Source organism: Leuciscus leuciscus (genome assembly GCF_965113295.1).
Source record: "Leuciscus leuciscus genome assembly, chromosome: 7".
Classification (NCBI taxonomy): domain Eukaryota; kingdom Metazoa; phylum Chordata; class Actinopteri; order Cypriniformes; family Leuciscidae; genus Leuciscus; species Leuciscus leuciscus.
Window position 1 is genome coordinate 19,608,914 of NC_138731.1, and position 108,226 is coordinate 19,717,139.

The following is a 108,226-nucleotide window of genomic DNA, read 5'->3' on the forward strand; positions in this document are numbered from 1 at the left end:
GTGGCGGGGGGAAGCGACGGCTGGCCGGAGGCCGATTCCTTGCTGAGCAGGAGAGCTATCCATCTCCGGAGAGTCCTTACACTCATAGCGTTGCAATGAGGGCAGTTGGGCTCCTCAATGGCTGCTTCTGCTTGCATGCAACCCAGGCACACAACGAACATTTCGTGGTCATCTGGGAGCTCTATGGGTTCCACGCAACTGATACAAAGCTTGAAGCTCATCCTGGTTCCGCCAGAACGCTCAAATGAATTCTTCTTGAAGTAATCCACTTTTGGTAAAGACTTGATGGCGAATGAGAGGCTTTGTCTGCATCCTTTGAAGAAGAAAGATTCTAAGGCCGCACTCCCTATTTTCACGCAATGAGTGCCACTGCAGGCTAAGGGCGTTAACAGGAATATAAAGAGCGTTCAAATTAAAATGAATCACGATCACTTAGCACTGCCTTTGAAATGAGTACTTCATATCGGCCTTATTAAAATATATACTATTCCTTTTATGCAATAGTCTACACATACTTGATCCAGGTCTAATATTATTACATGCAATGTTTGGCTTCCGGCTATAATTTTCATTTGAATTTCCCAAATGTAAAATTTTCAGCTTAAACTGATATGAATCTCATACGTGGGTGGTATACAAACTCTGTACTTTAGCCTTAAATGCCCCTCAAATGCTGCCTGAAGGACAAGCTTTTCTTCATTTATTTTTCATCTCACAGACTATTATAGCATTCTCCTAAGCTGATTCACATAAAGCCACAGATTAAAAAAGAAAAAAGAGTATTTTTGTATTTTTCTTTTGGTGGAAACTTAGAAAATGTACAAAACATCTTCTAAATGCTCTACTACAGAATCTCATTTATAGTGAATTCTGTTGTATATGAGAATCTAAACTAATTAGTTGAACCATACCATAGTTTGCAGTTTATATAGGCCTAGTACACAAAGTAAGGCTAAGCAAAAGGAGAATTAATACACTTCATGAATCTCAGCAATCCAAGAGCACCGTTTAACAACAAAAAAGGGCCTACTTGCTCAATTTACTCAAATTACTCAATTTGTTAATTCTTCATAGTTCTTGCATTGTTGACAAATATGTCATTTCTAAAGGAAATTGCTGATACCCGGAATGCCCTTTTTTCCTGCCCTGCCACATCTCATTCCTCTTTGGACATTTTAAGATTTCTAATGTAATAGCATATCTTACATGGAGCAACATAAATATTTGCCTGAAGCAACAAAACACCCAGAAACCTCATAAAAAGTAAGCATGTGAAGATGTTTTTTAATCATTTTAATGTGAAACTCTAGATATTCTAATGAGTAATGATAATGCAAAACAATTTCTGTTCTCGTCACATGGTCTCAACAGTTTTCCTCCTGTACGCAATCAACAATCAACACATCATACTTCTAAACCTTATAACTCAAAATTATTTTGTGTTGCTTTAGGGTAATGCTGTGCAGTGGAGTGTTACTACACCATAGATGTGAATTTGATTTATTGGTTTGTGAAAGAATGCAGCTTTAACAGAAACATGAGTTTCAAATTTAATTCTCTGAGAAAATGAACGTTTAGAATGGCATGCCCAGTACAAATGCCAGTATTGACGCATGGATTGACTTACACCTGAAGAAAAAAATTAATAAATAAGGTTGGACCTGTGTGAAATTGACAAATGATCAAAATATATTAATGATAGTCCACCACAGAGGGTTTTTTCATCAACACCATGTGCATTACATATTTCAATGTTTATCATTTGTGAAGTGCCATCTATTTCATCACTAGTTTAGTGTTATTAATGATTAATGTACAATGATCCTGTAACAGTCACCAGCTGGAGTGCCCTTGAGAGCCACCAGAGGGCACTCCACACCAGACTCTCACGTTCACTCACAGACTACATCTCTCATCATTCTCTGCCTGGACTCATCAGCACTCATTATCACATTCACCTGTATCTCATCTTCTTGTTTAGTTCACTCCATATAAGCCTGGTTCACCCCTTCACTCACTGTGAAGTTTTGTATGTTGTTGCACTGCATTTCCGAGCGTTTCCCTGGTTTCGTGTCTCTTGGTTTTTGGATTTCTTGCCTGTTCCCTGGATTACTCTTCTGCCTCTGACCCCAGCCTGTTTTGATTGTTTGTTTGTTTATTTATTTGTGTGTTTGGACTGCCTTCCTGTGTTTTACCCCTGCTTATGCTGATTACGATTCTGGATTACGCTTCAAATAAAGCTGCAATTGGATCTCAACCTTTGTGTCTCGGAGCAGTTCGTGACAGAAAACTTCGCCACACCTAGATCCAGCAGCTATGCCAACAGATACCGCAATACAAATCCTGCGTCTCCGTCAGGGGAATCGGACGATCGAGAGGTATGTCGAGGAGTTTATTGAACTGGCACATCTCACCTCAATGAACACAGAATGCCTTAAGATCTTTTTTTCGGGGAGGGCTATCTGAACCGCTCAGTTCATTCATGCCATTGCATGATCCTCACGAGACTTTGGAGCACTATATTGATCTGGCCCTTTTGTTGAGCGGCTCATCGTTAGAGGCCGGGTAGAGGAGGATCTCCGTGAACCTGCTGTATCCCCTCAGCCTGAGCTTCTCCACGTCATCCCCTCCGAGCCAGAGCTCCACGTCATCCCCTCCGAGCCAGAGCTCCACGTCAGTCCCGCCGAGCCAGAGCTCCACGTCAGTCCCGCCGAGCCAGAGCTCCACGTCAGTCCCGCCGAGCCAGAGCTCCACGTCAGTCCCGCCGAGCCAGATGCTGTTCACGTCACTTCCGCCGAGCCAGTGTCTCCGGACAAGATGGCTGCCGCCGCCGCCGCCGAGCCAGTGTCCCAGGACGAGATGGTCTCCGCCGAGCCAGTGTCTCAGGACGAGATGGCCGCTGCCACGTCGCCTGAGCCCTCAGCAGAGATGGTCGCCGCCGAGCCAGTGTCTCAGGACGAGATGGCCGCTGCCACGTCGCCTGAGCCCTCAGCAGAGATGGTCGCCGACACGCCTGAACCCTCAGCAGAGATGGTCGCCGACACGCCTGAACCTGAGCCCTCAGCAGAGATGGCCGCCGACACGCCTGAACCTGAGCCCTCAGCAGAGATGGTCGCCGACACGCCTGAACCCTCAGCAGAGATGGTCGCCGACACGCCTGAACCCTCAGCAGAGATGGTCGCCGACACGCCTGAACCTGAGCCCTCAGCAGAGATGGTCGCCGACACGCCTGAACCTGAGCCCTCAGCAGAGATGGCCGCCGACACGCCTGAACCTGAGCCCTCAGCAGAGATGGCCGCCGACACGCCTGAGCCCTCAGCAGAGATGGTCGCCGACACGCCTGAACCTGAGCCCTCAGCAGAGATGGCCGCCGACACGCCTGAACCTGAGCCCTCAGCAGAGATGGCCGCCGATACGCCTGAACCTGTTCGTCTCCGCCCTGGCCTCCTGAAGGTTCGTCTCCGCCCTGGTCGCCTGCACTGCCTGCTCCGCCCTGGTCGCCTGCTCTGCCTGATCCGCCCTGGTCGCCTGCACTGCCTGCTCCGCCCTGGTCGCCTGCTCTGCCTGATCCGCCCTGGTCGCCTGCACTGCCTGATCCGCCCTGGTCGCCTGCACTGCCTGATCCGCCCTGGTCGCCTGCACTGCCTGATCCGCCCTGGTCGCCTGCACTGCCTGATCTGCCCTGGCCTCCCCTCTTGCCGCAGTCTCCAGGTCCTCTTCCACTTCACGGGCCTGGCCCTCCATCCCGCCCCCGGGTCCTCCTCTGCTCCACCACCCTCCTGAACTGTTTTTCTGAGCGTCTGGAATCCGCTCCTTAAAGGGGGGGGGCTATGTAACGGTCACCAGCTGGAGTGCCCTTGAGAGCAACCAGAGGGCACTCCACACCAGACTCTCACGTTCACTCACAGACTACATCTCCCATCATTCTCTGCCTGGACTCATCAGCACTCATTATCACATTCACCTGTATCTCATATTGTTTAGTTCACTCCATATAAGCCTGGTTCACCCCTTCACTCACTGCGAAGTTTTGTATGTTGTTGCACTGCATTTCCGAGCGTTTCCCTGGTTTCGTGTCTCTTGGTTTTTGGATTTCTTGCCTGTTCCCTGGATTACTCTTCTGCCTCTGACCCCAGCCTGTTTTGTTTATTTGTTTGTTTGGACTGCCTTCCTGTGTTTTACCCCTGCTTATGCTGATTACGATTCTGGATTACGCTTCAAATAAAGCTGCAATTGGATCTCAACCTTTGTGTCTCGGAGCAGTTCGTGACAGATCCATGATACTGTCATGGAAGTGTATGTGAATGTGTTTATGAGAATCACAATGAAATGTTAATGTTTTTGAAAGAGAAATTCACCTTTTCACCAGTTGCATTTATTCACCAGTTGTATTTAATTGATAAAAAAAGAATGTAAAGACATTTAGACTGTTGGAAATTACTATTGCTGATTCAAATAAATTAATATTCTTGGTTGCACTTTAATTTACAGTATATATGCACTTGCATGTACAGTGTTCTTAACTAAAAAGGTATCCAGTAATATAAGGTAACAACATGAGTTAAGGTTAGAGTTAGGGGTAGGTTCAGGGTTATTACCTAGTTATTACCCATTAATTACTATAATAAGTACACGTGGAACAGGACTGTAAAATAAACTGCTACCGGATTCTCCAAACTTTGTCTACTTTCACACAAACATGCAAGCTTGCATGTAGAAGCATTCAGTCATTTCTCAGTAGTTCTTCTGTTTTCTTGCAATACGAGAAGTTTGGCGAGATGGAAGGTGAACAAGCCTTTCAGTCCATTCTTCGTAAAAGTCTTTTAGTCACACTGCCATTCTGCTGAGTTGCTTTTAGCTTTGGATTTAAAGGATTTAATCACAATCATGTCAGAAATAGCTTTCGTTGTCTCTCTCCTCCATTATGAGCAAGCATGTGTGTTCGTGAGAGTGTATTAGAGAACAACAGCGTATACTTTCTAAACTGTCAGGACACCTTTCTCTTGTTTCGGTTGTGCTTTTAGACAGAACAACATTTTCTAACCCTTAAATTACAATGTTTTTTTTTCTTCCTATCATTCTATTGCTTTGATGTGTAGATGGTTTGTTTTGTATCTTTATATGCTTGTATCTCAGCATCAGTATTTGCCCTGCTGTCTCACTCATTTGCTGTTCTCTAGCAATTGTGCATTCCACTTCAATTTATTGTTACAGCCACTTCAACAAAAATCAACAGCAGCAGCTTTTTTGTGCTGTGGAGAAGAATTTTCAGTAATACTTTATTTTGATGGTCCCTTTTGAACATTATGTTGACTATAAGTAAATTTGCAACTACATGTCAACTTATTCTAACCCTCATACTCGACTAAGACTCTAATGAGAGTTATATGTAGCGTCACTTATAGTCAATGGAATGTGTTAAAGGGACCATCAAAATAAAGTGAAACTGAGTTTTCTGTCTAGATTAGGAACTCTATCATGCGTATGTGGGCCCTTTTAGCATAATTTACTGCAATTTAGTATCACATTTTCAGGCTGAAAATACATGAGTTCTTTCAGAGATGTGATTTAAATCTGAAATTTAAAAAGATAATACATAAAATATATATAAAAGAAAGATATGTGATGCGATCCGGGAAAGCCTGTCAGATGTCACCCTGGTACGTTTTCAGTAAGGTCTAAAAATAGGTTGAATGTCAGTTTTTGGTCAAAATTGGATTTTCATTCAATTATTATTCTATAACATCTTTTCTGTCACCTCTGAATATATCTTGGCTATATTAAAAGATCTTGCTCGCCTCTCAATCGTCCAATTTCAAAACGGTTTTCACATGATGAATTATAATATATTATATTAAATAGATATATAAAAAATATATAAAAAGTTATAATAAAAGGTTCAGTGATTTCGTGCTTTCCCCTCATTATGTAACGATATCTTGTTTCAGTTTAATGTTTCATGGACTTTTAGTTTGGTTCTTGTTGTTTCCTCCTTTTTCTTTGCTTTCTAAGTATGTTTGCATTTGTTGTCACAGTGATTCATAAGTCGATTGATTAGTCCCCACCTGTGCCTTGTTTTCCTCCTCAGTTAACCTATAGACCTTATGTAGCCCTGTCTCTTTTCAGCACTGCGCTCGTTGTGTTCTGTCTTCCAGATTGTATTTCCACAGCATGAAGGATTTTGCGAATTTATGAATGAAGCACTCAATTTAAAATCTTTGCGGTCTACTGACATTTGTTATGACTTCCACTTCAAACATTACAATGCTCATGATAACTTTCGGTAACTCTACAATAAGTAAATCCACTTCACCAGAAAATTGCTCCTCGACAGCGATGCAACAAAATAAATCAACAAAAATGTCAAAGACAAAATTATAAATATGGTGGCGTGCTTGTTTTTCTGGTGCATAAGGTTTATATAGAGCCCTCATTTTAGTTGGTTCTTATCGCTACTATGGTGGTTTTCTGCTTATTCTTGTGTTCTCCTGTGCTCCTCAGTATTTGTTATTATGATTTATTTATTTTTATCCAGAATCAATTCATCCTTGCTGCCTGCAACAAGCCGTAAAATCATAATTACAGATAAAAAAAATAATAATAAAAAAGAACAATTATAATATTCTTGAGAATGAAATTAAAGTTCTTAAAAACACACTAATAATAATTTTAGAAGTCAAACGTCAGAGTAAAAAAAAAAAAAAACTCATACATATTGCTATACATAAAAATAAATAACAAATAATAATAGTACAAATTTAACAATGAATCACTGCATGATTTTCCTCTTTGCCCATATATTCTGTAAAGTATTATTGTCACACGTAACCCCTCCACCTGGGTCCTACTGACCCCACTCTGTGCGGGCCTCGAACCCGGGTTTCTGGCGTAAGAGTCAGGTGCTCTAAAAAGGAGGCTAAAGATTGCAGCAACTTCTAGTTGGCCTCTGTTACACACACTCACTCTGTTTGGACCTTGTTTTCAGTTTGCACCATTCCCCTTATTAGTTTGTTGTCATGGTGGTTAATTGATTTGTCATTTAGTTCAGCTGTGTGCACTTGGTTATCACTAGTACTTAAGTACCAAAAACTGATAAATGCTGCCTTTGGAGGACACATTCCAAGGTCAGAAGGCATCAAGGCACATCCGAATGTTTCACTTCCTGTCTCCTGAGATACCTTCTTCTGATAGATTTTTGAAGGCAGTGTAGATGTATCCTTCGATGCCTTTGATATCCCACAATCCTTTCCTTTCTGTGACAGTTGAGCTAGAAAAATAAAGATGGCATCTGAAAGTTAGGGCTGGTCGTTGGTTTGTGTGTAAATGTAAAACATTTTATCAATGTTTTCCACTTATGATGTCATTTCTAGCGAGAAATTACTATTGTAGTCATTAAATATTTACTTAGTTTTCACTCTGTTTCTGTTCAGTTTTTCCTGCAATGCTTTGTGGATGTCTAATCTTTGTTCCTTTTACCTGAGAGCTATATTAAAGTACTTTTGATCCTTCATCATCATCTTCATTTTTGTGTTTGCTACAAACCGATACAATAACATTCAGCATAAAATAATTTCTTCTTGGTTTTTTCCTTTGAAATGACTTTCCTTACTGCAAAAAAAAATTATATAAAAATTATTATAATGATAAAAATTCCCTTTGAATTAGGTTTTAATTTTCTTTTTTTCTTCTTGTTTTAAGCATTAACTCACTTAATTATGATTTATTTTTCTGTTTTGGAGAACAAGACTTAATAGCTTAATTGTAATTTTGCTTCTCAAGTAAATGCATCTTGATTTTAGATATTTGGAAAAAACAAAAATGCCAAGTAAAGTAAGAAAATATTTTTTTCACGATCTTTTGAGATTTCATCGGCGGTCTGTAGCCACCGACTACTTCCCATCTTGACCGAACAATTGTCTACTACTTTAATAACTACAAACGATCACCGTAGCCTTTACGCTAGTACTAGCATGTAAACAAACACTTCACTTCACACTTCTAAAGAAACACGACAATGTATAAAAGGCTCCATTACCTTGTATCTTACGTTATGGCCCCATAGAAGCAGTTTTTGTAAAAGTAGGCTAACGATTGCATCATAACCACGCGACTCTCTGGAAATTACCGTATAGACAGGAAGAGAAGCTCGCAGTCAATCGGGGGGACGTGGAGGCATAAAGTCCGATAAAGTCAAGGGAGAAGCCCGTAGAGAATCATAAAGTTGCTCCTGCTCCTAGCTCATGGACAGCTCCTACTCATGCTCTCCGTCTCTGCAAGATTCGGAAGGGAATGATTCAGATTTCTCTTGGCACAGCTACTAGAAGACTTGTTCTGTCAGACAGGTTGCTCACGTCACATCCACGTCGTCAAGCTCAGTTTGAGTCTGCGCAGTACGCTCAGCCATCAGGAAGTGAGTGCTTCTAATTTGCTTCACTTTTCTCCGTTGAAACCTATCTGTCGCTGTGTCCAGTTTATATACCGTCTATGGTGAATTCCTCTAATATTAGCTTGCACAAGCTTTATTAGAGAATGTTAACCAATAGCCAAATTACTTTAAAATCATTGTTTTAGCAAAGTTGCTGCCTCTATTAACACTCACTTTTCACCATCCAATCAATTCCAGGTAGATTAATTCAAGATCTTTCCTACATTTTTTTTTTTTTTCTTGTTTATCGTTTTACTCAGAAATATGTAAAATAGTAAAATGACTCAGAGAGCAACTCAGCAGTGAAATTATATATTACTCAACACAGGTGTTTAGATATTCTGGTATTAAATCAGAATAAGTAATTCAAATCTATCTATCTATCTATATCTATCTATCTATCTATCTATCTATCTATCTATCTATCTATCTATCTATCTATCTATCTATCTATCTATCTATCTATCTATCTATCTATCTATCTATCTATCTATCTATCTATCTATCTGTCTGTCTGTCTGTCTGTCTGTCTGTATCATCCATCCATCCGTCTGTCTGTTAGTTAGCCTGCCTGCCTTCCGGGAGGGGGGCATACTGTAATGGTTCTGTTTTCCCTCTTCTGGTTTGCCTGTGTTCCTGTGCTTATTAGTTTCCAGCTCCTAATTAATTACACATCTGTTCAGTTTATTAGCTCTCCATTGTATTTAAGTCATCAGTTAAGTGTTCAGTGTTCCGTGTTATTTTTGCTTAGTTTTTCTCAGTCGCTTTGGTACATTTCTCGAATCACCCTCGACATTTGCAAAACAGTAAGTGCATTTCTCAAAACAATTCGTACAAATAGCAAAACACCATGGCATGGATTACCTGCAAAAGCCAGTCTCTTGCTCAAAATCCTTAGTTCATCTCTCAAAGGAAATATCTGTGTCAATGAACATGTCGGTGCCATCCGAATGATAAGTCCTTGTGTCATTGTGTATGGTTAAGTCAAATTGCTTAGTCATGTTGTCAATATAACAGTGTACTCTGGAGGGATGTTCTGATGACAACTATGGCTAAAGTTTTGATGTCAATTATTGTAAATTGTAGGTTACACCTTAGTGTATGTGGGAGTTTGATTGGAAGAGACTGGAAAAGATTCACATTTACGCTTGTACTGTTTGTACTGTAATTTGTTGACAGACCATGTCATTGCGATACAGAAGCAGCACTGCATTTTTGCAAAAAAACAAAAAACAAAAGTAGAAATGTGAACATAGGGCAATCTCCTTCGGGAAAACTGTATGCAGTGCTGTAGGAATTACAGTGCAGTCTTCCTACACCTCATGACGGTCCTGTCTGTTGGGCCACAAATTCTTATCCACATCACAACGAATATCTTCTCTTGCGATGCAGCGTGGAAATAATATTTTAGAGTGTCTTATAATCACACACTGCATCCATGGCAGCCAGAAGGGTCATCTGTGTATGTGGCTGGTGATCATATACTTTACATCTCCATGCTGAGAAAAATTCCTCAATGGGGTTAAGGAATGGGGAGTAGGGTGAGAGGAACTCCATCAGCATCCTGTTGTGGGCTGAAAACCATTGCCTGATGATGTTGGAGCGATGGAAATTGACATTGTCCCAAACTATCATGTACTTTGGCAGATCATCTCCAATCTGACCCCTCTCTTGTTCAGGGATGAGATCCCTGTAGAGAGTGTCTAAAAACGTGACAAGATGCTCTGTTTTGTATGGAACAATTATGGGATTAATGCATTAGCAAAGCTTTCTCAGAGATAGCAGCACCCATGGTTATGTTCCCGCCCCGTTGGCCTGGCCCAATTGTAGCTCGTGGCAGATGATATTTCGCCCACGCCTTCTGCATTTCGTTAGGTTGAAGCCAGCCTCATCCATGTAGATGAAGCTGTGCGGTGGTTCACTTGCTTCCAGTTCCATTACACGCTATATCCAGAAGACACAAAATGAGTTTTATGAATTACATGCATTTTCATTTTGGGCAAGATACATTTAAAGGAGCCATATGTAAGATTGTGGCCAAAACTGGTACTGCAATCACTTTCAAATGACTGTAGAGCGGTGTATCCCCTCCCCCTCCCCCCTGACTCGAGGTTGCCAGATAGGCTGCAGGATCCAGCAGGAACGTAGGCTGCTACGTAGCTGTGGTAACTAGAGCTGAGCTGGCAACCCAGATGCCTAAACACTACTGACTTTGTGATTGGTAGATAGGTGGAGGGTGGAGCTTCAGGCCAAAACACAAGATGACAACATCAACATCAGTTGAGGGCTGCAACTTCACTTTTTAAATGACAATATCCTGGCCGGACTACTGTTGTCAGTGATATAAGTATTTGAAATGAACATGATTTCTTAATGTCTAGTGACATATCAGGGCCATTTTATGATGAATTGAAATACATTTCTTACATACAGCTCCTTTAAATGAAATGTATACAGCACATATTGCATCTTCTTTTCTACAGCCATAGCAAATGTGTAAAGGTCACACTTACTGTACTGTATATCACTATACGATGTTGTACTGTTTACTGTGAGGTACAGTTGCTGCATGCTCATAAATGTTTTACCTTACCTGTACATACTGGTAGCGCAGCTCCTTCACTCTTTCACCATTTCTTTTAAATGGAACAGTGTACAGCTGCTTCATATTGATTTAGTGTCTTTTCAGCACCCTGTCAATGGTTGAGATGCTGACTGTTTGAATGTTTTCAAAGATGTTGTTGTCCTCTATAATGGCACTCTTTATCTCCCTTAGTCTTATGGCATTGTTTTCTACAACCATGGTGCAAATAGCCTCCTCCTGTGAAAAGGGCCCTCTGCCACCCCTGTGAAGTTGTCTTGCAGTCCTATGTGGAAAAAAATATATAGTAATGCAAAACACAAAATTGAGTAAGATAAAATGTCACTGTTTAAAGTTTACTTACTGTATATTGTAAAATGCAAGTGGAATACTGTAATATTGTATGAAGCATTACAGAAAGTATACAGTATTACAGTACAGTGCCTATTGTTAGATTACATACCTGTTCTGTCGACGAAACGTCTGATTGATTGAGGACACAGTTGTTCTCCAAACAAATGGCTGCACCCTTCAACCAGCTTCGGCCATTGTAAGCCCATTGAGAACGTGGTCTACAAGTGTGGCTCTTATCTCATCAGGAACGTATGTCCTTCTGCCTCTTCCTCTGTTTTGCCTCCCAACTCCTCTGTCACACAGCCTCACTCCTCTTCCTCTTCTTCTTCTTTCTGGCTGTTGACCCCATCCAATTCCTTGTCCTTCCATTGTCAGACATTGTAACATTGTGTTGTGCTCCGGCTATATATATTCTTGCCAGTTGATGGTTCATGAGATGCACCTTCGTTAGAGAAAGTCACGATTCACTTGGGAGCAATTTACCAATTCAGGACAGATTTAGAAAAAAGTATAATGGAAAAGAAATATGCTTGAAATATTATGACAACCATTTTGCTTGTAAAGATTTCGCCTAATGAACTAATGCCTAAATGTTGTGGGGGTGAGACTATTCAACAGAGACCCATTATAATACATTTTGATCAACATGACACAAGCAATTGATAATGCAGGAAACAGCAGAGAATTGTACATAATCATTTGCATGGATGTACCAAAGCATTTGCAACTTGTTCAAAGAAATGAGAAATTGCTTTTTTGATGCGCACAAGTGGCACAGTGATGTGAAGATTGAACAGGTAGTTTTGAGAATTTCAATTTTGATCTGAGAAATGTACCAAAGCGACTGAGAAAAACTGTATTGTGGTTGTGGATTATTCTAGCTCCTGATTCCTACATGTTTATGTTGGATTTATTAAAAGACTGTTCTTAAAAAAATGTACTAGGAAAAGTCAATACTGTAATGCACAGAAGAAAACCTACATTTGCAATTATACATTTATTTTTGTAGAAATGTGTTACATGTAAATTGAAAATTCACAACTGCTTGTTCAATTTTACACACTCTATTGTGTATTCCCTATAACACCACCACTACTCATTCTTACAGATCTTCCTATTGCTCTGCCATGACAAGCAACTGTGAAGTCTACAAAACTAAAAGTACTGTATAAATACAAATGTTGCTGGGTTGTGACGTTCCTCCATGTTCAAAAATGCTAGTGATAGTGATGTGGGCAAATCCCATACATATGATTCCAAGCAAGATCGCAAGAAAAACAAAAGAAATGTCAAATACAAATACAGTGCTAAAGTCAAAGGAGGTATGCACACTTTACGCCATTTGGTAATATGGCTATAGGGCAGACAGGGTTGTAACACTTTTTGCTTCAGCATCTGTAACTCACTGAATTTTTTAGCTAAAGTGCTCAAACATTTATACTAAAGTGCTCAAACTTTTATACTAAGTACCCACTGTACGTTGTAACACATGCTGGGGTAAGTTGTAACAATTAGACAAAAATTGTTCCTATAAAAAACTGTAAGTAGCGCTAGCGGGATGGCTGTGTTCCAACCTACCCCACCCCATTCATCAATTATTTAGCTAGCTATATTAGCATAATGGTTTGAAATTAGCAGTTTAAAAATGCATCACATTTAGCCTGAGAAAGTGTTTAAGTACTAAACAAAATATAGTTTTAGTAAAAAAACAAAAAAAAAAACATTCTTACCTAAAAATCTCTTTTTTTTTTTCTTTATAAAATCTGCATACACAAAGCCTTGACAACAATTCATATAGGATCTGTGAGGAAGTGGGTAAACTGAAATGATCAGAGGAATCATATTTCCCTTATTGGTGGAATTGGTGGTGTTACAGCTCTCCCCATGTTACAAACATTCCCGTTTTCAATTCATTTTTAGCACTGTGTCTGGCTGGAAAATCACACTTTTACAAAACTGTATTTATTTATTTTTCAATTCAATTATTTTGTATATTGTTGTTCATGGTGATTTCAATACATGTCAGTTTTTGATTTTTAAAGACATTATATTTCCAATGTAAAATCTGGATCCAGAAGTTTTCAGTTGAGAACTGACATAACTATTTTTGCCTATGCAATATTTATGCAAATAGCCTTTGGAAATTGTGCAGGGGAAAAAAAAGTTAACATTGTGTTGTTTTTCTCTTAGGGCAGTACAAAGACCAACAAATAGTCAAATGAAGCACAAGGGTATGAGTCAACGTGGAAAATCACTGAACTTTTTACCATCGCTCCACTCATGTCATTCATGAATGGGCCACTGTTCTCATGGTGAACAAATTTGTGCTCGATTGCTTTCCCCTGACAACGCACAAGAAAGCATAATAATAAAGCCTACGTCTTTTTATATTTATGCATACCAGAAATAAAATAAAAAATGTTTACACGAGCTCGTCAGAAAGATGCATCTATTTGAGCAGAAAACAAAATAGTTTTACTTACTTGCTATCGCGGCAGGGTGGTTAATCGACAGCAGAAAGCATCGCTAATGTTATCCTGCTCTGAACATTTGATGTGGAGACGTTTTATCGCTCTATCGCTAAATATATACACCGCGGGACTCTTGATAAATGACATTAAATTATCGATAAAAAGTAAGCATTGGACTAGCGATAGGATTTAAACAGAAACCAGTTATACTGCATGATATTACAGTAGTTAGTTAGCATCTCTAGCTACAGGTCCACAGTCATGACGCTACATTGCTAACTGACCTAAGAGAAATAACTGTTAACCAGGATGCCCTTTTACTTTCTTTAAGCGATAAACTGAATTCACCTGTTGAACATAAACGCGTTGGACTAACTTACTTTGATATTTTGTTTTGATGCGGACATTGTTTTGAGAATAACTTACTTAGCCTATTTAGCTTTGTGCAGCTGCTGTTTATTTGAAAGCATCAGGCTTGAATCTCATGTAAAGTATATGAGTATGTGATAGATGTGAGGAAGAGCTCAATGCCGTGTGTGCTGGAGGATGATGCGGATGAGCTGGATGATCACAGTCATTAACAGAAGAATGATGAAGATCCTGATCGCCCTCGCTCTCATTGCTTACATCGCCTGTGAGTAACGTTTTTACAATAACTGACACACTGACATGAGATGATACAAAGGCTACGTACTGGCTGTCTGCTCTACTTTGTTTCTACTATCATGGGAAACTTGGAAATATTTCCTTGAAAAAAATGTACTTTAATAATGCAAAGTTAAGGAAATGTATATCTCGCCTCTCTCCCAAATAGTTTTGAGTACCATAGTTCAGCCCATGGCCCAACTGAAGCATGGTATTTTAATGGCACTTCATAGTACACTTGGTACATATGTCAGACATGTCATGGTATTCCTAAGGTACATGCCCAAATACTTGTGGTATTACCCCACCCCTCCACAAACAAACAAAAATATAGTGGTAGTTTGCAAGGTTCCCACAGTCACTGAATCATATCAATTAAAGGTGCTCTAAGCGATGTTGGGTGAAGGCACTTCTTGTTGACATTCAAAGTATTGTCAAACAAAACGGAGGCTAGCTCGACCCTCCCTCCTCCTCATCTTCGTCATTGTCTGCGTTGACGCGCAATTACACATGCAGAGGGACCATGTGAAACCCGAGGGAGGGGTTCTAGCAGACCAATCACAGCGCTTTGCTTCCGCGTAGAATTGACGCGTTGTTAAATTTTTGGAGAGGTGCGTGTCAAGGCTGATTTATACTTCTGCGTCGGACCTACGCCGGAGCCTCTACGCCAGGGTTCACCAATCTCGGTCCTGGAGGGCCGCTGTCCTGCAGAGTTTAGCTCCAACCAGCTCCAACACACCTGTTTGAAAGTTTCTAGTATGCCTAATGAGACCTTGATTAGCTGGTTCAGGTGTGTTTAATTGGAGTTGGAGCTAAACTCTGCAGGACAGCGGCCCTCCAGGACCGAGATTGGTGAACCCTGCTCTACGCTGTAGGCAATGTTGTTACATTTTTGGAGAGGTACACGTCAGGGTACGCCGAAGGGTACGCGCGCTACACACAGCCTACGACGTAGCTACGGCGTAAGTTCGACGCAGAAGTATAAATTGGGCTTCAGGGTACACCGAAGGGTACGCGCGCTAAACACAGCCTACGACGTAGCTACTGCATAAGTTCGACGCAGAAGTATAAATTGGGCTTTAGAGCACCTTTAATTTTAAAATTTAAAATCATGAAACAATGTATTTCCTTCTTTAAATTATTTAATCTTTGAGTGCAGCCAGTGTTATTTTAGTGTCATTGAGACATTGTTATATATTTTTATTAAGATTCTAAATAAATTTTTTATATCCGTTTGCATTTTAATTTCGTTAAATGTTTAGTAATTTTTTGTGTATTGTCATTTTTATTAAAGTGTTTTATTAATGTTTATTTCAAATTTAGTTAGCCTAATTGTAATACATCAACATCAAGTAAAAGAAAAAAATTAAGATGAGAAAATAGCCTATTTAATTGCCAATTATTTGGAATAAATCAAGTTTATAATTTTTTTCAGTTATATTTTATTTCAAGTAATGGAAATTATTTTTATGGTTTTAGTTTTACCTAACTATAATAACCCTACTGCAGTCTTCCTTGTTCACATCACTAACAACGTGAATAATCATGATCATTTTTGTTAGCTCTCTCTCTCTCTCTCTCTCTCTCTCTCTCTCTCTCTCTCTCTCTCTCTCTCTCTCTCTCTCTCTCTCTCTCTCTCTCTCTCTCTCTCTCTCTCGCTCTCTCTCTCTCTCTCTCTGTTTGACCCTTATAAAGTGCTGGCCAGCTGGGAGTTTTTTAGCAGCTGTTACTGTTTTGGCAGTGTCATAATTACATGTTCTTGGACTGTGCATCAGGCTTTGCATGTATCGATATGTCTGCAGCTGCTTTGCAGCACTTAAAATATAACCCATTTGTTTCTCATTACTCTTTTTCTTTTTCTTTTTCTTTTTTATCACTGAGGACATTAAACACAAGCTCATTAATTATATCTAAACTGTGTAGATAAAGTGTGCTGTTGAGTTTGTGTGTTTGTCTCCCTGAGAGTTAGAGAGGGTTGTTGCTGTTGTTAACCTATTTTGGGATCTGTGATATGAAATGGTCAACTTTGTGTTGTGACAGCTCTAGGGCAAGTTGCAGATAAGCTTCCATGGGTCACAACACCAATAATAATCCAATAAAAAAACATTTTCCAATTATTCCAATGACCTTCGTCTAGCAGACACACAATTAGATGAAGAGACTTTATAGCTTTGGTTGGAGGACAAGCATAATACATGAAAAATGAGATTGGAACATTTCAGTGTGTGATAAGCTCTCTTTATGAATTAAATCAGTTCTGAAAGAGTATTATGTAGCCATCATTGGCCTGTATAAATGTATTATTATGTTGTGCACTGCATATGCTAAACCATGATAGTGTACTTTGAGCCACTTAAGTTAAAGCCCCTTTTCTATCTTCTCACTAGTGTTGTTACGATACTGGAATTTCCAACTTCGATATGATACTTTGAAAAATATCGATATTCAATACCATTTTCAGTGCCACGGGGGAAACTGCCATATGTACTGCTATACAGATCATTTATCACTTCATTTTTTTTTCGATAATTTGGCTAATGAATTAGCTCCGAAGTACAAGATAGTGTGGGTTTAGTGTGCACTGCACTTTGGCATTTTTAAGACAACATGGGACAGTCTTGCGCACTTCCTTCCTGTCGCGTGCACTCGCTCTCAAGTGGCCAAGACCACAAGTGTGGGTATTTGGACAGGGCAAGTCTTTTGATAAGGACATAAAGCCTAAAAGCCTAAATTAAAGACCTTTTATGAGAAGTTTAAATATATTTTTTCAGCCACCACTGTCTAGTTAATGAATTGGAAGCACTGAAATCTGTTTGTGGCGGTCAATGTTGGTGCAAAAAAGGACACTGATACAGCCGTAGGCCTACATCTGATCATGAACGCAATGACACAATGTGTTATTCTGATACACAGAAGACAATGATGTAGACTGAAAATTCAAAGAAGAATGGATAAAAAAAGGAACTATGACTTTATTCTTTATGTGTTAAAGGGCCGGTCACACTACACTTTTCGTTCCATTGACTTCCATTCATACACATTCGTAGGGCTGGGCGATAAAACGGTATCGGTATTTATCGACGGTACACCATTGTCTGTAACAAAATGAAAAATGTTCGATATGGCGCTCAATATTTTCATTCAAATGCACGCGCGACCACCACAACGTTGCCCAACATGACAAGCGCAATGAAAGCGGAACGAAACTGCGTTATTTTGTGCTTCACGGACCGTTTATCAGTTTGGACCATCAATGTCAGTGAGTGCAGCGCGAGCCGATCTTGATCAAGCGACACTGTTACTACACAGCTCTAAGAGATCCGGTAAAGAAAGCATTTGAATTCGCCATTGAAGTAATAACATCACTGCAAGATCTAGTGAGAAGCATTCACACTTCTCTGTTATTAACGGATCAAACAGCGCTGACGAGGAAACCAGGAGAAACATTGTGCCATGAATGAACTAGTTATAGGCTTTAAGTCCACAGATCAGCAACATTCATTGTATAGGCTATGGCTTTACTGTAGTAACACTCACTGTAATCATGGAAGTTTGACAGGAATAGTAAAATACTTTCAAGTACGTCACACATCTTTTTCCAGCACTTCAAAACTCAAATATTATCATATTTAAATGTTAATGTGATGACCAAAACATTATTTGTTCATCCTTCAAATACATTACCCCCATTTATAAAACTAAACGTTTCAAGAATTAGGGAAAACTCTTTTTAAACTTATTTAAAATAATTTCTCTTTTAATAATGATATATTTTTTAAATCAAGGAAATTTCTTTGGCATTTCTTTCTTTTTGTTGTATCGAAAAATGTACCTAACTGTGACACCACTGTGTCGTATCGATCCGTGAATTTTGTGAACCGTTACACCCCTACTTATTACAGATGTTGACCTACCTCAAAGTTTCAAGACCTACCTTGATTCTTCTACGTTTACACTTTTACATTGCACACATTTTGTAACATTTTATTTAAGTTCAAGAGTTTCTTTAACGCTTACTTTTTTATCTTAATATAAGACATAAAGAAGATATTTTTGTTTACATTTAATTTTTGACTGCTAAAACTAATATCATTTTTTCTTTGCCTTAATAATGTGGATAAAAAAAACAAAACAAAAACAGTGGTTTAAATTCAAACTTTTATACTTGTCTTAAAAAAAAAAGGTTATAAAAAAAAGAGTCAATAATTATCGATACCGAACGATATGAAACATTATATCGTGATAATTTTTTTAGCTATTTCGCACAGCCCTACGCATTCGTATGCGTCAGACCACAAACACAAGCTAGACCCGTAACGGCGTGACTTGGCTGAATTAATAGAACGATATTTTTGCACTAAAGTCGAGGATATTGTATTGTATATTTTTAAAATTTTGAGTATATTACTTTTTGTTAGTTGAATTCATGAAAGACGCTGCAGAGCGATGTCATGGTAATATATATCATGACCAATAGCTCTGTAAACTTATAAAGCTGATTTGATCTCTCTTTTTTTTTATCAAAACATAGGCCTTTTTGCTTTGTTCATGATAGTTGTTAGCAGTCTATAGTGGTAAGATTTTTGTGAGTTTGTTGTCATAGGGTTATCTTTTTTTAAATACATCAAGGTGCCCCCATTTTCGCAAACATATAATTCGCAAACATGCAGCTCATATTTATTTAATTAAATCACAGTCTTTGTAATGGTGTTTTTTTTTTATAAGAAGTCATTTCATAAGATTTATCTTTCAGTCAGCCACTAATGATTTGCATGTTAATCCTGAGTAAGATCAATGTGTAACCAAGAAGGAGACCAGTGACCAGCTGAGGTTTCCATGAGGCTTTATTGGGGTCAATGCTGTGAAGTGTTGGTTGTGTCTGCCCCAGAGATGGAGATTAAAGCAGGAGACCGGGGATCAGTGAAAATCAATCGGCTAATGGTCAGTGCTCTGGCTATCTCTTAGTAAAGCACAGCAGTGCGCACAGCATGAACACTCACAACCAGGACACATATCTTTAAACATTCTGCACCATAGAGCAGAAATTCACCAGAAGGCCACAGAACTTTGTGTTTATAAGACCATAGAGGATTAGCTTTTTCACTAGAAAAAGAACGATTTCCTTTCCTTCTACCGTTTCCTTTACTTTGCCTGTGCAATGTGCTTAGATTAGAGACATAAGGGACATCATGCACCACTATTGGTAATACTCGCACATTTTTCCCTTCTGACAATTTCCTCTTCACTAATGCAATCCATTCATCTCCTCCATGCTAAATGAACACAGCTAGTCTTTGCTACAGCCCCAGAACACCTGACTTTTAGAGTTTTCATTGACATCAATAAAGCCCATCTGAGCTGCCATTGGACACATTCAAATTGCCACAAGAAAGCGTAACCTAGTTTCCTGGCTGTTAAGGAATACAGGGGATTCGACCTAGTTATGGAATTGCATATGATGCAGTTCATTTCAAAATTAGTTTGTTATTAAGATTGCATTAAGATGTTTTTTGTCCCATTTGCTAGAGCCATTTAGGGTATTTACAGGGATTTATTTTCACTAAAATCTGTTTGTTTGAGTCACTCTTATTTAGGTTTTGTCTTTTTCCTAACCTGCTGATGCATCCCTGTCTTTCCCCTGTCCATGCTCCACATCTCTAGAGGATTCGATGCCCTTTATGGGATAATCCTCTCAAAAACAGCCTGACTTTTGTGCCAGCTTCAATCTGCAGTAATTACCGGTTTGGCCACATCGTCATTCTGGCTGTAGATGTAGAACTTTAAATGTGAAATTAGAGCTCTATGAAATATTTTTTTTGTTTTTTTCTTATTATTAAAAAAATATTTGTACAATATTATATATTTACAAAGAACTATTTTTTTCAAAAACAGGAGAAATACCTTGTATCACTAAATGTAATCATTTAAAACCATTATTATTATTTAATTTTTTTATCAATTAATCACATATGAAATTGTGCATACTTAACAGCATGTAATGGGAACATTATTAGATACAAATATTTGACTTGCACTTCACCTTAGGAGCTTAAGCAAGATTCTTAATGCATCACTATACGCTTTTTAATTCTAGCTTTACTATATTTACACCACAAGTGCGCCGTATAAAGTACAGTACGATCTAAGAAGAGCTCTTCATCTGTATCTGTACACGTATAATATTTATAAGCCAGCATATTTGCCTGTCCATACAACTTACAGCACTGTGACCCAAGTATTTTAATTTATTCACCACATTTAATACTTTGGTCACCCATAGAATGAAGGAAAATTTTGCTTAAGGTCCTCTTTGGTTTTAACAAACATAACCACACCTAGAATTAAAATCTTCTAATCTTTTAAAATATCAAAATATTACAAAATATAATTTTATCTTTAAAATATACCACCAGTTTTTTAAACATCTGGCTGCACGGATGCACCTAATACAAAAGATACACCTCTAGTTGATTAGCAATTCATTCATTTCGGTTAAATAAGAGGCTAACTGGTGCTGGAATGTGTTGTTTTTGAAATCATGCCGAGTGCTTGTTGCTGCTGTTATTAGAGGCAGAAGGCAACAGTGTTATCTTGGCACTCGTGCTTCACAAACAAGCTCTTCAATCTAGCACTATAGGCTGTTGCAGAGATTTGCTCTATTCGTTCTGGTGGAATCACCAAACAAAATACACACAAACGTGTCCCTGCTCTTTTTAATCACTGATGAACATCTTTGGTTTTAATGAGAGAGAGAAAAAAAAGAACTAGGCCCCTATACGATGGTGGATTAGGACCCACAACCTTTGGCACACTTAAAAAATGAACCACCAGTCCATGAGGACAAACACATCTTTAATGTGAATCTACATATTTAAACTATCACATGAGTTCTGTGTCGGTAAATGCAACTCAATGTACTACTGAAATTATTTCTGGACATCGTAATGTTATTTTTTGTACATTTATTATCGTACATTTACCATATAACCAGCAATCTCCACCCCCACCCGAGTTGCACAACAGATGTTTTCTTTTTTATAAATCATTTTATTATTCTTATATTGTGAAGTATTCTACTTTACAAAGCCACATTTTTATTTATTTTTTACAATTTCTTCAAGTGAAACAGAGCTTGTAGGGTGTTTTCACACTTGTAGTCCGGTTTGTTTTGTCCAGACCCTCCTAAAAAACATTTAGTCTTGTTCCGCTTAGCGTTTACATAGCATTTTAACACAGAACCTAAAGATACCGAACCTAAAAGCATAGGGATGTTCACAACCTGTACGTATTTCGCGACTGTAAGCTCGCCCTCGATTGGCCCAAAGCCGGTATCCGACCAGCGTGGAAGGTCTTTACGTGTTACTGTCTTTTCTCGAGGCAAAGTATTTTTTGATTAAATGCAATACATTTGACTATGTATTCTCTCGTTATTTCATCTGACTCCATAAATGAAAAGGTTTTAATGATATCTGTGCATCGTTAAATGTGAGCAAACATTGACTATCCTTTTTAACTCTTTAATGAAAATAATGTCAAAGATGGTTAGAATAATCAAATGTAACAATTTATTATGTCAGGTAAATGTATCATGCCAATTTCAGAATCAATTCAAAGATAATCAATACAAAACATCAAAAGCTCTGGATTAAAGAGAAGAGATGCGAACCCGACATTAGGGAATACATGAAATTATTGTCTTTCCACTTCCGTATTATGGCCCCAAAAGTGCTCACTGGACCATTCAGAAGCTTAGAATGGCGACCTATAACCAATGCCATCATTATGTTTTGCAACAATTAGGTTGCGAAGGTCTTGAGACAGCTCTTTGCTTTTACCCATCATGAGATGTGTCTTGTGTGACACCTTGTTAATGAGACCTTTTTGTAGGCCATCATTTGGGACTGAACCAGCTGTTATTAATTTCCACTGACAGGGGGCTGGATTGCTTTTTAATTACTGTAAGTTTTCAGCAGTTGTCTTGGCTTTCCATGCCTTTTTGCGCCTCTCTTTCTTCATGTGTTCAATACTTTTTCCCTGTTTCATTTCACATTATTACACATAACTTAATTTCTGAACTTATTTTTGTTTGTTTCTTTTGTATGTATGGCTTACTTGGGTTGTTACCAACATCTGGTGAAAATTTCATGTCAATAGCACCTTTGGAAATATATTTACTGAGAAAAATGATGACGTGTTCAATACTTATTTCCCCCGCTGTATGTATACAGATATAAAATTAAAACTGCATAGTTTGCATTCACTTACATTCTTTCAAAAACAAAAGTTATGATCTTCACTTGAACAACACATTTTCTTAGAATCCCAAGATTTACCTGCTTTTACTTTTTCAGGGGACCTGTACAATTATTTGTCAAATTGTACTTCCTGCAGATACTGTATCGTCTGCTAAACTATCAGTGTGAGGAAACATGTTCTTTTCAAAGTGCAACAGTGCAAAGTTTCTCAGATCAGAAGGCAGAACTACAGACCTACATCAAAACAAAAAACTTTGGTTTGAATAACCAAACTTTATAGTAGCATGTCATCTCTTGGACAAAATGTAATTTGGAGCTTTTTTTCACAGTACAGTGAATATTAAAAAGTAACAATTAATAAAAAGAAAAGAAAAAGTAGACATTCAGATGTCTTGTGTAGAGGAAGCCCTGTTACACTGTAACTGCCAGCTGATTTTTAGGTGTCAGCTCACCCTTTCCCAAGTTAAGAAATACCTGCTGGATGAAGTGGAAAGTGTTTTTCATGTACTTCGGATAGTCCAAGTGCAGGGCATAAATGAGTCTGAAGAGAAGACAGAAGACCTAGGGCAGGTTTTCCAGTTCCATCACTAAGCTCCCTTCCAAGATGATGTGCACTCTGAAAGGGTTTAGCTGTGGACTTTCTGAATCCAGGCAGAGGATTCCCACTGGAATTTGATGGTACGAGTCCTTGTCATTGACATCCTAACAAAGAAACAGACTGACAAGACATTATCATGCCAGTTAGATAATACTGTGGTGTCAACTAAAATTCAATCATTAGTACATCCAACTAAAAATGAAAATCACCATACAGTGTAAACTACACTGAAATGCATAAAAAATAAATAAAAACAATACCACTCTTAAATGGAGTTCTTCGTTAACTGGATATTTTACACACTTTCAGCCCCAGTTGTGCACAAACTTTTTTGGTTAGCTGCCAAGCCACATTCACTGCTGTTTTGCTACCAATACTTGTAATGTATAAATCCATTTATGGTAGCATTGTCCTTCAAACTCAAAATACATTGGTAAAAGGTATTACTTTCAGTTGTACTTAACCTACATTTTATGAAGCAATGTGAATGCTTGGTGTGCACTAAAAAAATAAAAAAATAAATTTACGTTATTCACAAAATGTATATCTCCAATGCACATTCACAAGAGCACCATAACGCATGGTTAAACCACTGGAGTCACATGGATTACTTTAATGATGTCTTTATAACCTTTCTAGGGCTTGGAAGTGGTAGTTGTGTAGACTGTCACTGAAGGGACAGACAGAAAGCCCTCAGATTTCATTAAAAAGATCTTCATTTGTGTTTGGAAGATGAACAAAAGTCTTACAGGTTTAGTAGGACATGACGGTAATTAATGACAGAATTTTTATTTAGAAGAGGATTTTTATTGTCATCCCCCAAAATGACCGGCAGTCCACGAAGACAAAGGGACCTAACATCTGTTGGCTTTGTGGTCTGGAAGATATTGGAGATATTGAAGTTTGTTAGGGATGCTCGCATGTATGAACCAAATTACTGAGCTTCCCCCAAATTTTTCAGATTTTGGGTAATAAAGAACAGGGCAAGACAAGATGACAAACAGGAAAGGAGAGAGGAGAGAAAAGGGAGAGAACAGAGGGGTAAAGGAAAAAAGAGGAGAGGACAGGAGAGAAAAAAAATTGAGTAAGAGATTTAAGAATGGAAAGAAAAAGAAAGAAAAGAAGTCCAGAGGAAAGAGGAGAGACGAGAAAAGAATAAATAGAAGAGATGAGAAGAGAAGAAAGGAGAAGAGAGGAATTGCAATAGGAAAAAGAGGGGGTAGACTGATGTAGACAAGTAAACCCACCTTTGTCTGACGTAAAAGCTCAGCCAAAAGCTGGCCGGCGAGGCCTTTCTTCTTCCTGAAGATTTCCATCAGATTTGGAGAGTAATGATCAAGTGAATCAAAGAAGTTCTCTCTGAGATTTTTCCCCACCACTCTGTTGAACTCATAATAAACCTAAATAAAGGTCAAATAAAACATAGCAAACCATATTATTGGCTTACCGTCACCACATCTATGACCACAATGCTTCATGATTTCAGTCACAGTTTATGACATAAGTGGTCATAAATACCCATTTTCATTTATACATATATGTTTATTCAAATACTCAAGTTAAAAAACAAAAACTTACCTGGCTTTCTGTAAACCGAGATGGCCATCGAAGAACCATCTTGCTAATGTCAGGCTTTTCATTGACAACTTTTCTGCGAAGCGCAAACGTCATGTCCATGTGTTTCTTAACAAGGGATCCATTTGGCTTTGGCTTTGGCTTTTTCATTTCATTGACAAGGACCTGACAAGGACCTTATTTCCCCTTTCTTTGGCTTCTTGATGTCTTTGTTGGGAGGGTTGCCATCTGTAGTGTGCCTCCCACGTATACCTCCATTCACAGTGACTTCAAGTCGACCCAGCTGGCGCATTTTGTTCCTATAATTTCCCATCTTGAATTTTAAACAGTTTTTCCATCCTTCCCAACCAGAGGATGAGCCTTGCTCTTTCAGACATGGGTGTGATTGTACACCCCTTTGATTGTGATTGATTGTTGCTTTTGCAACAGCTTCAAATTCTTCCTTTGTTGGATATGCTTTCAATTCATCCATGGTCTCAGCCAGCTTCTCAAGAATATCACGCTTCATCTCTTTCATTACTTTCAGATTTGTTCCATTCCATCCTTCAGATACAGCTGGTTACCTTGACGAAGTCGATACTCGACATCAACAGAAAATTTCGTAATGTGAAATATATCTGGCCACTGAGAATTTCTATCCAGAGAGGAGTTAGACAGGATCTCAGTGTCTGCCTGGATGCTTGTTTCACTAAAACATTCAGTTTCTGCAGGAGTTGGTGTGAGATTAATTACAGGGATGATATTGATGGTTGGTTTTTCTGGAAGCTCAGTGATATCTGTAAGATTGCACAGTTCATTGTTAAATTCCGGATCTTGGTATTGTAAAGTGAAGCTGCAGTTTGTTTGAAGATTGTCTTTGAGCCACTCAGTCAAATCTTCAAGTCTGTCAGGTTGTGCTTCATAGTCATTTTTCGTATATCTCCCTCAGAGACAATAACTCTCATGGTTAATTTATGTTGGACAGCCTTCAAAAAAAAAAAAAAAAAAATATTTTTAGCAAATAACATATCGTCTCAGTGTTACCATAAGTTCTCCTTGCACCTTGTATGCTGACAATGGGAAGACATCATTCAACATCATTGAGGTGGAATCACTGCAGAGAAGCTGGTAAGATCTCAAATGCTCACAGTACCATGCTGTCATTTTGTGGCAGACAAACAACATTTCTGTGTTAGCAGCAACAATCTTCTCAATCTGGTCAAATTCAGAGAGACCTGAGCATGAGCCAGTAGAGAGAATCATGCCTGGATGATACTTGAAACCATCTAAACAGACTGATGATGCATCAAGAACTGATCGAGACTGTGTAATGTTTTGAGCAATTACACTCTGAACCTTCAAAGGGAAAGAGGCAAGCACAACTGGGGTGACCTTTGCCATCTCAACTGATGGTTTGAAAAAATGAGCTACAGACAAGATGGTAACTGATTGCTTTCTGGTGTTTGGTAGCAAATGTCATTGCAACATTTTAGAAATTCTGAGTATTGCGAATTGCCTTTTTAAATAACTTATGCTTTCCCTCAAATCACATTGTCCAAACTTCACACAGGGGGACACATTTCCTTATTAGATGAGGGTTATGTTCCATATTAGGGCTGGGTATCGATTCAGATGTTCCAATTCGATTTCGATTCGCAAGCTCTAAATACGATTTGATTTCGATTCTAAATTCGATTTCGATTCCCGATTCGACTCAATGAATATACAGTAGATTTAATACAAATCCTATATTTATAAAAAAAAAGAACAGTGAACATAAGTTTACAAGTGGTTAATTAATAAAAAGAAATTAAGAGCCACAAACCTGTATATTAAACTCTTTTTATTTTAGGGACACTTGGGTATATAACCCAACTTCAAATGCATACAATGAATAGACAGGGTTTTGATACAAGATGCAAAATTTATGCTGAAAATTGACAAGTCAGAACAGTCACATGCCTTGATCAATCAGGATCAGGTTATTTTGTGTTTAAGATAAAACGCATAAAATCTTACAGCATTAGCTGTAACATGGAGACTGCAAGGCTATAAACAGTGCTAATACTGGCTTTTGGGTGATAGATAAACAAATATGGAAAAAAATCGATTTGTGGCTTTTGAGAATCGATTTTGAATCGACCACATTTTAAAAAACGATTAATCGAAAAATCTATTTTTTTGCCCAGACCTATTCCATATAGTGATGTTTCGGCTTTAAATGAAAATCTGGAAATGTTGACTGCAGCAACTGTCTGTGCTCTGCTATCTTACATTCCAGGAAATGCAGTGTCTCTTCAGTATGCCTTGGTGCCACAGCTAGTTCAATAATATCTTTGAGAAGCATGAGAATTTCCCAAGTGTCATCACCCTCAGGGACATAATTACCAATGAGAAACGGAAGGAGACGTATGAGACACCAATTCTCATGGACATTTCCACCAGTGGTCTCTTTGATGGAAAATCCATTAGAGAGAGCTGTCCAATTTGTCAGTAAACGTGTAATTAAAGTACCTGATGGCATGATTTAACACATCTAGAGTAAAATAAGTCTTGCCAATCAGGTCTTTAAGACACAGGGACAACTCAATTGGAACATGTTTGAGTCTATAATGTTTAAATAGCTGTGATCTTTTTTCACAGTTTACATGACAATACTTACCCTTCCAAAGCATTTCTTCCTGTCGTCTGCAACACAATAAACAAGATAGTTTATCGTTAGAGGGCATCCATCTGTTTTTTAATGTATAACAATTTATATGACAACTTATTCCATTTTAAACAATGGCTGTATCAAAATTAAAGTTTTTTCTAACGTTAGCTTAAATTCACCAGATTTAGTAAACTGTGGTCGTCAAGTCTCACTTTGCTGGAAACCTTGTTGTATCGGTGTCGAACATGCAGGGGTTAAAATGGGACCGTCATGCGCGAGTGAAAACCACCTAACAGGATAAAATGTCACGACCTGTTTAAAGCATGTTATTGCTCACAAACAGCCCCTCAAAAAAAAAAAAAAAAAACAGACAAAAAAAGTCAGATGAATTCGTCAGGAGATCGAGCGGGATCGTGTTCGCCGCACGCAAGTGAAAAGGGTTTTTGGGGCATATTTTTGTCCCAAACTGTTTAAAACAATGTTTTTACACTACTCACAAACATCATTTTGATGGAGAGAGAGAGAAAAAACCAAATGAACAGACGAAACTATGTCTGCTAAATTCGCCTGTCAGGTGTTCAAGTGGAACCAGTGAAAAAAAGTCAAAAATTACTTAAAACAACGTTTTCACAACTCACAGACACAAATCGGTGAAAAATAGAAACAATAAAACTGGCTAAAACATTTGCTTTCTAACTACTCACCAACAGCTCTACGAATTTGCATGCACTGTCAACCACGAGAAAATGGCGTTGCTTTCCTTACTTGCAACAGCTAACTGTGTGTGTGTGTGTGTGTGTGTGTGTGGCGGGTGGGGGGAAGGGGCGTGGTCAGTACACAAACTTTACAATTTTAATCCATTAAACTTAAAACTTTTCCACACATTCAAATATGTCTACAAAAGTAGTAGAATTCACTTACATTTTTATAGTAATGCATTCAAAATTAAATAATTTAAGCATGCTGTAATAAAATAGTTAATTAGATATAAGATCCGGGCTAACAGTGTAAAATATGTAAAGGAGTTAAAACAGTGGCAGGAATCCCTCCGTCACACACACACAAGATCTGCTCCGAGGAGACGCGGTTCTGATGCCTGTACCAAACTGTAATGTGCAAAATAAAGTTTACATGTTCATGACGTCCTCATATAGTGAGATGGCAGATGCTGATAACACCATGAACTAGGGGTGGGAATCTCTAGGCACCTCACGATTCGATTCGATTACGATTTAGTGCGGTTTCGTTTAACTTTAGTTTCGTTTGCCGATTGATGTTTCTCGTATGTAACACAAGTTGCAGCTCTTTTTAATTGGACAGCGTGGTGGTCGCACCAGTGAGACCTCTTGTCGCCCATTTGGTAGCAGTCTGGAATCTTGCCGCAGAAGTACAGTAATGCGCATCATTCCAGGAAATCCCTATCGCTGTAGCTGAATAAACAGAAGATTGAAACGCTTTGATTAAACATGACTTACAAACACACGACTGCCTTATTCTGTGTAAGAAGGCACATCATCTCACAGAAGGAGGAGCTCAACTGTCGTTATGAAGTGAGTTTGGAGTAAATGCATGTTATTAAATGTTGTCTGTTGTTGGACAAGAGGTTCATAAATGCTTCTCATGTTTTGGAAAGATGTTTGACGCGTGTTGTTTTTTCAAATGCACGTTATAAGTGACTCAAACTCAGAGTGCTTTCAGATGGAGCAGCGTTTACAGAGCCGTACATCAATGACAAGCTGCGCATAAAAAATAATCGCAGCCTTTGCAATTTTAAAATCGCGATCAGCCATCTCGATTTAAGTGTGTTTACATGGAAAGTGCGATTAATTGTTCAGCCCTAATGTAAAGTGCGATTAATCGTTCAGCCCTACTGGGAAGACAAAAAACGTCCCCTAATTGCCCTATCAGGTGAATCGGACTATGTGTATCACTTGGTTTTTTACCATTATTTCATATTTCTCTGTTGAACTTTCTTTAAAACATTATCTCATAACATTATTTATGCCATTGTAATTGCATTCATGTCACCTCTGAGCAGCATGAAACAGTGTGTAAATACATCTAGATGCAGCTTGTACTCTGCAGTGCAAAGACTGCTTTTGCTGATACTGAGTTTATTTGATTGAATTTATTGCTTTATTTATTGTATTAGATAATAATTCAATTAATGGAATTGTAACAATTTGTCACAAAACATGACATATTTAAAAGGGTTAGAAAAACTATACCATTATGAAAATTACTTTAAGGCCCTTGGAAACTGTGTTGTACATTGCTTTAAAATACATTATTACGTGGCTTGGTTGAAATCTAATGTAGAATGTGGTCTGTTATTTCTTGATAGCTGGCCGCTGCTAAGTATAACACACCGTTGCCATGAAAAACAGAGCGTTGCTATGGACGCAGGATTCTAACTGTAGAGACGGAACGGACTATTTTCTTTAGCGGAAGCAAATTATAAATTTTTTGGTAGGTAGCCATCCATGTAATAAGCGGGATAATGTAGGGCGAGGCGGTTGTTATAGCGAATACAACCCCTTCAGGCTGATTGATCAGCCTGTCGGGGTTGTATTCGCTATAACAACCGCCTCGCTCTACATTATCCCTTACGTAATACATTCATTAACCTGAGCTTTAGTTAATACTCAGGCAAGACTTTAGACACACAACTGCAATCACTTACACATATTTTGTAGTCCGAACATCACTAGAGACTCCAAAACCAGGGTGGAGAAATTCAGAAAGATGAATTTGGGTCATGTGGAATGCTACTTTGAGAAATGACTGCTCCAGTTTTTTTTTAATCCCTAAAGAGGCCCCAGGTTCACAAAGAGAGTGACCTTGACAAACCAGTCCTCCTCTGCTGCCTACCTGCCCCAAAACACAATTTTCACGCCTACTGACTGGCAACACTAAAAATAATTCAGCCTCTACAACTAAGGACTTGACCAGATGTAATAGGACATGTTTTAAAGTCTGTAAGTCTTAAGCTCTTTCAGAAGCTTTCATTTCTAAAAGTTTCCGATACGGAAAAAATCCATACAGTCTCTTTCACTTTTCCAAATGGGCCGAAACCAATGAGGAAGTAAAGGGCAAATTATATAAAAGAGAGAGAGAATCAAAAAGTGCAGGTTATTTAGGACACACGCTGCCTGAAGGCCAGTCGCTGTTATTTGTTGCTGGATTTTCTGTGTGCGCTGACCGGGTGCGAAGTGACGGAGGAATTGACCTCTGCACGGTTCACCTGCCTGGTGCAACATAACTCCAGCCTGTTTCACCTGCCACAGGTACTAACACTGATGTCCATCATCTTTTAACCCCACGCCGAGTTTCCAAACTCTTTTCCAGGCCCTGAAGGTTCTGTGGTGTGGCCGCAACGCAGCCTGCTTCACACACACACACACACACACACACACACACAACACACACACACACACACACACACACACACACACACACACACACACACACACACACACACACACACACACACACACACACACACACACACACACACACACACACACACACACACACACACAACGAGTGAGCGAGTGAAATTGAATGCTTTCTACAAAAACTAAGTAAAAAAAAAAGAACTTCATTTGTTTTGAGACGTATTGTGAATCAAGGACTGTTTTTGGTGAAATCAAATTAAAGTATGAAATGAACTTTAGCAGCAATCTCTTCGGTATTGTTTGTGTTTTCAATAGTTTAAAAAATAATAATTTTTGGATCTGGAAACCTTCAATTTGTGAATGTGTCATTTAAGTCCTTTCTATGTGTTGTTGTGAGTATTGGACGGGCATTCATTTTGTGTATTGGTGGTTTATGAGCTATTTCCCGGGAAATTGACTATACAGTATTATATATATTTGTTTAACTTAAATTTTCAAGTTAAAAAAGATAATACGATTACAATAAGCTAATTTTATATGCATTTTATTTTGTTCTAACTTTTAACTGGTAACTCTGGAACCAGAACGGGGAAAAAAACTTTCTTCATTCTTGCAATCAGTCATCATAAGAATATGGCTCTTTACACTTGAAATAGTCTATCCTGGGTCATTCTAAACCCCGGGTAAATGGAATCCTGGGTTATCTTGCTTTACGTTTTGCACTTTTCAAAATTTACCTAGAGTTAAAAAAACGAATCCTGGGTTTTCACAAGGTGACGTTTCACACTGTACATTACTGGGTTAAGGTCCTAATTTGCATATGCAGCAGTGTCACTGACTGGACAGACACAGCATGTGACCTGTTTACATAAAGGCTCTAGTATTGCGCGTCCTCATATTACAAATTGCTGACTGTACTATCAAGTTTTTTTCTGAATAAATTTTTTGAACTATAAAGGTATTAAAAATGAAACAATTGTTGCGTTTGCCATCGCCGTTTGAAATTTTTTCCTATCAAACGCAGAAACGACTGTTTATATACATCACGCATTGTTTCTGTGACTGCCCAAGACATGTGAATATAAGGCACGTGATTGGTGGTTGGTTGCTAAGCATCTAGTCTTAACATTCTTAACACTTCATCATTTGACACTTTACAAGTTTGGCACCGCAATGCAGAGTTAACACAGCAAGAGCAGGTTTCATAACCCTGGGTAAAAAGTGGTGCTAACCCACCTTTTAAATTACAAGTGTGAAACGTTCCTTTACCCAGGGTTAAAAGCAGGGTTAAGAAAGACGATAACCTGGGGTTAAGCGGAATGTGAAAAGCCCTAATGTCTACCTTCACCATGAACCTTTTTCAACAGTTGTACTCACAACATTTCTTTCAAACATAAATTTGATAAGAACATTTCATGGAAGCATTTAGTAGAGGGCTCTAGTGCTATTTGCAAGGCAATGTGCTGATAAAAAAAGATGAGAAGGAAAGAGAAGGAAAAAGTTGAAAAACATTGCACACAATGCAACATGATAAACTTGGATATTATCCACTGGAATTATCCAACATATGGTGTCCAGATAGGCAAATATGGAATCACGGTGAGAAACATTTATTTTGCTGTTTGCATCAGCTTCTCTGTATGTTTTGGAATGACAAATGGGTGTTTAAAATGCTTGTAGTTCATTTTACAGTAATTTTGGCAACATATTTTATATCCAAAATTGACTATGGAAATCTTGAGGCCATGGGACGTGTCTGAATGTTTATTGATAAGCGAAGCAGTACCGTCCTTCGTTTCAGCGGCAGTTTATGAAAATGGACTCTTTTGTCCTTTGCCGTCTTCTGATGCCCTGTGGCTTTCCAGTTTCCATCTTTCACTGTCTGTCCTCCACTGTCTGTCTTTAACTGTCTCTCTATTGTTGTATCTATTGAACTCAGGCAAGACAACCAATCCCGTGATGTCACAGGTTGTCGTATTGCAAGATGGCGGCGCCCTTGCTACAAAAACCATAACAAAACATATTGTTTGTGGTTACATTTATCAATTTTGTTATATAATTTTGATTAGAGTGGAAATCTGTTTACTAAATAATGTAAACTTGACTGATTGATTCATTTCCACTTTAAACGGATGGGGCACTCAAAAATTTAAAATCTGTCATGTCGTTCCAAACCTGTATTAGTTTCTTCTGAGGAACACAGAAGAAGAAATTCTGAAGAATATTGGTAACACTTTTGGTGACCATTGACTTAAAAAAAAAAAAAAAAAAAAAAAAAAATCTCACTAGACTTTTCTCAAAATATCACCTTTTATACTCCACAGAGGAAATTCACGATATGAGGATGAGTAAATTATGACACAATTTTTATTTTGAGTGAACAGTTGCATTACCACAATTTTTCTTTTTGATTGTTACGGTCCCCCCGATCAGGTTTCTGATTCTGCCCCCCTCAAATAGATTGTGCGATTCAGATTATTTTTTCTCCTTTCATATTTGCATTGGCATGGCATCAGGTGGCATGCAGCAAGCTGGCCATGCACAAAACAGCCTGCCGTAAATCACGCTACACCCAGGAATTTGCGGTGACAACAGCAAGGCCTCTGGGAAAGAACTGGCCAGATTGGGAACAGAGGGATTTGCATAATTACCTCTCCAACTCTCTTCTGGAGAGCAGGTTTTCGGTTTACACTAACCTTTTGCCTTAGATTCTTCTTCTATCGTACTCTTTCTTTTTTTTTCTGTTTTTTGTCAAGTTCACCCCCTCATTTGAAACAAAGAACAGTTATCTGCTGTTGACGAAACTCGCCTGGAGCAAGTGTGCAGGGAGGATGGTTTGTTATTTATGGCTGTGATTTTTCTCTTGCTCAATTTCTACTCAGCTGTTTGATGTGTATTGGCAGGTGTGAGTAAATTGTCTTTGCGATATGTATCCTTGTGCATGTTCTAGAGACGAATGAGTAAAGGGCAGATGTTTACATTATTAATGTGATAATAATAATGATTTATTTATGAAGGTTGGACCTCACATACCCAATTCAGATAATTTTTTTCTACATGCGTGTATTTTGATTAGATATTGTTTGCCTAGAGCCAGCCGCGCTGAACACACCGAAAAACTAAGCCAACCAACGCACAAAAACGGCCCGTCATTGCCCGTCACGATCTTGAAGAGGTACTTAAAGGGATAGTTCACTTTGAAATTAAATTTTGGTATGTTTTAGCTTACCTCAAGGGCATCCAAGATGTAGATGTCTTTTTTTCCGCAGTAGTTTCAATTTTTATATTTTTAGGTCAAACCGTTCTTGTCTGTCAGTCATATAATGCAGGTCTATGGTCACTGTCTCAAAGAGCATGCACAGAGTCCAAATTAAAACAATTCCCCATCGTCCAAATTAAACAATTCCCCATCGTAAGTACACATTGATGGCCTAAGACACGAAACAAGCGGTTTGTGTGAGAAAACGAACAGTATTTATATCGTTTTTACTTTCTTGAACACAGCCACGTCCAAGTGATCTGAGAGCGCGGGAGGGTATAGATATATACACTAGATGTCGCATTGGCTACGGCAGTTCATTGGAACGAATGTCTTTAAGGCGACATCTAGTGTATATATCTATGCACCAGTCTGCGCACACGTCAGATCAGATCACTCGGACATGGCTGTGTATAAGCGGTAAAAACAATATAAATACTGTTAGTTTTCTCACACAAACCGCTCGTTTCGTGTCTTAGGCCATCAATGTGTACTTACGATGGGGAATTGTTTAATTTGGACGACGGGGAATTGTTTTAATTTGGACTCTGTGCTTGTGTTTTGAGATAATGACCATAGACCTGCATTATATGACTGACAGACAAGAACGGTTTGACCTAAAAATATCAAAATTGAAACTACTGCGGAAAAAAAGACACCTACATCTTGGATGCCCTTGAGGTAAGCTAAAACATACCAACATTTAATTTCAAAGTGAACTATCCCTTTAATAATAATAATAATAATTCATTACATTTATATAGCGCTTTTTCTCAGCACTCAAAGCGCTTTACATAGAAGGGGGGAATCTCCTCAACTTGATTGTGATCATTACATATATCATGTTAATATTGTTAATAAATGTTTAACTTTTATTAGGCTATATCATTTATGTGAGTGCGTTTGTTCGTATTGCCTTTGAGATTGGAGCAGACTTAACTTAAGAACTGCCTCTTCTTTACATCTTAAAGGCTCATACAGCACTAAACTACATGTTTGAGATTTTAACAGGTGTGTATGTGTTGCACATTATAAACGACAATGTTAGCATCAGTTAATTAATTGCAGGAGAAAACTGGTTAATTTTGAGCTATTTTCATCTTCTGGGCTTAAAATCTTCCTTGTGCCATATTATACATCAGCGACTCATCAGTGTCCATAATTATTCATTAGACTGCGTGTTCTTATCCTATGAGAGACATATTTTTCACGCCAGCATGTGTTGCTTTCCCTACAGACGCTTCAAACTGTGAGATCATCATGAATTGTAGAGATGCTTTCATGAATTTCAAATGTCAAGTGTTTGTATTCATTTTGTAAGAGTTTCTGCGTGGCATCTTTAGAGCTTGATGTAACCGATCAAACGGCATATAAATGCTGAAAAACTTTTAAAAAGTGCTACATTCATATATTATCGATGCAGAGTGTAAAAGCAAACGGCTGTGCATTTATGTGTGTGTTTGAATCATAGGGTGTATTTTACTGTGAGCTTACAAAACCCTTGTTTAATATATTTGTTCATCTTGATCTGTGCAGTGGTGAATTGCAGCACATATATGTGGGGGGGACCTTTGATGCTTTTAACTCAGTGAGAGCAAAAAAAAAAAAAAAAAAACTGATTCAGAATGCACTGTGTTGTCTGCCTCCCCCTTTTCCTCTCCACTTCGCAGCTTAACACGGCCAGTTTTTTGTTTTTGTAGCATTTTTCAAAACTGTGGTGAGAACTAAACTGTGCTAAAATAGGGGGGTTCATGACCCTTTAAACAAACATTTTCACTTGCATGTACTCTCTGCTATAAATATTGGACATGAACTGTATTTTGATAACACATCTTTTCACTTTTCAACTGAAAAGACTTATTAGCCCCTGCTTAAGGGTCTAAAGCCCGGGACACACCAAGCCGATGTCAAAAAACTCGAGGCAACAAGACTCGTTCTCGAAGCTGAACAGCCAATCAGAGTTCTTTCTCTCACCGACGGCCCTACACCGATTCAACATGCCGAATCGGCCCAAAAAAGCCGACCGACGCTCAAAAACGGCCTGACATTGCCCTACCGTCGACTTGGTGTGTCCCGGCCTTAACAGCTTGACTGTGTATTTATTAACAATGTTGTAATGGATATGAATGTAAAAATGTGTCTGTGTATTGAGAATCAATGTTATAGGTTTGGTACTGATGTCTCATGTCTTCTTCTTTTAGCTGTCTGGGGAACCTACACAAATATGAGGTAATTATGATATATTTTGTTCTTGTATTTGCAAGCTCAGTCTGCTGCTAAAAAATTGAGCTCGTCTGTAAATGTTGGAAAAACTAGTAGATGTCAGATATACCAATCGTTCTGCACAGATGCACTTCCTGCGTACTTGCGTGTCGACGGGATATCTATTACAGAATCCAAAAAAATCTCACACTGGCAGGATATCTTTTTTCAGGTGCAGCAAGTGTCTTGCTTCTGTCTGTCAATTCCTTCGACATGATTTTGTGTGATAGGTACACACTGTGTCTTCTTTTTTCTATTTTGTGATGGCTGACAACAAGCGCCAAGGTGCAATAGTACCACATACTATGTCAACCAGACAACATCAGTGTCAACCAGACTGATGTTGGATTATTTATGATATTATCATATGTGTTGTATCTGGTTATCGTCAATACTGGTGTATTGTGACACCCTTAGTTGCAATGTGGTTGTGCTGGAAAGTATTCTGTAGAATAGTTTTAAAAATGGTAAAATATGTAAACAAAGTCAAAATTAAATCAATATTGACCCTTGAAGTCCCCCTGTAGTTAATCATTTTATTCCTTAAAACTCATCTTTGGTCACAAAAATGACATATTAAAAAGGTTTTTCCTTGATTTTTTTTGTTCATGCCTTAAAATAGCTTGAATGTAACTCTACACACTTGCTTCATTTAGTATACACGGTTCAATGAATATGCAAATTAGCCCCGCCTCCACTCACTCACCAGCTCAGAGATCCACGTTGATGTGATTGGTTACAAGGTAGTTTGTGACGCGTTTTTGAGACTGTCTTTGGTTCACTGCAGTTTTAACGTGAAAATACTCAGCAATGGTGTTGATTGACTTATGAATTTGCACATGGTTTGTATATTACTTAAAGCCTATTACAAACACCACATAGACATATAAACAACATTAAAAGCAGGATTTTCACCTCAGGGGGACTTTTAAAATATTAGTTTCCAGGGATTCAGACCAATGATATTTAATGCAACACCTACTTTCCACATTCAAATAATTACAAGAAGAATAAAATAAAACCCTGCTCTTTCTTTTCTTTCTTCTTGAATATCTTATCTTCGTATGTATTGATATGTAGTATATTGTTGGCGACTGGTGTTTGAAACTGTGTCACTTTCCGTGGGCATCGATACTGAGTGGCTCTTGTCTTTAAATATTGCAAAGCCCACGTATCTCAAGCCCCCTGTGAAGGACCACTGCACTGTGCGTTAATCAGAAACAGAGATTAGACCTGTTCACTGGGCCGTGGCCGTGGCTGTGGGAGATTGATTGAAAACAAGCTTTATTATAGATCAACTTCAGGCATGTGGTACTGTTGACTCTGAGCATCTTCATCATGTGTCCAGACTGAGCTGAGGGAGAGTAGTGTGTGCTTCAGTAAGCTCTGCTGTGCAAGTGTAAATGTTTGTGTGTCTGTGTGTCTGTGATAAAGCCGTCTGTTGTTGTTTCCCACAGGTCTATACAGGAACACGGAGAAATGAAGATTGAACAGAGGATAGATGAGGTTTGTTAACACAAGCTGTTCTTGTTTGTTTTCAAGTTTTTTTTTTTTACACAGTTGTGTGTTTTTAGTTCAGCTTTCCACAGTTTTTTATGATCACCTACCTCAGTTTTACTGGAAACTATATATAAACCTAACAGCTGATATCCACACTTCAAGCTCTCGGGAAACATTGTGCAGCTACCCAAGAGCGCAATATAATTAAGATTTTAATTACTCATGCCTTCGATAGCAATTACGTTTCATAGTCAGGGGGCAAGTAACAAGCTGTGGTGATCTTATGTTATGCTGTTATGCTCTGCTTGGAACCCCCAAAATACTGTTTCTCTGCTTGTGATGCTGTCCTGAGTCCTGACTACATGTGTGATGTTTCCCAGTCTTTAGCCGCGTTTCCACCGAAATTACCCGGAACAATTTGTACCAGGAACTTTTTTCCCAGGAACTTTTTTTTGCCCCAGACCGGTTGCTTTCTGCGTTTACACCGCGGTCTAAAGTACCGGGAAGGTAAACTGCGCGCAACTGCTCCTCCCACTCTGTGACGGACAGTAATCAGTTGCGCCACATTTATAATAAGTATGGAGGAGATTCAAACTGTGCTGCAGTTATGTATTGGTTTACTAACGAGGTAATTAACAAAACAAAATAGACGAGCACTGATACTAAAGCGTGTTCAGAAAGCTCGTATGCGTATAAAATTAGACAACGTATGTTATCAGTTATTGTGAGATGCCTGGGACGAACGCGCAAAAAAAAAATTCCTCTTTCGCAAATACGCTTAAAAAAAGCCTGAACCCCGTCTATCAATCATAAATAGTGACAGTCTTGTAAATAGTTGTTTGTTACTAACCTAACCTTGCAATAAATGACAATGTGTAAACATAATGACTTAATAATAAAAGCTGTGGCAGAAAAGAGACGAGCACTGATAAAGCGTGTTCAGTAAGCTCGTAATGCTAACGTTAGATATAAAATTTGTATGTTATCAGCTATTGTGGACATTGACCGTGAGATGGCTGGGACGAACGCGCAGAAAGTTTGCTCTTCCACAAATACCCTTAATAAAGCCTGAAACTCGTCGCCAGTCCACCAGTTTTTTTTATTAAATTCCATATTTGCTGACAGACAACTCTTACTGCATGAAGCCACGACACGAACCGCAATAGATTTTTTAAAAAGGGAGGTTAAAAATAAATAAAATGCTGCGTGGAATCATCCAACCAAAATGCGCCGTGAACACAACCAATCAGCTTGTGCAGCGCACAAGTCCCACCCCTGAAAGTTCCTGAACTTTGAAAAAGTACTACCTCATGAGCAGGGACTATCGGAGGGGGAAATATTTACCCGGAACTTCATTTAGACCCTGGTTCCTGCGGTGTAAACACATCGAGTACCAGCCCAAAGTTCCTAGTTCCTGGGGAAAGTTCCTGCGGTGGAAACGCGGCTTTTGTTGTTTGAAAAGAGTACACAACTTTTAGAATTTTAACAGATTTTAAAACACTTGGCATCATACACTTCCTGACTTTGTATGTGGTTACAGAGAAAAACTGGGCATCATACACTAAATGACTGAGAATCACTGTCCAAATCTAAAAAAAGAGTCTTTGCCCATTACACTATGCAGTTTTCTCTGAAACTCTGTCAATTTCGACTCAAAAGACTGGTTCAGACTTTCGGCAACTCACATTGGCTGACTGCAAATCGGGCAAAAATCTGGTTAAAAGTTGTGTGGTGTATTCCAGCCTTAAGGCCCATTCACATCAATAACCATAAATATAACTGTAAGGATAATAGTGTTCACACCTAATCGCTTTCTGCAGTTTCGTCATCTGCCGCTTTAAAGATGCAGTAAGCGATTTTTGAAAAAACGCTGTTAAGACCGAGCATCAAAACACACTTGTAGCCAATCAGCAATAATGTGCGTATACACTCATGATGGAGGAGGAGTGAGAGCTCCGTGCACAATACAGACATTAATATAATTACAAGAGAGGAAAAGTCCAGGGGAATATAACTTTAAAAAGAAGGGTTACGATCAGGCAAGAGACAGGACCCGCTATAATATCGGAGAAGCATTCCAGCACTGGAGAGACCTCAAGGAGCGTGAAGGTCTGAAAACGAACGTTGAGGTTGCTTTAATTCTTCTCGATATGTGAGTAACGTTGGTTTTGCTGTGTATCACTGAACTATCCAACTTTTGTTTGAATATATTCATGTGCCATATTCGCTTGTTTGTTCATTTTCATTATTATTATTATTATTATTATTATTATAATGAGCCTGGAACTTCTAACCTCCTGGATCCTCCTCCACCACCAGTTTCAAGCATCGGCTCCCAAAGTGTGTCTGAAAAGTGAGATAACATACTCCTAACATATGGTTTGTCTTTTGGTTCCCCTTTTAGTGATTGTTATAATCCCTTCTTGTCACATTTGTAATATATTAGATACTTGGACTATCAAGTTTAGGAAGGGGCTGTTCATGGAAACTGTTTGTTTTTTGGGATGGAAGGGATGACAAAGGAGTAGAGGAGCTAAATAACAATTAGACATCTGATTTGAATTATCATAGTAACAGAAACGGCTTTCACTTATTCATGACATCATACCCTCGGCGGCAGGCACAGCAGATTCCACTATAGAGAGCCTAAGTCCCTCCCCTTCCGGTTGACCACCATGGGACCTTATTTCGGAAAAATATTGTATGGTAGTCAATGGCGAGAGACAACAAATATTTTGAACTCGTTTGAATTGTGCCCTGAATTACACATATGATGTTTGTCCATTTAAAATATAAATTTTAAAGTCAAGAAAGTCGCAGTTTGATGTAAAACTGTTGAGGTATAAGACTGTGAAAATACGTAATTACAAAGACTACAAACCCAAAAGGCGCACATGTGACGTCATACCTTTTCTCTCAATGAATGAAGCTAACTTTACTGAAGCTAACGTCTGTCATTTTTTCTATAGTCTTACGTTATAATCGTAACGTTACGCCGTCATGCCTGAGTGTTTTGTACCAGACTGCACACATACGAGCAACGGATGGTGACGTGACGAACATAGTGCGAGACGAGAGATGTAGTTCATTGAGCGATTTTCACGTAAAACTAAATGTTACTCTTCTGTTTTATGACAAACTACGACTTTCTTGACTTTCATAATTATCTTTTAAATCGACAGACATCATGTGTGTAATTCAGGGCACAGTTCAGACGGAATAAAAAGATAAGTTGTCTCTCGCCATTGACTACCATACATATTTTTTCCGAAATAAGGTCCCATGAGCCGGAAGCGGAGGGGAGGGACTTATGCTCTCTATAGTCGTTGCCTGCGTTGCATAGCGTGTGTGTGGATGTGGGGGCGGAGGCACCCCTATCTAGGGGTGTGATCCTTTTGGGTAGGGTCGTGTTTGTTTTGGAGATTTCAAATATTCAACAGCGTTTACCAGATATCGCTTACTGCACCTTTAAATGCTTCTGCTCTTTAAAGCAGGGTGGATTCTGATTGGCTGTCAAAGTTTTACATTCACCAGCTGGAAAAAAAAAATCGTTCTGAAAGTGATTTCAACAATATTTGTGGTGTGAACTCTGCTATTCTTTTATTTTTAAATTATTTTTAGATCTATGTCTTTATCATTATAGTTATCATCCTTGGTGTGAATGGACCTTTAAGCTGTTTTGTAAAAACAACAGATACATACAGTAGTGGGCAAACGTAATGTCAGACGTAGGAAAAATTATATCTTTAACCTCTATTCAAATATTACAAAAAATTGGTTAAAGATTCTGTAATCATATTATGTAGTTGGGCATTTAGACAACTGTTTTGTTTGTGATAACACAATCAAACCTGCCAAATTATGCGGACATAAGTTTTGGCCAGACTCTCATACAAAGAAATTATGAATACATGCAAAAACAAGAGAGAACTAATGAAATATTACTAATTAGGCCTATATTGTAGTCAATGTATGCTTTTTCCTGTGAGCTTTTTGATTTTCTATGCATTTTTATTTTTGCATATTAAAATAAAATCTGTAGCTGTAGTTGGCACATAATTTAGTCAGATAAATACCTTAACCAAGCTTAGTGTTTTTTTAAAAACATTTTTGCCACTACTGTATGTAAAATAATTTTAAAATAATTGTGTGTGATGTAAAGCCCAAGGAGGCTATTTTTACCGGTGCTTGATTTGATAAAACCTGGAACATTAACCCTCTGTTATTATTCCTCACTTAGGTGTCAAGTTTAAACATTATGTGAGTTCCCTGTTTGTAAGAGTCGTTTTAGAGATAATAATTTAATACCATTTAACCTTTTCTTCACACAGCAACTGCCACAAAAATCACCAACTTCCAATGAATGAAGTAAAACAAATAAAACATTCAAAACTAATTAATGGAATGAATGAATGAATGAATTAATTAATTGATGAAAATGAATGATTCATCAGTACACACAAAATGTTTGGTTTTAGAGGGTTTCATTAACTTTTTTTTGGGGGGGGGTCTGACATCACCAAGCCCTCTTTTTTTCCAGCCTCCTGTCAGTGCATACAAAATCATCTTTTTACTCCCCAATTAGTTCCAGATGGATCAAGTCCAGTCCTCATTATTTTTCTCTTTGAATATCCTGGTTCTCTCAAGAGTAGAATATGAACTCTTCATGTTGCTTTTAAAATTTGACACGTCGTAACTCCCCCCGTACCGTAGTGCTATTGACGTGAATGATACCTCAAATCAAGCGGCTTGTTGAGGTGTGGTAACCTGTTATGTTTATGAGCGATCAGATGTACCGTTTTCACCTGGTGAATGACAAAACAGGTGAAAATATTGCATTGGCTTACATTGAAGGAGACAACCGAACCGTAACTAGCAACCAGAATATCATAGAGACTTGGGCTTGTAAGAAACCACCCAGAACCGTTTGAAAACCACTCAGTGTATAATGCTATATCTTTAGTTTGTCAAATTTATTATTTCCATGTAGCATGTTTGCGAAAGTGTGTGGAACTGGATGAAACCCATTTAATTTGACTGAGGCTGATTTGTTTGCACATACATTCACATTAAAAGTCAGTGCTATAACTGCAATCTCTATCGTTTCATTATAGATCCCAAATGTCTGCTTATCGCATGCAGAAGTTCATTAGAAACCGCTTTTCTCATATCTGTCTGACCTTAAGGTTCAAAGCATCTCAACACCTACCGAGGCTTGTTTGTCAGCGTCTCCGATAGCTTTTAGAAACTATGACATTTATTCTCCTGTCTGATGTTTGATATTTTACTTAAAGAAGTGTTACAGTTTGGAAATGTCCTTCGACCCAGATCTTACATCTTGTTGTTCTGGGGCAAATGTCTGATGTTTCAGCTGTCATTCAGAATGTTAATGAAGTTAGGATTACTTACTGAACATGACTTATAATTAGGAATAGTGCTTAAATTGATTAAAGCAATCAGATAAATTACATATGCTAATTGGTTAAACTGATCAAAGTTAATTACATGCATTAGCAACACATACAAGTCATACAAGCTGTAGTCGGTCCTGCATTTTTTTCTTCTTTGGTGCAGGCCTATCTTTCTGCTTATTAGTAGGTTAATTAAAGAAAGAGTACTGATTAAAAGATTAATAATCTGTTATAGCCCCCCTGTAGTCAATAATTGTATCCCTTAAAACCATCTTTGATCCCTAAAAAGACACATTTAAACGTTTTTTTCCTTCATCTTCATGCCTTAAAATAGCTTGATTTTATAAATATGCAAATAGCCCCGCCTCCACTCACTCACACCAGCTCAGAGATCCACTCGTTGATTATCATGCGTTGACGTGATTGGTTACAAGGTAGTTTGTGATGTCAGAAACACCAGTGATTTCAAACTGCGTTTTTGAGACTGTCTTTGGTTCACTGCAGTTTTAAGGTGAAAATACTCAGCAATGGTGTTGATTGACTTATGAATTTGCATTTGGATTTTCACCACAGGGGGACTTTAACTATTTCTGTTCCCTCAAAAGTCATTCAGTTTCATTCTTTCTTTCACATAACCTTACAGCGGCTCTCAGATTAATCTGTTAATCAGTTTGAGGGCTGATCGTGCTTGACAACTGTCTCTAAGTCAGACATCAATTTCTGCCATTTTATCTGTTCTGTTTTCCTTAGGCTTTAAATGTCCCAGTCTCAACTGGGTAATTAATGCAGTCCCCTCACTCTCTATAAATCTCTCTGTTCACCTCTTTTCCTGTTCTCTTTGTTTCTTACTCTTTGTCTCATGTATCTTTTCTTTACCCTTCCTGTCCCGTTCTCACTGTCATATCTCACTCTGTTCCTCACAGGCAGTGGCACCTCTCAGGGAGAAGATACGGGAACTTGAGCTTAGGTATGTTTTTCATCTGCACACAAAAAAACGTACACTATGCTATAGCTTCAAGTCTCGCCGTGCTTGGTATCACACCGTGGTCTTTTACACATAATAAAACGCACTGAGATTTCAGTACATTTCCTTTTTTTATACCTGATATTTTTGAATGCATCCACACTTCATATATATATATATTGTGCAATTGTGAGAAAAAACCCTGATGAGCAAGTAATAAGTTGAATAGGTTAGAAATGACATGAGCACATTTCACAGCCTGTAATTACAAAGGGAAAAAAAATCACAGTAAGTGCATGCCATAAAAAGGCCAGTCTGGAGAAGTGTAAGCAGGGTTGAATAGAGGAAGAGACAGGAAGCTAGAGCACAATGTGCATCAAGCTTTGATTGGCATGTCAGGATGGAGTTAAAATTGCACCATGATATTTTGTCAGTCCTCAGTGATGAGGTGTGAGGTCTCAAGAGAAGTGTCTGGGGTTTTTTTTCTCCTCACACCCCGCATCTCAACCAGACCTAAAGGAGATTACTTGATGCTGTTTGATTGGCCCGGGCCCCGACTAAACCCGGCACTGACATAATCTCAGAGTATATTACCTGTGTTAGGAGATTCATCAAACAGGCACAAGTGTCATGGCAGCATCGTGAAATTAATCTACATTTCAAATTAGTTTGGCCAAAGTAACAACATTTTTTTTTTTTGGATAGACATTTTGTAACCGGGTTCCACCAGCATTATCAGCATGAGCTGTGGTCCATTTTTTTATTCTGGCATCGCTCAACAAAAACATCAATTCACACAGCTTCCTTGTATTGTATTAGTGTGTGTTTTTGAGTTTATTTCTGATAATCTAAGCCACTTAAAAATCAAGGTTCAAGTGATGCCATAGAATAACCATTTTTGGTTCCCCCAAAGAATCTTTCAGTGAACAGTTCTTAAAATAACTATATTGTTTTCTTATTGTGAAGAACAATTCATATTTTAAGAGTGTAGAGAGTGTATACAGGTTCTGACTGGAAGTGTCGCTTGCTCGAATATGACTTATAGCACTAATCAATATAATGTGCAAGACACAAGTATAGCAACATCAACACAAGCTATATACATGAAATCAGGTTTACAGAATAAAGGAAATGAAACCAGATCTTATTAAGAAAAATATTTATTTTATACATGCATTGGTACAGGTTTTTCTATGAGGCTTCACTGTGAGTGCACACAAAAAAAAGAAAAAAAGAAAAACTCTGATCAGAGTTATCTCTATGGGACTGTGTCCTCTTTGGGACCAGTGAGACAATTGAAATGATCAGTGATGACGTTATCAGTGAAGTCAGGGGACTAGGGAGAGTGTCTACAATATCTCTGTCTGAGCTGAGAAACTCAAGAATAATTGGATGAGAGATTCACAAGCACAGTGTCATCCCCCTAGATTATTGAGTTTCTGTGCTCAGATACTGACATATTCAATACTGACAAGTGAATTTGTACTGGAATGTGTTGATAGAGTAGCAAGAAGAATGGAATGTTTAAATGTGGATAATTTTAATCAGTTTTTTTTAATGCTTTTGTGTGTGAATGAATAGTGTGGTGCTTTTGACATATAGAAGACAAATACTAAATACTCTTGAATCTTGCTCATTTAAGGTTTTCTTTTATTCTACAGTTTTACCCAGAAGTACCCACCTGTAAAATTCTTATCCGAGAAGGACCGAAAGAGGATTTTGGTGAGGAGTTTTTTTTTTTCTTTTCTTTTTTCTAGTCTTCTACGGTGTACAGAACTGCTTCTTCAATAATGCATGTCTCTGTCTGTCTGTAAGATATATATGGCATACAGGTGGTCATCATAGTTTATTGACATTTCGTTGTTCATTTTCCACTTTTTGATAGATCGCTGGCATTTTTCTTCCGCCAATTGAAATGTTATTATATAAAATCTCCTGCGTTTATAGTGTCAGATTGAAGCATATCCAATTTGGCAGCGGTAAAATAACTAGTTATTTCTGAGGGAGCTTTTCAACAGGCTGTTGCACACAGATAATTGAGAGTGGAAGTATGTAGAAGCGTTGAGGAAACGAAAAACAGTAGGGAGTAGAAACACTGCTCAAATTCCTTTGATTACTCCCTGTGCTGATTTAGCCCCATGTTGTTATTTAATCCCATCTGATTGTAACTTATTAAAATGTTTCTCAAACTTGTATGACTCTATATACGTCAATAATTTTGGCTTATGAAATGATATACAGTAGGGCTGTGCCGGTAAACTTGACAACCGCACCACCGTGGTTGTAAAGCGCTACCGCGGTGGTCCGCCAAACCAATTTTTTTGTATGTGAATGCTGTTTTACATGCATATTATGACACGAGTGAAGCACAAAGCTTTGTTTACAAAATAAATAATAGGTTAGCAATTAAATGTTACATCGCAGCCATGGAAACATTGGGATTCATGACGAATAAGAGAATTGTGCGTGAGCCCATAAATTTAAGCTTTCTCGGCTTTGAATTCTGGTTTGCGGTCTGGTCACCCGATTGTCAGCAAATTTAACAATATTCCATTAGTTATTCCATATAGAAAGCTTGAATTGTCTACTTTTAAACAAAACAATTCAAAACGAAAAGAAACCGACTAGCGACTAAATGTGCAGTTCTCTCTATAGGCGCGTTCACTGCGAAGATGACGAGTCAGCATCGGCAACTTAATCTTTGCTGCCGACACTGACACAGAAAATACTAGTTTATTAATAAACAATAAAAATTGCTGTATTTGACACTTATTTGTAAAATTGCTGTATTTGCCGTTATTTGGCAGCGTCACCCTCCGGTTACATGAACGCGTCACCACCGCATCAGCTCCGAAAACATGGAGATTTTATTTTAGAGAATAATCGCACAACCTTTTCGATATTCTGTAATTAAATAAACTAATCGAATATTCAAAAATCGTGACTCATCCCTGCATGGAATCTCTTGTTTCTTCACTCACGTCTCACCCATTTTCTTAGGGGATTATAAACGTTTCTTCCTGGTTCGCTATTATATTAATTAGGCCTATTATATTCTTTACTGTGGTAAAGTAGTAAAATGCTGTAGGACAGATAGCCTACATTTTTACTTGCACGTCAAATTCTTTTTAACACTGTTTGTGCTTGTTATTAGACATGGTAAGGCGCGTCAAGTTTATTTGTAAAGTCTGTTTTGTTTTTTAAATAGATTTAACTTTATTATATTATTTAAGTTACCATTATTTACTCATATTTATTTCAATATTTTACAGGCTTTAGTGTGTTGTTTCTTTGACGGAATTGCTCAAATAATTTATCTTTTTTTTTTACATTTCAAAACAACCCCCCAATCACCGCACCACCGCTGGTAGTTGGTCCGTTGCCACCGTCACAGCCCTAATATACAGTCTTTCCTCTGGTAGATCACCGGTGGCGCAGGATTTGTGGGCTCCCACTTAACTGATAAGCTGATGATGGATGGTCATGAGGTCACTGTTGTGGATAATTTCTTCACTGGCCGCAAGCGCAATGTAGAGCACTGGATCGGCCATGAGAACTTTGAGCTGATCAACCATGATGTGGTGGAGCCTCTCTATATTGAAGGTGAGCACCACCAATTGCTTTTAATGCTTGATTCATCACAGATAATCAATTATAAAGACTAAGGGTTTTTCTACACTGGTCCTGTTTTTTGCCGTCCGAGTCTGAGCGGGATTGTTCCTGGTGCCCCCCACGGCGTTGGTCTAGTTTCACACTCAACTTGATTCTGTCGAACCCTGGTGCATTTGCGTTAAGTTTACGTCATCACAAACGAGCACAGCACATGATAGAAAATGGATCGCGGGTTTATTTGGTGCTATTATGCACAGTAAACGACACTTGGGTTTACTGTATGTGTGTCGCATAAGGCAGCTTTCTGCTGCTTGCAAACAACCCAATGAATTCACATTGATTTATTAAATTAGTGTTCTCATTATAATGTTATGCAATATGACAATCCCAATCATAGTTATTATTATTCGTGCATTGCTGTTTGAGCTGCATGTGCTGAATGAACATCGGTAAACTGAAGCTCTTTTCGAGCGGGTTATTTAACTCAACGAAACGCATCCTATGTGAGATTAATCAGATATACAAAATAAACAAAATATTGCAAATTATATCTGCACAAAATGACGCAAATGCACAAGTGAACTTAAACTAAGTTATGTGCTATTCAGAATGTGTAACTCTTGTTGTGAATGCGCTCTTCCTGGAGCAACGCGCTGAAACATGGCAACTAAACCCAAAGAATTCACAAGGTTTTATTACAATATGGTTTCCTTTATAATGTTATGTAATATGACAGTGCCAATCTTAGATATTATTAGTTGTGCACTGCTGTTTGAGCTGCATGCACTGAAGCTGAAGATGATCAACGGCATGCTTTATACAGCGTTAATTCTTAACCAAATGCATCATATATGAGATAAATCATATATATATATATATATATATATATATATATATAGGCCTACATTACAGGCCTACAAACTTACATTTGCACAAAACAGTAGGCTCATGAAGGTGTAACTTTAGCCTATTAAAGTAAAATGGTCCCATACATAACTCCGGCGTGCTCTCTTAATTTTTCCTCGTCTGCTTTTCGTGTTTTGTGGCATGCGCATGACCTTGCATAATTGACGATACATTTTTATCGATTAAATTATTATCGACAATTAATCGATCATCGATTAATCATTAACATCCCTTGTAAACACACATTAATAGCAATGCGTTTGGAGAGCATTATAGCATTGCCTTGTGTTAGATCATGCCAACATCCTTCCAACTACAAATGTAAAATGTTAAATCAAATCTCCACACCATGAATATTGGATCCAGTCTCTTTACTAGACCCCGTCAGAAGATGTCCTTTATGTCTGGTATCCAAAACCAGCCAGCAGGGTTTTGTCTGATATCCAAAACCAGTTAACAGCAAGTATTTTCTGATTCCAAAGCAGTTAACGAAACTCTTAACTGTATTAACTAAAAGTCTAAAAGTCTTCTCTGAGCCTGAGGGAATGACATAGGAAACCAGACAAGAGGAATTTAATAATTGAATGACAATTGATTTTGGTTAAATTAATATAATTGAAAATCACAGATATTTATTATAAAAAAAACCCACAGATGTATGGTTTGTTCTCTTGCACTGCACAAACCCTGGTTGCTATTAAGAATCCTTAGATATTTCACTTGTGAACATGCAAAATGTTTAAGAAATATTAGTTAGTAAGTAAATACAAATAGTGAACACTGGAAATGAAATGTGACAGATAATAGAAGGCAAGATAATTGTAATAGAATAATATAATAGAAGATAATAGAAACTTGGCATTGGCAATGTTCATTTTCATTGCTCCGTAGTGAAAGGTACAAAGTAGGTACATAGAGCAGTGAGTTAAAAATAATAATAATAATAATAATAAAAACTACGTGTCACTCAATGACTGTCTGTGAAATCCACTTGCTGATTACAAGGTATTTCTGTGAAGGATGAGACTGTTCAGAAGTTTCAGTTCACTGTTATTGGAACTGAAAGAGGACTGTCAAAGAAAGGAAATTATTTAGATTTAATGTGAAAGTTCAAGAGTTGGGGACTGACAAGAACAACTAGCATTAAAGGGAGGCTGCTTTCATAAATTCAGTCCGGTTTGAGGACAGTCACTGTCAGTGATTAGACTCGACAATGGATCCTTGAATGAAGTGATGTAGAGCTTAGAGGACCTTCAGGTCATTCTCTTTGCCCCTATTTGTCAGGGAGCATCACACCTCCTACCACTTCTGCTAATCAAACCAGGAGAGGCTGGAGGTCGGCTAATTAGAAATAATGACCGCTATAATCTCTGTAATGGAAAATCTCAGCAGTGTTTCAACCCCTGATGAGTACAGGGTTGACACATTCAACTGTGACATTAACCACATTCACACTAGAAAACCGTAAAATTTGTCAAATTGAATTCTGCGGTAAATGTACCACAGGTATTCACAAACACAATGGCTTTCCATCTTTTATTCATATCGCAGTGGTGCACACATCTCATTCTCCACCAAAATGCTATTATTACTCAGTGACGTCAGCAGTGTTTGTCTAGATTAGAGTGGATATTCACAGTTTTTGACTTTCACATTATAGGCCCACAATGAAACCGCATGAACGAAACTGCATCAGTTCGTTAAGAACTTTATGATTTGCCCAACTCTTTGACCACAAACGTCTTACGCCAAATCTTGTACATGCTCAAACCATTAATCTTACAGCATTGTTAACACAATCAACACACAGCTTTTTTCTGGCAGTGTTACAACTTCTGTAGCCGGCACAATGGGGTCCTGTACCATAGACTGTAAAAAAAGATGGACGACGCCCCTTCGCTCTCTTCCATTGATGAGAACTGAAGCCGCCAGTGTCCCGATATGGCGCTGACATATTGGAACTTGAGTCTGCGCAGTAGCGATCTCGGGACCAGACCTGCGCAGTAGTGAGCTGGAAGTAAAGCCGCGAAATCAACGCTCCGCCCTCACTCTCGCAGAATGCACTCAGGGAGAGTGGATTCTGCACACTTTTTAAAACATTGATTGCAGTACGACAAGAGGCTTGTTAAAATAAAGTAAATACAATCTCCTCAGTCCTCCGAAGATCCCGAAAAAAATGTCCGTTGGTGCTTCAGTGACTACTTCGCTCAGAGAACCTGTCAATCACAGCTGTCAATCATGATGTTACACCACCGCATCACGTAACTAACTAAAAACCAACTTATTTTTGAAACAGACACTTGAACTTACATCAGCGTGATAAAAACGACAGCAAATGAAAGAAACCACCTTTGGAAAAAAGATATTTGGTGTAATTTAATTGTTTAGTTGGTCTCACGTCCCGTTGAATAAAAAAGGCACGTTTATAAAAGCTAGTTAAATATCTTATTTGAACTAATAAGTGTCTAATCCTGACTTAATATAAGACCCGTCTATGAAACCAGGCCTAAAGGTTATATATGCTAAACCACTTTTCTTTTTTTTCTTTTTTTTCTTTTTTTCTTTTTTTTTCTGCCATATTTTTACTTCTGGTTGGCAGTCTCTGGCAATCCATATAACCGTTGTTAACAAATGGTTGAAAGTTTAGCAAACTAAATGCCTAGATTAGTTTTTGTTACTGTGGTGCCATTGTACACAAATTAAAATCTTATTACAGATATGTCACAGATATGTTGACATTTAAACTAAGAAACTGAACATGTTTTTCTTCTTTTATAAATTGTTTAAGAGTTAGATATGACATTTGTACTGAGATTTTAATAGTAATATGTTATCAAAAATATGTCACACTGGATTGTGTTTAATAAAGCCAGTCAAATTACTGTGATGTAAAGGTCAATTAGCAGATATTCTGTCAGCAGGCACTTTAGATGTCACTTTCATTCTTTGACAGTATGCCCAATGACTGTCTCATACTTGTCTGGCAGCTTCCATGAGCAGGATTTTTTCAGCCTGTCAAAATTTGGTTTACAAGTAACCAGGCTGCTACAATAGCTGCATTTCCACTGTCGGGCCAAAAGCGAGCGTGCTTGTGTTGTGCATGCCAGGGCCATTTGCATTACCACTGTCACTTCTGGGGCTTCCTCGGGGCCAACGGCCAGACCTTTTTAACCTGCTGAATACCTTGGTCCAAAGCGGGCCAACTGGGTCTTAAGGAGTGGTCATTAACCCTCTGAGGTCTGAGCTGTTTTCTGGGCCATGGAGGTGTTCTGACATGCTCTGACATTTGTGTTTTTTTCTGTTACTAGTGACATTTTCATGGCTAAAGTCTAATTACACTGTATTCAGCACAAACTCTGCTACAATAATATATCAGCAGCATGTATGTAAAAGTTTGTAGTTTTGAGATAATGACATTTATGCATGGTTTGTGAAAATACAAAAAAAAATTGTCACTGAAATAAGGCCATGAAACCCATACTGATTATTTCTTCACAAGACTTTTGAAAATTGTATGACGTAGCCTAGAATATTTGCTCCAAAACTATGTGAAAATCACCCTGACTGCTCATTCAGATAAGACAATATATTGATTGAAAATTTCTAAGACGTGTTTTGTGTGACAAAGCCATATGCGAAGAGGCGTGATCATCTCATGAATATGTAAGGTTTTAACACCTGAGAAAGACAAAGACACTCCCCTAACTGCCCTATTAGGAGCGATCAGGCCCTATCATTCAGAGCAACCTTGCACAAAGAATGAGGAGATTTAAAAAAAGAATGGCTTTTAGATTGTTTGGATATATTTACAACACAACACAATCCAAAAATACAAATGACAAAAGAGCACATTGAAAACAATGATCCAAAGACAGAGACCTTTGTGCCATTCCTAAAAACATTGTACATACCATTTTCCATCTTCCAAAAGATTTCAGTAACAATGCTAGAGAAAAATATATTGATTATCTTATGTTACTTCAAATGTTTCCATTCGTTATGATGATATGAAATGAGATAATAGTAAAAACATAAAGCCTAATGTTTGGTGCATTTTTCCTTTCAAATGCAATCGCGCTCCAAAATATGATACATTCAAACACACAGCGCGCTCCAAAATATGATACATTCAAACCCACAGCGCGCTCCAAAATATGATACATTCAAACGCCATCGCGCTCCAAAATATTAAACATTATGGTTATACATATCTATGTTTGAGCAGATATCCACAAACAGTATTTAACAGTAAACACGGGTCTAAATAGTATAATATTCACCATATATCTAGCAACAGTTCAACTGCAATGTGAAGTGTATGCAACAATACCATAAACTAATAAGTAAGAATTTCTTACCTTACATCTTTCTTGTCTTCAAATCGCGTTCTTCTTCTTCTGATGTAAATCCAATGTAAGCTCAGACGTGTCTTCCAAACTCGACGAAAAGCAGTGACTTGTGAAGTTTTTTGGTGTTTTGTGTTTGAGGTAACGAGGGCGTTCGCGTTCCATGTGGAGATTTGCATGTGAATCTCTTTTGCGCGAGTGGGCGTGGCCGAATTAAAAGTAATTAGCAAGCGTTTGAGATACTGGACATCCTGTTGGTTTTATACAAATTACTTAAACAGAGAATATTTGTTTTCAGTTTGAATCCGATCATTTAAAAGTACACACTTAAATGTGTATAAAGGTATATGGCTCATAAATGTGTGAGAAGGATTCGCTGAGTTTTGTTTCAGTTTATAGACGTGCTCAAGAAAAAAAAGTTTACCGCGACGGAGAGGCAGAACGCACACCCTGTTTATTTTCTTTATTTTACAAAAGCACAATGTTTTGATTTGATTGTAAGTGGACACATACAAAAGTAGAAATATCACAGATTCTTTTTTTATATTTCTTTTTTCTGTATAACCATAAATGACGGAGTAATTTAAGTTTATTGTACTACAATGTGAAGAAAATCCAGCAAAACGCGGGGGCGCGTTTTCCGACCTCAGAGGGTTAACGTGATGTATGGAGATAGGTCAACTCCACTGCTCATTTCCCATGTTTTCAAATAGGGCTACCAGCTAACTTCAACATTACGTCAAGATGTTTACAAGTTAATTAGACATTTAAAACAATTTTAAGCTCAAAACTCACTTTTTTTTAAGGCACCAGCGAGTGTGAAATTAGTTAAGATTGTGACAACCCAACTGAATACATTGTACTTAATTGTAATGGAGGTAGTGGTGCAATAGATCAAGTGGTGTCTGTATTCGATTACAAATGAACAGGACTCAAATTTTACTTCTGCATTAAATTACAGATAAAAATTACATTTAATATGTGCTTTATATCGTGAGCTCACATAGCAGTATACATTTGAGGGCGATGTTCATAAATGTGACGCATATATAACAAATATTAGAATTTTTAAGTTTTGACACTGTTTTAATAATCTCCACTTTTAATCATGTTTTATTTACACAACTGTTCAGGGATTTGGTATATCTACTGTTTGGTGGGGGATGCTGAGTCTTCTTCGGCACCTGTGTTTTGTTTAGTTTTTTCGCACTCTTGTTTGATTTGTGCCTGGCACTGAGGCAAAGTTTGCATGTGACCCTGAAAAGTCTCCCTGTGTTGTGGTTGTAAATAAACTCAATTCTGGTCAAGATAAAAAATAAAGAAACAGCAGTCGTGACCGGGGTGGCCAACTCACTGGCTCCTTTCCTGACGAGTGCCTGATCAGTGGTTAAATATTGATGCTGGAGTCTTAAGGAAAGACCAATAGTTCACTTCTGTCATGCTCATTGTGAAATGGTGGGATTTTGTGACGTTGTTCTATGGTGGCATGTTAAGGGCGAAGTTGTAAGGTAGTGCCGCATGGCTACTGGCCCGGTAGTGGAAACGCAGCTTGATTTTGGCCTTATGCTTGAGGTACGAGGCTATTGGCCCCACCCGGCACGTTGTTAGCCCTGGCTCACACTGGCCCGACAGTGGAAAAGCAGCTAATGAGCCCTTCTAATAATGGAGCTATTTGCAGAGTTTGTTCATGTCATTGAGTCTTTAAATGCTATTCAGGTGTTGATTACATTTTAGTTTAAGGTGACGTAGTTACATTGTGCTTAAATGTAAGATTGAGAAATATTATGTACTTCCTATAGAGTTACTGTTAAGGTCAGAGTTTATCTTAGAGTTAATTACTTGTAATTAAGCATATAATTGTGTAACTACGTCACCTTACAATAAAGTGTTACCAAAGTGTTTTGCTTGAGGCACTTAAACTTGCAAGTAGAAACTAAATTAGCACTTGTCCTCAAGCACAACTGTATATGTAAATGTTTATTGTCTCATTAAATGGTATGTACAGGATTATCACTAATTATTATTGATTACTTTAATGGCTTTGTAATTCTAAAGTAAACGTATGTGAATGCATTAATATGGTACTACACACATGTTATCATAGGCCAGGCTAAAAATGGCAACACTCAATGTTATAAAGTTTGTAACACATCTCTCTATTTACCAATGAGTCCTTGGCCTGAAACAGTTTGAAGACTCCTGGGGTTGACCTTAAAAGACTCTTGCACCATTCCTCCATGCCAACTAAACCATAGGACCAGCGTGTCTCTGCTCTTTGATTTTTCATTCCTATTGAGCCTCAGTCAGCTAACTTTTGACTCATCTCCTTCCTCAGCCCTCTAAAACTGATCCCTGTCTATCACTACATTTAAGTTGGGGGAGGTTGAACGAGAACTTGTCTGTTTATGTTCTGCATCCATTATATTGACTTGCCTATGCCTGGTCTGTTTGACATCAGATTGCATATAGTAGACAGAACATTGACTAATGGTAATGAGAATGACCTTTCTGCCATGTCTGTGTGTGTGCCAAAGGATGATGCATACAGTTTGAGTTGCAGTAAGCCTTCATTTGTGGCATTGGTCCAGTGGCTGATTACTCATAAGTTTCTCTTGGAAAACAGGAAAAGCAAAAATTTTTTAAAAATTTGGTTGTTAATTATAGATTCAAAGACTGATTAAGATCTTTAGCCACAAAACCCTCTTTAAACAATAATTTGCATTAACAAGACAGCTCATTTGTTTGGGCATATGAACGGGCAGATGGTTACCATCTATTTGGGCTGTTGTTTTGGATTAGCTTTAGGCCATATTCAGTATCTGTAATCATTGTACAGTTGGATGATGTTTATATTGGAATAAATTTAAGTGTGTGTTTGATTTTTATCTGTCCAATCTGTCCTCTGGTGAGAGGATTGGTTCTAAATGGAAAATCACTCAATAAACAGTTCCCCTCTCACTTTTCAACTTCTGTTTTTTTTACCCCTCTTTTTAAGTTGACCAGATATATCATTTGGCCTCGCCTGCATCGCCACCCAACTACATGTACAACCCTATCAAGACACTGAAAACGAATACTATTGGTACTCTCAACATGCTTGGTGAGTATTACCCAAAAATATTTATTTTTTATTTTTAATGAAATCTGAGAGATTTATGTCCATTCCACCAAAATGATGACACTTTAAAATGTCCATGATCCATATCATACGTAATCCATGTGAAATAGAGCTGCTTAATTCAATTCTGGAGAAAATATTTAATTCAGGGTTTTATTCACATATAAACGTGGATCAATGCACATACATAGAACACATTAAATATCAATCGTACTTGCTTGTGTGACTTGGGATAACAAACCTCATTGGTTCTTGAAAGTCAAGCAAGCACATTTGAGCTTCAGTTTTCAGTATTTTATGTTCTGTGTTTATGTGTGTTGATTAATGTTTAGATGTGAATAAATCTGTTCTTCATATAAAGTGATTGTGCCTCTTTGATTTAAACTTCTCAATTCATATGTATTACTTTTACAAAGTTATTGTGAACTTTTGAAACGTTGGTGGAATGACATTAGCGGTTTCTGGTTCAAGACCAGCAGGTTTTAAAAGGGTAGTGCAAAGCCATTTTGTGTGTGTGTGTGTGTGTGTCATGGAAAAAGGGTATCTGCAATAAGTGACCGAATCAAGGGTCATTTTGTCTCCATAGTAAGAGTTTTTAGCAATTCCAATGGCTGCTGTCATAAGATGTTCACAATTGGCATCCACCATCTGATATGCTGTAAAAACCATGGGAAGATCACAAAAAGACACTTCCAATGTTTTAGGTATTACTTGGTCAAAATTAGGCTCTCTCTTATCTTGTGCCTCAAACTGAACAGAAAAACTGAACTTAGTATGATGGACCAGCGCCTTTGCGTTACCATTTTACTTTTGTGTTGTCACATGCTCTTCTACTGTTGCTGATTGGGTCGAATCTTGTACCTCAACTGTCTCATCTGTGATGACCATTCAACAGATCTGGGCCTGTATTCATGAAAAATCTTAGTGCAAATAGTTGCTCCTAGTGACAAAAGAGGTCTTAAGGTCCAAAATTGTTAGGAGTACGGACAAGGACTTTTAAGAGGCTTAAGGGTTTATTTAGCATTTAGAAAATGGACACAGCGTGAAGAGGGAGAAGAAAAGTGTTGCACACAATGCATGTCAGTCAGTTAATTAGACGCTACACATTCGATCGTGCAGGGATCATGTTTGTGATCGATCTTATTGGAGACACGCTAACATCTCCGACACAGCGCTGAAATGCCATGTGCGTGTGTGTGAGTTAGGGCTGCACGATTTGGGGAAAATGTCATATTGCGATTGCGATATAATAAACAAATGGTTTCATGAGTCAACTTGCTTGGTTCTCAGGGAAAATGCACACACAGATTAGTGAAAATGCTGAAATGTGTATTTCTCAACTCAAACTAGCAACATCAAAATGAAATAATGACATCTTTGCATTACTGCAAACCTGTTATTGTCTCAATAGTACAATAGTATAAAATGCATAGAACAATAAATAAGAACAAGTTTTCTCATGAAAATAAGATATTTTGAACATTCTGTCCAGACACATAGGGACATTTAAGCAGGATGTGTATTGTGATTGTCAAAACATTTGGTAACTAAACAGAAATTTGTTGTTAAGTGACAACATGTTACAATGTTTACATGGTGCAATGACTGGTAGGCTACTGTTTTTATTATTTATTATATTATCGATTTCAACTCAAATCGTGTGATTTGATTCCGATATTGATTCAATATCGATTCATTGGGATAAATATTAGCTACAGTAGATGCATGTTAATTTTTTTCTCAAGAAAAATAAATAAAATAAATATATATATCACCCAGTGCTGTAAACATACAGAGAGCCCTGTCAGCTGGTATTATTATTAAAGGTTAAAAATAACAACTCAAATTAAATGTGTTTTTTACTAGGCTATAATAACGTTACAATATTTTAATGATATAAGTAAAAATATAATAAATATTTAATATAGTGCACATATTTAGCAAAATACTCCTCTCTATAATTTGTCTATCTAACCAACGTGCTATCAAATGACTTTCCTGAGGTATATGTAACGTTACGTGACATGTTCTCCAGCTGTTTTATTGACCTCTTTCTGCGGTTGAAAAACACTGATTGATCGATATAATGTATTAAGCATTTGGGGAAGTTGTAGCCTACTGTATCTTTCAACACCCTATTGTTCATTCGTGTTTATTTACTATTAACTAGTAAAGAGTAAGAGATGTTCGGTTCACGACCACGATCTGACTGTCACGTCACATTTATAAGTGCCGAAACGCTATTGTTTGAATTTCGTAATAAAATTGACAGAATCTGAGAGCTGAGAATTTGTTTCATATCAAAAGTAACCTGCTCTGTCTTGTCTGTCGGTGTCAGCGTCCTCTTTACTTAGCGATTTTTCTCTGCGTGAGAAAATAGATGTGTGGTGTGAGTGTGTGAAAAGTGTCAATTGCGTGAGTGAGAGCAGGGGCGCAACTACCCGGTGTCAGAGGGGTATGCAGCAACAATTTTGAGTTAGGTACAATAGGAAAAATTACACCTGTAATTTCAAAGTAAAGGCTTAGAATCGACCCAATACTTAAAAGCGCTCTTTTTTCCCTTCTTGGACAACCAATCAATCACAGTCTTCAAAAGACTGTCATGCCTAGCAACGGGGTCAGCCCTGCCTTCTCACTAAGATGAACATTTTTCTTTTCCTCGCTCAGAGTTGCTCTCAGTTGGGTCCCGAATCTCTCTTAAGCCAAGACTCCTACGTATACATTTTCAAGCTAAATTAGGAGCTTTCTGAGAGGATTCTTAGAATTTTTGAGAATACAGGCCCTGGTGTTAACAATCTTTAAAGTCCCCATGAAATCAAAATCGATATGATTTTTTTTTTTTGGGGGGGGGCTTTTAGTTTGAATATGTTACTCTTACTGTTATCAATAAGCTAGTGTGCTCCAAAACAATGGCATTGATATAAGCATTCAAAACTTAGTCTCTCACTTCTACCAATATGAATCAATGATTTTGATGGCATCACTCTGCACTTCAGCTTCTCATCAGATTCTCTGTACAATCAAATGCTCTCTAGAATCTAAAGCGCCCCGGCCCCAAATAGGAACTGCGGCTAAAATTGGTCACTTGTTTACACATTTACTCTCTTGTACATGGTGAGTGGCACCTAGTGCACTATAGAGCAGTGGTTCCCAATTCCAGTCCTCGTGACCCGCTGCTCTGCACATTTTGTATGTCTCCCTTATCTGACACACCTGAACCAGATCATCAACTCATTAGGTGAGACTCCATGAACTGAACTGAGTGTGTCAGATAAGAGAGACATGCAAAATGTGCAGAGCAGTGGGTCACGAGGACTGGAATTGGGAACCACTGCTATAGAGGATAGGGAACGATTCAGACAGTGTAAATTTGCTTTCCATTGGGGAGAATGAAGTCTGGTTTCATGTTAGTCATACGAGCCGCCGCAGCGAAAAGCGAAAGCACAGAGTGGCTCATATGCACGAGTCGGCGCAGACCAGAAATCGTATCGGATCCATTTGAATTCTGCAGAGAATGCTATTTTTTAAAGCGATATGGTGGAGAAACGGTTAGAGATTAGGAGGAAACTGCGGCTTTACCGAACTTAACGGCTTTGGACATAATTTGTGATATAAACAAAATACTTTCAGGTACTGTTTACCAGATAACAAGGTGTAATAGCCGGCTTTGGTAATAGTATTGTGGGAGTAACGTCAGAAAATTGCACCAAGTATAAAAACCATTTACTTCAATTTGATCTTTTGCCTGTTATGTTTGAAAAGGTTAGTGTAGCAAGGTTAGATGTTATGGGAAGAAGGAGACGGGAACCGGCGAACAATCAACAGATTTTAATAAATAAATAAACAAATACAAAACTAAAGTAAAGGCAGCAGTCCCTCACGGACGACTGCTGCCACATAAAACAGAATCAAAACATAAAATAAAATCCAGGCCTGGCCTCTCTCGTCCTTCGCCGTCGTCGCTCCTCCTTTTATGCTTCCGCTCCTCCGTGAGAGATACGAGACGGTGCGTCGCGCAGGTGTCGCTCATCAGCAATCACGCCACCGACCTCGCGCCGTTCTGCCACGGCCCTCGGCCTCGTCCTGCTCGCCACAGTTAGCCTGTTTTCTATCATCCATTGTACACTTTCTTTGCACTCTTCTATCAGATGTCCACTGTCTGTAAGTAGTAGCCATTAAAGACTATAATGTAGTTTGTTTTTTTGTTTTTTTTTGGGTGATTTTACGTTTTTCTGAGTTATTATTTCTGTTGACATAAAATGATCAATTTTCCATCTACCTGCAATTACATAAAATTGCTTTTGCTGGTTATTGCCTGGTTATTTATGTGGAATCTGTTTCACAGAGATCCAACGGCTGTCATTCATAAAGTACTTGTGTTTTTAAAGGGGACATATCATGAAAATCTGACTTTTTCTGTTCATTTGCATTTAAAGGGACACACACAAAAAGGGTCAACTTTGACAAGCTATAATAAATTATCTGGGGGGTATTTTGAGCTGAGATTTTACAGACACATTCTGGGGACACCAAAGATTTATATTACATCTTGTGAAAAGAGGCATAATACGTCACCTTTAAATCAATATTTAGATTTTGCCTTAAGCTGCCAGTTAAAGTGTAGCACCTGGGTGCTCAGAAGTGAAAGAAACAGACTGCAGGGTCTTGAAACAGTTTAAACTTGACATGCCATATTAAAAAACCAACCAGACACATTTTAAAAATAGACAACTAGGACAAATAATAAGGTGGACACATATTAAGATAATGCAACCCAGGCTCATTGGAAATAAGTGACTGGCTATATTTTTCGCAAAACTAGGCCTATACCAATATATATATTTGGCCATTTTTACTCAGATTGTGAATACAGGGACATATTTTCCATTAATGAAGACTTATTAATTATACACAATTCCCTGCACAGTACTAGGGGTGGGAATCTCTAGGCACCTCACGATTCCATTCGATTACGATTCAGAGGGCTGCAATGCGATGATAAAACGATTATCGATGCATCCTTTTTGTTTCTATAAAGATTTTCTTTTTTCTCACTGTGTGACTACTTGGTACTTTTAAAAGAAAGTATTTGTAATGATCCATAATGAATTTACTTACAATATGTTTTATTAATTAAACAAATGGAAGTGATTTGTTTTGATAGTTTGTTCGCTTTGCCTTCTCTGAGTTGGGTAGAAGCTTTTAAGGTTGTCCTGGTTTCCACATCAGTGCTGTTTGATCTGACGTGTGGTTTATAACAGAATTCTGCGCCGAATTTGAATGCCTCCAATTAGATCTCACTGCGATATTATTGATTCTGCTGTGAATTAAAACACTTTCTCACTGGATCTCCCAGCGCTGTGTAATAGTGTCGCGTGATTGAGATTGGCCCACGAGTAAACCTGTTCAGTATGGAATGTTTCGCATTTCACTTTCGTTTCGTTTGCCGTTTGATGTTTCACGTATGTAACAGAAGTTGCAGCTCTTATCAATTGGACAACGTCTTGGTCACACACCAGTGCGACCTCTTGTCCCCCATTTGGTTGCAGTCTGGAAGCCCTACTTGCAGAAAGTGTGGCTCTTATCCAGGTCCCTTTTCCCTTCAACTTCATAAAGCCAAATTTATGCTAGATTTTAATGCAGGGTTCTGGTCGGATTTCTCGCTCCACCATCATGTGTTGCTGTTATGTGCACAGCTGAACGCCACAGACTGTCCAAGCGCCTTTTGCATTCCGTCAACATTATGTTATCAATTAACATTTAGTAAATCTATTTTTGACATTTGTGATTCAATTCAGATTCGTCCACGTCCGCATCGCGATGCATCTATTAGAATTATTCTAAGAATCGTTTTTTTCTCCCACCCCTACACAGTACCATGACCTCAAAACCTTTTAACCATAGTGCGTAAACAAATACATTTTGACGTTTGCGTCACATAACCAGCTCCATATGTTTCAAATGCAATGGAGCATTAACCTTTTAGCTCCAGTCACTGAGCATTTCATTTTCGTTTTTAACTACGTTGAAATTAGTTTTGCTAACCAGCTGTCTATGTCAGGGAAACATAAGCTTAAATCTCAAGACATCAGTCTGTAGATAATCGTTCATATTGTACATCCTTTGCACATCCTTTTGTAATCTAAATGTTTTTATTTTTCAAAAAATGAGAATTTAACACCTCAATTCATACATTAAGCTGTGAACGAAGTGAATTGTTGAATGTTATTTTTCTCTGGCTGATATCCTGATCAGGATGGTCTTTGCTTTTTCCTTGCGGCCTTTTTCTGATTGATGTCTGGTCTGGTTGTTTCTGACTCACCCAATGGGAGTCACAAATTGATTGATGAGGCAGACTCTGTCTGGTAGATACAATTTAACAACTGATTTGTTCATGTCTCTCTCTGTCCACAGGATTGGCCAAGCGAGTCGGAGCTCGCCTGCTCCTTGCCTCCACTTCAGAAGTGTATGGAGGTATGTGTACAAATGTCTCCATTCTAATGCTTACAGTGATGGGAAGGGGACATTATATAATATACATATTATATAATAACATATTATTTATATTTCTCATAAACGCACTTACACATCAATTGCTGTTCTCCTATTGTTTTGTTTTTTTCATTAGATGTTTGTTGTAGAAGTAGTCTGCTGTAGCAGAACAGCGACCTAACATTTCAGACACAGACAGAACTAAATCTGTGTGAACCTGGTTGGTATCAGAGATCTGTAGTCAAGTTGGTATTAGTTTAGGTACAGTATATGCCTTTAGGTATGTGAGTTGAGATCAAAGGCTAGAAGAGACAGGGATGAAGTGCTTCAGGCAGTTTGAGAGTGCATGAGTCTGGGATTTGAAAAGATTTTGGTGAATGTAGGATTCTATGGCTGTTCTATGTAAAAATAAAGAACCCGATCCCAGTTGCGAAGCATGGTGATAGAAGTGATGTAGTGGAAGCTGCTTTGAGTTCTTCTTGAATTGTCACAACACGAATAATTTGTCCTAAAAGGAAATTCAATATTATGGTCATGTCAATTAATTAGATAGTTCCCCTTAATGAAGTAATAATTACACTGCTGTGAGGTTGTGGCACCTGATATAGCAAACCTGTTTACCAGATTACCTAACATGACCCGTCTCACCCACTCCTTCTCTGTGTGATCCACATCTCTTTGAAATGAGTATATTTACTTTTTTTGAACAACTGAGAGGAAACTGCTATTGATCTTCAGCATTTTGATGGTTGGATAATCAGCTCATTTGGGAATTAGGAATTTCGATCCAAGAGAAAAATTAGCAGGTACAAAAAAAAAAAATCTCAAAGAAAGAAATCTCTTTCAACTAATGCTGTTTGGTACATTACTATATTAAAGGTTAAAATTGACAAATTTGTATACATTTTAGTTGCACAAAGAAGGCAGTTTTAATAATAATTTTAATGACAATGTTTTTTTCTCCAATTATTTTTTTTCATTTTTATTTTATTTTTTTACAGTGGCTGTTATAACTGTTATAGGACAGATCTGTCACGCCACATTAAAGAGCGCAAAAGTGGTATTTCTTGTTTGAAATTCTTAATAAAACTGATACAATTTGAAAGCTGAGAATGTCTCATATCATAAGTAAATGGGCGTCATGTTTGCTCAGGCATCATCTGAAAACATCATAGACTAATAGATTGATTCTTTGGATTTAATCAATATTGGTTTATCAAAATGAGAATCGATTAAAATTGAGAAATCAGTATTTTCAACCCAGCCGTAGTACATTTACATTTATGCATTTGGCAGACGCTTTTATCCAAAGCGACTTACATTGCGTTATCCTATACATTTATACATAGGTATGTGCAATCCCATGGGATCGAACCCACAACCTTGCGTTGTTAACGCAATGCTCTTACCACTGAGCTACAGGAAAGCTAAGCTTATGCTATGCCAAGTAGTAATTGGTTAATTAATTGCAGTTAATGTTTTGTTTGTTTGTCATGCATATTTTTTCTGTTTGCTCTCTTGCTAATGGCATTTATTACATGCAAGAAAATAAACCATTATCACTAGAAAGTGAAAGTGCCATCAAATTTTTTGTTGTGCTATTGATTGCCTTTAAACTGCTTGAGTTACTATTTGTCATGATGGCTGCTTTAAAGGATTGTTTGTTTGAATGTGCAAAAAAAATGTATCCTGCTTTCACTCTAGCTATTGCCTTTGGCTCAAGCTTTCAAAATCTGCCTTTTTAATGAACCAAGAACACTGAATTGTATTGAAATCCAAGAACCACTCTTTTACTCTGAATGGCACAATTGATTTGAGAACATAAACATACTTTATTGAGGGAATTATATCATTTGAATGTAAACTATTATAATATTAATTAACTTTACATGTAAAATGATCATTAAAAATAATTTCTTCTCACCAGAGTAAATGATCGACCAAAATTGGCAACATAATTTCTTAATCTATACAGCTGCATCAATAACTACTGCTGTAATGTTGCCGAAACTCAGTGTATGTTGACAGATTCAACAATTACCTTTCAGTTTGATCCGGACAAATTTGTTTGCAGTTTTCCCAGCCTTATTTTAGATTATTGCAGTGCTCTGTCCAAGGGTGTTAATTACCAAGCTTGGTTATGGATCACAGCGCTTTTACCAATGGGTTTCCACCAAAGCTGCAGACTGTCCAAATATTATTATTTGTATCTTTGCCCATCATGACATCTCTGTCTAACTGAGTTGCTTTACTCTGTGTTAAGGGCATGATGTGATCAATGATGTGATTAACTATGATAACTGTAACTGAAAATTGTAATCATTTTTTTTTTAAATCTTTGAAAATAGAAAATTATATAATTGGAATCACATTAAAAACCATTTATTTTCCCCAGTTGATAAACAATTAAAGCATTGACTGCCAATCAGAATCCATCAGACATTAAAGAGATTTTAAAGTGGCAGACGAACTGCAGTACTCGCTTATAATCAACAAAACGTTATTGTCTTTTAGTGTGGATGCTGACACTGAACAAAATTATAAACGCAACACTTGTTTTTGTCCCCATTTTTTATGAGCTGAACTCAAAGATCTAAGACTTTTTCTATGTACACACAAGGCCTATTTTTCTAAAATATTGTTCACAAATCTGTCTAAATCTGTGTTAGTGAGCACTTCTCCTTTGCCGAGATAATCCATCCACCTCACAGGTGTGGCATATCAAGATGCTCATTAGACAGCATGATTATTGCACAGGTGTGCCTTAGGATGTCTCGAGTACTTGAGATTTTTTGGCGCCATTATGGGCTGTTGCTGATGTCTGATTGGTTAGGACAGCATTAGAGGTCGACCGATTCATCGGTTTTGCCGAATTTGTTGACTAGATGCTGCATTAGAACAGAACGTCGAGAGGAATAACATTAGCTACCTCAAGCGATTAAAGCAATGTGACAAAAACACACGCAAACCTGACCCAAATATTTTATGTCCCAATTGTTGCCATCTATTTCCATTAGTTTATATCCAGCTGGCCAGTTCTATGCATTCATTAGCCAGCGAGGTTAAATATTTAAAGCTAGTGACGTGATTGCTTTCTCAACATTGATATGTTCATGCAGCCATAAACAATCATAAACGCATTCGATTTAGTGCTTTTTTTTTATCACTACCATACATATTGTTATTTTGATTAGATAATCATCAAGTGTTCTAAAATAGAAATAAATAATTTAGAGACTGTAATATAGGTCTACATTTATGTAATTTTAACGGCCATCTTTAAGCATGACTCTTTGAATTTATGAAATGGTAACACTTTACAATAAGATTACAATTTTAGCATTATCTAAGGTTAAGAAATGAAGTAATATTCACTGTTATTTTGTTAATTTCAACATTTAGTAATACTTTTTAAATTGAGTTTTAATTTGATCTGTTATTAGTTACTGTACTATGAACTAACATGAATGATCAAGGTACAACTGTATTGCTCAAATATTAATACATGCAGTAAAATTGTATATTGCATAATGCATATAGTTCATGAAAGCTATAATACATCCTCATTAATAAATGGGACTTGCAAAGTGTTACCTATGAAATTTACATACGTTTCTAGGTTATAGCTAAAGAAACGCATATTTGACCTGTAATATTTGAATGTTTAAATTATTTTCTGTAGAACTTCTCATTTTAATATTTTCATTTTAATATATTTATTTAATTTAGCACATTTCAGTTCAGCACTTTATTACTTGGAGTGTTATGTTTGTTCTTAATCCAGTATCCATTTAAAAAAATATCGGTTGAATAATCGGTTATCGGCATGTACGGTTAAACCTAAATATCGGTATCGGTAAAATCCACTATCGGTCGACCTCTAGACAGCATGCAGTCCAGACTGGCAATATAAAGTGAAACTATGGCTTTGAAATACGCAGTAATGCCTGGAATCACTTTGATCGTGAAGTACAAAAATCTGCCATATACATAACATTATAATGAGAACACTTGTAATATAGTGTTGTAAATGATTTGATTTAGTTGCTCGTGTTTCAGTGCGTTGTTATGGAAATAACGCATCCACAACGGAGACACATTGAGACAAGCACGGTCAAGTTCACGTGAGCATTTGCGTCCTTTTTTGCAATGTAAGTTGTAAAATTACTTTTATGTTGTATATATCAGATTAATTTCATATAGGATGTGTTTGGCTGAGTTTATTAACACATAGCTACGCGTTTCATTCACTCTTCAGTGTCTGCTCGTACTCGTTTTTGAGATCTGTCAATACTTTAATGGAAAAATTGACAAAAAAAACATCCCTAGTACTTAGTGTCACCTCTGAAGGCCATCAGGAATTCCCACAACCACAATTGCATGTGTTACAAGCACAGAGCGCTGACTTAATGGACGGTGTGCGATGTGGAAGATTCCTCCGAAATACTACAGCTGTGTACAGCAATCTGATTTAAGAGGCTGTTTCACAGCAATCACCATGTGCATTAGTCTGACATAGTCTCAGTTATTTGATAGTAGTGTCTTTAAAAGCCACTCCAGAAGGAAAGAGACATGATAGGTCGTAGGTCTTTAGAAGTACTTGCAATTATCTAGCTTGAGAACGTGCGTAGCTCTCTCTTTATTTTGTCAATTAATCATCAGCATTAAGTTTGAATGTTAGTCCATTATGACTGACCTAGATCAAATGTTTTTAACCTCTTTTTTTAAATTCATTTATTTGTGTATTTTTCTGTAGCCAAACAAATGCATTTAGACTGTTTATAAAAATGTCAAAATTGTTTGTAAAAGGTTTCTTCACCCAGAAATGTAAGTTTAAATATATATTTCAGATGTATCATATGACTATGTATTATGCACATTTTTCCTTTTTTTATCTCTTTTTTTTATCTCCTTTTTTTTTATCTCTGGTGGTGTTCAATTATTTTAAACCAGAATTATTAATTTTTTTTATTTTTGAATTTTGAAACATTTCTACTTCATCGGAATGGTATGCAACTCAGTGACTTTTGTGGCAGTTGTTATGTGACCACAACATTTTTTTTGTGTGGAATTAATAAAATAAAAAGCTAAATGATCATAATATATATATATATATATATATATATATATATATAGTCACACTTGTGTTGTATAGGTAATTAATGGGAAATAAATAAAAAAATATGAAAAAAAGGGAGCAATTTGGGTGGGCACAGCAGTGACGAGGTGATACTCTAAAATATTAAGTGCAAAATGGACCCATTGAGCCAGAAGATTCAAATAAGGAGTTGAAACCAGATCAGACTCAGATTGATTAAAGATAAAGAATTCCTTTTTCAATTTGGTACATTTTATTGCATTTTGATGTTATATGTAACAAAATATCTTTCTCTGTGTACAAAAAGTAGTCTTTGAGAATGTCTAAATATATATCCAATTCCACTAATAAAAACAAGTTTTATGTGTTAATCAAATAAATAATTGATTTAGAGCTATATAGGAAACTAGTGGTTACACCATGGCATTACAGATGTTTTATATATTTTTACTTCCACCAGATGACACTAATCTGCCTTCAAAATTTCGATTTTAAAGGCCTTGTCTGTAATTTTACATAAAATACAGCTTTAATTGAAAGTAATAATAAAAAAAAGAAGAGTTTAATAATTATAAATACTTTAATAATTCAATATTTTTAATGGGAAAAAATGGAACATAATTATTGCATAAATATTCATTAGTGACCTACAATTCTCTTAAAAAAAAAAAAAAAATACTGAACAAAAATATATTACATTGATTTTACCGAGAATAAAGAAAGTTACATTTCAGTTACAAGTGTGTTTTTGTGATAATGCAAACTTGAGAAGTGTGAAGGATTTATATTTTTCTAGTTTATATTTCAATTTCATCACTTATAGTTCTCCCTCTTATTTTAAAATGTTAAATATTTGTATTTCATCCATTTGTATTTCATTTCTGTGTTTGTGTCATCTGCTAGACCCAGAGGTGCACCCCCAGAATGAGGAGTACTGGGGTCATGTGAACCCTATTGGTCCCCGGGCCTGTTATGATGAGGGAAAGCGTGTTGCTGAGACGATGTGCTATGCCTACATGAAACAGGTAGGAGTGAAATTGAGGGGAAAAAAATCATTAACAATCTTTTTTCCATGACTAAGACAAGACGATGACGAGACGACACCAAGGTCATTAAACAATGTCTGTGACTATATCAGCATGCAAAGCCTTAGATGAAAAAGGACAAGTCTAAGATGTAGTAAAAAAAACCAAAAAAAAAAAACCAACCTTATTTAACCTTAACCCTTACCTAAACAGCAAAAACTCTTTATTTTTGTCGACAAAATATTGCAGCTCTATGAGCTTTCAAATTTCGGTTGGCAAATTTAATTATAGAGTTTAAATCACCCAATCAGAGCTTTTCTTTTACTTTTTTTGCCCAATGTTTTACTTAATCATTGCAATCTGGCATCCATGCGCTCACACTTTCTCTACACTGCGGAAGCGCAGGCGATGATCTGAAAACACAGACATCAACAAACAAGCTGGAGTTCAGCGATTCTCATTTGAGATATTCTATTAAATTTAAAGTTTCATTCAGTCAGTCTGTGTTTCTTCACGAGGCGTTTGCTGCGACTAAACCTGCGATCAAACCTTCTCAGCGGTGAACTGTAATAAATCCAAACATTGAACTATGTTGTTTTCAACTGTGGTTGCTGAATAAATGCACTTACGCATTAACCTCTGTGTGAGAATACAGTCTTTTTTGCTGTTGTTTTATTATAAATATTAAAAAAAAAAACATTAATGTCATTTGTAATTATTGGAATTACTAGTGCTGGGCGGTATGACCAAAAATACATATCACAGTATTTTTCAAAATTATACCGGTTTCACGGTATAAGGGGTTTTTTTTGGGGGGGGGGTTTCAAGCATGACTGGGTGTTAACCACATTCTGACTGACAGAGATAGGAAATACTGCTGTATATTGAATGCCCTATTTTACTGCCGTGAGTGAATATTGTAGAAAAAAATCACACTAGTATTAATACAGGTTTGCAAGGCTGTTAACAAAGAGGTGCCAGGCCAGCAAGAGGCGCTTTATGAGCGACAGAAACAGTGGTTTCCCCGGTAACGGCTGTACACAAAGCTTTATCTGGAAAGATAAAGAAAGATTCAATCGAAATAACATCAAAACTTTTCTAAAGACCGTCAGTTCACTTCAGATACATTCATATAAAAACCATGCCGCGTTTTGACTTTGAAACGTGCAGCGCTCGTGTTTTATTCAACAATATCAATGCCAACCACAAATAGATTTTCCAAAAGGCTGTGTTGGTATTGTGAACCAATGTATGGGAAGCACTGTAATTCGATAGCTATCAATTATAGTTTAACCTATACATCTTCACCGTCACGCTTAGTAACACATACAGCGGTGCCCTCACCACAGTGCAACCATGAAAAGCGACCCCTCTCAAACAGTGTCGTGTCGCTTTCTGATCGTTGTTAAAGCATCATACACCGGGGTATTGCGATATATTAAAAATTCAACTCATAACAACAATAAACATCGGTATTCATTATATGAACCAGTTTACCGCCCAGCAGGAATTTCACCGTTTGAATTTTTGTATTACCAGTTTTAATAATGTAGAGAGTGTGTTAAGTTATGTGATAAACAGCGTATAATAAATCAGGAAAGTGGATGATAAACCATGAGTATGGATTGAAATTCTCTTCATTTTTGTTTATAGGTGAAAGTGCAATAATTCTGATGAAATGTAAAAAAATTATTAACATTAATTGTCGCTTTTATAATTTTGAACAAAATAATAATGATCAATTGAACCATTATACAGCAGGACTAGTATGTGACATTTTAGTGACTAAAACAGTAAACTAAAACTTGACTGAACAAAAACAGGACAAGGTACATTTGACACAGGCTAAGGCTAAATTGACGAAATGAACAGTCACAACTGGATTTCTGCACTTGATTTTTTTCACTCTGCTCTCCATGTGTATTAATGTAGAGAATTAGCCACCTGGGAGTTTGAACTGAAAAATGTGCCATCTTATTCTTATTCTAGTCTATTCTGTTCTTTGCTGTCGCATTCTTACCCGAGCAGCATACCATAGAAGTAGACGTATTGTGTAAGAGCCAATTACCAGAGGAAGAAGCTAAGAACTTGAAATAATGATACAAGAATTGCAGCTATTTATTGTAGATCAAAGGGCTAGCATTTTGATGCTTGGAGGACTGACAAATATTTGTGTGGAAAAAAATGAGAGAGCTTGGCAACAGCAGCACGGTTTGCTGAAAAACTGAATGCAAAGCATACAGTAATGGTGAGCCAAACCATTTGCAGCATTTTTGTCTATTGTTATTCAGCAAGCGTTCGCATGCACATATTTGTGTGTGAAGTCTACATATGAATGTTTTCACAAAAAGAAAAATCATGATTCACCAATTATTTTTGTACTAAAATGTATTCATTCACAAAAAAACGAAAAAACCTAGGAATAAATTAGGTAAAGTCTGATGCTCTCACCTTGTGTTGACATTGTGAAAATTGAAGATTTATAAATTATGCATGGCCCACCATGCATAATTTATAAATCTGCAATTTTCACAATGTCAACACAAGGTGAGAGCGTCAGACTTTTATGGAAGCTTGTTTCCACCACTGAATAAAAAATAAAATGTTTGACTTTTTATATCACAATTTTGACTTTTTTCTCGCAATTGCATGTTTACATCTCGCAATTCTGTTATAAATAATATAAATTCACAACTGCTAGTTATAAAGTCAGAATTGCTAGATATAAACTCACAATTGCGAGTTATAAAGTCTGAATTGCGTGTTATAAAGTCAGAATACCATAGTGATTCAGGATAAGACAAAAACACTGTTTGGACTATGGATACTCACTCATTATTTAAATTTTGCACATTTTGAACAAATAAAAGTGATATAATGTATCTTTAAAATGGATTAGTGTTAGATGCAAAATTAAACTGACTAATGCTTACATTTAGGGTCTAAACATAATAAATAAATTCATAATTAGGACAAAAGGAAGTCATGCACACCTTGGCATTATCTAATGGTTGATATCTTTGGGCTCTGAGAGACATAGGTAAGATCACAATGATCATCTGGTTCTCTGTGACAGCTTCATTTGCTGTCTGTGTCTTCTGGTTGAACATTCTGATATGATTGATTGGCACCACCCTTTGGTGCAGTTGATTTTATCTGTTTTTCTTCACTTGGTGTCACTCTCAGATTGTCTTTATCGCATTCACTGTTCCACCAATCCACACATTGTCGCTCTACATGTCACCACATGAGAAATGCTGCCTCGCAAGTTTGATTTGAATATCATCAGTGACGTGTGGCATCTGGCAAATGTGGCATCTGACACTGACATCTTTTTAAAAGGAAATTCAGTGACATTTGAGGGGAGAAAAGTCTGTTTGACTGGAGGAAAATAAAAGTAAACTTTCTGTTATTTAAAAATGTCATTTTGTTTGTTTAAAAATAATCTGTTAACCACCCTTAATGCAAGTTGAGGCTAATAGGCCAGTTTTGTTCAAACATCTTTCAGATTTTTTTGTTTTTGCATAAAACACAACTTAAAATGATAGTTCACCCAAAAATGAAAATTGTCATCATTTACTCACTCTCATTTTAAACCTGTATTTCTTTCTTTCTTATGTGTAACATAAGTCTTGTGGTCTTTTAATAGTCTATTAAAAGACTATTAAATAAATCACTGGTCAGGAAATTAGAAAGAATTGCACAGGAATAACCTTCCCCAACTTGCAGACAGCTTTTTACAGGAAGAAGAGTCAGTGTTGTTCCAATCAATGGCTTCAAACAGTTCATGAGTAGTTGAAAAATGTCTCCCAGCTCGTTTGAGTTTAATATGAGACCAAATATTAACAGCAAGTGCTGAATTCAGTTTACTTTCATGGCTTATTTCACTTGAACAGTCAAATCCACACATTTGTCAAAAATGCCCATCTTGGTGAGTATTCACGCAAACACAGTCAGTTATGTCTAAAGTGAAAGTAAACAGTTTGGTGAAATTATCATTATATTGGATCGATGCTTAAGGTTAAAGTGACAGCAGCCTCATATAAGCTTGTCATTAATGTTAATCAAACAACAAAAGAAAAAACATGATGTACTACTCTTGACTAAATATTTTTCATAGCTTTATTAAGAATCTGTATATTTAATTAATACAGTGCAGTTCATACTATGCCATTGCTATGCACTATAGGGTTCAAATCTGGACTCAAAACATCAGCCTAATGGACTTGTTCTCAAGCCACTTCTTGGTTGTCTTCACAGTTTGGACAAGATAATTGTCTTGTTTAAAAATAGCATTTGATTATTCCTCTTAAGATAACTTTTTATTTGTGGGAAGCAAGCCATTCTGAAATATTCTCCTGTAATTCAAAGCATTAAATGACTTTTCACCGGGAAGTATCTCACGAATATCAGCACAGCAGCTAGTAGTCAAACTTAAGATTAGGTAGACCTAGAAATGACCGTTCTCATTTCTGCCCACTCCTTCCCCTAGCTATTTTATTTCTGCACTATGGGGTACTATGGGTTACTACTACACTCCTCCTTTCTATAATTATCTGTCCATCTTTCTTTTACCCGTTTTAACATCTGTGTCTGAGGTGAAATCATTGGGCTGGTGGAAGTGCTTCATATGTTCCCTGCAATCATTCATGCTCAATTAGACTTACTCTTCAGTCTATTCACTCTTGAAATGATGTGCTTCCTTCCATAGCAGTTGACTTCCCTATTCATCTGATTGCTCTCTTCTTTTCTGACTACAGACATATTCCGTTCTCCTCTGACCAAACATTTACACTCATTTGTGATTGGAGTAAGATTTATAAATGAAATCTCTTACTTTCACACTTTCAGAAGCATACATATCAAAGTTGTTGTTATGCATACATTGTTTAAATGGATAAATCTGTTCAAATATTTATCTAGATATTATATTAATGCTCAGTGGACATGTGGTATGGTAGCGCTACTTATTGCTTATGCTGTTCACTAGGGCTACACGATATAAAAAAATATATAAAAATTGATAACTTGTTAAATAATGTGAAATGTGGTATGTAAGATGATAATGCTTTGAGTGTGTAAATTACATTTTAATTATATTTAAATATATTTTAAAACTGAAAACAATATAACCAACATATATAAATGGGGGTCCGTGTTTTTTGGTCATGTTTTTATTTTCATTTTCATCACACTTTCACCAAATGAAAACACAATAAAACCAAAATGGATAAACAGCTTGAATATTCGATCTCTACATGGGTGGGAATTAAACGCCCCTTTCCACTGATTGGTCAAGCAAACATAAAACTGTGCCGTCATCAGTTGTTGATGACAGTAAATTATATTAATGATATTAACATGACTGCTTAATTAAAATGGTCGAATATGTGAAAAATTAAAGGTTTTTTCGTTTTCACGAAAAAAATAAGAATTCGACTTGATTTTTAGTTTATACATTCAGTGGTAGAATATTAATACACAGCTTAGAATATTCAACCTTTGCGTGGGCTGGAATAACTAAACATTAATGACATCATCAGTCCTTCCTCAGTTCCGTGCAACAATAGTAGTCATCCGCTGCTACATTTGTAAGGATTCTTAAAGCGTTCATTGCAACTACTTTTTTTCATCAAACAACCAAATGAATGGCTCGACACAAACCATACCGGTGAAGAGCCTAGACAAGTCTTTCTTCTGTGTAGGCATAAATTTGGCAACCTATGCGTGAAATATTAGTTTATCTCATAATATTCATTGACTTCCCATATGCTCCCACATCTACTCCCTAGCCTATATATTTGGCACATCGCCTGTTTTATTAATCTGACAAACTATCAAAATCTGTGTGGCAAAGCTGCGTGACGCACTGGACAGCATGAAGCGAAGGTATTTACATTGTAGTGAAGCGCAGACCATTATCAAGCTGAAAGAAATCATGCAGAAACACGAAAAAGGCACCGTTTTCAAATTTTTCTGATTTTAATATTAAATAAATAAAAAACATATGATCGGGAGATACCCTGAGTGTGCGTTGCACATTCTTTTGGCACTAACAAGTCGACAGCAGCCAACTTATCTTCTCAGACTAGATTACTATGAGAGCATTGTGGATTGTCTTGCATAAGTCATCGGTAGTGCACACACACAACTCCAAGTAACAGTTCTCTGCTACCTAAAACAGACTTTTAATAACTTTTTGAAGTATTGAAATCATTCAATTATTGCAAGCTTTTGCAATATGCGTATCATGATTTGTATATTTGTAGTATTCTGATCACTGATTATATTTGTATAATCTCCTTCCACCTCTAGGGCCTCATTTATAACCGCTGCGTAAGCACAAAACAGTTGTGATTTATAAAAACAAACTTGACGGGAAAATTTGCGCACCTGCACGCAAACTCTGACCCATGCGTACGAACGTTTTGGAGATGGAGCAGTTTGGCGACACCGATGGTGAGCTTGAGTTAAATCTCTTTTTGGTCACTTTTAGACAGAAAATCTAAAGAAAATGATACATATAAAGAAAGATAATACAAATATAATTTCACTCACCAAGCCTATCACTTGAAGCAAATATCCATCCCTTCTTAAATGTCCGCGCCAGCGAGCGCGTTGGACCGTTTAGTGAAACTGACGTATATTTATCTAACGGCAGATTAGATAAAGGAAAACCGTAAATCTTCATTATGAGCCATAATCATTAATACAGTGCATGTTCACAATAACAGTTTAAGTAAATAAAAGAATGATTTAAACTATGTTTTACTCCTGATATAAACATTTAGATTTAATATGCCATTCTCATTAATGGAGTTAAACACTTAAACTACATGAAATCATTACTGAGAAGTAAAAAAATAAAATAATATTCAATAAATAGAAATATTTGTTGTGGATGCAATGCTTTTGAACACTTTTCCTCTGGCATGCTGTGTTTTAATGTTTTAACTACAGAGATAATCGCTTATCATGATAACAGCAGATTGTCTGAGAAAATAGTTTTGTGCAATTAATGCACAAGGCCTATCTGTTTCCATTAAAAATATAAATCATTTAAAAATACTATTTGGCCAGTGGAAAAGATTGAGAAAAACTTTCTCTGAAATGTATTTTACACTATTTGATTTATTTATTCAAAAACAAGGCAGGCTACTAAATGATTTGTATTAATGTAATGTGATGGCACATCCGTATTTCATATTTTCCTAATGTCTTGTACCGTTAAACATGTTATCACATGGATGCATATGCAAATGATATGCAGATGAGGATCTGCATAGTAAAATTAGGCGTTGTAAGCTCCATACAGTATATGGTTATTTCAGGGAGGAGATGCATGTGCGCACAATCTTCCGCTGACTGGGATTTATAAAGTGAATTCTGCGCAGGCTCTGGCATACGAACGGTTTTATAAGACCAAATTTTTGGCTTTCGGGCGCACGTACACTTTTAGTAAGGATCCTACGCACAGTTTTAGAAATGAGACCCCTGGTGTCTCATCTCTATCCCTCGCATTTATAAATGTATTAAAATGAGGTTGGTAAAACACTGATCTGTCACCTTTAACCTCTGTGTCTTTCTTTCTAAATTACTTACAGTAATTAGTCATTTTCAGTCCCTTCTTCTGTCCCTCCTCCCATTACTTCACCATCCTTCACAAACACACCAGTTTCTGGAATTTTCCTTTTGGAGGTTCCTCCTCCTGTTGGCATTACCTGTTATTCAGCTCTGTCATCAGATGTTTGTTTTGATGTTCCGGAGTTGTTTAGACCCATCATTGATCAAAAGAGCTCTCTCAGTCCATATCCAAAGTATTGTTTTAAAGCCTCTTTCACTACAAAGTATCCCCCACAGTATTGCTCCAGGGTATTTTGAAGATGTCAATTTAGGTCGAAATGTGATGCACTTTGCCACACGTTATTGAGATTTTACAGTCCTTAACGTAAGTGTGTCTGATCTTTATTTTTTCCGACTTTCATTTACAAATGTGACAATTTAAGAATAGTGCTTATGGGAAAACGGCCTGGGATCAGAAAATGACTTGAGCTGGACTCAAACTTGGTTTGCGATTGATCATGAGCACAGGCCACTTTATGTTTTTTTTTTTTTTTTTATCAAAAGTTTACTCAAGTAACATTTTAGTCACTGGCATCACACACTTGCTCTTGGCGTTGTGTCTGAACAGTAGTAAAATCACGGTAACACACATGACAACTGATGACAACATGACAATGGTACATCATCACAACTAAAGCGTGCCATGCAATCACATGATAGCCTTGCAATCATGCGAGTGCCTTTCCTTGCTAAAAAGGCCACTGATGGCTGTACTTGTTTTGTCCATGTTATGTGTTGTATGGCATTTTTGCCACACTTCTTTCATTTATAATGCTATTTATGAGAGTTTCCATGTTTTTATTCATGTCCACAGAGAACTACTGAACCTAAAACATGCAACTATTCTTGGTAAACTCTCTATATCTCTCTTACGTTGTTCCAAGGCCAGTGCTTGATGTGGGCACAAGTACAGGCTTTACAATGTCACGGACTGTGTTTAATGATTTATGTAGCTAATATCATATTTTGCAGTTATAAGCTGTATTGTTTTATTCATTCATATTATTTTATTCATTCATATTATTCATTCGTATTTATTGACTCATATTAGAGCTGTTCAGTTCATAGATAAATCATTAATAAACACTGCAACATATCATAAAAAATAAGAATTGTCAATTTCGATTTCATGGTCATTACATGGACATTCTTGTAGTTTGGGTACGGTGTATTGCTCATGGGAACAGTGGTAAGATATTCATGTTAAAATATTTTGCCCTGACCAAGCTTATTGTGCAGAGATGACTAAGTTATCTTTTCATATTTTAAATTCCCTGAAAAGTTTTAACACTGTGGCTCAGTGGTGCTGAAGGGCCCTTATGAGTCTTTGGAAAGCATTATTTTTGCAGTTCCATTGAATGAGAATGCTAGTAGTGCAGAAATAATTAATCACTGACCTTTTCTTCACTTTGCTTATTCCCTGTGATCTCTCTTTTGATTATTATTTAATGTTTTAAATGTGTGTAACCGTGTGTTCTGGCCTTTTAACCATTGTGGACAATAGTGATTTGTTACTTTGTGATGGGAGACCAGATTGTTTTAGAGCAGAAGTTGTCAACCATTTCAGACGCCCCACCACACTTTTAGTCTCTATAGGGATGCCATAAAATAAACATGCCAGATTGACACTACATCATTACTTTTATTATTAACATTAGCAAAAATTTGCGTTCAACGTCCTTTCGGTTGATTAGGAGATGTTGTTCATAGTCATTGGAAGCATTCATTTGCACTTGGACAGTCTTCTCCTCGTTTAATTCTAGTCCGACTCTGCCAGCTTTTTGTTGTAGTTGGGTGAGCTGTTGTTGTGCCCTGATGAGAGAATTTTCCACGAGTGAAATATCGTCAGCAAATGCTAAATCGTTAAGCTTGCGTTCGGCTCTAGATTCTTTGGCTATTGCTGTACCGCGTTGTGGTCTCGTATTACTCCTGAGCGGAGGGCCTTTATGTGTCAAGTATCCGAAGCTTCCAGCAGATTGCCTGGAAACGTAATCTATTACTATGATGAATAGGATCGGAGCTAGAAAGTTGCCTTGTAATACTCCAGTTGTGACAGCGAATGGCTCTGAGAGCTGGCCCTCCAAGTACACCTGGCTCGCCGATCCGTCGTACAAGACTCGGATAGCATCAACGAGCCTTTGTGGGATGCCGTAGTGTCGCAGGATTGCGAACATCATAGGTCTGTCTATCGAGTCAAATGCTGCCTTGAAATCGACGAACGTGATGTACAAGGGTAGTAGTTGTGCTCTTGCTCCTTCGATGACTCTTCGAAGGATGTGGATCTGCTGTGTGCAGCTGCGCCCGCTCCTGAAGCCTGCCTGGTTGTTTCTGAGCAGCTTTTCAATTGGATTCTGGATGCGGTTGAGGAGAATGCGATTGTATGTTTTTGCTGCAATGGACGTCAAGCTGATTCCTCTGAAGTTGTTCATCAGCTGTAGGTTGCCCTTCTTGGGCAGTGGGATGATCAGGCTCGACGTCCATTGTTTCGATGTGCAGCAATGCTTAAAAACAAGCTCGCAGAGTTTGTGCAATTCATTTACTATGAATTTGCCGAATTTGCCGGACTTCTGCCGTCATTGCAAAATCGGGTCCTTGCGACTTGTTCCGCATAAGCTGTTCAATCGCTCTCACTGCTTCCTCTCACGTTGGACTCGTCGTTGAAATAGCGATGTCTGGTCTTGGTTCTGGAAAGCTGACTGTTTCCACCTTCGCTGTCTTGTTGTTGAAGAGTCTGCAGAAGTACTTGCCCCAGTCGCTGATGATCTCTGTCTTCAAGTTTGGTTGAGAGCCATCGAGCATTCGGACTTTGCTTGCTGCAGAATTTTGCGGCATCTCTGAGATTGTGTCGATTAGAGTCCACATTGTGCGATGCTCATGTTTTTGGTTTGCCAGTTCGAGAGCTTCTAGTTGAGTGTCGAAATATGCCTCTTTGTCAGTTTCGAAAGCTGTCTTGACACTCGACTGCTTGTTTCTCCTCTGATCTCTCTTTTCTCTCGTTTGATTGAGCTTGAAATCGTCCTTCGCCACTTCTTCTTCTCCGATGAACTGCAACATGGAACTGCTGACCCAGCTTGGCTGTTTTGACTTTGGTCTTTTGCCCAGGACCTTTTCACTCGCTGCTACCAACGCAGTGTTGAGTGTGTCTGCTCTTTGCTGTATTAGGTTCTGGGCGTTTTCGGTTTGACTCGACAAATTTGCTTTGATGTTCACGTCTTTCAGCTTGTCATTCTGAAAGGTGCACCTGGCGATGGATGAGCTTCTTGCTGTTCTCAGCGCCAGTTTGAATTTGGTGCTCACCATCTTGTGGTCTGATCCAATGGCGCAGGTGTTGTTAGCGCGACAGTTTTTGACTGAATTCCACCACTTGGTGTTGAAGACAATGTGGTCTAGTTGAGCGAAGTCTCCTTTTGGGCTCTTATATGTGCGAAGTCTCGTCGGTTGATTTCGGAACCAAGAGTTCGCTGGGCGCAGGCTTGAAAACTTGCACATGCTGATTAGCTTTCGACCATTGACGTTTGAGATTGCGTGGTAGCTGAAGTTGCCTACCACTCTAGGATTGGTGTCGTGACTGTCCTTACCAATTCTTGCGATCAAGTCGCCGGCAAGAATGGTGACCGTGTGTGGCGGAATTTACTTTATTAGCTCGTCGAGATGTCGTAGAACGTGTCTTTTGCTGAAGAATCTGATGTCTCCGTCGGGGCGTATGCAGACACGAAGCATATTTTAGGATTGCCTTCTAAATGCATGGCAATTATGCGCTCTGATTTAGTGGTGACGGAGATGATCGACTGAGCGATTCTGCTGTTGTATAGCAAGGCTGATCCGTGGCTTTCCGATGAATTTGTATGTGCCATCGTCCAGCTGCTGTATTTCTTGTAGCCCACCCAGTCTGGCACCCCATTTACACCTGTATTTAGCGTCGTCCATCGACCAAAACACATCTTAATTCCAGGTGTAAACGGGGCCTGCGTCAGTAGCCTATTATAATTAAAATTCAAACAGAATATAAAACAGAATCAAATAAATAAAATAACATAAGTCAGCACGTCAAGGTATTGCTGTGCGTTACCACTGTATATGAACAGTATATGTCCAGGTGACAAGCAGTAAAATCTCAAGAAAGGCTTGGCGTGTACCAGTACGTCACCCTATATGTGTAAATATACATAATTTAAGGGTATTCTATTCATTTGGATATTGATATTGGACCTGTTGTTTATTCATAATGTTTCTCCTTTGAACAGGTATAAAATGTCATACTTGCATTGTCCCTCACAACCGGTCATATAACAAGCCTATAAGTTAATGTAATTGTTATATGTCAGTTTGACATGGCATTGAAGAAACAGAAAAGGAAGAAATAAGAGGATGTGCACTCTGACTCTTGACATGACCCAAGACAATTCCAAAAAAGTTGTTCTCATCTCGTCCAGCCCTATGTATAAGTGGTACAGTTGTAAAAACGAGAGGAAAATGAGTCCGTACATGTTTTCGTAATGCTTTATTTAACATCACAGCTCACATGGACTACACAAATGGAACACTCAGAGTCAGATACACGGATGATTAGGTTTTGACGACGCTGCTGGGGAATAACCTGATTTTCTTCTTGTAATCAAGGTTTTCTTGTGTTGCTGGGTTATTTGTATGCCTGTAAACCATTAAAATTGGTTATTTCAGTAAGCTGAGTATTGGTAGTTACCAGTGTGGAAATGAAACACACCGTCTTTTGATACTCCAAACCTTTTTAACTATCTTAGAGAACTATTTGTTTTATCATTCCACTTCAGAGAAGCAGAAATAGTAGTTCCAAGGACTTTAAAGCTGCCTTAAGGCTTATACTGTTATATTAATACATATTAACAAGCTATTGAAATTAACATAGCTGCACTTTCAGCCCAAAATATGTTGTGAGATTGGATGCTAGCCATTCAGAAGCACTGACATTTGCATAATGTACTGCTTACAGAGCTACAGGCTTTCCATCAATGACCAACACCTTGGAAATGTTTGTGTGTGGCCAAAACAATTTTGACAGGTGGACCAAGGAAATGTAATGATTAATGTCACATTTGCTTGAAATAAGATGCCGTATGACACTGTTAAATTACAAATGGCATCCATACACACTGTGAGTGTGTTTACAGATTGACACTTATGTTTGTGACTCTCGAGTGCTGCTGTAAAAAAAGCAAAAGAGGAACAGACCAAATACTAATGCATTCTGAAATTCATGGACATTTACATGAATTCGTCCAATAAATGTTTTCCTTTATATTTTGATTCAATCAGAAAATAAACCAAAATAGATGCATTTTCTATTTCAATAGAGGCCTCAGACCTTTAAACAAAAATGTGAATGTATTGATACAAGGATCTGAAGTATCAATACAATATTTTCAAGAAAAAGGAATACACTTTGAGCTTAATCTGCATATAATCTGAATATTGCTGCATGTTCACTAAGCAATTAACACTTGCATCCGAACTCGTGTTGATGAGGTTTGGATGTGGCTGTGTCTCACAGGAAGGAGTGGAGGTGAGGGTGGCTCGGATATTCAACACCTTCGGATCTCGCATGCACATGAATGACGGGCGAGTGGTCAGTAATTTCATTCTGCAGGCTTTACAGGGAGAGCCGCTGACGGTAAGAGCCGTTCACCTCATTAAAATTATGAACCATGTGCAGTGTTAATTACACCTCCTAACTCTACAACAACTCTCATTTCAACTTCACACAGACTCACATATGGGTGTTACTTGCAATTTGAAGGAACACTCATGTGTGTTTGTGTGAAGCTGGATTGAGTGGAGTAAAGTAAGAGAGTGAAAACCTAAATTTATTTGTTTGTGAGAGTAAACAAAACACTTCATTTATTTCATGAAATCTACCATTAATTTCTTGTGGGCATCTATACATAATTCTGACTTTTTCCTCACCTATCACAAACTGTCATCTCAAATCAGCAATTATTTTATGATGAAAATGACAGTGCCACAGTGGTGTAAATGACATTTAAAAAAAAGTAATTTCATTTTAAATACCCACAATTTAATAATATTTCACAGTTTATGCATAATGTCATGCTATAATTATTATTTTATTTTTTTCCTATACATATAAGGCTTTGGAAAGTAACACAAAATTATGAAGGCATGGTAAATGTTTCCAAGACCTTCATATAACAAAAAGAAAAACCTTTAAATCTGTTTTTATATAGAAATGCACCCCAGGGATATTAAAGTGCCTAGTTGAAGAAACACTGTTAAATGTGCATGCTTCCTTATTGTAAACTCTTAAGCTCACATGAGGATTTCACCTACGGATTGATTGTTCCTCAGTCGCTTTGTAGCAGCTCGTGCTGCATGTGCTCTGACGACTCTGATTATAATTCTGTGTTTCTCCTGCACCTTTTTCAGGTTTACGGTTCAGGCTCTCAGACAAGAGCTTTCCAATATGTGAGGTAAGCACTAATATAAAGCTAAAATAGAAGTATCGCTGTGTTTTCATTTGTTTCATACCTCCCAAGAGCTCTTAGAGTATGTGTAATGGACACAGTTGAAATGATGATACGTAATTACAAGTACAACAATACAGCAAAACAAATGCTATGCAAACACAAAAACAATGAAATATAGGAATGTAATATACTAGCATTTTGCTTGTTTAAATGGAAGCTTCAACTACATGCTTGCAACTTTCAAGGCATTTGAAGTGTTTAAAGCAATATGGATTTTTTTTATTTATTTTTTTTTTTTATCTACAGCCACGAACAAAGAATTATGCAACACATCCATCTGTCCCTTTTTTCTTTCCATTTCTATCCGTATTTGTCGCCTCTAGTTTTGAGTATTATTCTTTCTAATAGTATTGTGCATGTGAATGATAAGAGTAGTGAGAAAGCCCATCTGGTCTCTGTAATGTCAAAAAAGTGCATAAATGAAATGCGTCAACAGGGAAAAAAAATATTAAAATGAGCCTAACTGCATCAGCAAAGTCCTATCCTTTGTCTAAATGAAATGAACCTTGGGGAAAAACAGACGTTCCTGACAGATTGCTCCATGGCGTTTTCAAAGACGGAGGTCTGCTTTTGATGGGATTACTAATGCTCTCTGGTAATTGCATTGAAGGTATTTCAAAGGCTAATCTCAGTGTTTATTTTTTAATTTTTTATAATAGCTGCAGTGTTTGTGTACAGACTGATGATGTGGTGGTTTGTTTGAAGCAAATGTATCAGTTATTAGTATTAGTAATGTGCAAATCATCCCTACCAGCATAAGTTGCATACCAGCATTAAAAAAAATGCTTGATTGACTGATGTTATGTTAAAAAGTTTAGTTGTTACGCTTTCAAATCATCAAACTCAAAATTTATTAAAGAATTTATTAAAAAGAACAACGTTTCGACCCAAAGGGTCTTCGTCAGGCAAACAACAATCATAGAAAGGTACAATATGTCAATGGTTTATGTTTATGGTATATGTCAAAGGTTTCATGAGAGGGGGTATATAAGATGATTGGATTGGAGAGGTTGCAGCGCGTTTTGAAAATATTGATCAGCAAGAATGCCTTGCTAGAACACACTCTAAGTCCACTGATGTTATCTTGCATTATTCAATATTCTGTTAAGTAATGAGTTTGCACATATAGTGCGTAAACACTGGCATATTAAGTTCAGATCCCACAATTAGTCACTTTTGTAAAGATCCTCCACGATTTGTACATAAACGAGCTCCTAAAATACGGCATATGGTGGTGAGAGCCGACCAAGGGTGTGATCGTCCAAGCAATCCCTTTTCAGTCCCTGATGGTAATTATAGGTGTGGACAATGTGCACAATGTAATTTCACAAATAAATGTCACACTTTTAGCCATCCTCATTCTGGGAAACAGCTAAAAATGAAAGGAATAATTTTGTGTAACACCAAAAACGTAATTTTTATGATGAAATGCCCATGTGGTTTAGCATACATAGGTAATACGCAGTGTTGTTTGAAAACGCGCATTGCAGAACATAGAAGTAATATACGTTTGAATGACCAAAAGAACCCCATTTCATTTCAATGTTTTTAAACACAATTTGTCGACTCTTCACTACTTTGGTATAGAACTAGTAAGAGTACCCAGAAGGGGTGGTGACATTAATAAGATCTTACTACAGAGCGAAGCCTTTTATATGTATACACTTAAAACTTTGTTTGAATATGGAGTTTGATTTGAAATTTTTCTTGTGAACATCCTTTGTGTGTGTGTTTTTTTTTTTTTTTATATCATATTGGTTATTTTTCTGTATTTTTTTTATTATTATTATTTATTTTTTTATTTATTTTGGTTATATTTGGGTTTGATTAGGTCTTTACTGCATTGGATGATTGGGTAATTAGTTCACTAATGAGGTCAGGTGTGACGGTGTTCATACTGATATAAATTGTACCTTTCTACGATTGTTGCTTGCCTGACGAAGACCCTTTGGGTCGAAACGTTGTTCTTTTTAATAAATTCTTAGGAGCAGAAGTGGCAGTGTGCCGATTTTTGTTTATTTTGAGTTTGATGCTTTATTTGATCGAGCACTTGCCAAAGGTTTTTTGGATGTGTTTCTTTTTTGAATTCATAACGCTTTCAAATCATATCACATATGAATGTATCTTTGTAAAAAGCTTTCATTTTGTGAAGAGCAGCACATTCAAAATCATACTTTCCAAATTTTCCAGATGTTCTACACATGTAGTTTTGATAATATTTTAATGGTATAAATAGCTTCTTATACAGGAAAATATATAGCTTCCTTTATATTTTTAGGAAGGGTCGACTTAGATGTATATATTTGGGGGCAGACAGGTTTGGGTTAACTATGCTCGGATTCATAGGAAAAGGATATCCACTTTTCCTAGTCTGTTGGCATAGTTACTGTGTTTTTCTTTTGTATGGCAGTAAAATAGTCTGGTTGAATATAACATTTTGGAAGAATGGGTAGTGGTCTGGCAGAGCCACATTGTTAGTGTTGTATGACCTTCACCATTTGTGTGTGAAATTGTTAAATGCCTTTTTCATCTGACCATCACATATATTTCATCATTTTTCCACCTCCAGGGAACAGAAAGGAAGAAATGATCTCAAAAGAAATTACGGCAATGTTTGTAGTCGACATTTTGAGTGTAATATAATCAAGCTAGTTTCATCTAGAAGTATTTATTTTCCACACTCCGGTGGGGTAAGAGAACAGAGCCAACGTGGGTTATTTGAAGTCTCACTAATTCAGCAGATCAAACATTTTCCTGGATGTGCAAAGTTCACTTAATTAGAATCGTGCAATATAAGACACGGGAATGACCGCAGAATATCTCCAACTTTCCTCTCTGAATCTTTTTCAGACTCTTCTTAGAGGTCACTGTATTAAATGGCAGACATTGGCTGAGTTGCTAAAAGCTCTACCCAGTTTTTAAACATCTTTTCATATGTAAACTACTGGCCACTCTACTGAGGGAATAGTTTCCGGCATTGATGGCACTGGGGACTTCTTTAAAGTCATGATTCGGGCAAATTCAAACAATAATTCAGAAGGAAATTAAGGGTGAGTTTGTACTGCCTGGTAATGTTGCAAAGCCATTTTACCTCGAGTTTGATATTTAGAGGAACGTTTTTCTTTATATAGTCTTTGGAGTTTCTTATAAAGTTGTGAAATATATATATATTTATATATTTATGTATGTATGTATGTATAATTTTTTTATTTATTTTTTTATTTTTATTTTTTTTAGCCTGCTGTACATTTTTCCGAGCCGTAGAGCAGCTTATAATCAAACATCTCTTTTGCCACTGGTTTCAACTGTTGGATACAGGCCAATCCTTTAAACACAAAGTAGCTACCTTGTAAGAGGCATTAACTGGAAGAAGAAAAAAAAAGCTTTTTATCTCTCTTAACTCTTTTATTTTTTTATTCAAGAATCTTGGAATATTTTAGTTTTTTAATTGATGAGGTGGGTTAAGAGAATTATTTTTATTTTTTTTCAGTCTGAGAAAGAAGTTCCTGTAGATCAATGTTCAGTAGCAGTCCCTTGGCTATGCATCAAACACATCAATGTACTTTGAATTATTTCTATAGTATTTTAAAGACTTGTTTGTATTTCTAAATCACTGAACTAGTTTACATTCTAGATGAAAGCTTCCAACCAAATAGAAGAACATTTCAACTCAGTTTCATGAGAAAGTGTAACTATTTTACTCAGTTGGGAATAAGCAGATTGTACAAAATCCAATGAAATTATGGTCATACAAAGTTTGCTACAAAATATTTAGACTGGGAGAGATTGTGACATGATACAGATCAGAGCAGGATTGCCCAAACCTACTCAGGATTAGCTGTTGTGTTGCATCACACTCAAAACAATGTAGAAGCAGCAGTTTAGCGTATCAAAGACATCCTATATAAGCAGCATATAGTTTCATCTGCTGTCCCTTAAACATGGTGTCCATACAATCTTGGCCAGAAAGATCAATCTTACAGTACCTGTGTATCTATCTACTGTTTTTGTTTGTTTGTTTGTTTGTTTTTTAAGTCAGTTTTAGGGTGTGTTCACACTTGTAGTTTGCTTCGTTTGGTCCAGACCAAAAAAGAAAATGATACAGTTAGTCCTGGTTCACTTAGTATCCACACTGTCATTTTTAACACCATTCCTAAAGATAAAAAACAAAACAGCTTTTATGACGTATTTGCGACTGAACCTACTGAACATCCAAAACAATGCTGGGTGCTCCGCTAAATGCTCTTGTTTTATGTGCGTTACATATGATGATATTTTTTCCAGCTAAGAAATCAGAAAGAGCTTTTAAAATGAGTAAATTAGTCAAAACAGATCCAGGAATTCCTCAGTTGCACACAAACAAAGATCTGATGTGAGTAGATGCGGTTCCAACGCCTGTATTGAACTGTAATGGGCAACATAACTTCTGTGACAAAAAGAACCACATTGAGCATTCTGTCCTTTTTATTATCACATCAAGTCCTGTTTTTGGTTCTTTTAGAAAGCTTTGGTTTGTGTTGCGTCCATATTTCATTCGAACTGCACCAATTTGTTTGGAAAAGTGGGTCTCGGTTTGCTGGTTGGTGCACACCAGGGTTCAGATGGCAGCGTTCACACTTATTCAAACTAACAGAGCAATCGCACCAGAGTTTAATTTAATCAAACCAAACATGCCAAGGGTGTACACTCAAGATGAAGCCTACTTACTTTACAAATAAGGATGTTACAATGCAAAAACTTAAATATTAATATACATTCATTCTGGAGGAAAAGGTATCAGTCAACCATCACGCTAAAGAATGGGAGAGATGGTTGGAGGAAAACTCAGTTTGGAACTTGGTTGGAAACGTCGCTTCACAGGCTCTGATACCCTTCCCGGGGTCAGAGCCCACACCGTTCAAGGAGATAGCTTTGCAGCCCTTGTCTGATTCATCATAAAGATAAATATGGGAGTGTTATCTCAAATAAGCAGTGTACACTCAGTGAAGAGAAGATGGACCAGTATGATTGATCTCAGTGTTATTAAAGGGAAAGAGACCAATTCACCATCCATCTTTCCTACTGTATTGACAGATCAAAGGCAATTCTTGGGGCTAGTGTTCAATGCACATCTAAAATGAAGAGTTCATCCCAAAGATAAAATAAAAACTGTCATTATTTACTCCCCTGATTGTTATTCTAAACCTGTATTTTTCCATGGAACACAAAAAGACAATTTGTAGAAGGCTGTCTGACTCTGAGATGGTGAACAGGAACATGGTTTGTGTAACATTAGCAACACATTATTAGCTGTTTGAAGTCAAGCAAAAGGCTAATCATTATATTAATTACCGTTATGTGTCCGACATTGTAAAGAGTGATACCATTGTGCATAGTTTACCTCAGTAAGTTGGCAGAGTGAATTTGTGAGCTGGCGTGAGTGAGTGGAGGCGGGGCTAATTAGCATATTAATGGATCCACATATACTAAATGAAGCAAGGTTGTAGAGTTGTATTCAAGCTATTTTAAGGCATGAAGTTTTTTTTTTTCACAGGAAAAAGCTGTAAATGTGTCAGTTTGGGATACAATTATTGACTACGGGGGGCTTTAAAGTGACAGCATCCTAATATTGCTACTGCTGTCTGTGTTTTTAATGTTAATAAAACAACAAAGGACAAAGAAAAAGTCACTCACTGCTCTTTACCGAATAACCTTTGTAACTTTTAATAAGGATTAATTAATATGGATGTTTAATTAGAAAGTGAAGACTATGCAGTAGGGATGGGCATTTGATTACATTTTATTAGTCGATCGTCGGGAGAATTAACGATCGACTATCGATTAATCATTAATATTTTTATATTGAAATTTATTATTTCTTTAACTTTTTATAAATTAAAAATGCAATGAAAATACAAAAATACAGTTTGTTTGTCCTCGATGAGATCTTTATTACAAGAAGATCAACTTGTGGCAGTGAAACTGGACGTTCGGTAGACTTGAAGATTCCTGCGGTGCTCTAAACCAGCGGAACCTGCAGCTGCGAGCCGGCGTTCTTAAACAGAGACCCATGGCCACTTCATCCGTTTTCTGTGATCGGATAGCTATCCGGTCGTGAAAAGACCAAATCTAAATGCCCTCTGAAAGCTATTCGAGACGGATTTAAATCCGATCGCTCAAACCACTTTATACTTTATATCTGAGACGCATTCCAGACGAAACTGGACAAGAGTAAATGCATCTGGTTGTTGAAACCACATATGTAAATTTGACTTATCCCAAAAATGATAAGAAATAAACGTGTGAGAGCGTGTTATAGGCTATATGTCATGTTATATCCAGATATGACGACGCTACTTCAACACGCATCACCATGAGCATCTATTCATCAAGCTAACGTGCAAACTATCGCAAATCAAAGTTAAAGTCATTCATCAACACACAATCATCTTCATTAAAAGTAAAGAACCGAAATGATCTTACCAGGGCTGTTGCCGCAATATCTTGTTGCGGTCTTTGATTTAGAAATTTTCGCTGATGATCAATAAAATGCAGCTCATATCAGTTGCATTCGATGGCGTGCAACAATTTAAATATGCATATAGCGCGGGAATTCAAGATCGGATTTATATCCGTTTTTCAAAAACACATTTATGTGACCAGGTGTAAATGGAATCGTTTTGATAAATCAGATAGCTATCCGATCTGAGAAAACGCATGAAGTTCCCATAGAACTTCTGCACCAGTCTACTGATTTCTGTTGAGAAAGATAAGCATGTTGACATGATCTGGGATCAGACGCGACCGCAACCTGGTGACAGCCAGTCCAGCCGCCGAAAACACCCGCTCTGAGCAGCCCGGTCTCACCCCAAAACGTCATATACTGACGCGTCTTGACCATGCGTCAACATACGACGAAAAGGGTACCCCTTTAACGTCAATATGAGACGCAGACAGAAGCGCACCAGCAGCGCCTCCTAGCGGTACCCTAACGCATACCTAAACCTACCCATAACCCGAATCGTCACACATGGACGTTATGGGGGTACCCTTTTCGTCGTATGTTGACGCATGGTCAAGACGCGTCAGTATATGACGTTTTGGGGTGAGACTGTCAAGCCGGGGCAGCCGGGGACTGACGTTGCCGGGATGCACAGGTACCTCCGCGCTAAAATTAATTCCATTGCTTCAAGACACACTACGCAACGCAACCTGCATTAGTTTAATCGATAACAAATAAACGTGATCGACGAAATTCTTAACGATCAATTATCGATCGTCGATTAATCATGCCCATCCCTACTATGCAGTGTAATTTTACCTTTGCATACAATTTCTGTACCTGAAAACTACTGTCAGACCTACCTGGAAAAACCCTGTAAAGCACTGTTTATTTTATTTTATTACTGACTGTTTACTTGTCTTTAAAAATGTTTTAAATTGATGTTAGTTAGGCTAGTAGTTTTAGCTGTGGTATTGAAATTGGAATAGATGATTGTGACTTTTCACTGGTATCTTACATTTTGGTGTCATTATTGCCTGTTTTTGCAAAAAACAGTTTTGTGGCCAGTAAAAAAATATATTTATGGCCAGTAGATTTTCTTAAGTCACGGGCCGTTGGCAGGTGTAGCAAAAAGTTAGTTTTAGGCCCTGCGATAAGTGTCAGAAGTGGGTGTTTATTTTGAAAGCACAGAGACTTGTATTTTGACAGCTTATAAAGAACTTCAGTGTCTGAGCACAGATGCTTTCATTCTCTGTCTTCATTAGATTATTGTCTTCGTTTAACAGTTCTGTCTAATGAAATATTATGAAAAAGGTTATGTGAAAAAAGCATTATAAAGAAAGGCAAACGATATAATACTTCTAATACTGTCTGCTCACAGCAAATCTATATCTTTTAAAGGGTAACTCTCGCCAAAATGCAACCTAGGGTCAAACTTAAAAGTGGCGTTTCCATTCTAATTATGCTTTTAAACGAAAGTTTGCCTCTGGTAGATTAACATAAAGACCCTAGATTGCATTTTGGTGAAAGTTACCCTTTAAACAAGTCTTTGAATATCAAATTAACATTTGATTTCATGAGCCTTGCAGACTTTGATGAATCCAGCTGTTAGATCTTCTAAAGTATGCATTTGTGGCCTGCATAAAATTAGGTGTACTTTATGTGAAGGTTTGTTTGTGTGAATTTGGATGTGGACAGGACAGCACTGTTATCACTGGACACGTGCAAGCAAGAAATTCTGGATTTCAAACTATCCTGTGCAAGCCCTTGTTCAGTATAAAACCTCTCCTCAACAAGCCAAAGCCACACAATGTGATTCTGAGGTCTAATTCATGTGTGAAGCACAAACGCGTAGGAAGTATTTAGCACTTGGGGGGGTTGAAAAATCGCTAACCTTAAGTATGAGTAAATGTGATTGATGTTCTCCGTCAACTCTTTTGTTTATTCGAAACATTTTCTTACAACCCCCCCATGCATTAGGCAAGAGTATAAAGCAAATAGCTTGAGACAATTTGTGGTAAGAAGCACAACACAAAGCCCACTGATTTCCTGCTATCTTTACCTATGCCAATTACTCCATCCTACATAATAATGGCTTTAGGACTGCCTCGCACAATATAAAGGTATGTGTGGTGGCACCTAGCTCTCTGTTGAAATGTATTGGTTTATAATCATTCACTTTCTTAGACTTGAATAGCTAAACACAAATGATGGCAGCTGCCATTTAGTAAGTTATTGACTAAACAGATTTAGAAGTTTGCATGAATCTGCTACACACATTTGCTCATTTAAATCACCAGTTCACACATTCATATCAGTGGACAACGGAACCAGAGAGAAGAGCAAAAGAGGCAGATAAAGAAATATTGAAATTATCCTTTGAGGTATGTTTTCAACAACAACAACAACAACAAATGATTCTAGGACATGTTGGAATGATAAATTACACAGTTCTCTAACCAGACATAAATCAAAAAACAAGCCACACTGAGCCATTATTGTGTCAAGTACAAAACTGATTCACCACCTGACACAATAATTGCTAATCAAAAGAAAAGGTGTTTCAACTACAGTGGATTTTTGTGCCAATGTAATCACACAGTGAGCTGGGCTACTGGGTCCAGTGCAAAAGAAATGCTAACAAAGCATTCAAATAAATGCTTTGTCACTTCCCATTGTAATTTGGCATTTATTAGAGAAGGGATTGGAGGCAGACACCTGAGAGAAATTGCACACTACTTTTCCCCCCTTTCACTCTCAAGGCCTTAATTAAATATAAATGTGCTAGTCAAAACAGTTCTAGAAAAGTCTTTCCCAGTTCCTGAACAGACCTTGCAATCCTCAGCTATTCATTATTCACAATCTCCATTACATCCAATATGCCTTAACATGTAAAATAGAAGAGATAGAAGATAATTTCAATGGACTTGTACTGCTAGGGTTTATTTGGTTTGTCCTTGTATATGTGTAGATGACAGCTCTTGAGGTGTTGATGAAAGGCAGTTATTAATAGTCTTAGCGTGTGAGACTGAATGGACTGGATGTTTGAAGAAAAACCTACATTGAATAGAATTTCTGATGTTGAACCTGAATGTAAGAATGGCTGTGCTGGTGTGTTAGTGAGCTCTCTGCTGCCCCACTGTGTTCATGCGCGCGTACACACACACACACACACACACACACACACACGCACACGCACGCACACGCACACACACACACACACACACACACACGCACACACACACACACACACACACACTCACACTCACACTCTAAAGGAATTAAAATATGCGTGTCTGAACGTCCTGAAGAGGAAATGACCTGTGACTCCTTCATACAGCTGGATTTGAAAATTCCCAAATGCCTCTGTTGAATTAATGAGTTTCAATAGTTCATAATTTTATTCATTCTTTTCTTTCGTTTCCCCGTCACTTCACATTAAGTAATTTCTTTTTCTTCCCCTCAGTGATCTGGTGAACGGTCTGGTGTCCCTGATGAACAGTAACATCAGTAGTCCAGTTAACCTGGTGAGTTTATAAGTCTGCTTAAATTAACAAGCCTTACAGGCCATTCAGTTGTTATATTGTTGAATGGCTATAATGATATCCCTACAAATTGAAAACAAAAATAGTATGGGCTTATTACAGTTAAGTGGAACTAAAACCATAAGAAATTGTTACTTAAATGAAATATTGAAACTTTTTATTTCAGCTAGTTGGCAAGAGTTTAACTTGATGTACTAAATCAAATTACAAAAATGTATAAAAACTTTATACAGCCGTGGCCAAAAGTTTTGAGAATAACACAAATATTAATTTTCTCACAGTCTGCTGCTTCAGTGTTTTTAGATCTTTTTGTCAGATGTTACCGTGGTAAACTGAAGTATAATTACAAGCATTTAATAAGTGTCAAAGGCTTTTATTGACAATTACATTGTTTATGCAAAGAGTCAGTATTTGCAGTGTTGACCCTTCTTTTTCAAGACCTCTGCAATTCGCCCTGGCATGCTGTCGATCAACTTCTAGGCCACATCCTGACTGATGGCAGGCCATTCTTGCATAATCAGTGCTTGGAGTTTTTTGTTTGTCCACCCACTTTTTGAGGATTGACCACAAGTTCTCAATGGGATTCAGGTCTGAGTTTCCTGGCCATGGACCCAAAATGTCTATGTTTTGTTCCCAGAGCCACTTATGGGAACTTATGGCAAGGTACTCCATCATGCTGGAAAAGGCATTGTTCGTCACCAAACTGTTTTTGGATGGTTGGGAGAAGTTGCTCTCGGAGGATGTTTTTGTACCATTCTTTATTAATGGCTGTGTTCTTGGGCACAATTGTGAGTGAGCCCACTCCCTTGGCTGAGAAGCAACCCCACACATGAATGGTCTCAGGGTGCTTTACTGTTGGCATGAGACAGGACTGATGATAGCGCTCACCTTTTCTTCTCCGGAGAAGCTTTTTTCCGGATGCCCCAAACAATCGGAAAGGGGATTCAGCAGAGAAAATGACTTTACCCCAGTCCTCAGCCGTTCAATCCCTTTCTTCTTATTTTTGGCCATCCTCCAAAAATCTTCAATCAAACGTCCTCGTCAACACACTCACCTGCGCTAACAAGAGAATCACTGACATGATGTCAGCTGGTCCTTTTGTGGCAGGGCTGGAATGCAGTGGAAATGTTTTTTGGGGGATTAAGTTCATGTTCATGACAAAGAAGGACTTTGCAATTAACTGTAATTCATCTGATCACTCGTCATAACATTCTGGAGTATATGCAAATTTCCATCATAAAAACTGAGGCAAAAAATTTATAATTATGTTATTCTCAACTTTAGGCCATGGCTGTACATAAAAAGAAAAAGAAAAAAAAGACAAACACAAAATGTAAATAAATGTGTCAATAAAAAAAAAGATGTATTATTATTATTATTATTGATTTAATAAGAACCAGGAAGACATTGGAACCAAAAACACATCCATAATCTGTCACTTAGATGTAGTTATAACACACATAAAACACCACAGATGCACATGTAGCCAATAAAAAAAAAATAGCTAGTAACTTCATAAGACATGCATAAACCGTGGAAAATGGCCCATCATTATTTATAGCAGATTCTTCCAATTAAAAAGAGTCCAAACTCAACATAATCCATCACTCAGATCTAACGATATTATATTTTGTGTGCGTCACTCAGAAAACAACAATTTTAAAAATGCATTCCGGTGTCAGGAGCTAAAAAAAAAAAAAAGGGTACCTTGGTTCCAAATGCTGTAACTTTTGATTACTTTATGCTATCACCACAACATGTGATCCAGAAGCAGCTTACATGTAGGGGAACATCACCAAAAAAAGAATTGTCCTCCTACCTTATTTCCTTCCTAAGCTATTGCATGTCAAATGAGAATATGTACAATTTTTTTTTTTTTTTTTTTTTTATCAGCAGTTTCTCAGCATGTCTCAGAATATCCAAATGTAATTAAAATGTATATTATTTTCAAAAAATGTACAAAGTTTTCTATCTATCAACACCTACCTTTTGACTCTCCTTGCTCTAGTTTGGAGTTATGAGTCTTTACTTTTGTGTATGTCACTCAGAAAAAAAACAACTCTAAAAATGCCTTCAGGACTTAAAGGGTTAAGCTAGTAAATTACTGTTTGTTCTAAATGAGTCCAAAAAATCATTTAGGATGATTATATAATCATATAATATATGACAGATATTATAAATCTAAAACGACCAATTTATTGCCTGTCACATCATTCCAGATTTCAGAGCTATTTTAATCCCATTTTACAGAAATATTCTGCCTTTGTGTTACATTGAATTGAACTGTTTGGAATTGAACTTGGGCACATTGTCCAAGGGGTGAATTGCTTGGCCTTCGGTTTTAGTCATTAAATTATGAAGACTGTATTAAGACCTTCTCCCACCTAACACCATTGATCTCTCTTCCTCATGCCCGCTCGCTCCTCTCTTCTAGGGCAATCCAGAGGAACACACCATTTTGGAGTTTGCACAACTTATTAAGAGTCTAGTTGGTAAGTAGAAATTCTTTAAAATTGCAAATGGGGTGTTAGAATCTGAATTAACACCCAACCGCTGAATGTCTCCTCAGTGAGCCGCAGTCATATTCAGTTCCTTCCAGAAGCACAGGACGATCCACAGAGGAGACGGCCAGACATCCGCAAGGCCAAAATGCTTCTGGGCTGGGAACCTGTGGTGAGTTATAGATAGTGATCATTGACTGTTTTACCCATTCAGTACCTATTTGAACATCCATCCATTCTTCCATACATACGTCTATACATACATTCTTCCATTCATCCATACATATTTATTATTCCATTACATCTGTACATGCATACAAACAAATACATACATACATCATTCCATACATAAATTTTTTCATCCATCCATCCATACATGCATATATACTTCCATCCATCTATACATACAAACGTACATGCATACATTCTTTCATCCATGAATCCATATTCATCCTGTCCTGCTAAAACAACCGTGGTTGACCAAAGTGCTTTACATAAAAAAATAAAATAAAAGATAAACACGCATACTGACAAATCAGACACCGCTGAGACACGTATACCACATAGAGTTTGACTGTTATGAGCTGCCAACACTAAATGAGCTTTCAGCAAGTTCAACCAAGATGGTGCCGATGTGTGTGGCTGGCCGTCCATCTGGGGTGTTGTTTGTTTGTGCTTGTATTTTGTTATTATTTTGGTTTACTTTTTTAACTCAAGTTGCTGCACTTTTGATTTATGACCGGGATCAGGTATTACATATTCTTCAATTCATCCATACATACATACAAACATCCATGCATACAGTATATACAGTGGGTACGGAAAGTATTCAGACCCCCTTAAATTTTTCACTCTTTGTTATATTGCAGCCATTTGCTAAAATCATTTAAGTAAATTTTTTTCCTCCATTATTGTACACACAGCACCCCATATTGACAGAAAAACACAGAATTGTTGACATTTTTGTACATTTATTAAAAAAGAAAAACTGAAATATCACATGGTCCTAAGTATTCAGACCCTTTGCTGTGACACTCATATATTTAATTTAGGTGCTGTCCATTTCTTCTGATCGTCCTTGAGATGGTTCTACACCTTCATTTGAGTCCAGCTGTGTTTGATTATACTGATTGGACTTGATTAGGAAAGCCACACACCTGTCTATTTAAGACCTTACAGCTCACAGTGCATGTCAGAGCAAATGAGAATCATGAGGTCAAAGGAACTGCCTGAAGAGCTCAGAGACAGAATTGTGGCAAGGCACAGATCTGGCCAAGGTTACAAAAAAATATTTTGCTGCACTTAAGGTTCCTAAGAGCACAGTGGCCTCCATAATCCTTAAATGGAAGATGTTTGGGACGACCAGAACCCTTCCTAGAGCTGGCCGTCCGGCCAAACTGAGCTATCGGGGGAGAAGACACTTGGTGAGAGAGGTAAAGAAGAACCCAAAGATCACTGTGGCTGAGCTCCAGAGATGCAGTCGGGAGATGGGAGAAAGTTGTAGTAAGTCAACCATCACTGCAGCCATCCACCAGTCAGGGCTTTATGGCAGAGTGGCCCGAGGGAAGCCTCTCCTCAGTGCAAGACACATGAAAGCACACCTGAAGGACTCCAAGATGGTGAAAATAAGATTCTCTGGTCTGATGAGACCAAGATAGAACTTTTTGGCCTTAATTCTAAGCGGTATGTGTGGAGAAAACCAGGCACTACTCATCACCTGTCCAATACAGTCTCAACAGTGAAGCATGGTGGTGGCAGCATCATGCTGTGGGGGTGTTTTTCAGCTGCAGGGACAGGACGACTGGTTGCAATCGAGGGAAAGATGAATGCGGCCAAGTACAGGGATATCCTGGACGAAAACCTTCTCCAGAGTGCTCTGGACCTCAGACTGGGCCGAAGGTTCACATTCCAACAAGACAATGACAGCACACAGCTAAAATAACGAAGGAGTGGCTTCACAACAACTCCGTGACTGTTCTTGAATGGCCCAGCCAGAGCCCTGACTTAAACCCAATTGAGCATCTCTGGAGAGACCTGAAAAGGGCTGTCCACCAACGTTTACCATCCAACCTGACAGAACTGGAGAGGATCTGCAAGGAGGAATGGCAAAGGATACCCAAATCCAGGTGTGAAAAACTTGCTGCATCTTTCCCAAAAAGACTCATGGCTGTATTAGATCAAAAGGGTGCTTCTACTAAATACTGAGCAAAGGGTCTGAATACTTAGGAGGACCATGTGATATTTCAGTTTTTCTTTTTTAATAAATGTGCAAAAATGTCAACAATTCTGTGTTTTTCTGTCAATATGGGGTGCTGTGTGTACAATAATGAGGAAAAAAAAGAACTTAAATGATTTTAGCAAATGGCTGCAATATAACAAAGAGTGAAAAATGTAAGGGGGTCTGAATACTTTCCGTACCCACTGTACGTGTGTGCTGCGTACATACATTCTTCCATTTATACAGACACACATTCTTCCATCCATCCATACGTATACTTCTATACATGCATACATACATACATACATACATAAATACATACATTCCTCCATATATCCGTCCATCCATACATACTCTTCCATCTATCCATCCATCCATCCATCCATCCATGGATACATTCTTCCATATACAGTACTGTATAAAAGTCTTAGGCACATTACTATTTTCACACAAAAAAAAGCCAGTTATTTACATATTTTGCTGTAGTGTGTCAGAAGGAAATTTCAGTTTACATTTCCAAACATTCCTTTTGCCAATAATTGTAATAATCCAGTGAGATTTTTGTTTGCACAAGGAGTCTGACAACAGCCGGTATGATCTGATCTCACCATCATCGAGTCCATATGGGATTACATAAAGAACCAGAAAAACCTGAGACAGACTAAATTCAGAAGAACTACAACAACGTCTCTAAAACTCTTGAAGAAACCTTCCTGCAAAGCTATCTGAAAAACGATGTGCAAGTGTACCGAGGACAAAAGCTGTTTAAAACTCAAACAGTGGTCACACCAAATATTGATTTGATTTAGTTCATAGAAGTTCATTGATAAATAAAATCTATTTATGACATTAGTTTTGAAAGCATCCTGACCCTACAGCAAGTGCCTAAAACTTTTCACAGATCTGTAGCTTTACAGACAGGTTTCTTCAAGCGACTTGGAGATGTTCCCGCAGTTCTTCTGGATTTAGTCTGTCTCAGTTTTTTCTGTTTCTTCATGTAATCACAGACTGACTCGATGATGGTGAGATCAGATCACACCGGCTGTTGTCAGACTTCTTGTGCAAACAAAAATCTCACTGGATTATTACAATTATTGCCAAAAGGAATGTTTGGAAATATAAAACTGATATTTCCTACTGACACACTACAGCAATACTAACGTCCATAAGACATACAGTACTGTATGTATGTTAACTCTTTCCCCAACATTGACCAGTTTTTTTCCGACAATCCTTGTTTTCAGTCTTATACAGTAGTGGGTCCTGTTCTTCTGCAATAGTGCAGCATCTCCAGATCCAAAACAAGCAAAGAAATATATCTACAATTGAATTGGCATGACCCTCGCAGTGCATTATGGGTATTATCTAGCTGTTGCAGTGCATTTTGGGATTGAATGCGTGCACTCGATAATGTCCACTATGGTTTCAGAGACCACTATAAATGACTTTCCCCTCAAAATTTAAGGATTTCTGACACAGCCATAGTATGTATTTGGTTTTTACAACAGTGTCAGTTGTGGTTGATCCAATCATAATTCCGAGTTGAAACAGTCTGTTTATTAAAATGTAATTTGTGTGTTTGCAGGTGCCACTGGAGGAAGGCTTGAACAAAACCATCCAGTACTTCAGCAGAGAGCTGGAGCATCAAGCCAATAATCAGTACATACCCAAACCCAAAGCTGCACGGATGAAAAAAGGAAGACCCAGACACAACTGATCAATTGTGTTCATCTCAGGAATGCTGGGATACTGGAGGACCTTAGACATCCAGCAGCCATTTTACAGTGTGGGTTTCCCACCTCCCACTTACTGATACATCTTTTTGAAGAAGAAAAAAAGGAATTTTTCTCATGATTTTTGCGCAAATGTTTTGAAAAGCAGCTCAGGCAAAGAGCTGTCTCTAAAGAGTTTGTTTTTCAGTCAAATGTGCCTCAAAGATATCCAATTTACAAACTTTGCCTTGCACTTTGGTTTGTCAGTCGTCTGTCTGTTATTTAAAGCAAGCTTAGATCATCTTGTGCATTTTTGTTGTGTTTACATTCTGTGCCGGTTTAATTGACGTGATCTAGTTTTTTTTTATATATATATAAATTTTTTTTTTAAATCTTTGTCAAAGCTAGCAGTGTGTTTGTTTTGTTTTTTTGAATGGACGCCTGCAGGAAATTATGGAAATTAGCGATTGCATATTATTTAAAGATCTTGAATGTCTGGTGTGGAGCAGGAAACCTCATCCAGCTCTGTCCTGAAATTTGAGCACACGGATTAAAGAAAAGCTTTTGAAAATGTTCTTTGTGCTGATTTTGAGTAAAATCTGATGTTACCTTTGTGAAACTTCATACAGAACTTTGAATCTATAATTGATTTCAGGTGAAAAGAATATTTTAATAAAATATTTACTGTGATTTTCACTGTATTCCCTGTTTTTATCTCACTTTCTCTGTCCTGCTCAGTTGCTGATCATTTCCCATTTTTATTGCTTTTCACTGCCTTTCTCTCTTTTTTTCCCCCTCTTCCCTTTACCACTGTTGGATGCATTAAAAAAAATGGAGGTTTGTATATTTAATGTTTTTGACAGAAGCCACTTTTGGCTCACCAAGGCTGCATTTTTGTATGATCAAAAATACAATAACATTAGTTTTGCTAAATATAATTAATTTTTAAAAAGCTGAATTTTCAGCATCGTTACTCCAGTCTTCAGTGTCACATGATCCTTCAGAAATCATTCCAATATGATGATTTGCTGCTCAAGAAACATTTGTAATTTATCAATGCAAAAAAACAACAAAAAAAACAGTTTCTATGCTGCTTAATATTTTTTGAGGAAGCCGTGATAGAAAGTTCAACAGAACAGCATTTATTTGAAATAAATCTTCTGTAACATGATACTGTCACTTTTGATCAATTTGATGCATCCTTGCTGAATAGTTTCTTTTTAAAAAGAGAAAGAAAGAAAAACAGTTATGTAACATTAGGTTTTGTGGTCTTTATTGTAACACTGCTTCCAGACCTATAAAACTACACCAGATAGAAGACCTTAAAGGATAGTTCACTAAAAAACAAACACGTAAGACTTTTGTAACACAAATTAATCTTTTAATGAAAGCTTTCTGTTGCTCCATTGACAGTCTATGCAACTACAAAGGATGGTTCACCTAAAAATTATTCCATCATCATTTCCTCACTCTCATGTTTGATGAAAGTGAATGAAGACTGGGGTTATCAAGCTCTAAAATCCTACAGTGGAGGACAAGATTATCAGTAATGAACTACATAAGTCTTTTCTTATCACAAATGTGTCATATGGCCTACTTTGATAGTTTTTCTGGGATTTGTTGTCACTTTGGAGTAAAAGTACTAATAGAATTGTCATTTATGTGTGAACTATTCCTTGAAAATGGGCATTATGTTGATGTTCTAAATGCTATTACAATTTGCAAAAGGAGTACAAGCTACAAAAGAAGCAAGCTGACATCACTGTGCGGTAAATCAGCGGTTATGTCTTAGAACTGTATTCTTGGCAGCAGTGACGTGGTTCTGGGAGGACATGGTGTTTTAGTAGTAGTCATAGTTGACATTTGCTCCATGCCTGTACGACCCAGCGCTCCGAGGCCCTATGGGAGAGTTTTCGTCATAGTGATGCTGGCGACCTTGGTCACTGGATTGGTGGTGGTCCATCCAATAGGCGAGATCAGTTTCAAGTCTCTGTAGGAAATGAGGGGGAAAAAAGGTTCAATCAATGAGATAAATCAAAGTTTGAAATAAGATGTCACAACTAAATAATGGCATTCTGTGCCATCTGACTTTCTGTACTACACACTGTATAATTAATTGTTTAATCAATGTACTTTTTAAGATGCGCCCAAAACATGTTTAAAATCTGTGGGTGAATGTGATTTTACTAAGTATTAAAGTTGTTTTACATAACAATAGCTGTTTTCCGCACATGACGGCGGACAAAAAAAAAAAAGTATATTGTGGCCACAAATTAATTTGTTTCCACGACTTACTAATATGTCAGCATGTTTTACTAATTTGTTTCCTCATTTTAACTAAATCATGCACACAATATAGTGTGTAATTGCAATTATTCAACCCCCATTACAAATCAGGTTTATTGGCAACAATTTCTGTTTGCAATGGAAAAAAAAATCTAACAAAAGTAATTGCAATAGCTCAACACTACATGTTTCCAGTGGTTTCCCCAAATTCAACTGAAAATGCAACTTCCGCAGTCTCAAAATTATTCAAACCCTTGGATAGAATAAAATCTGCAAGACAGGTGTTGTCTCAAGCAGCCCTGACGCAGCTAATCAAGGGCTTCATTAGTTGTACCAGGCGTGCTTGATCTAGAACACATGAAATATATGATCTGGCTGGCTAAGTTTGTTGAGAGCCATATTTCTAACATGCAGTCAAATGTGATAAATTCAAAAGAATGGTCCAAAAAGTGAATAGAATATATCATCACCCTTTACAAACAAGGAACAGGATATAAAATTATAGCGAAGGCACTAAATGTTCCTAGAGACACCATTGGAAGCATAGTTCGCAAGTTCAAAGTTAAAGGAACAGTGGTTACACTACCTGGACGGGACAGAAAAAGGAAGCTATCAACAGCTGCAACCAGAATTCTGAGAAGGCAGGTTCAGAAAAACCCTCGAGTGACTGCAAAATACCTGCAACAAGACTTGGTGGTGACAGGTACTGTCAGGTACAAGCTTGCAGAGTAAGGCTCTTCCTAAACGTATACTGTTTCCATGCCAGAACTCCAAGACTAGACCACTACTGACCCAAGAGCACAAGAAAAGTGATCAAAATCATATAAATAAGCCACATACATTTTGGGATTCTGTTCTGTGGAGCGATGAAACAAAACTTTTTTGTAGCGGTATGTCTGGAGGAAGATGAATAAAGCATATGCTGAAAAGAACCCTCTGCCTACAGTTCAGCTTGGTGAGGCTCAGTGATGCTCTGGGGCTGCTTTGCATCCTCTGGCACTGGAAACCTGCAGCGTCTGGAATACAAGATGGATTAATTGAAGTATCAGGAAATCTTAGGTGAAAACATGCCGTCAGTGAGGAAGCTGAAGCTTGGACCTTCCATCAGGATAATGATCCCAAGCAAACCTCAAATTCCACCAAGGCTTGGTTGCAGAAGAAGCCCTGGAAGATTCTACAGTGGCCATCACAGTCACCTGACTTGAACCCCATAGAAAATCTCTGATGGGATTTGAAGAAGGCGGTTGCAGCACTGCAAACCCAAGAATATTACTGAATTGGAAGCCATTGATCATGAGGAATGGGATAAGATTCCTAAGAAGCGCTGCCAGAAGCTGGTGTCTGGTTATACATCTCGTTTGCAGCAGGTCCTAACAGCAAACAGGTGTTCTACCTAAAGTACTAAAGATGCTTACCATGAACGGGTTGAATAATTTTGAGACTGCCGAAGTCATTAAAAGTTGCTTTTTCAGTTGAATTTGGGGAAACCACTCAAAACATTTGTTCTGTTGAGCTATATCTATTACTTTTGATTGATTTGTTCATTGCAAACAGCTGAAAGTCTGTACATTTTGCCAATAAACCTGATTTGCAATGGGGGTTGAATAGTTTTGATTACAACTGTAATAATTAGTTCCCTCCTTACATTGTGGCCACGTTGTTCCCTTGTTTTAGTTCAATCAGTTTATTAAAACAAGGGAACGAATTCTTAACTAGTGGCCATGATCTATAATTTCTCCATATGTCATGTGCGGGGCTCAGTTGAAAACTGCATCCCAGCTAACACAAATATGTTCTAAGAAAAATGTTCTAACGTTCCCATTAAGTTATGAAAATGTTATTTCATAATGTTCTCTGAACGGCCAAAACAAATGTATTTTTTTATTTTTTTATTTTTTGGGGGGGGGGGGAAATGTGAATGTAAAGGGAACATTCCGTTATTCAAACATTATGGAAACGTTCATTTTGAATGTTCTGAAACAAACTAGTAACATTTAAAAAATGTCCAACTAAAACAAACAGAAAAAAACAAAAATTGCTTACAAAAGTGCTTTGAGAACATCATTTAGAACCAGATAACTTTGAATGAAATGTATTAACACTACTGGAAGAAAGAAGGTTTGTTCATTACTTTAAGACAACAGGGAATGTTCCTTGTTAGCTGGGTTCAATCCCTCAAGGACAGAAAAACTGAGAAAAAAGCCTACTTTTGGTGAAGACCTTAATGTTTGAACTGCATTAAGGTAGAGCTTTAAGGGAGTTCAAAATTGATATCACATGCACACAGACACACACACACAGAAATGAGCTTTTGGAATTATTCAAATGTAGATATATTTTTTATAAAAAGTTGGACCTTAAGTTGGCTGTAGCCTTTTTGTAATCCCATGTGGGATTTGATTCAACTAAATCAAACTGACCTGAGGAATTATTGATTCTGATTGGTCAATTACGACATTCAGCAGTCAAATGTTATTTATGTGTCCAAGATCTCTATACCTGACTGACTGCTGTTTCCTACATATAGATGTGCTTGTGTTTTGGGCGTCCACAGTTACAAGATAATTGCCACACAAATCAATATTTCATGCCCATTATTTATTTATTTATGTACTGGGCACCTTGATTCGCTTTGTTGAGGTGTCACTACACTCAGCAGGAAAGTGGATCTCGAGGGCCAGAGTAGGCAATTTTTATTTTATTTTTTTTATTTTTTATTTATTTTTTGTGCAAGCAAAATCAATCCCTTCAGATGCAGTCTGGAGAAACAAAGTCGTGCAAGACAGAAATTTTCACAAACATTCTATTCAAAAACAAACTGACTGGAAACATGAGGGTGATGAAGCAAAATATACAGATACAGTATTTTATGAAGTATCGTCATGAAGTATCAAGTATCAAGTTCTTAAACACCTCTGGACAGAGATTACTTATGTGTTTGCCTTAACTTCATCTTAACTTGTGGCATAATTTTGTCTTACGTTAATGTTAGTGAGAAGTAAAGAATGAAGCTATTTTAAGACCTTTTATAAATCAAACTGGTTTATGGTATATTAAAAGCTGACACAAGAACTCACTGCTTCATCAAAGCCCATGTACATGAACTGCTGGATCCACTGCTGAACATCAGGCCGGCTGCGGTCCCACAGGTTTCTTCTGGGCCTTTTAAGGGAGGCTAGGAACTGTTTGGCCTTGGAGGGAGTCACAGCCACAGCTGCAGCTGGCTTTACATCAGCGTCCACTAGTGGGAGACAAAGCAACGGGACAGGAGGACACAAATATGGTTAAGAAAGCACACCCACAGTGGGGATAGAGTGGTGAAGGTATGCCATCACTTTGCAGGCCGAAACGCGGAAGCGAGTTAGCATTTTAGCACTTCGACATCGTCCCGAAGTCAATGGGTTTTGTGAATGGGGTTTTGGTTAAGTGGCTGAAAGGTCTGTGGTGAACACAAGCTCAAGACACTTTCACGTTTTATTCTACAACATAAAATACATCAATATTACCCCACTCATGATTTTTTTAACCTGTTACGTGTCTTGAAAAAGGCGGTTGCTAACAAGTGGCTAAATGGGACTAGAGGCTGTCGAAGAAATTTAACGTCATCACGCCGAACAGGTAAACTCAGTCCACTTTTACAGGCTCATTTGGCTTATAACTGTGCTCTTATAAACTATTCTAACTCAAACGTTCTTGGAAAATGTTTTTGGATAAAAACTGAAAGAGTTGTCGGAAGCTTAGTGATAATGACGTTGAATTGGTGGGACCGTGTAACGTTAGTTCGCTTATAGCCTACCTTTAGCTTTTTACTTCTGGCAACCGCATTTAGGCTTCAAAATATATATAAGTTGTGTTCATCTGTGATAATTATCTTGATGTACAAAACTTGCAAGTATCATAAACTTTTGTTGATCACAGAGCTTGTTTTTAGCGATAATCCAAAAGCCTGTGGAAAAATCCTATTGGGTTTTTGTCGAGGGAACCAGCGTGACGATAACTGCCGATTGGCCTACAAAGTGACGTCATACATGCACCACTCTATTGGTGATTTTGTTCAGTTTGTTGCTGACAAAATAAAACATAAAAAAGAAAAAAAGTCACCTCTTTTCATCAAGAGTTTTTCCAGGGTATTCTCACTAGCAACATCTAGAAAATATTACAAACTGAATTAGAAGTATTATACTTTAAGTGCGTGCTTGTGTGTGTGCGTGTGTGTGTGTACATAATATTATTTTAAAAAATACACTGTAAACATTTTATATTGACAGTAAAAAATGCTACAGTACAAACATCTTTAATTGGTTACATGTAAGTTACCTATTTTTTTATGTAAATAATTTAGTTTCTTCTCATTTTTATCGGTGATTAACATTTATTTCATGTTTATTGCATTATTTTAGTGTTGTGTGTTATCCTGATGGTGTTTGTGTGTATGATGATCCTGTGCATTTATAAATAAATACAAATATTGGCCATGTTTTACAAATTGACCACTTATTATGAACTCCGATTCATCATGTGGTTTTCTGTTTTACCCTCTTTTATCATGGTGGTTAGCTTTTGGTTAAATAGCTTAGTATATTGACATAATATTACTTAATTATATATATTTAAACAAATGACCATCCCGTAATACCTCAAACACTGTTATCGTGCAGCTTGCTGTAATAATCAAGCCTACAAAACATCTAATTTAAACTCTCAACAGTACAAAACAGTACAGTACAAAGAGACAAATAGCATCACAAATGAACATCCTTCAAAAAAAAGTGAATAACATTCAACTACGTTTAGTATTTTCAAGCCTTCATTCAAGGACTGAACAGATTCTCATGCATTCCAACTCTCTGTGGAAAGTGTGACTCAATCAGACACTATAGATAGAGGGAGGGAGGGAGATCATAAACTATAACAAGCCTATGCAAAGATGAAAAACAAGTGGTCCTAATAACCTGCAAAAAGACGTCAATTTCAAGAGCTTCTGTCACTTTTAGTGCGACATACGACTGCAGAGATTCCATTACTGTCAGTTCAAAAACTCCTGCAAATTCCAAGAATCTCTCCAGCTGTTTATTCGCTCTAGTGTTCCTTTCACACATTGCTCTAGTGTTCCTTTCATGTTGTGAAGTGAAAAAATTATTCTCATTCACCCTGAAAAAATGACAAAGAAAAAAACAATTCTGCGCACATTACATTTACTGAACTTTCCCACCTTTTCTATTTCAATTCCAAGTGAAATCACTCACGTTCATACTTCAGACGTAACCAGAGAGCAAGCACATTTTAGCAGACACTTTTAAATGAAAAAAAAAGTGGCGCAAAGTGCAAGAACGAACAAGAAAAAAAGAGAGGAAAAAATGACCTGAGAGAGCCAGCACAGTCAGTAGGGCCACAAAGGTGAGCAGGCGCAGGTAAAACTTCTCAGAAACCATGACTTCTTGCCTTCTTCTCCGTCGATTTGCACAACGGTCTGCAAGCAAACGTGGAGAGAGGAGGAGAGAGAGCCCGAGGGAAGCCCACGCAAACATTCTCAACGGAAACCGCAGCTGGCAAATTACTGTAAAAACCCTGTCTCCTTGTAAATTTAAGTGAATACACATGTGCGGCGTGAGTAGTTTTCCACATTCAATGCAGATGCAGCCATTGATTCTATAGTAGTCAACATTTGAAGTGGATCAAAACCTTTCATCAAAGTTATACACACAATACCCGTTCTTGTCTTAGGACAACTTTGATTAACTTTTTTGATCCACTTCAAATGTTGACAAGTTTTGACTTCTTTAAACCTTCTCATCTTGAATCATTTTTAGTTGAGGTAACTGTTGCCAAAAGCTTTAAATGACCAAACCCTCACGGTTCACTAGCTTTTAGGATTTGAAAAAAAAAAAAATGGTGTAGGATCTACTTTGAATGATTAGTTTAAATAATTTTCACTCAGAAATTGCTTGTAACTTTCACAAAGAAACAGCAAGTAACACATTGAATCCAATAATCTTTGTTTTATCTACAACTTACTTCAACTTTGTGCAAAATGAATCAAAATTTGAATCATGCACAGATCAAAAATGAGTTTTGCATCAGTTCATTCAGACTGAGATCTGTGTTAATCAGATGCATGTGTGGTTTGGAGTTGTTTGGACTGAACAGAGTTGTAGGAATTGCTTGTTTGAGATTATGGAGGTGAAGTTGGCCCCTTTCGTCAAGACCCCCTATGGGCCTGGAAACAGGCAATGGCAATTTGTAGTCAGAAGGCTAAGTCTACAAACCCAGAGGGTGAAGGAGGAGAAGTACAAGCTCACACTAATTTGCTGGTTGTTAGCTGTGACCGAGGAAATCCGAGACACCTTGTTAGAGTATTTCTCTGACTACAGGATTATATGGGCTTGCGTGAGTGGGAGTATCAGCAGACAGG

At 37.5% G+C, this 108,226-nt stretch overlaps 2 protein-coding genes and 2 long non-coding RNA genes across 5 annotated transcripts; 3 read left to right on the forward strand and 1 right to left on the reverse strand.

The window, feature by feature from the left end:
• The first annotated feature begins 13,854 nt into the window (after nucleotides 1-13,854).
• On the forward strand, nucleotides 13,855-100,229 carry uxs1 (UDP-glucuronate decarboxylase 1). 2 transcript variants are annotated; one of them, XM_082175841.1, is made up of 16 exons: nucleotides 13,861-13,995; nucleotides 14,342-14,465; nucleotides 36,395-36,422; nucleotides 37,913-37,961; nucleotides 44,290-44,333; nucleotides 45,992-46,052; nucleotides 47,753-47,933; nucleotides 56,190-56,294; nucleotides 62,727-62,786; nucleotides 68,806-68,927; nucleotides 82,078-82,197; nucleotides 82,971-83,014; nucleotides 93,019-93,079; nucleotides 95,532-95,589; nucleotides 95,667-95,770; nucleotides 99,402-100,229. In XM_082175841.1, the coding sequence occupies exons 2-16, from the start codon at nucleotides 14,378-14,380 to the stop codon at nucleotides 99,531-99,533; spliced, it is 1,257 nt and encodes a 418-aa protein (XP_082031967.1). In that variant the 5' UTR covers nucleotides 13,861-13,995; nucleotides 14,342-14,377; the 3' UTR covers nucleotides 99,534-100,229. The 2 variants fall into 2 exon arrangements, with proteins under 2 accessions (XP_082031966.1, XP_082031967.1); XM_082175840.1 differs by having other exon boundaries at nucleotides 13,855-14,465.
• On the forward strand, nucleotides 15,356-16,983 carry LOC309503206. Its single transcript, XR_014207568.1, has 2 exons — nucleotides 15,356-15,442; nucleotides 15,540-16,983. It is a non-coding gene; the product is annotated as an uncharacterized lncRNA (long non-coding RNA).
• Nucleotides 69,979-70,647, forward strand: LOC309503100. The gene is made up of 2 exons (XR_014207498.1): nucleotides 69,979-70,509; nucleotides 70,581-70,647. It is a non-coding gene; the product is annotated as an uncharacterized lncRNA (long non-coding RNA).
• A 658-nt stretch (nucleotides 100,230-100,887) lies between the features above and the next one.
• On the reverse strand, nucleotides 100,888-107,332 carry ecrg4a (ECRG4 augurin precursor a). The gene is made up of 4 exons (XM_082175892.1): nucleotides 107,177-107,332; nucleotides 105,916-105,960; nucleotides 104,892-105,055; nucleotides 100,888-101,518 (listed from the first exon to the last, which is right to left on the reverse strand). The coding sequence occupies exons 1-4, from the start codon at nucleotides 107,244-107,246 to the stop codon at nucleotides 101,369-101,371; spliced, it is 429 nt and encodes a 142-aa protein (XP_082032018.1). The 5' UTR covers nucleotides 107,247-107,332; the 3' UTR covers nucleotides 100,888-101,368.
• Between the last annotated feature and the right edge of the window lie 894 nt (nucleotides 107,333-108,226).

What these genes read in the sequence shown, in the direction of transcription:
- ecrg4a (XM_082175892.1), bottom strand. Translation starts at nt 107,246, where the DNA reads ATGGTTTCTGAGAAGTTTTACCTGCGCCTGCTCACCTTTGTGGCCCTA. An exon ending in AAAACTCTTGATGAAAAGAG is followed by an intron (nt 105,056 to 105,915) that starts GTGACTTTTTTT and finishes GTCTCCCACTAG; the next exon opens with TGGACGCTGATGTAAAGCCA. An exon ending in ACATGGGCTTTGATGAAGCA is followed by an intron (nt 101,519 to 104,891) that starts GTGAGTTCTTGT and finishes CATTTCCTACAG; the next exon opens with AGACTTGAAACTGATCTCGC.
- uxs1 (XM_082175840.1), top strand. Translation starts at nt 14,378, where the DNA reads ATGATGCGGATGAGCTGGATGATCACAGTCATTAACAGAAGAATGATG. An exon ending in ACTTATTAAGAGTCTAGTTG is followed by an intron (nt 95,590 to 95,666) that starts GTAAGTAGAAAT and finishes ATGTCTCCTCAG; the next exon opens with TGAGCCGCAGTCATATTCAG. An exon ending in TTCTGGGCTGGGAACCTGTG is followed by an intron (nt 95,771 to 99,401) that starts GTGAGTTATAGA and finishes GTGTGTTTGCAG; the next exon opens with GTGCCACTGGAGGAAGGCTT.